Source organism: Pseudophryne corroboree, unplaced genomic scaffold (genome assembly GCF_028390025.1).
Source record: "Pseudophryne corroboree isolate aPseCor3 unplaced genomic scaffold, aPseCor3.hap2 scaffold_1361, whole genome shotgun sequence".
Taxonomy (NCBI): Eukaryota; Metazoa; Chordata; class Amphibia; order Anura; family Myobatrachidae; genus Pseudophryne; species Pseudophryne corroboree.
In genome coordinates this window covers 253-144,431 of record NW_026967987.1, presented here as the reverse complement: position 1 = coordinate 144,431, position 144,179 = coordinate 253, and the positions used below count along the sequence as shown (strand labels likewise).

Here is a 144,179-nt window from a genome sequence, read left to right as displayed (position 1 = left end):
CCTCTCAAACATCAGCCAGTCCCACTCACATCTCCCCCCCCCCTCTCAAACATCAGCCAGTCCCACTCACATCTCCCCCCCCCCTCTCAAACATCAGCCAGTCCCACTCACATCTCCCCCCCCCCTCTCAAACATCAGCCAGTCCCACTCACATCTCCCCCCCCCCTCTCAAACATCAGCCAGTCCCACTCACATCTCCCTCCCCCCTCTCAAACATCAGCCAGTCCCACTCACATCTCCCTCCCCCCTCTCAAACATCAGCCAGTCCCACTCACATCTCCCTCCCCCCTCTCAAACATCAGCCAGTCCCACTCACATCTCCCTCCCCCCTCTCAAACATCAGCCAGTCCCACTCACATCTCCCTCCCCCCTCTCAAACATCAGCCAGTCCCACTCACATCTCCCTCCCCCCACTCAAACATCAGCCAGTCCCACTCACATCTCCCTCCCCCCTCTCAAACATCAGCCAGTCCCACTCACATCTCCCTCCCCCCTCTCAAACATCAGCCAGTCCCACTCACATCTCCCTCCCCCCTCTCAAACATCAGCCAGTCCCACTCACATCTCCCTCCCCCCTCTCAAACATCAGCCAGTCCCACTCACATCTCCCTCCCCCCTCTCAAACATCAGCCAGTCCCACTCACATCTCCCTCCCCCCTCTCAAACATCAGCCAGTCCCACTCACATCTCCCTCCCCCCTCTCAAACATCAGCCAGTCCCACTCACATCTCCCTCCCCCCTCTCAAACATCAGCCAGTCCCACTCACATCTCCCTCCCCCCTCTCAAACATCAGCCAGTCCCACTCACATCTCCCTCCCCCCTCTCAAACATCAGCCAGTCCCACTCACATCTCCCTCCCCCCTCTCAAACATCAGCCAGTCCCACTCACATCTCCCTCCCCCCTCTCAAACATCAGCCAGTCCCACTCACATCTCCCTCCCCCCTCTCAAACATCAGCCAGTCCCACTCACATCTCCCTCCCCCCTCTCAAACATCAGCCAGTCCCACTCACATCTCCCTCCCCCCTCTCAAACATCAGCCAGTCCCACTCACATCTCCCTCCCCCCTCTCAAACATCAGCCAGTCCCACTCACATCTCCCTCCCCCCTCTCAAACATCAGCCAGTCCCACTCACATCTCCCTCCCCCCTCTCAAACATCAGCCAGTCCCACTCACATCTCCCTCCCCCCTCTCAAACATCAGCCAGTCCCACTCACATCTCCCTCCCCCCTCTCAAACATCAGCCAGTCCCACTCACATCTCCCTCCCCCCTCTCAAACATCAGCCAGTCCCACTCACATCTCCCTCCCCCCTCTCAAACATCAGCCAGTCCCACTCACATCTCCCTCCCCCCTCTCAAACATCAGCCAGTCCCACTCACATCTCCCTCCCCCTCTCAAACATCAGCCAGTCCCACTCACATCTCCCCCACCCTCTCAAACATCATCCAGTCCCGCTCACATCTCCCCCACCCTCTCAAACATCAGCCAGTCCCGCTCAAATCTCCCCCCCCTCTCAAACATCAGCCAGTCCCACTCACATCTCCCTCCCCCTCTCAAACATCAGCCAGTCCCGCTCACATCTCCCCCCCTACATCAGCCAGTCCCGCTCACATCCCCCCCCCTACATCAGCCAGTCCCGCTCACATCCCCCCCCCCTACATCAGCCAGTCCCGCTCACATCCCCCCCCCCTACATCAGCCAGTCCCACTCACATCTCCCCCCCCCTACATCAGCCAGTCCCACTCACATCTCCCCCCCCCCTACATCAGCCAGTCCCACTCACATCTCCCCCCCCCCTCTCAAACATCAGCCAGTCCCACTCACATCTCCCTCCCCCCTCTCAAACATCAGCCAGTCCCACTCACATCTCCCTCCCCCCTCTCAAACATCAGCCAGTCCCACTCACATCTCCCTCCCCCCTCTCAAACATCAGCCAGTCCCACTCACATCTCCCTCCCCCCTCTCAAACATCAGCCAGTCCCACTCACATCTCCCTCCCCCCTCTCAAACATCAGCCAGTCCCACTCACATCTCCCTCCCCCCTCTCAAACATCAGCCAGTCCCACTCACATCTCCCTCCCCCCTCTCAAACATCAGCCAGTCCCACTCACATCTCCCTCCCCCCTCTCAAACATCAGCCAGTCCCACTCACATCTCCCTCCCCCCTCTCAAACATCAGCCAGTCCCACTCACATCTCCCTCCCCCCTCTCAAACATCAGCCAGTCCCACTCACATCTCCCTCCCCCCTCTCAAACATCAGCCAGTCCCACTCACATCTCCCTCCCCCCTCTCAAACATCAGCCAGTCCCACTCACATCTCCCTCCCCCCTCTCAAACATCAGCCAGTCCCACTCACATCTCCCTCCCCCCTCTCAAACATCAGCCAGTCCCACTCACATCTCCCTCCCCCCTCTCAAACATCAGCCAGTCCCACTCACATCTCCCTCCCCCCTCTCAAACATCAGCCAGTCCCACTCACATCTCCCTCCCCCCTCTCAAACATCAGCCAGTCCCACTCACATCTCCCTCCCCCTCTCAAACATCAGCCAGTCCCACTCACATCTCCCCCACCCTCTCAAACATCATCCAGTCCCGCTCACATCTCCCCCACCCTCTCAAACATCAGCCAGTCCCGCTCAAATCTCCCCCCCCTCTCAAACATCAGCCAGTCCCACTCACATCTCCCTCCCCCTCTCAAACATCAGCCAGTCCCGCTCACATCTCCCCCCCTACATCAGCCAGTCCCGCTCACATCCCCCCCCCTACATCAGCCAGTCCCGCTCACATCCCCCCCCCCTACATCAGCCAGTCCCGCTCACATCCCCCCCCCCTACATCAGCCAGTCCCGCTCACATCCCCCCCCCCTACATCAGCCAGTCCCGCTCACATCCCCCCCCCCCCTACATCAGCCAGTCCCACTCACATCCCCCCCCTACATCAGCCAGTCCCACTCACATCCCCCCCCCCTACATCAGCCAGTCCCACTCACACCCCCCCCTACATCAGCCAGTCCCACTCACATCTCCCCCCCCTACATCAGCCAGTCCCACTCACATCCCCCCCCCCTACATCAGCCAGTCCCACTCACATCCCCCCCCCCCTACATCAGCCAGTCCCACTCACATCTCCCCCCCCCCTACATCAGCCAGTCCCACTCACATCTCCCCCCCCCCTACATCAGCCAGTCCCACTCACATCTCCCCCCCCCCCTCTCAAACATCAGCCAGTCACACTCACATCTACCCCCTCCCACCAGTCCCACTCACATCTCCCCCCTCACATCCCCCCACCAGTCCCACTCACATCTCCGCCTCCCACCAGTCCCACTCACATCTCCCCCCTCACATCCCCCCACCAGTCCCACTCACATCTCCCCCCCTTCCCACCAGTCCCACTCACATCTCCTCTTCCCACCAGTCCCACTCACATCTCCTCCTCCCACCAGTCACACTCCCCCCATAAGTGACACATCTCCTCCGTACTCACCCTCGCAGTCCCCCTCTCTCAGTGCCCGCCCCCCGCCGGGCAGGAGCAGCAGTATGCCGGTGACGGTCAGGGCGCACAGGGTCCGCATTGTAGCCGCTCTCTCACCTACTGACCGCACTCACCGGCAACTGCAGCCTAGCTTCTCCTAGCAACCGCCTCCACGCACTCCCTATTGGTCAGTCGTGACAGTCGGCTTCCACGTCGCATACACTGATTGGTTACCTGCTCCTGCCAGTTACACGTCCCGTCTTACTATTGGCCCAGAATCAGGACACATCACCACGGATGCGGGATAGTTGTCGCCTGCTGATTGGCTGTTATGCGGGAATTCAGGGAACGAAATGTGATCTGGGAATGCGGAAGTGAGGCGCCGCCATCTTCAGTAAGGGCGACTTCCTGGGGTTCCTCGTATTCTCTCTCACCACCTGTGGCATCTGCCACGCCTAGAGCCCCACCCTCTGCGACCATCAGTCCCTGCGTGCCGGCATGCCATGCTGATACTTGTAGTCATACTTGCCAATTCAACTTATAACAAGCAAAATTTGGCTTTTTTTTTTTTCAAGTTGCTTTATTTTTTTTGATGGTTGCTTGTTTTTGGGCTTATAACTTTTTTTGCTGCTTGTTTTTGGGCTTTTTTTTATTTTATTTTTTAAAGGTACCACTGGCACCGCCCATCAGAGGTACCCACAGAGACATAGGTGAGAAGCTGTGGATGAATAGATGAATTGGGGGGTCTTAAATTGTGTCACATGGCTGTGACGTGACAGAGAATAAATGATAGTGAGTTCTTTTCTGCACGCGGAGGAGATTATTCAGAGTTTATCGCAGATTTTGCTATTTTAGCAAAATCTGCGACCACCAAAATTGCACGCTGGGGGGCGCCCAGAATAGGGCGAGGCCACCCGGCATGTGTGGTGCTGCCCTGCAATGCGATCGCAATATCATAGCTGTATAAGCAGGGGCACCGCCGCCATGTTTCCAATCACAGGCAACGTCATTGGCCGGCCCTGAAAACAGCCATGACACGTCTGTGTTTACTGTGACACCCCCCTCCCCCTTCCCCCCCCCCCCCCCAATGTAGCAACACTGCCCATAGACACCCGTCGCCTGTCAATTATGATGCAAATTCATCCTTCCGGGATGCGATCCCATGATGACAGCGTGCGCAGGTGGCTGAAAATCAGTCTGTGTCAGGGTCTGAATAAGGCCCATAATGTCTACCACCGACTGGAGGGGATGTTGTTACCCCGGCTGTCGGGATCCCAGCATTAAGGATCATGATGTCAAAATCCTGACAGGCGGGAATGCCGACAGCGCTCAACACGGGTTTTCCCAGTCGTGTGTGTCCACAACACCCATAGAGTGACAAAACCTGTGTTGAGTGCAGTGAGCCACCGTGCCATGGTGACCGCGCTCTTTGCGCTTGCCCCACTGCCGGTATTCTGGCGGCCGGGATGCTGCTGTTGGTATATTGACAGCTGGAATCCCGTCTGCCGGGATATCATTACCATCCCGACTCAAGAACTAGATACCAGAAGAAAAAGTTCAAGAACTGAAAGCTATCCACCTGACTTCAAGATCCAGAACTTATCTTCAGTCCATCCAGCAGCAGCTGAGATAACGCTGAGTAGCAGCCAGACATCGCACTTATATGTATTTTAATTAGGAAACCAAAAACTTCAGTTGAGCTTTTTTGGCGTCTTTTTAGGAAGGGTTTGGGCTTATTTTTTAGTCATCAGTTGCTTCTTTTTCATTTAATAGTTGGCAACACTGCTTGTAGTACCCTAGACACATAGACGCTGTTTGCCTTTGTCATACACCTAAGGGACACCCAACAGGTCATGTTTTCCAAATCTCCTGTGACTCTTATAAAATGTGTCGGCAATGGATGCGCCTGTGCATCACCTACAAAATCTGAAAAACATAACCTGTGGGGGTCCATGGCCACCCCTGCCATACATAATAACCTACTGTCATACCCGTCACCCGCACACAGTGCACCACCCCTGCCATACCCGTCACCGCACACAGTGCACCACCCCTGCCCTACATAATAACCTACTGTCATACCCGTCACCGCACACAGTGCACCACCCCTGCCCTACATAATAACCTACTGTCATACCCGTCACCGCACACAGTGCACCACCCCTGCCCTACATAATAACCTACTGTCATACCCGTCACCGCACACAGTGCACCACCCCTGCCCTACATAATAACCTACTGTCATACCCATGACCGCACACAGTGCACCACCGCTGCCCTACATAATAACCTACTGTCATACCCATCACCACACACAGTGCACCACCCCTGCCCTACATAACCTACTGTCATACCTGTCACCCGCACACAGTGCACCACCCCTGCCCTACATAACCTACTGTCATACCCGTCACCCGCACACAGTGCACCACCCCTGCCCTACATAACCTACTGTCATACCCGTCACCGCACACAGTGCACCACCCCTGCCCTACATAATAACCTACTGTCATACCCGTCACCGCACACAGTGCACCACCCCTGCCCTACATAATAACCTACTGTCATACCCATGACCGCACACAGTGCACCACCCCTGCCCTACATAATAACCTACTGTCATACCCATCACCACACACAGTGCACCACCCCTGCCCTACATAACCTACTGTCATACCCGTCACCCGCACACAGTGCACCACCCCTGCCCTACATAACCTACTGTCGTACCCGTCACCGTACACAGTGCACCACCCCTGCCCTACATAATAACCTACTGTCATACCCGTCACCTGCAGAACAGTGCACCACCCCTGCCCTACATAATAACCTACTGTCATACCCGCAACCCGTAGCACAGTGCACCACCCATGCCCTACATATCGTATAGTACTACATATTGTATAGAGTATGAAAGCTCATAGCAGACCTCAAAGTAGTAGCCACGAAAAATAGAGGTGCATCAGTATAAATGTGGATTTTGAGAGGACCATTTCCAACCAGAACACTATGCCACTTATTGATGAGGCTCTAGATTGTCTTTAAGGAGCCAGTGGCTCTTGGTGCGTGAATTGAGAAGTTGATACTATACAATAAAGAAGATGGAGAGAAGATGACATTCGTTTGTCCTCTGGGCTTCTTCCAGTTCCAGAGGAGGGAAGGAAGTGAGTCCTTATAATGTTCCAGAGGTGTGTGGACAGAGCGGTTTGTGAAGGGATTTTTCTGTGAGGTGCTTGAGTGTCTAGACCTCATTATTTCTCTAACGTTCTAGGGGATACTGGGATGACATTAGAACCATGGGGTATAGATCGGGTCCAGTGGAGCCTGGCACTTTAAGAAATCATTAGTGTGTGCTGGCTCCTCCCCTCTATGCCCCTCCACCAGACTCAGTTTAGAAAATGTGCCCAAGGAGCCGGTCACAGCTAGGGGAGCTCCAGAGAGTTTTCTTCAAAACTTTTATTTAGTTTGTTATTTTCCGGTAGCTCTGGTCGGGAACCACTGTGCCTGCGTCATGGGACTTAGGGGGGGAACCGAACCAACCTCCTATAGGGTTAATGGTTCGTATCCCCGCTGACAGGACACTAAGCTCCTGAGGCGCTGTTTCACATACCACACTGTGTGTGCACACGCCGGCAGCACTAACTGATGCTGAAGTAGACGCGGTGTGGTGAGTGATTACAACAGGGTCCCGGTTAGCGGCATTAGGGTGTGGCGGTCACCTGGCTGCGTGCTGCGGACCCCAGACTGGCGCTGAGGTAAAGAGGGTTTTGAAATTCCTTTTTTTTTTTTACACAAAACTCACTTTTACAGTCAGTATAAACTGTGAGGGACCGCGCACCATTGAGGGGGAGGGGCTTCCTGGAGAGGCTGAAAGGCGCCATTTCCTGCTGCTGCTGCCTGCCAGGCTGCATGCAGGCTCCTCCACTGACCCCACTGAATCACCAATTGTCCTGGTACCAGGGGGCTTTATAGAGAGGGGGAGCATATCATTTTTCATTGAGTCACTGTGTAAAATGGGGGCACCTGCCTGCGTACTGTGTAAAATGGGGATATCTGCCTGCCGCACTGTGTAAAATGGGGATATCTACCTGCCGCACTTTGTAAAATGGGGACACCTGCCTGCCGTGCTGTGTAAAATGGGGGCACGTGCCTGCCGTACTGTGTAAAATGGGGATACCTGCCTGCCGCACTTTGTAAAATGGGGGCACCTGCCTGCGTACTGTGTAAAATGGGGATATCTGCCTACCGTACTGTGTAAAATGGGGATACCTGCCTGCCGCACTGTGTAAAATGGGGATACCTGCCTGCCCCACTTTGTAAAATGGGGACACCTGCCTGCCGCGCTGTGTAAAATGGGGACACCTGCCTGCCGCGCTGTGTAAAATGGGGACACTTGCCTGCTGTAATGTGTAAAATGGGGACTCCCCCCCCCCCCCCTCTGTGGTGGGCGTGATGATATCAGACGAGCCCACGCCCACTTTAATGAGACCACACCCATTTTAATCAGGCCACACACCCTTGTCAGATCACCCACAGACAGTCAGACAGGGCTCTGACTTGTCTTCGCAACTGGTATTAAACGAAGGAGTTCCGCAGGGTTGTGTTTTAAGCCCCTTCTTATATTCTTTGTATACCTCCGACTGTGAGTCTAATTCGGAAACAATCTCTGTGATAAAGTTTGCGGATGATACCACTCTGGTGGGTTTGATAAGTGGCGGAGATGAGAGTGGTTACAAAGAGGAAGTGAGAAGGCTCGCTGAGTGGGGGGTGAAAAATAACCTGTTATTAAACGGTAAGAAAACTAAGGAGGTTGTGATAGATTTTAGGAAATCTAAAAAACTAGCATCTGCCCGTTGATAATGAATGGTGAGGAGGTGGACAGGGTTATTGATGTGAAATTTTTGGGGATTAAATTTACAGAGGCTATATCATGGTCCTTGCATATCACGTCAGTGGTCGGGAAGGCTAAGCAGCGTCTTTTTTTTCTTACGGAACCTCCGAGCAGCAGGTCTGCAGCAATCAACTCTGGTTAATTTTTACTGCTGCGTGATTGAGAGCTTGCTGACCTACGCGATCACGGTGTGGTATGGTAATGCCAAGTGTTCTGATCTTGTTGCCCTGGAAATAGTCATTAAATCTGCAGAGGATCACTGGCCAGTCCTTGCCTAGGTTAGCGGATGTACTCACTGCAAGGAGTCTGTCGAAGGCAATTAAGATGATTGAAGATAGGGGTCACCCCTGTAATATGTTTTTTCCCTTTTGCCATCGGGGAGACGTTATAGGTGTTTAAGATGTCGTACCACTAGGTTAAGGAATAGTTTCTTTCCTTCTGTGATTGTTAGTCTGAATTCTCAACTTTGCTAAATGTTATGTGATGTATTTTATCTGGTGTATATATGAGAACTGCATGTAATTTCGCTATACATGTTCATGTTATAGTGACAATAAATTATTCTTATCTTATCTATTAGCTATTGTAACACAGCTGTCTTACAAAAATAATAATAAAAAAATATATATATAAACACCCAGCGGAGCTCTGCTTTGCCTGAGATATTGTGTGCTGGTCCCAATCCTCTCTGTGTCACTCCATACGGCTGTCTGGGGTTATTGTGCTGTTTCACTCTCTGTATTGTCACTGCACTGTATTTATACATAACTCTGTGTTTACTGCAATAAGAATGTCTGGGAAAAGTCTGTGTCCCCCTCACGTAACACTAAGTTTACACCCTCTCCGCGGGGGGGTCTCCCCTATGTACCCAGTGTTCTCTACCCTCACAAGGTAGTAGTATGCAGGAACCTGAGTGGTTAGAATTATTCAAGGGCATGATTACTAATATAAATACAGAGTTAGCTACCACCAGACAGGAACGGCAGACCCTTAAACAATCTGTAGATTATTTTTTGATCAAGGCTGCTGACCACAGACAGGCTCCTCAGCCCCCTCTGTTGGTCTCTCATAAACGCACGCTCCCACAGGTGCTCCAGTCTGACTCTGATACTGAACTTCCAGAGCTGGATGAAGGAGAGGTAGATGCGGAAGATGACAATTCTCTGTCCTCGGGTGTTGAGGCTCTGATTTTTTTATTAGAGAAGTCCTCAACATTCTGGATAAGGAGACAGAACCAGAGGAGGAATTGTTTTTTAATGTGAAACCAAAATCCTCCGCCACCTTTCCTATCTCAAAGGAATTAAACTCCCTCTCTACAGAGGCGTGGGTCAATCCTGACAAGAAATTCCAAACTCCAAAACAGTTTCTAAATTCTTTTCCTTTCCCCCCTAAGGATAGGAAAATGTGGGAGAATCCCCCGTCCGTGGATACTTCAGTGTCCAGGCTGTCACGTAAAATTGTGCAGCCTGTACCTGGGGCTATCTCTCTCAAAGACCCAGCTGACCGGAAAATTGAGACTACACTCAAATCAATGTATACAGTGGTGGGCGTAGTTCAAAGGCCCACTATAGCTTGTGGCTGGATTTCCAGGGCCATGGTAATATGGTCTGATAATATAACATGGGGGTTGGACTCCCTACCTCAGGATGAGATCATGACTCTACTGCATCATATCCAGATGCTGCAAATTTTATGAGTGAGGCCATTAAAGAATTATGTCTCATCAATGGCCGTGCCACAGCTATGGCGGTCTCGGCTCGCAGGGCTCTGTGGCTGCGACAATGGGCAGCAGATGCTGATTCCAGAAGAAGGTGTGGAGAATCTTCCTTTCTCTTACGTCCAAGGGGATACTGGGAATCCAGTTAGTACCATGGGGTATAGACGGGTCCACTAGGAGCTATGGGCACTTTAAGAAATTGATAGTGTGGGCTGGCTCCTCCTTCTATGCCCCTCCTACCAGACTCAGTTTAGAAAATGTGCCCGGAGGAGTCGGTCACGTCTCTGGAAGCTCCTGAAGAGTTTTCTGCATTTATTTTCTCTGTTATTTTCAGACAGGACTGGCTGGCACCAGACTGTCTGCTTCGTGGGACTTAGGGGGTTGGGAACGGCCCAACCTCTCTCAGGGTTAATGGTCCCGTTCCCCGTTGACAGGACACTATCTCCTGAGGGAATTATTCGCAAGCCCCACCACGGCGAGCGTACATTCCCGCAACACGCCGCCACCCCTAACAGAGCCAGAAGAAAAAAGAGTTGTGAGTACTAAGCCGGCGTCCCGGTTAGCAGGTCGCCGGCCATTATGGCGGCATGAGGGTATGGAGACGCACGGCTTCTAAACGGGGCGGATTGCGTATCCCGCTGTGTATGGTCACAGACGCTGAACAGCGGACACAGTACCCAGACTGGCAACATAGCCATAAAAGGAGTCTGTCTCCGTTTTATGCACTTAGACACATACAGCCAGTATAAAAAAAGCGGGAAGACCGCGCGCCATTGAAGGGGCGTGTCTTCACTATGAGCGGATGCAGCTGCTCACCAGCGCCATTTTCCCTCTACAGCTGACACAGATGCTGACTGACAGGGACGCGCAGCTCCTCCGGAGAGATTGCCGATTACCTCAGCGGTATCGGGGTCATAGCAGGGGGGAGCGATTATTAGTGTACTAAGTCCCCAATCTGGGTACTTAGTCTGCGACCCGGCTAAGCTTGGCATTAGCTTTAAGGGCGCCGTGTGCTGGTTCCATACTCCCTCTGTGTCTCCCTGGAAGGGCTCTTTGTGGGTTAATTGTGCATTTAACCTTTTCCAGTGTGTGTGTGCTGTCACTATTACAGTATGTCAGGCAAAGAGTGTGTGGAGTGTGTGGCTGGACTCAATTCTACTAAGTTGTCTCGGAATGAGAAAGAGACGCAATACTAAAGACAATCTATGACTGAGTTTATGAAAAGAGACTCAGTACCCAAACCGTACTGTCAGGTCCGAAACTAGGATTTTCGTCACCCGGGGCAAGGAGGTAATTTGCCGCCCACCCTAAAATAAAACATCCAAAATGGAAACAAACAAACAAACAAACCCTGTCAGACTAAAATAATCATATTATTGAAAATTTAGAGGAAAAAAAATACATCACTACACTACAGCGTTTCCTCTCAATGGTGTGTATCCGGCAGCTTGTTATCGGTTGGTGCTGAGCAGGCAGCTGGGATCTTAGCCTGCTTAAAGACACACCACCAACAGCTCGCTTCTGTAGCTTGTACGCAAGTCACAGCACGGCAAAGAAGAGAGATTTAGACAGTAGCTGGCATAGGAGAGACCCCAGGTACTGGAGCTCACCCGCACAACGTCGGAGCCAGCTGTGGGCAGACAGGTGGGTCAGAAACACTGCCCCGGGAGCCGTCTGCTGCCTTACTGGAGCAGCACAGCACTGCTGGTTAAAAAAAAAGAAAAAAACCCTGTTCCTCTGTAACTCCTCGGCACCCCCTCAAATCCTGCACCCGGGGCGCATGCCCCCTTAGGCCCCCCCCTAGTTGCGGCCCTGCATCTGTCTGCAAAAACGCACTTTGGCCCATATCCTGCAGTCTGACTCTGATGATGAAGGGTCAGACATGGAGGAGGGGGAGGTGGATACAGAAGGGGGGGGATGCTGCTCTGTCGCAGGGAATAGAGGATCTCATAGATTCTATCAGAGATGTTCTGCAAATTCCTGATAAGCTGACAGAGGAGAGTGAGGAATCTTATTTTAATTTAAAAAAGAAATACTCAGCCACTTTTCCTGTGTCAAAGGAACTAAATACCCTGTTTGAAGAACCGTGGGTTAATCCTGATAGGAAATTTAAAATCCCTAAAAGGTTGCTCTCATCCTTTCCTTTTCCTCCTAAGGATAAAAAAAAATGGGAAAATCCACCGATAGTGGATGCATCAGTATCCAGGCTTTCACGAAAAATTGTATTGCCTGTCCTGGGTGCAGCCTCCCTAAAAGATGCAGCTGATCGTAAAATTGAGACTATGCTCAAATCTTTGTATTAAGCTGCGGGGGTGGCCAAGAGACCCACTATAGCATGTGGGTGGATTTTGCGAGCCATTGCCAAATGGTCGAGTAACCTAATTGAGGGGTTAGATACCTTACCTCAAGGGGATATTGTTTTGCTCCTGCAACATATACAGGACTCTGCAAACTTTAAGGTGGCAGCCATAAAAGAAATAGGCTTGCTTAATGCACGCACTACAGCTATGGCAGTGTCTGCATGTAGGGGTCTATGGCTACACCAGTGGACTGCGGATTCGGACTCCAGGAAAGGCGAGGAAGGCCTACCTTTCACAGGGGAGGCCTTATTTGGGGATGAACTAGACATATGGATCTCCAAAGCTACGGCGGGTAAGTCCACATACCTTCCTTCTGCAGGTCCCCAACTAGAAAAGCCTACTCAGGGCCCAATTTGCAGTCCTTTCGGACTGCCAAGTTTAGGGGCAAGGTTAGAGGTTCTTCTACCACCAGGTGCTAGAGGTAAACAATGCAAACCAGAAACTGCCGGTTCACAGGAACAGAGCTCAGGATCTGCTTCCTCAAAGCCTTCTGCATGACGGTGGACAGCGATGCCTGGAAGACTGGCGGGTGGGAGCCCGGCTAAAATTCTTCAGTCACATCAGGACAGGATCATGCCAGGATCCCTGGGTCATAGATCTTATATCCCAGGGCAACAGACTGGAGTTCCAGGAGCTCCCACCTCACAGATTCTTCAAATCAGGCTTACCAGTTTCACAGGAGGCAAGTATAACTTTACAGGACGCCATTCAAAAACTGGTGCAGACTCAGGTCATTGTTCCAGTTCCACGTCACCTGTAAAACAAGGGGTACTATTCCAACTTGTTTGTAGTACCGAAACCGGACGGTTCAGTAAGACCGATTCTGAACCTCAGGTCGTTAAACCCGTACTTACGAGTGTTCAAATTCAAGATGGAGTCTCTGAGAGTGGCGATCTCAGGTCTGGAGGAGGAGGAATTCCTAGTGTCTCAGGCTATCAAGGATTCGTACCTTCACATTCCGATCTGGCCGCCTCATCAGGCTTATCTACCGTTTGCACTGCAGGACTGTCACTATCAGTTCCAGGCCCTGCCATTTGGTTTATCCACGGCACCGAGGGTGTTCACCAAAGTGATGGCAGAGATGATGTTTCTAATCCGCAAACAGGGAGTGAACATAATTCCGTACCTGGACGATCTTCTGATAAAGGCACCGTCCAGGGAGCGATTGTTGGACAGCGTTGGCCTCTCAACCAAACTACTCCTGGATCACGGGTGGATTCTGAACCTGCCAAAATCTCACCTAAAACCAACACAGAGGCTTCCATTCCTGGGAATGATACTGGACACAGAGTCTCAGAAGGTGTTCCTTCCCTTGGAAAAGGCAATGATAATCCAGTCGATGGTTCGGACTGTCCTGAAGCCAACCCGGATCTCGGTGCATCTGTGCATTCACCTTCTGGGGAAAATGGTGGCCTCTTACGAGGCGCTTCAGTACGGAAGGTTTCATGCAAGGCCCTTCCAGCTAGATCTGTTGGACAAATGGTCCGGATCGCATCTTCACATGCACCAGAGGATCCGTCTGTCGCTAAAACCCAGGATCTCCCTTCTGTGGTGGCTACAGACTTCTCACCTAGTCGAGGGTGGGAGGTTCGGGATTCAGAATTGGATTCTGCTAACCACAGATGCAAGCCTCAGAGGTTGGGGAGCAGTCACCCAGGGGTGCAGTTTCAGGGAAGATGGTCAAGTCAGGAAGTCGTCCTTCCAATAAACATCCTGGAACTCAGGGCTATATACAACGCCCTTCTGCAGGCCTCATCTCTTCTTCAAAATCAGGCCATTCAGGTCCAATCGGACAATGTGACGGCAGTGACATACATAAACTGACAGGGCGGAATGAAAAGCAGAACCGCAATGTCAGAGGTGTCAAGAATTCTTCTCTGGGTGGTAAAACACGCCGTGGAGTTGTTGCCGGTCTTCATTCAGGGAGTAGACAACTGGGAAGCAGACTTCCTCAGCAGACACGACCTGCACCTGGGGGAGTGGGGCCTTCACCCGGAGGTGTTCAGGTGGTTGACACGTCGGTGGGGATATCCACAAAACAACATGATGGCCTCTCAACTCAACAAGAAGCTCAATTGTTCGAGGTCGAGAGACCCACAGGCACTGGCGGTAGACACTCTGATGACTCCATGGATCTACCAGCTGGTGTACGTGTTTCCGCCACCTCCTCTGATCCCAAGAATTCTAAAAAGAATAAAAGGGAAAAGGTTCAAGCAATCCTCATTGCTCCGGACTGGCCACTAAGGGCCTGGTATGTGGATCTTCTCAAGATGCTCCTCGAAGATCCGTGGCCTCTACCTCTTCGCTGGGATCTTCTGCAACAGGGCCCGTTCGTCTATCAAGACTTACTGCGGCTACGTTTAACGGCATGGAAGTTGAACGGCTAATTCTAGCCAGGAGAGGGATTCCTGACAAGGTCATCACGACTATGATCCAAGCCAGGAAGGGGGTAACGTCTAAATATTACCACCGTATTTGGAAGAAATACAGTCAGGTCCATAAACATTGGGACATCGACACAATTCTCATATTTTGGGCCCTATACACCACCACAATGGATTTGAAATGAAACAAACAAGATGAGCTTTAACTGCAGACTTTCCGCTTTAATTTGAGGGTATTAACATCCAAATCAGGTGAACGGTGTAGAAATTACAACGGTTTCTATATGTGCCTCACACTTTTTAAGGGACCAAATGTAATGGGACAATCGACTCAAAAGCTATTTCATAGACAGGATTTCATCATCAATTAAGAAGGTAAAAGGTCTGGAGTAGATTCCAGGTGTGACATTTGCATTTGGAATCTGTTGCTGTCGACTCTCAATATGAGATCCAAAGAGCTGCCACTATCAGTGAAGCAAGCCATCATTAGGCTGAAAAATCAAAATAAACCCATCAAAGAGATAGCGAAAACATTAGGTGTGGCCAAATCAACTGTTTGGAACATTCTTACAAAGAAAGAACGCACCAGAGAGCTCAGCAACACCAAAAGACTCGGAAGACCACGGAAAACAACTGTGGTGGATGACAGAAGAATTATTTCCCTGGTGAAGAAAAACCCCTTCACAAGTTGCCCAGATCAAGAACACTCTCCAGTAGGTAGGTGTATATGTGTCAAAGTCAACAATCAAGAGAAGACTTCACAAGAGTGAATATAGAGGGTTCACCACAAGATGTAAACCATTGGTCCAGATTAGAGTTTGCCAAACAACATCTAAAAGAGCCTTTACAGTTCTGGAACAACATCCTATGGACATATGAGACAAAGATCAACTTGTACCAGAGTGATGGGAAGAGAAGAGTATGGAGAAGGAAAGGAACTGCTCATGATCCAAAACATACCACTTCATCAGTGAAGCATGGTGGTGGTCATGGCCGGACTGGGACTAAAAATAGGCCCTGGCATTTTTTAAGCAGACAGGCCCACCTCGGTGTCAGCATCTGACTCCTCCCCTTACTATTCCTGACTCCTCCTACTTAGTCTATGCTCTTACAAATATAATTAATATAACAACACACAAGCGTACATTGTTCTCTATTAAAATACACAGAATAAAGCTCATCTTGCAGGGGATTCCATCATGTGCCAAAGTCAGACATTTGGTTGGTTCTGTTAGGTAAGACTACATTGGTGTAGATCACACAAAAAGAAAAGGGAATGCATTCCCCCCCACACAAGTGCTATTAGAAAACTAATGAATCTGCGCGCGCCGCAAAAAAATGGGCGTGGCCTTGCTGAAATGGGTGTGGCTTTGCATAAAGGGGTGTGGTATTGCAGGGAAAGACTACCTTTAACCCCAGTTTTGAAACCTGCACGCCCAGACGTTGGCCACCACAGGAAAAAAAAATAAGCCTGATTCATGCCCCTTATATTATTTGTCATTTTTCCTCCTTATAGTAATGCCCAGTATACATTATGCCACACACTGCATTGGACCTTAGACATTATGCCACACACCATAATGCCCCCGACACATTATGCCTCACACCATAATGTCTGTGACATATTATGCCATGATTACGCCACGCATCACAATGCTTGTTATACATTATGCTACACACTGCAATGCCCATGATACATTATACCACTATGCCTGTGACACAGTATACTATACAACGTCATGCCTGTGACACATTATGCCACACACCGCAATGCCCGTTATACTTTATGCCACACACCGTAATGCCTGTGACACATTATGCCACACACCGCAATGCCCGTTATACATTATGCCACACACCGTAATGCCTGTGACACATTATGCCACACACCGCAATGCCCGTTATACATTATGCCACACACTGCAATGACCCTGAGACATTATACCACATACCACAATTCCCGTGATATAGTATACCACACATCGTAATGCCTGTGAAACATTATGACACACACCGCAATGTCCGTGATACATTATGCCACACACGCATTCCCCATTACACGCCACGGCGGGGTCTGTGGGGGCAGTAGTTACGCCAATGGGGTTGACCACAGAGGAGGACACATCAGTGCATACCAAAGCAGAGCTGTAAGTATATATTTTTGTGCCCTGAGTAGATAAAGAGCATTAGTGTCCCTGTCCATACACTAGGCGGGGAGAGTGCGCGCCGTAGGAGCGCATCGAAAAATAGGGTTTGGTCTCACTAGGTAGCGGCGTGACCACACAATAGTACCCTAGTTCAAATTATGCCACAGTAGTGAAGGGGGGACGGAGGGGGAGAGAACGAACAGAGAGAGGAAGAGAGGGGGGTGAGGATATAGAGAGAGAGAGAGCGCAGAGAGGACAGACAGAGAGTGAGAGTCAACAAGGATATGTCTACACCTGCACTCACCCTAGCTGGGGGGCAGCACTCTCCCTGCAGTGCTGACGCTGCAGATGTCTGTCTGCTGTGCTGCTGCCGGTTTCCAGGGACAGGGGCTCAGGCAGGCAGACTGGAAGATTGTGGCAGGTGAGTGGAGGAGGCAGGAGCCGGTGCACATGGTGAGCAGGATGCACGAGCACAGGCAGGCAGACACTTTCATCTGAGCATTGCACCTGCTGCTCAGCTCCCTGCCCTCGCGCGCCTTTCAATTCATACCCAGCGCGACTTAACATGGAACTCCGCCCACTCAGCTCCCCCCTGCCCGCATGTTTCATACTCTGGTTAGCTCGGTCGCGTCATGACCACACATGAAACTCCGCCCGCTCCGTCCCGCCCAGGACGTGGTGATGCAGGACTCACATATGGGGTCTCACTGTGCCCTCAGCTCCCCCTGCCCGCACCACTCATACTTGCCGCTCGGTCGCGTCATGACGTCACTATGCAAATGACGCGTCCGTTCAGCACAGTGCCGCCAAGGAGGCGGTGCTGCCAGGCCAGCCAAGACTCTAAATGGATGGATATATCGGCCCACCTGGCCATCGGCCCTGGTGGTGGTAGTGTCATGGCGTGGGCATGTATGGCTGCCAATGGAACTGGTTCCCTTGTATTTATTGATAATGTGACTGCTGACAAAAGCAGCAGGATGAATTCTGAAGTGTTTCGAGCAATATTATCTGCTCATATTCAGTCAAATGCTTCAGAACTCATTGGACGGCGCTTCACAGTGCAGATGGACAATGACCCGAAGCATACTGCGAAAGCAACCAAAGAGTTTTTTAAGGCAAATAAGTGGAATGTTATGCAATGGGCAAGTCAATCACCTGACCTGAATCCGATGGAGCATGCATTTCACTTGATGAAGACAAAACTGAAGGGAAAATGCCCCAAGAACAAGCAGGAACTGAAGACATTTGCAGTAGAGGCCTGGCAAAGCATCACCAGGGATGAAACCCAGCGTCTGGTGATGTCTATGCGTTCCAGACTTCAGGCTGTAATTGATTGCAAAGGATTTGCAACAAAGTATTAAAAAGTGAAAGTTTGATTTAGGATTGTTTAGTTTGTCCCATTACTTTTGGTCCCTTAAAAAGTGTGAGGCACATATAGAAACCGTTGTAATTTCTACACCGTTCACCTGATTTGGATGTAAATACCCTCAAATTAAAGCGGAAAGTCTGCAGTTAAAGCACAGATTGTTTGTTTAATTTCAAATCTATTGTGGTGGTGTATAGAGCCCAAAATATGAGAATTGTGTTGATGTCCCAATATTTATGAACCTGACTGTATGGTAGATGCTAGAATCAAGTGGGCTAAGGGACCTTTTCCGTAAGGGGGAGGAGTTATGACGCAAGGGGGAGGAGCTAGGCCAGCGGGATAGTTCCTCTACTATCCACGCCACCAACTATTACCTTTAGTAATTAGGTGGTGAGCGAAGCGGAGCGGAGCGAGCCACCGTGCCCGAAGCGTGGCGATCGAAGCGAGCCCGCGAGGGTACTTTTCGGGTACCCTGTTCGCCCGTACCTCCTCCCCCTGGTGACGTAGCTCCTCCCCTCAATACGTCACAAGGTCCCTTCAGCCCCTCCGATATAGAACCAACCCTGACTGTATGCCTCTTGGTGTGAGAGCAGACAATATTCTGCGGTGGAATTTCACCTGGGACGTTTCCTGCTTTTTCTGCAGTCGGGAGTGGGTGTGGACCTACGTCTAGGCTCCATAAAAGTCCAGATTTCGGCCTTGTCTATTTTCTTTCAGAAACAATTGGCTTCTCTCCCTGAGGTCCAGACGTTCTTGAAAGGTGTTCTGCACAACCAACCTCCCTTTATGCCTCCCAAGGCACCTTGGGATCTCAATTTGGTGCTGCAGTTCCTCCAATCGGACTGGTTTGAACCGTTGCAGGAGGTTGATGTGAAATACCTTACGTGGAAGACGGTCAATCTGTTGGCCTTGGCTTCGGCAAGACGTGTGTCGGAGCTAGGGGCGTTGTCTCCCAAGAGCCCCTACCTAATTTTCCATGAGGACAGAGCTGAACTCAGAACTCGTCAGCAATTTCTTCTTAAGGTGGTGTCTGTGTTTCACATCAACCAACCTATTGTGGTTTCGGTTGTTACGGACACCTCTGCTACTTCAAAGTCTTTGGATGTTGTGAGGGCTTTGAAGGTGTATGTAAAGAGAACAGCTCGTCACAGGAAATCGGATTCGCTGTTCTTTCTCTATGATCCCAATAAAATTGGGTGTCCTGATTCAAAGCAGTCAATTGCACGCTGGATCAGGCTCACTATCCAGCATGCTTAGTCCACGGCAGGCTTGCCGATTCCAAAATCTGTACAGGCCCACTCTACTAGGTGGGTGGGTTCTTCTTGGGCGGCTGCCTGGGGTGTCTCGGCTTTACAGCTCTGCCGAGCAGCTACTTGGTCAGGTTCGAACACGTTTGCTAAGTTCGATACTTTGGCCTCTGAGGACCTTCAGTTTGGTCAATCAGTTCTGCAGGAACCTCAGCACTCTCCCACCCAGTTTGGGAGCTTTGGTACTTCCCCATGGTACTAAATGGATTCCCAGTATCCCCAAGGATGTAAGAGAAAATTGGTTTTTAATTACCTACCGGTAAATCCTTTTTTTGTAGTCCGTAGGGGATACTGGGCGTCCGCCCGGTGCTTCGTTCTTCTGGCACTGTTACTTGGTTAAGTATTCTGGTTTGTTCAGCTGTTGCTGTTCATGTTTCAAGTTTGGTTAGCATGGCTTTACTCTTGTTTTGTGTGTGCTGGTTTATCTATCTATCCTTCTCTCAAAGTATGTCCGTCTCCTCGGGCATAGTTTCCTAGACTGAGTCTGGTAGGAGGGGCATAGAGGGAGCAGCCAGCGCACACTATCAATTTCTTAAAGTGCCCATGGCTCCTAGTGGACCTGTCTATACCCCATGGTACTATATGGATATGGATTCCCAGTATCCCCTACGGACTACGAGAAAAGGATTTACCGGTAGGTAATTAAAATCCTATTTTTACAGGAGAGGCCTTGTTTGGGGAAAAACTGAACAAGTGGATTTCTCAGGCAACGGCGGGTAAGTTCACATATCTGCCGTCTGCTGCGCCTCCTGCTAGACGACCCTATCCTGGGCCCTCTCTGCAGTCCTTTCGTGTGGCCAGATTCAGAGGCAGAGGTGCCTCAAATGCTGCTAGAGGAAATCGAGGTAAGTCCCGTAAACCAGCGGTTGCTGGATCTCTGGACCAGGCCTCCGGATCTTCGTCCGCTAAGCCCTCCGCGTGATGGTTGGCCCCAGCAGCAAGGCAACTTTCAGGTAGGTGCTCACCTTCAACACTTCACCCATGTGTGGGCAAGGTCCTGCTGGGATCCTTGGGTGAGAGATCTCATATCCCAAGGATACCGCTTGGAATTTCAAATACTACCTCCTCTCAGATACTTCAGGTCAGGCTTACCAGCTTCACCTGTAGCAAGGGTTACCTTGCAAGAAGCCATTCACAAACTGCTTCTAACAGGAGTTATTGTTCCAGTACCTCCTCCACTGCAAAACAAGGGATTTTACTCAAGTCTATTTGTAGTTCAGAAGCTAGACGGCTCGGTACGGCCAATCTTGAACCTCAAATCTCTGAACCCGTATCTACGTGTGTTCAAATTCAAGATGGAATCTCTAAAGGCAGTGATCTCCGGGCTGGAGGAGGGGGAGTTTCTGAGTTCCCTGGATATCAAGGATGCATACCTACATGTCCCAATATGGCCTCCTCATCAGGCTTACCTCCGGTTCGCTATACTGGACCATCACTACCAGTTTCAGGCCTTACCCTTTACTCTCCACAGCTCCAAGGGTGTTCACAAAGGTCATGGCGGAGATGATGCTGCAATTGCGCATGATGGGAATCAACATAGTCCCCTACTTGGATGATCTCCTGATAAAGGCGGTGTCCAGGGAGCGCCTGCTACACAGCATCGACTTGGCTAATCGTCTTCTTACAGAACATGGGTGGATCCTACATTTCCAAAAGTCTCACCTGGAACCGTCACAGAGAATTCAGTTCCTGGGGACGATACTGGACACGGTAGCTCAGAAGGTATTCCTTCTCATGGACAAGGCCTTGACAATCCAGGCTATGGTCCGCTCTGTGCTCAGACCTCGCAAGTTCTCAATTCATCTTTGCATCCGTCTACTCTGCAAGATGGTGGCCTCATACGAAGCAATCCAGTACGGCAGGTTCCATGCCCGCCTGTTTCAGCTGGATCTCCTGGACAAGTGGTCAGGGTCTCACCTGCAGATGCACGAGTGTATAACCCTGTCGCCGAAGGCATGGATCTCCCAGGTGGCTCCAGATCTCTCACCTGGTGGAGCATCGGAGCTTCAGTACCCATTCTTGGGATGCCAGCCTCCGGGGTTGGGTGGCTGTCACCCAGGGAGCTCAGTTTCAGGAAAGGTGGTCGAGTCTGGTATCTTCACTACCAATCAATGTCCTGGAACTCAGGGCAATTTACAATGCTCTCCTACAGGCCTCCTATCTTCTCCGAAATCAGGCCATACAAGTGCAGTCGGACAATGCCACGGCGGTGGTGTACATAAACCGACAGGGAGGAACAAGAAGCGGGGCAGCGATGCGAGAGGTGTCAAGGATACTCCTCTGGGCGGAAGCCAACGTAAGGGCCATCTCAGCCATATTCATTCCAGGAGTGGACAACTGGGAAGTGGACTTCCTCAGCAGGCACAACCTCCATCCGGGGGAATGGGGCTTTCACCCTCAGGTGTTTCAACAGCTGGTTCACCGGTGGGGCTGTCCACAGATAGACCTGATGGCTTCTCGTCTCAACAAGAAGCTCCGTCGTTACTGTTCCACAAAGAGGGATCCACAGGTGACAGATGTAGACGCTCTGACGGCATCGTGGACTTACCAGTTTGTGTACCTGTTTCCTCCAATCCCTCTCATTCCAAGAGTTCTAAAAAGACTCAAAAGGGAAAGCGTTCAGGCAATTCTAATTGCTCCAGATTGGCCTCGACGGGCCTGGTATGCAGACCTCCTGACCATGTCTCTGGAGGAGCCCTGGCCTCTGCCGCTCCTCAAGAACCTTCTTCAACAAGGGCCGATCGTCTATCCAGACTTATTGTGGCTACGTTTGATGGCTTGGAGGTTGAGAAGGAGATTCTAGCCAGAAAAGGACTTCCCTCCAAGGTTACTTCGACTATGGTCCAGGCCCGTAAGGTGGTCACGTCAAAACATTACCACCGTATCTGGAAGAAATATGTTTCTTGGTGTGAGGGTAGACATTACTCTCCTGTGGAATTTCAACTTGGCCGCTTTCTGCTCTTCCTGCAAGCAGGCATGGATATGGGCCTACGGTTGGGCTCCATCAAGGTTCAGATTTCGTCTTTCTCCATCTTCTTCCAGAAACAGCTGGCTGTGCTTCCGAAAGTACAGATGTTCCTGAAGGGTGTTCTTCGTATTCAACCACACTTTGTCCCTCCCACGGCTCCGTGGGATCTCAATGTGGTACTGACCTTTCTCCAGTTGGACTGGTTTGAACCCTTACACAGGGTGGAATTGAAATATCTTACTTGGAAGACTGTCATGTTGCTGGCTTTAGCCTCAGCACGACGTGTGTCAGAGTTGGGGGCCTTATCCTGTAAGAGCCCATATTTGATATTTCACGAGGATAGGGCGGAGCTCAGGACTCGCTCGCAGTTTTTGCCGAAAGTGGTATCGGCCTTTCACATTAATCAACCGATAGTGGTTTCGGTACTGTCTGACACATCGGTTGCTCCAAAGTCCTTGGATGTTGTGAGGGCTTTGAGGATTTACGTTAGGAAGACTGCTCGTCACAGGAAGACTGACTCGCTTTTTGTCCTTTATGACGCTACCAAGGTTGGATGTCCTGCTTCTAAGCAGTCCATTGCTCATTGTCTCAGGTTGACCATTCAACAGGCCTATTTTTCTGCGGCATTGCCTTTGCCGACTTCTATGCAGGCCCACTCCACGAGGTCGGTGGGTTCTTCCTGGGCGGCTGCCCGGGCCATCTCGGCCTTACAGTTGTGCCGAGCAGCTACTTGGTCTGGTTCGAACATGTTCATGAAGTTCTATAAGTTCGATACCTTGGCCAGTGAAGACCTTCAGTTTGGTCAGGCGGTTTTGCAGGGGTCTCGGCACTCTCCCACCCATTCTAGGAGCTTTGGGACTTCCCCATGGTACTATAATGTCATCCCAGTATCCCCTAGGATGTAAGAGAAAATAGGAATTTAATACTTACCAGTAATTCCTTTTCTCCTAGTCTGTAGGGGATACTGGGCGCCCGCCTCAGTGCTTCGTGTTCCTGCTTACCAGGTTTAAGTGTTCTTGTTTGGGTCTGCTGTTGCTGTCCCTATTCCTGTTGGTTAGCGTTGCTTTCCTCTGTTCTGGTTAGCGTTGCTATCCTTACTGTTGTTGTGTGTTGGTCTGTTACCTCACGTCTTTCGTGTTTATTCCTTCTCTTAAAGTATGTCCGTCTCCTCGGGCACAGTTTCCTAGACTGAGTCTGCTAGGAGGGGCATAGAGGGGAGGAGCCAACACACACTAATGTTTTCTTAAAGTGCCAGGCTCCATTGGACCCGGTCTGTACCCCATGGTACTAATGTCATCCCAGTATCCCCTACGGACTAGGAGAAAAGGAATTACCGGTAGGTATTAAATTTCTATTTTCTGGAGAGACTGTGCAAAGTGTTTAATTGACTTTAAGAGCACAGCCTCAAATTTTCCCTGGACAAATGTCACTTCTAACAGGAGTCTGTGCGGTACGTGGGCCATATTGCCCATTTGGGGACTGGACACCGATACAGCTAAAGTCATAGCTACTGCCAATTGGCCCAGACCCACAAACTTTGGAGAGATGCGGGCATTTCTTGGGTTTTATTTGAATAATAGATTTGTGCCCTACTACTCCAAGATCTGCATGCCACTGACCAACCTGACCAAGGGAGAAGTTACCATGGTCCCTGCCTCTCAGGTGACGCTAGAAGTGAGAATTGGGCCAGTCAACACCTACAAGTGGCAGCACCTACTACCTTTGAGGAGCAATGTCTCACTGAGGGCGGCTAAGGAAGAACAGACTGTGAGATCTAGAGAAATACGTAGCACAAGACTACTCTGAGGCCAGAATAACTGGGAGCAGCCGGCCGTTTGTGATCCTGGGGCAGGTTTTGTGTCAGCTGGAAGTGGTTTAGAGCAGGATGAAGAGTGGCAGGATGTGGTGTATTCCCATCTGACGGGCAAAACTAGCCTAGATAATGGATGAAAATGCCCAACACTGAGATCGGCAACACAATGCAGGAGCCATCACAGAGGGTGGATATAGAAGCTGAGCGTTCCGGAGTACCTGGAAGCATCTTTGTGTCCGTTATAGAGCAGGTGCACGTATACAAAACAGAACGACTTTTGCTATCGGCGTTAACAATAATACTGCAAATCTGTGTATGTAGCAAATAAAATAGAGGGGGTTTTGTCATATTTTCATCAAAACATTTAAACTTGCAGCCCACGTCTAGGGACCCCAATTTTCTGCAAGTCCCTCTGATAGCAAAAGTCTTTCTGTTTTGTATACATATATGGCATTAATATTGGCACATAGCTGGTACCATGTACACTATGGGTAAAACCGAGCGTGGGCATATTTCTTTTCTGTAAGGTGCTAGTATCTACTGATGATGGTGACTTATTGTAAACCAGGCGTTTATGCCGCCACCGCGAAGCCGTACAATTCATCAGATGTATCCGGCTCTGCACACATGAGGAGATGTACTATTTGTGGATACAATTTTCTACATGTATTTCTAGTTATATATTCCCATTTTGTTACCAGTGCCGCACCAGCCCGTGTGACTAATCGACACAATCCCAACCAGCTCCCAGTGAGGCGCCATCGATGATTCTTGTATAAATATAACTTGTTATAATATAAACGTTATCATTAATAGCCTGCAGAAAAGGGCGAAGCATTTGGGTTCTGCTTTTATCTTTTTAGAAACTAAAGTGGCATTAATTAAATCCTGAATAAACAGGTAAGACATGTGTCTGTTTTGGGGTGGGGGCTTCTCGTACTGTGTTAGGAAGAGAGTCGCAGGCGCAAAACTAAACACTCGACCCCCAGCTCAACTCCTGGGGAAATGAAGTGCTTGATTCTGGCTGGCGTTCCTCAGATGTATCACATTACCTTGTGGATTCAATTGTAAATTAGATGACACTGTGTCATCTCTTTATTATTTTCATGATGACTTTTTAGTTGCATTTGTTGGACCTATACGGTAACAGATAAGGGCCCTCATTCCGAGTTGATCGCTCGCTAGCTGCTTTTAGCAGCAGTGCAAACGCTAGGCCGCCGCCCTCTGGGAGTGTATCTCAGCTTAGCAGAAGTGCTCAAAAATCTTTTCATGCAGTTTCTGAGTAGCTCCAGACCTACTCCTACCTTGCGATGACTGCAGACAGTTTAGTTCCTGCTTTGACGTCACAAACACGCCCTGCGTTCGGCCAGCCACTCCCCCATTTCCCCAGGCACGCCTGCGTTTTGACCTGACACGCCTGCGTTTTTTAGCACACTCCCGGAAAACGGTCAGTTACCACCCAGAAACACCCACTTCCTGTCAATCACTCACCGATCAACAGAGCGACAGAAAAGCGTCGCTAGACCTTGTGTAAAACTGCATAGTTTTGTGTGAAAGTACTTGGCGCGTGCGTTCTGCGGCCCGTACGCATGCGCAGAAGTGCCGATTTTTAGCCTGATCGCTGCGCTGCGAACAACGGCAGCTGGCGATCAACTCGGAATGAGGGCCAAACTCACGTTATCATTGTGTCCGGTACGCATATAAATCTACATATTGTGCTGCACGTATTTTAAGGATACTTTAAGAGCGCAATGTGTCGTTTGCATACTTATTATCATGTGACATGTTCACATGGCGTAACCCCAGTTTCTCTAACGTCCTAAGTGGATGCTGGGGACTCCGTAAGGACCATGGGGAATAGCGGCTCTGCAGGAGACTGGGCACATCTAAAGAAAGCTTTAGGACTATCTGGTGTGCACTGGCTCCTCCCCCTATGACCCTCCTCCAAGCCTCAGTTAGATCTCTGTGCCCGAACGAGAAGGGTGCACACTAGGGGCTCTCCTGAGCTTCTTAGTGAAAGTTTTAGTTTAGGTTTTTTATTTTCAGTGAGTCCTGCTGGCAACAGGCTCACTGCATCGAGGGACTAAGGGGAGAAGAAGCGAACTCACCTGCGTGCAGAGTGGATCGGGCTTCTTAGGCTACTGGACATTAGCTCCAGAGGGACGATCACAGGCCCAGCTTGGATGGGTCCCAGAGCCGCGCCGCTGGCCCCCTTACAGAGCCAGAAGGCAGAAGAGGTCCGGAAAATCGGCGGCAGAAGACGTTCCTGTCTTCAACAAGGTAGCGCACAGCACTGCAGCTGTGCGCCATTGCTCTCAGCACACTTCACACTTCGGTCACTGAGGGTGCAGGGCGCTGGGGGGGGCGCCCTGAGACGCAATAAAAACACCTTGGATGGCAAAAAAAATGCATCACATATAGCTCCTGGGCTATATGGATGCATTTAACCCCTGCCAGAATCCATAAAAAAGCAGGAGAAAAGTCCGCGAAAAAGGGGCGGAGCCTATCTCCTCAGCACACTGGCGCCATTTTCCCTCACAGCTCCGTTGGAGGGAAGCTCCCTGTCTCTCCCCTGCAGTCACTACACTACAGAAAGGGTTAAAAAAAGAGAGGGGGGCACTAATTAGGCGCAGTATTAACTATACAGCAGCTATAAGGGGAAAAACACTTATATAAGGTTATCCCTGTATATATATAGCGCTCTGGTGTGTGCTGGCAAACTCTCCCTCTGTCTCCCCAAAGGGCTAGTGGGGTCCTGTCCTCTATCAGAGCATTCCCTGTGTGTGTGCTGTATGTCGGTACTTTTGTGTCGACATGTATGAGGAGAAAAATGATGTGGAGACGGAGCAGATTGCCTGTAATAGTGATGTCACCCCCTAGGGGGTCGACACCTGAGTGGATGAACTGTTGGAAGGAATTACGTGACAGTGTCAGCTCTGTATAAAAGACAGTGGTTGACATGAGACAGCCGGCTACTCAGCTTGTGCCTGTCCAGACGTCTCATAGGCCGTCAGGGGCTCTAAAGCGCCCGTTACCTCAGATGGCAGATATAGACGCCGACACGGATACTGACTCCAGTGTCGACGGTGAAGAGACGAATGTGACTTCCAGTAGGGCCACACGTTACATGATTGAGGCAATGAAAAATGTTTTACACATTTCTGATAATACGAGTACCACCAAAAAAGGGGTATTATGTTCGGTGAGGAAAAACTACCTGTAGTTTTCCTGAATCTGAGAAATTAAATGAGGTGTGTGATGATGCGTGGGTTTCCCCCGATAACAACGGATAATTTCTAAAATGTTATTGGCATTATATCCTTTCCCGCCAGAGGTTAGGGTGCGTTGGGAAACACCCCCTAGGGGGGATAAAGCGCTCACACGCTTGTAAGGGCTCTACCTTCGCCTGAGATGGCCGCCCTTAAGGATCCTGTTGATAGAAAGCAGGAGGGTATCCTAAAAGGTATTTACACACATACTGGTGTTATACTGCGACCAGCAATCGCCTCAGCCTGGATGTGCAGTGCTGGGTTGGCGTGGTCGGATTCCCTGACTGAAAATATTGATAGCATTTAAAAGATGCATTTTTATATATGCGTGATGCACAGCGGAATATTTGCCGACTGGCATCAAGTCTAAGCGCGTTGTCCATTTCTACCAGTAGAGGGTTATGGACACGTCAGTGGTCAAGTGATGCGTATTCCAAACGGCATTTGGAAGTATTGATTTATTAAGGGAGGAGTTATTTGGGGTCGGTCTTTCAGACCTGGTGGCCACGGCAACAGCTGGGAATTCCACGTTGTACCCCAGGTCGCCTCTCAACATGAGAAGACGCCGTATTATCAGGCGCAGTCTTTTCGTGGACAAGCGGGCAAAAGGTTCCTCATTTCTGCCCCGTGACAGAGGGAGAGGAAAAAGGCTGCAGAAATCAGCCAGTTCCCAGGAACAGAAACCCTCTCCCGCCTCTGCCAAGCCCTCAGTATACGCTGGGGCTTTACAAGCAGAATCAGGCACGGTGGGGGGCCCGTCTCAATGAATTTCAGCGCGCAGTGGGCTCACTCGCAAGTAGACCCCTGGATCCTTCAGGTGATATCTCAGGGGTACAAATTAGAATTCGAGACGTCTCCCCCTCGCCGTTTCCTAAAGTCGGCTTTACCGATGTCTCCTTCTGACAGGGAGACAGTTTTGGAAGCCATTCACAAGCTGTATTCCCAGCAGGTGATAATCAAGATACCCCTCCTGCAACAGGGAACGGGGTATTATTCCACACTGTTGTGGTACCGAAGCCGGACGGCTCGGTGAGACCGATTCTAAATCTAAAATCTTTGAACACTTACGTACAGAGGTTCAAATTCAAGATTGAGTCACTCAGAGCAGTGATTGCGAACCTGGAAGAAGGGGACTACATGATGTCTCGGGACATCAAGGATGCTTACCTTCATGTCAAAATTTACCCTTCTCACCAAGGGTACCTCAGGTTTATGGTACAGAACTGTCACTATCAGTTCAGACGCTGCCGTATGGATGGTACACGGCACCCCGGGTCTTTACCAAGGTAATGGCCGAAATGATGATATTCCTTCGAAGGAAGTGAATTTTAGTTATCCCTTCCTTGGACAATTCCCTGATAAGGGTAAGATCCAGGGAACAGTTGGAGGTCGGTGTAGCACTATCTCAGGTAGTGTTGCGGCAGCACGATTGGATTCTCAATATTCCAAAATCGCACCTGGTTCCGACGACGTGTCTTCTGTTCCTAGGGATGATCCTGGACACAGTCCAGAAAAAGGTGTTTCTCCCGGAGGAGAAAGCCAGGGAGTTATCCGAGCTAGTCAGGAACCTCCTAAAACCGAGCCAAGTCTCAGTGCATCAATGCACAAGGGTTCTGGGTAAAATGGTGGCTTCCTACGAAGCAATCCCATTCGGCAGATTCCACGCAAGAACTTTCCAGTGGGACCTGCTGGACAAATGGTCCGGATCGCATCTTCAGATGCATCAGCGGATAACCCTGTCATCAAGGACAAGGGTGTCCCTCCTGTGGTGGTTGCAGAGTGCTCATCTTCTAGAGGGCCGCAGATTAGGCATTCAGGACTGGGTCCTGGTGACCACGGATGCCAGCCTGCGAGGCTGGGGAGCAGTCACACAGGGAAGGAATATCCAGGGCTTATGGTCAAGCCTGGAGACATCACTTCACATAAATATCCTGAAGCTAAGGGACATTTACAATGCTCTAAGCTTAGCAAGACCTCTGCTTCAAGGTCAGCCGGTGTTGATCCAGTCGGACAACATCACGGCAGTCACCCACGTAAACAGACAGGGTGGCACAAGAAGCAGGAGGGCAATGGCAGAAGCTGCAAGGATTCTTCGCTGGGCGGAAAATCATGTGATAGCACTGTCAGCAGTATTCATTCCGGGAGTGGACAACTGGGAAGCAGACTTCCTCAGCACGACCTCCACCCGGGAGAGTGGGGACTTCACCCAGAAGTCTTCCACATGATTAAAAACTCGACAGGTATTGCGCCAGGTCCAGGGACCCTCAGGCAATAAGCTGTAGACGCTCTGGTAACACCGTGGGTGTACCAGTCAGGGTATGTGTTCCCTCCTCTGCCTCTCATACCCAAGGTACTGAGATTGATAAAATGGAGAGGAGTAAGCACTATATTCGTGGTTCCGGATTGGCCAAGAAGGACTTGGTAACCGGAACTTCAAGAGATGCTCACGGAGGATCCGTGGCCTCTACCTCTAAGAAGGGACCTGCTCCAGCAAGGACCCTGTCTGTTCCAAGACTTACCGCGGCTGCGTTTGACGGCATGGCGGTTGAACGCCGGATCCTGAAGGAAAAAAGGCATTCCGGATGAAGTCATCCCTATCCTGATCAAAGCCAGGAAGGATGTAACCGCAAAAACATTATCACCGCAATTGGCGAAAATATGTTGCGTGGTGCGAGGCCAGTAAGGCCCGACGGAGGAAATTCAACTGGGTCGATTCCTACATTTCCTGCAAACAGGAGTGTCTATGGGCCTGAAATTGGGGTCCATTAAGGTTCAAATTTCGGCCCTGTCAATTTTCTTCCAAAAAGAACTAGCTTCAGTCCCTGAAGTTCAGACGTTTGTAAAAGGGGTACTGCATATACAGCCTCCTTTTGTGCCTCCAGTGGCACTTTGGGATCTCAATGTAGTTTTGGGTTCCAAAAGTCACATTGGTTTGAACCACTTAAATCTGTGGAGTTAAAATATCTCACATGGAAAGTGGTCATGCTGTTGGCCCTGGCCTGGGCCAGGCGCGTGTCAGAATTGGCGGCTTTATCCTGAAAAAGCCCTTATCTGATTTTTTATTCGGACAGGGCGGAATTGAGGACTCGTCCTCAGTTTCTCCCCAAGGTGGTTTCAGCGTCTCACCTGAACCAACCTATTGGTGGTGCCTGCGGCTACTAGGGACTTGGAGGCCTCCAAGTTGCTAGACGTTGTCAGTGCCCTGAAAATATATGTTTCCAGGACGGCTGGAGTCAGGAAATCTGACTCGCTGTTTATCCTGTGTGCACCCAACAAGCTGGGTGCTCCTGCTTCTAAGCAGACTATTGCTCGTTGGATTTGTAGTACAATTCAGCTTGCACATTCTGTGGCAGGCCTGCCACAGCCAAAAATCTGTAAATGCCCACTCCACAAGGAAGGTGGGCTCATCTTGGGCGGCTGCCCGAGCGGTCTCGGCTTTACAACTTTGCCGAGCAGCTACTTGGTCAGGAGCAAATACGTTTGTAAAATTCTACAAAATTGATATCCTGGCTGAGGAGGACATGGAGTTCTCTCATTTGGTGCTGCAGAGTCATCCGCACTCTCCCGCCCGTTTGGGAGCTTTGGTATAATCCCCATGGTCCTTACGGAGTCCCCAGCATCCACTTAGGACGTTAGAGAAAATAAGAATTTACTTACCGATAATTCTATTTCTCATAGTCCGTAGTGGATGCTGGGCACCCATCCCAAGTGCGGATTGTCTGCAATACTTGTACATAGTTATTGTTACAAAAATCGGGTTATTATTGTTGTGAGCCATCTTTCAGAGGCTCCTCTGTTATCATGCTGTTAACTGGGTTCAGATCACAGGTTATACGGTGTGATTGGTGTGGCTGGTATGAGTCTTACCCGGGATTCAAAATCCTTCCTTATTGTGTACGCTCGTCCGGGCACAGTATCCTAACTGAGGCTTGGAGGAGGGTCATAGGGGGAGGAGCCAGTGCACACCAGATAGTCCTAAAGCTTTCTTTAGATGTGCCCACTCTCCTGCGGAGCCGCTATTCCCCATGGTCCTTACGGAGTCCCCAGCATCCACTACGGACTATGAGAAATAGAATTATCGGTAAGTAAATTCTTATTTTTTGGTGGAAGTGCCAGGATTTGGTGTTTTAGTGATACCGCACCAGGAAGTATGGTTTTATATTTTAGGAGCCTACTTGACCCCAGAGTGAGTGTCGTGGAGGAATATTCCTGGTGTCCTGCGTTGTCAGATGAGATTCTCATGTAATATATTTTGGTTGGCGTTTCATCTTTCTCATGAGCATGTTGTGACGATCCGGGGTAATTAGCTGGGTGGAGTGCCCCGTGGTGCAGTGCTTAGGTGCTGCAGTCAGGGTCTGCACACAACCTTTCAGGTTCAATAAAGAAATGGAACTTTAATGTCAGTATAATGAAATGAAAACATAAAACAGCCAAGCCCTCGCTCGGGGCACTTACCTCTGACCTCTGTCTAACAGGGAAGCTACAACACAACGTCTCAGTCCTGCCTGTCTCTTTCCGGTTTGGCCACAGCCTTCCGCGCCCGGCTTCCACAACTTCCTTTGACCAGTTACAGCGTATTAGTGGTTCCGATGGCGGGTAGCCGTGTGACATGCGACATTCTGCAGCATGTAATCGCTAGTGATGTCCCGTCAGCCCTACTTTTTACTGATACATCTTCACTTTAGAAATTCACATGAATCTTACGCTATAGTCACTACATTTGGAAATATGTTACTATGATGCCATAACATTCATACATTAATAAATCAACTGTAACATAAGACCTTCATCGTACATTGGGGGAGGGGGGCTGGGCATTGTCAAAGTCGAAAAATATTGCAGTACATACATTGCGTACAAACACCACATAGATGGCCTCCGTGTGCGTGCGTGTTCAGCTGTGATTGCACATGTTTGCAAATTGCGTATGGTCACTCCCGCGGTCCTGCGCATTAGAGCGTGGTATGAGTAATTACAGTGGAATTTGTACTCTCATGGAAAAGCCACAAAGACATATCATAAATCTAATCTATATATTGTATAAATCCCACACTGTCTGCTTTTTCTTCTAAAAGGCATGAAGATCGGTCACACATAAATTAAACTCCCAGAGACTAAAATACAATGGCCTTATTTGCACTAGGCTTTGAAATTCTATGAAGAAGGCAAACACCTTTGTTTACTAGGATAGCCGAGTTTCTATTTAAAACAATAAGTACTGGATTGTCATTGTCTCACCTGAAGACAAAAAACAAACGAAGAGACAATACCCAGGAACCGAAGCTGCGAGAAACTCAATTAGCAAATAACTAACAAGAATACAAGCCAGACATTTAGAAATCTGAGATATTAACATTCACAGTCTAAACTCTTGGAGATGTATGTGTTTGTATGTGTATATATATATATATATATATATATATATATATATATATATATATAATTCCTAACAAATTGTAATAGCAGGAGTATGTGTGTGTGTATGTATATATATATATATATATATATATATGGATATATGTGGATATATGTATATCTCGAGGATGGAAATATCATGTGTGGGATCATATTGTTCAGAGTCACGTAAACATTAATCTGATGGGAATAAGATTATTATATATTACCACATTAAGTTATTAATAATAACAGATTTATGTAGGACTAATGTGATGGGTTTAACTGGTCATGGGGCGGGAACTCAGATCCAAACAACAGAAACCACATCTCAAGTCCTAGCCATCGCCCACTTCTTGAGCTGACCAATGATCTCCGGTGCACAGGATATGTCCCACCCCCGAACCAATGGAAGAAGAGCACACAGTGTCTATTGTATTAGGTTTTGGCAGAATTGTATAAAGAGAGCCTGCTGCAGGCCTGGTCAGACACAAGGCTCACAAAGTTATCTATCAGATGACTGAGGACCAGAATGGGTAGCGCGGCGAATCCAATCACGTATGTACCATTGACTGTAGCCATAACTCTGTTATATTGTATTGTATATATTGTAACCCCCTTTCAGTAATAATATGCTGTGGTGTCGGAACCCAGCAGTTTAATTACAATCTGGTGTCGTGTCTTCCTTTCCCTGCTAAGGTTTAAAGTGTATTATTATCGCATTGCATAGCTGTTAAGGGTTTGCGGTGTATCTCTGGGTGTGTACGCGCTGTGTGTACTTTGTACCGTCAGCGCAGCGTTTGTGCGCAAAGTCCGTACACAGTACGGGACTCTTTACGCTAACAGCGTAAAGAGTACGTAGAGTGTGTATAAGGTATAGCGGACGCAGCGGCTCCATGGTAAAGTGTATTTAAAGTGTGTTTAAGGTATAGCTTTTCATTCCTGTATATAAATCAGCATTATCAGCATGTACTGTACATCAGGTGTATTCAAAATGTAGCCCTCCAGCTGCTGTGGAACTACACATCCCAGTTAGATGCTTTATAGGTAGTACAGCTGGGTGGCGCTGTAACTCGTTAGAGGTAGTAGCGCTGGGTGGCGCTGTAACGCGTTAGAGGTAGTAGCGCTGGGTGACGCTGTGAAGTGTTAGTAGTGCTGGGTGTCGCTGTGTTGCATTAGCGGTAGTGCTGGGTGCCGATGTAATGCGTTATAGGTAGTGGTGCTGGATGTCGCTGTAACACATAGGTAGTAGTGCTGGGTGGTGCTGCAACGCGTTACACGTTTAGGTAGTAGAGTGCTGGGTTGTACGGTAATGTGTTATTGTTACAGTTCTGTCTGCATTCAGTGGAATTGTGGGTGCTGAGTTTGCTAGGCTACTGCTTTCCACTCTGGCTCAGCAGTAATTAAGCAGCACCTGTCCTGACTGACAGCTCTCAGCTCTGCTATTTCATAGCTGCTTAAATCAACACTGTATTCTCGTGGGTGTTCACATGATCTCATTCCCGCAGCCTATTTGAGTGTTAAGGCCCGTATTCACGGGCAGATGTGGGAGAGATGTGTGCTGAGCGAACCGCTCAGCACACATCTCTCCCACCAGTCAGCACAGCGCGATGTGTGCTGAGCGTGCGAGGGGAGACGGGGGGCGCTCATTTCACCCAGCGGGTGAAATGAGCGACCTGCTAAATTGAGCCTTCATGGCAGGCCAATCTAGCACCAGCGATAGCGATGCGCGGGGATGCGCATCGCTATCGCTGTAGGGGGTACACAGAGCGATCAGGCTTAAAATCTAAGCAATCTAGTCAGATTGCTTAGATTATCGCTCCGTGAGTACCCCCCTTTACCCACATAAATACACTCAATGCATTCACTGCCTGCTTGGTGTTAGGTTTTACCTGGACTAGATCCTGTCCTTGTTGTTCCTGAGGATTTTGTTATTATGTATTATGTGTGTTCCAAGTCTTCTGCCTTCTGAACTGGCCTGTCGTGTATGCTGTCTGTATCGTTTGTCCTGTCTGAGACACCATAGCTGCAAATCTCCCCGACACATACTCACTCCTAGGCTGTAACAGCTATGCACTAAGGGGGTCATTCCGAGTTGATCGCTCGCTAGCAGCTTTTAGCAGCTGTGCAAACGCTATGCCGCCTCCCACTGGGAGTGTATTTTAGCTTAGCAGAAGTGCGAAGGAAAGGATCGCAGAGCGGCTACAAAGTTTTTTTGTGTAGTTTCAGAGTAGCTCAAAACCTACTCAGCGCTTGCGATCACTTCAAACCATTCAATTCCGGATTTGACGTCACAAACACGCCCTGCGTTCGCCCAACCACGCCTGCGTTTTTCCTGGCATGCCTGTGTTTTTCCGGAAACATCCCTGAAAACGGTCAGTTGCCACCCAGAAACGCCCACTTTGTGACGTCAAATCCGGAACTGAATGGTCTGAAGTGATCGCAAGCGCTGAGTAGGTTTTGAGCTACTCTGAAACTATACAATAAAACTTTGTAGCCGCTCTGCGATCCTTTCCTTCGCACTTCTGCTAAGCTAAAATACACTCCCAGTGGGCGGCGGCATAGCGTTTGCACGGCTGCTAAAAACTGTCATGTCAATCACTCTGCGGCAACCAGTGTGACTGAAATACTTCGCTAGACCCTGTGCAAAACTACATCGTACATTGTGCCTGTACGTCACGCGTGCGCATTGCGCCGCATACGCATAATGGCTGTTTTTCTTAGCCTGTTCGCTGCGCTGCAAACAAATGCAGCTAGCGATGAACTCGGAATGACCACCTAAGTACTGTACCTAGGAGAGACAGCGAGCCTCGGTATCTACACATAAGAGCTGGAAGCGGCGTCTAAGGGAATATACAGCGCTCCCTCACTGTAACACAGGCTAATATACTATTTAACCCTGACACTGCTGAGGCTTCTCTCACCCCTGGCCACATTCCAACATCAATAGCAGTCATTTATTACACAGTATACACACATTATACCTTGTTTATTCAGAATATTGTGGTTTTCCAGAAAATAAGATTTTACTTACCGATAAATCTATTTCTCGTAGTCCGTAGTGGATGCTGGGACTCCGTAAGGACCATGGGGAATAGCGGCTCCGCAGGAGACAGGGCACAAAATAAAAGCTTAAGGATCAGGTGGTGTGCACTGGCTCCTCCCCCTATGACCCTCCTCCAAGCCTCAGTTAGGATACTGTGCCCGGACGAGCGTACATAATAAGGAAGGATATTGAATCCCGGGTAAGACTCATACCAGCCACACCAATCACACCGTACAACTTGTGATCTGAACCCAGTTAACAGTATGATAAACGCAAAGGAGCCTCTGAAAAGATGGCTCACAACAATGATAACCCGAATTTTTGTAACAATAACTATATACAAGTATTGCAGACAATCCGCACTAGGGATGGGCGCCCAGCATCCACTACGGACTACGAGAAATAGATTTATCGGTAAGTAAAATCTTATTTTCTCTGACGTCCTAGTGGATGCTGGGACTCCGTAAGGACCATGGGGATTATACCAAAGCTCCCAAATGGGCGGGAGAGTGCGGATGACTCTGCAGCACCGAATGAGAGAACTCCAGGTCCTCCTCAGCCAGGGTATCAAATTTGTAGAATTTAGCAAACGTGTTTGCCCCTGACCAAGTAGCTGCTCGGCAAAGTTGTAAAGCCGAGACCCCTCGGGCAGCCGCCCAAGATGAGCCCACTTTCCTTGTGGAATGGGCTTTTACTGATTTTGGCTGTGGCAATCCTGCCACAGAATGTGCAAGCTGAATTGTACTACAAATCCAACGAGCAATCGTCTGCTTAGAAGCAGGAGCACCCAGCTTGTTGGGTGCATACAGGATAAACAGCGAGTCAGATTTTCTGACTCCAGCCGTCCTGGAAACATATATTTTCAAGGCCCTGACAACGTCAAGCAACTTAGAGTCCTCTAAGTCCCTGGTAGCCGCAGGTACCACAATAGGTTGGTTCATGTGAAATGCAGAAACCACCTTAGGTAGAAAATTGAGGACGAGTCCTCAATTCCGCCCTGTCAGAATGAAAAATTAAGTAAGGGCTTTTATATGATAAAGCCGCCAATTCTGACACACGCCTGGCTGAAGCCAAGGCTAACAGCATCGACACCTTCCATGTGAGATATTTTAAGTCCACAGTGGAAAGTGGTTCAAACCAATGTGACTTTAGAAAACTCAACACCACATTGAGATCCCAAGGTGCCACTGGAGGCACAAAAGGAGGCTGTATGTGCAGCACCCCTTTTACAAATGAACTTCAGGTACTGAAGCCAGTTCTTTCTGGAAAAAAATCGACAGGGCCGAAATTTGAACCTTAATGGACCCTAATTTTAGGCCCATAGACAGTCCTGTTTGCAGGAAATGAAGGAAACGACCCAGTTGAAATTCCTCTGTAGGGGCCTTCTTGGCCTCACACCACGCAACATATTTACGCCAAATGCGGTGATAATGTTTTGCGGTTACGTCCTTCCTGGCTTTGACCAGAGTAGGAATGACTTCTTCTGGAATGCCTTTTTCCCTCAGGATCCGGCGTTCAACCGCCATGCCGTCAAACGCAGCCGCGGTAAGTCTTGGAACAGACAAGGCCCCTGCAGTAGCAGGTCCTTTCTTAGAGGTAGAGGCCACGGTTCGTCCGTGAGCATCTCTTGAAGTTCCGGGTACCAAGTCCTTCTTGGCCAGTCCGGAACCACGAGTATAGTTCTTACTCCTCTCCTTCTTATGATTCTCAGTACTTTTGGTATGAGAGGCAGAGGAGGGAACACATACACTGACTGGTACACCCACGGCGTTACCAGAGCGTCCACTGCTATTGCCTGAGGGTCCCTTGACCTGGCGCAATATCTGTCCAGTTTTTTGTTTAGACGTGACGCCATCATGTCCACCTTTGGTTTTTCCCAACGGTTTACAATCAGGTGGAAGACTTCTGGGTGAAGTCCCCACTCTCCCGGGTGAAGGTCGTGTCTGCTGAGGAAGTCTGCTTCCCAGTTGTCCACTCCCGGAATGAACACTGCTGACAGTGCTATCACATGATTTTCCGCCCAGCGAAGAATCCTTGCAGCTTCTGCCATTGCCCTCCTGCTTCTCGTGCCGCCCTGTCTGTTTACGTAGGCGACTGACGTGATGTTGTCCGACACCGCCTGACCCTGAAGCAGAGGTTTTGCTTGACTTAGGGCATTGTAAATGGCCCTTAGTTCCAGAATGTTTATATGAAGAGATGTTTCCATGCTTGACCACAAGCCCTGGAAATTCCTTCCCTGTGTGACTGCTCCCCAGCCTCTCAGGCTGGCATCCGTGGTTACCAGGATCCAATCCTGAATGCCAAATCTGCGGCCCTCTAGTAGATGAGCACTCTGCAGCCACCACAGGAGAGACACCCTTGTCCTTGGCGACAGGGTTATCCGCTGATGCATCTGCAGATGCGATCCGGACCATTTGTCCAGTAGATCCCACTGAAACGTTCTTGCATGGAATCTTCCGAATGGAATCGCTTCGTAAGAAGCCACCATTTTTCCCAGGACCCTCGTGCACTGATGCACTGAGACCTGGCCTGGTTTTAGGAGGTTCCTGACTAGCTCGGATAACTCCCTGGCCTTCTCCTCCGGGAGAAACACCTTCTTCTGGACTGTGTCCAGAATCATTCCTAGGAACAGTAGACGTGTCGTTGGAATCAGCTGCGATTTTGGAATATTTAGAATCCACCCGTGCTGACGTAACACTACCTGAGATAGTGCTACTCCGACTTCTAACTGTTCCCTGGATCTTGCCCTTATCAGGAGATCGTCCAAGTAAGGGATAATTAAAATGCCTTTTCTTCGTAGAAGAATCATCATTTCGGCCATTACCTTGGTAAAGACCCGAGGTGCCGTGGACAATCCAAACGGCAGCGTCTGAAACTGATAATGACAGTTTTGTACTACAAACCTGAGGTACCCTTGGTGAGAAGGGTATATTGGGACGTGGAGATAAGCATCTTTGATGTCCAGAGACACCATATAGTCCCCTTCTTCCAGGTTCGCTATCACTGCTCTGAGTGACTCCATCTTGAATTTGAACCTTTTTATGTAAGTGTTCAAGGATTTCAGATTTAAAATTGGTCTCACCGAGCCGTCCGGCTTCGGTACCACAAACAGCGTGGAATAATACCCCTTTCCTTGTTGCAGGAGGGGTACCTTGATTATCACCTGCTGGGAATACAGCTTGTGAATGGCTTCCAAAACTGCCTCCCTGTCGGAGGGAGACTTTGGTAAAGCAGACTTCAGGAACCGACGAGGGGGAAACGCCTCGAATTCCAGTTTGTACCCCTGCGATACTACCTGTAGAATCCAGGGATCCACTTGCGAGTGAGCCCACTGCGCGTTGAAATTCTTGAGACGGGCCCCCACCATATCTGAGTCTGCTTGTAAAGCCCCAGCGTCATGCTGAAGACTTGGCAGAAGCAGGGGAGGGCTTCTGCTCCTGGGAAGCGGCTGCATGGTGCAGTCTTTTTCCTCTTCCTCTGCCCCGGGGCAGAAATGAGTGGCCTTTTGCTCGCTTGTACTTATGGGAACGAAAGGACTGAGTTTGAAAAGACGGTGTCTTTTTCTGCTGATGTGAAGTGACCTGGGGTAAAAAGGTGGATTTTCCAGCCGTTGCCGTGGCCACCAGGTCCGATAGACCAGCCCCAAATAACTCCTCCCCTTTATACGGCAATACTTCCATGTGCCGTTTGGAATCCGCATCCCCTGACCACTGTCGCGTCCATAACGCTCTTCTGGCAGAGATGGACATAGCACTTACTCTTGATGCCAGGGTGCAAATATCCCTCTGTGCATCACGCATATATAGTAATGCATCCTTTAAATGTTCTATAGTTAACAAAATATTGTCCCTATCCAGGGTATCAATATTCTCAGTCAGGGAATCCGACCATGCGACTCCAGCACTGCACATCCAGGCTGAGGCGATTGCTGGTCGCAGTATAACACCAGTATGTGTGTATATACTTTTTAGGATATTTTCCAGCCTTCTATCAGCTGGTTCTTTGAGGGTGGCCGTATCAGGAGACGGTAACGCTACTTGTTTAGATAAACGTGTGAGCGCCTTATCTACCCTAGGGGGTGTTTCCCAACGCGCCCTAACCTCTGGCGGGAAGGGATATAATGCTAATAATTTTTTAGAAATTAGCTGTTTTATATCGGGGGAAACCCACGCTTTATCACACACCTCATTTATTTCCTCTGACTCAGGAAAAACTATTGGTAGTTTTTTCACACCCCACATAATACCCTTCTTTGTGGTACTTGTAGTGTCAGAAAAGTTCAATGCCTCTTTCATTGCCGTGATCATGTAACGTGTGGCCCTACTGGACATTACGTTTGTCTCGTCACCGTCGACACTAGACTCAGTATCTGTGTCAGGGTCTGTGTCGACCCACTGAGGTAACGGGCGTTTTAGCGCCCCTGACGGTGTCTGAGATGCCTGGACAGGCACTAATTGATTTGCCGGCTGTCTCATGTCGTCAACAGTTTTTTGCAAATTGCTGACATTATCACTTAATTGTTTAAATACAATCATCCAGTCAGGTGTCGACTCCCTAGGGGGTGACATCACCAACACAGGCAACTGCTCCGCCTCCACATCATTTTCCTCCTCATACATGTCGACACACGCGTACCGACACACAGCACACACACCGGGAATGCTCTGATAGAGGACAGGACCCCACTTAGCCCTTTGGAGACAGAGGGAGAGTCTGCCAGCACACACCCAGCGCTATATATATATACAGGGATAACCTTATATAAGTGTTATTCCCTTATAGCTGCTGTTATTATCGTTATTTGCTGCCAAAAATGCCCCCCCTTCTCTTTTTTACCCTGATTCTGAAGCAGGACTGCAGGGGAGAGTCAGGGAGCCGTCCTTCCAGCGGAGCTGTGAGGGAAAATGGCGCTTGTGTGCTGAGGAGATAGGCTCCGCCCCTTCACGACGTCCTTATCTCCCGCTTTTTTGTGTAAAAATGGCAGGGGTTAAAATACATCCATATAGCCCAGGAGCTATATGTGATGTATTCTTTTTGCCACCTAAGGTATATACTGTTATATTGCGTCTCAGGGCGCTCCCCCCCAGCGCCCTGCACCCTCAGTGACCGGAGTGTGAAGTGTGCTGAGAGCAATGGCGCACAGCTGCGGTGCTGTGCGCTACCTTAGTCTGAAGACAGGATGTCTTCTGCCGCCGATTTCACCGGACCTCTTCGTCTCTTCTGGCTCTGTAAGGGGGACGGCGGCGCGGCTCCGGTGACCCATCCAGGCTGAACCTGTGATGGTCCCTCTGGAGCTAATGTCCAGTAGCCTAAGAAACCCGATCCACTCTGCACTCAGGTGAGTCCGTTTCTTCTCCCCTTAGTCCCACGATGCAGTGAGCCTGTTGCCAGCAGGACTCACTGAAAATAAAAAAACCTAAACTAAACTTTTATTCTAAGCAGCTCAGGAGAGCCACCTAGATTGCACCCTTCTCGGCCGGGCACAAAAATCTAACTGAGGCTTGGAGGAGGGTCATAGGGGGAGGAGCCAGTGCACACCACCTGATCCTTAAGCTTTTATTTTGTGCCCTGTCTCCTGCGGAGCCGCTATTCCCCATGGTCCTTACGGAGTCCCAGCATCCACTAGGACGTCAGAGAAAGTACCATTAGTCTGCCTACACCGCCTGAAGGACTACCACCAGTGCCCGGCCACCATCTGTGGAGAACTGACCACCAGACAAAGACTACTAGGAGGTCACATCATTTAATGAAGTGCCCTGTGCTAATGGAAGATAGGATGAGATCTTCCCATCCCTGGACCTTAGATTTCCGCGGTGGCTCGTTGTCTGGTGATCATACTGATTACCAGACAGTGACCTCTAAGGGGGAAACTTAGGGGGAGGGGAGAAGTTGCCCATAGCAACTAATCAGCATCTAGATAGCATTTATGAAGCACACTCAATGAAATGAGAGGTGGAAGCTGATTGGTCGCTATCGACAACTTCCCCATTCTTTAGAAAGTCTGATCCGTCTCGGCCATAGTTTGAAAGTTTAATTTCCTACAGTGCATTGTAAGCCACGCCCCCTCCGGGCCAACATCATAGGCTAGGCTGACCATACTGTCCCTTTAAAACATGACACTCATGAATTATACAGGTTCTGTGGCTGGCTGACTTCAAGCCTGCATGTCACCTGGTATTACTCAGCCACAGAACCTGTGTAATTCATGGGTGTCCCTGTTTAAAGGGATAGTATGGTTAGCCTATCATAGGCCGCCACAATAAAGCCAGTAAAATGTGGGGTCATGATTCGTTCAATTATAGTAGCAATGGTTAAGAGCCTGGTAAGCGTGTATTATTTACCAGTAGCATAGCAGTGCTAAGGACAAGTGGGACTTGTCCTCAGCATTTACAATGTATATGTTGAGGAATAGAGTAGAATAAAAAGGGAACACTGTGCATAAAATGGAAATAATTACTATTACCCTCTTTATTAGATGTGTCCTACAACACAGCGTGACACAGGTGTAGTATGGCATACTGGCGCCGGAATCCCGACAGCTGGCAAACTGTAGACCACCCCGTGACATATACCTCTACAGCTGGCTGAGTTGGTGCACAGATTACACATCAGTTGTTACTGATGTACGTGGGATAAAACCAGACGGCTCCTTTAAGGGTGGTAAACTTTATTTTCATATAACAACCATCTGAAGGAAAAAAATATCACAACAGAAACAGTGAATCGTATTTACACATAATCCGGACGGCACGCAGTGTGCGAAGAACATGCGGACACCGTATATACAAACACACACCCTGCGGGAAGCTGATCATCAAGGACACAACACAGCACCGCCGGAGGCTATAGAATATGAAGACACATAACGAGGGATCGCTCATTCTCGTCTGATGGTGACGGCGACTGATGCAGGTTCCCAATTCCTCCAGACCCTCGTAGACATCAAGAGGTGGCAGCTGGGAGGCTCCCCTAGCGGTGACAGGGCAGGTGGGTGACCATGTGCCAAAGTCTGGGGTGGCAGCAAGGAGACAGGCTGGGAAGAACAGGTATTACTTGTGTCTGGACTGAGATCAGGGCCCCAGGAGGAGAAGATGCTGAGGTGTCACTTACTGTAGATATGTCTATAAGATGCGCTACACCCTCTGCTGGCGTCACTGTGTCCTGACCTCTCCCCTCCTCCTAATACACAGACATCAGGGGGCACTGACCTCTCCCCTCCTCCTAATAGACATCAGGGGACACTGACCTCTCCCCTCCTCCTAATACACAGACATCAGGATGCACTGACCTCTCCCCTCCTCCTAATACACAGACATCAGGGGACACTGACCTCTCCCCTCCTCCTAATACACAGACATCAGGGGGCACTGGCCTCTCCCCTCCTCCTAATACACAGACTTCAGGGGACACTGACCTCTCCCCTCCTCCTAATACACAGACATCAGGGGACACTGACCTCTCCCCTCCTCCTAATACACAGACATCAGGATGCACTGACCTCTCCCCTCCTCCTAATACACAGATATCAGGACACACTGACCTCTCCCCTCCTCCTAATACACAGACATCAGGACGTACTGACCTCTCCCCTCCTCCTAATACACAGACATCAGGACACAGTGACCTCTCCCCTCCTCCTAATACACAGACATCAGGACACAGTGACCTCTCCCCTCCTCCTAATACACAGACATCAGGATGTACTGACCTCTCCCCTCCTCCTAATACACAGACATCAGGACGCACTGACCTCTCCCCTCCTCCTAATACACAGATATCAGGACACACTGACCTCTCCCCTACTCCTAATACACAGACATCAGGGGGCACTGACCTCTCCCCGGCTCTCCTCCTGTTGCCCCTTTGCTCCTCCAGTCCAGCCCATGACTACTGTTTGCTCATGTTGTGTTCCCACCCAACCCGCGCCGGCTGTTCTTTGCCCATGTGGCAGTTCCTTCTGGCTCTCCGTAGCCGATCGTGCTCTGCATTTGCCTCTTCATGTTCCCCACTGGGTGACCGAGGTGGAGTCACCCCAGTGGGAGCGGAGTGGCTTCGACATGGCTGGACCTTGGGAGGCTCCAGCCCATTGGGGTCAGATAAACTGTATCGCACAGGGGGGTAGTGCTGGTAACATCCGCTTTGTTCCTCCTCGGCCCGAGACTCTGTGATGGTTGTAGCATCGGGACAGCCAGAGAAGTTGCCCTCACTCAAAGAAGAGACTCCACTGCTGGCGCTGCCTGAGAGCGGAGAGTTACTGCCATCTAAGCAAGACTGTGGACTGGTGGGGGAGGCAGGGATAGTGTGCAGAGGACTCTGTACAGAGAGAGAGGGATAGTCATCCGCTGTATGTGACATCTTATATTTATAATCTCTCACATTTATTCTAAGGGGAATTTCACTGCTCTATAATGCATTTCACTGCTCTGCAACACATTTCACTGCTCTGTAACACATTTTACTGCTCTGTAACGCATTTCCCTGCTCTGTAACGCATTTCCCTGCTCGGTAACGCATTTTACTGCTCTGTAACGCATTTCCCTGCTCTGTAACGCATTTCACAGCTCTGTAACGCATTTCACTGCTCTGTAACACATTTCACTGCTCTGTAACATTTTACTGCTCTGTAACGCATTTCCCTGCTCGGTAACGCATTTCACTGCTCGGTAACGCATTTCCCTATTCTAATGCATTATACACTTAGTAACGCATTTGACTGCTCTGTAACGCATTTCACTGCTCTGTAACACATTTTACTGCTCTGTAACGCATTTCCCTGCTCGGTAACGCATTTCACAGCTCTGTAACGCATTTCACTGCTCTGTAACACATTTCACTGCTCTGTAACATTTTACTGCTCTGTAACGCATTTCCCTGCTCGGTAACGCATTTCACTGCTCGGTAACGCATTTCACTGCTCGGTAACGCATTTCCCTATTCTAATGCATTATACACTTAGTAACGCATTTGACTGCTCTGTAACGCATTTCACTGCTCTAACAAATGACATACTTAGTAACACATTTCACTTCTCTGTAACGCATTACACACTTAGTAACACATTTCACTGCTCTGTAATGCATTACACACTTAGGAACACATTTTACTGCTCTGTAACGCATTTCCCTGCTCTATAACACATTTTACTGCTCTATAACGCATTTCCCTGCTCTGTAACGCTTTTTACTGCTCTGTAACGCATTTCCCTACTCTAATGCATTATACACTTAGTAACGCATTTCACTGCTCTGTAACAAATTACACACTTAGTAACACATTTCACTGCTCTGTAACACATTTCACTGCTCTGTAACGCATTACACACTTAGTAACACATTTCCCTGCTCTGTAACGCATGTCCCTGCTCTGTAACGCATTTCCCTGCTCGGTAACGCATTTCCCTACTCTAATGCATTATACACTTAGTAACGCATTTCACTGCTCTGTAACAAATTACACACTTAGTAACACATTTCACTGCTCTGTAACGCATTACACACTTAGTAACACATTTTACTGCTCTGTAATGCATTACACACTTAGTAACACATTTCCCTGCTCTGTAACGCATGTCCCTGCTCTGTAACGCATTTCCCTGCTCTGTAACGCATTTCCCTACTCTAATGCATTATACACTTAGTAACGCATTTCACTGCTCTGTAACGCATTTCACTGCTCTGTAACAAATTACACACTTAGTAACACATTTCACTGCTCTGTAACGCATTTCACTGCTCTGTAACGCATTACACACTTAGTAACACATTTCACTGCTCTGTAATGCATTACACACTTAGTAACACATTTCACTGCTATTTCACTGCTCTGTAATGTATTACACACTTAGTAACACATTTCACTGCTCTATAACACATTTCACTGCTCTGTAACACATTTCACTGCTCTGTAACGCATTACACACTGAGTAACACATTTCACTGCTCTATAACACATTTCACTGCTCTGTAATGCATTTTACTGCTCTGTAATGCATTTTACTGCTCTGTACCACATTTCACTGCTCTGTAATGCATTACACACTTAGTAACACATTTCACTGCTCGGTAACACATTTTACTGCTCTGTAACACATTATACTGCTCTGTAATGCATTACACACTTAGTAACACATTTCACTGCTCTGTAACGCATTACACACTTAGTAACACATTTCACTGCTCTGTAATGCATTACACACTTAGTAACACATTTCACTGCTCTGTAATGCATTTCACTGCTATTTCACTGCTCTGTAATGTATTACACACTTAGTAACACATTTCACTGCTCTATAACACATTTCACTGCTCTGTAACGCATTTTACTGCTCTGTACCACATTTCACTGCTCTGTAACGCATTACACACTTAGTAACACATTTCACTGCTCTATAACACATTTCACTGCTCTGTAACGCATTACACACTTAGTAACACATTTCACTGCTCTGTAACGCATTTCCCTGCTCTATAACACATTTTACTGCTCTATAACGCATTTCCCTGCTCTGTAACGCATTTCCCTACTCTAATGCATTATACACTTAGTAACGCATTTCACTGCTCTGTAACAAATTACACACTTAGTAACACATTTCACTGCTCTGTAACGCATTACACACTTAGTAACACATTTTACTGCTCTGTAATGCATTACACACTTAGTAACACATTTCCCTGCTCTGTAACGCATTTCCCTGCTCGGTAACGCATTTCCCTACTCTAATGCATTATACACTTAGTAACGCATTTCACTGCTCTGTAACGCATTTCACTGCTCTGTAACAAATTACACACTTAGTAACACATTTCACTGCTCTGTAACGCATTACACACTTAGTAACACATTTCACTGCTCTGTAATGCATTACACTGCTATTTCACTGCTCTGTAATGTATTACACACTTAGTAACACATTTCACTGCTCTGTAACACATTTCACTGCTCTGTAACGCATTACACACTGAGTAACACATTTCACTGCTCTATAACACATTTCACTGCTCTGTAATGCATTTTACTGCTCTGTAATGCATTTTACTGCTCTGTAATGCATTACACACTTAGTAACACATTTCACTGCTCGGTAACACATTTTACTGCTCTGTAACACATTATACTGCTCTGTAATGCATTACACACTTAGTAACACATTTCACTGCTCTGTAACGCATTACACACTTAGTAACACATTTCACTGCTCTGTAATGCATTACACACTTAGTAACACATTTCACTGCTCTGTAATGCATTTCACTGCTATTTCACTGCTCTGTAATGTATTACACACTTAGTAACACATTTCACTGCTCTATAACACATTTCACTGCTCTGTAACGCATTTTACTGCTCTGTACCACATTTCACTGCTCTGTAACGCATTACACACTTAGTAACACATTTCACTGCTCTGTAACACATTTCACTGCTCTGTAATGCATTACACACTTAGTAACACATTTCACTGCTCTGTAACACATTTCACTGCTCTGTAATGTATTACACACTTAGTAACACATTTCACTGCTCTATAACACATTTAACTGTTCGGTAACACATTTCACTGGTCTGTAAAACACTTTCACTGCTCTGTAATGCATTACACACTTAGTAACACATTTCACTGCTCTGTAACGCATTTCACTGCTATTTCACTGCTCTGTAATGTATTACACACTTAGGAACACATTTCACTGCTCTGTAACGCATTTTACTGCTCTGTACCACATTTCACTGCTCTGTAACGCATTACACACTTAGTAACACATTTCACTGCTCTGTAACACATTTCACTGCTCTGTAACGCATTACACACTTAGTAACACATTTCACTGCTCTGTAACGCATTACACACTTAGTAACACATTTCACTGCTCTGTAACACATTTAACTGTTCGGTAACACATTTCACTGGTCTGTAAAACACTTTCACTGCTCTGTAATGCATTACACACTTATTAACACATTTCACTGCTCTATAACACATTTAACTGTTCGGTAACACATTTCACTGGTCTGTAAAACACTTTCACTGCTCTGTAATGCATTACACACTTAGTAACACATTTCACTGCTCTGTAACGCATTTCACTGCTATTTCACTGCTCTGTAATGTATTACACAGTAACACATTTCACTGCTCTGTAACGCATTTTACTGCTCTGTACCACATTTCACTGCTCTGTAACGCATTACACACTTAGTAACACATTTCACTGCTCTGTAACACATTTCACTGCTCTGTAATGCATTACACACTTAGTAACACATTTCACTGCTCTGTAACGCATTTCACTGCTATTTCACTGCTCTGTAATGTATTACACACTTAGTAACACATTTCACTGCTCTGTAACGCATTACACACTTAGTAACACATTTCACTGCTCTGTAACGCATTACACACTTAGTAACACATTTCACTGCTCTGTAACACATTTACCTGTTCGGTAACACATTTCACTGGTCTGTAAAACACTTTCACTGCTCTGTAATGCATTACACACTTATTAACACATTTCACTGCTCTGTAACGCATTTCACTACTATTTCACTGCTCTGTAATGTATTACACACTTAGTAACACATTTCACTGCTCTATAACACATTTCACTGCTCTGTAACACATTTCACTGCTCTGTAACGCATTACACACTGAGTAACACATTTCACTGCTCTGTAACACATTATACTGCTCTGTAATGCATTACACACTTAGTAACACATTTCACTGCTCTTTAACGCATTTTACTGCTCTGTACCACATTTCACTGCTCTGTAATGCATTACACACTTAGTAACACATTTCACTGCTCTGTAACACATTATACTGCTCTGTAATGCATTACACACTTAGTAACACATTTCACTGCTCTGTAACGCATTACACACTTAGTAACACATTTCACTGCTCTGTAACACATTTCACTGCTCTGTAATGCATTACACACTTAGTAACACATTTCACTGCTCTGTAATGCATTTCACTGCTATTTCACTGCTCTGTAATGTATTACACACTTAGTAACACATTTCACTGCTCTATAACACATTTCACTGCTCTGTAACGCATTTTACTGCTCTGTACCACATTTCACTGCTCTGTAACGCATTACACACTTAGTAACACATTTCACTGCTCTGTAACTTAGTAACACATTTCACTGCTCTGTAATGCATTACACACTTAGTAACACATTTCACTGCTCTGTATTGCATTTCACTGCTATTTCACTGCTCTGTAATGTATTACACACTTAGTAACACATTTCACTGCTCTATAACACATTTCACTGCTCTGTAACGCATTTTACTGCTCTGTACCACATTTCACTGCTCTGTAACGCATTACACACTTAGTAACACATTTCACTGCTCTGTAATGCATTACACACTTAGTAACACATTTCACTGCTCTGTAATGTATTACACACTTAGTAACACATTTCACTGCTCTGTAACACATTATACTGCTCTGTAATGCATTACACACTTAGTAACACATTTCACTGCTCTGTAACGCATTACACACTTAGTAACACATTTTACTGCTCTGTAACACATTTCACTGCTCTGTAATGCATTACACACTTAGTAACACATTTCACTGCTCTGTAATGCATTTTACTGCTATTTCACTGCTCTGTAATGTATTACACACTTAGTAACACATTTCACTGCTCTATAACACATTTCACTGCTCTGTAACGCATTTTACTGCTCTGTACCACATTTCACTGCTCTGTAACGCATTACACACTTAGTAACACATTTCACTGCTCTGTAATGTATTACACACTTAGTAACACATTTCACTGCTCTATAACACATTTAACTGTTCGGTAACACATTTCACTGGTCTGTAAAACACTTTCACTGCTCTGTAATGCATTACACACTTAGTAACACATTTCACTGCTCTGTAACGCATTTCACTGCTATTTCACTGCTCTGTAATGTATTACACACTTAGGAACACATTTCACTGCTCTGTAACGCAATTTACTGCTCTGTACCACATTTCACTGCTCTGTAATGCATTACACACTTAGTAACACATTTCACTGCTCTGTAACACATTTCACTGCTCTGTAACGCATTACACACTTAGTAACACATTTCACTGCTCTGTAACGCATTACACATTTCACTGCTCTGTAACACATTTAACTGTTCGGTAACACATTTCACTGGTCTGTAAAACACTTTCACTGCTCTGTAATGCATTACACACTTAGTAACACATTTCACTGCTATTTCACTGCTCTGAAATGTATTACACACTTAGTAACACATTTCACTGCTCTGTAACGCATTTTACTGCTCTGTACCACATTTCACTGCTCTGTAACGCATTACACACTTAGTAACACATTTCACTGCTCTGTAACACATTTCACTGCTCTGTAATGCACTACACTGCTATTTCACTGCTCTGTAATGTATTACACACTTAGGAACACATTTCACTGCTCTATAACACATTTAACTGTTCGGTAACACATTTCACTGGTCTGTAAAACACTTTCACTGCTCTGTAATGCATTACACACTTAGTAACACATTTCACTGCTCTGTAACGCATTTCACTGCTACTTCACTGCTCTGTAATGTATTACACACTTAGTAACACATTTCACTGCTCTGTAACACATTTCACTGCTCTGTAACGCATTACACACTGAGTAACACATTTCACTGCTCTATAACACATTTCACTGCTCTGTAATGCATTTTACTGCTCTGTAATGCATTACACACTTAGTAACACATTTCACTGCTCAGTAACACATTTTACTGCTCTGTAACACATTATACTGCTCTGTAATGCATTACACACTTAGTAACACATTTCACTGCTCTGTAATGCATTTCACTGCTATTTCACTGCTCTGTAATGTATTACACACTTAGTAACACATTTCACTGCTCTATAACACATTTCACTGCTCTGTAGCGCATTTTACTGCTCTGTACCACATTTCACTGCTCTGTAACGCATTACACACTTAGTAACACATTTCACTGCTCTGTAACGCATTACACACTTAGTAACACATTTCACTGCTCTGTAATGCATTACACACTTAGTAACACATTTCACTGCTCTGTAATGCATTTCACTGCTATTTCACTGCTCTGTAATGTATTACACACTTAGTAACACATTTCACTGCTCTATAACACATTTCACTGCTCTGTACCACATTTCACTGCTCTGTAACGCATTACACACTTAGTAACACTTTTCACTGCTCTGTAACACATTTCACTGCTCTGTAATGCATTACACACTTAGTAACACATTTCACTGCTCTGTAACACATTTCACTGCTCTGTAATGTATTACACACTTAGTAACACATTTCACTGCTCTATAACACATTTCACTGGTCTGTAAAACACTTTCACTGCTCTGTAATGCATTACACACTTAGTAACACATTTCACTGCTCTGTAACGCATTTCACTGCTATTTCACTGCTCTGTAATGTATTACACACTTAGGAACACATTTCACTGCTCTGTAACGCATTTTACTGCTCTGTACCACATTTCACTGCTCTGTAACGCATTACACACTTAGTAACACATTTCACTGCTCTGTAACACATTTCACTGCTCTGTAACGCATTACACACTTAGTAACACATTTCACTGCTCTGTAACGCATTACACACTTAGTAACACATTTCACTGCTCTGTAACACATTTAACTGTTCGGTAACACATTTCACTGGTCTGTAAAACACTTTCACTGCTCTGTAATGCATTACACACTTATTAACACATTTCACTGCTCTATAACACATTTAACTGTTCGGTAACACATTTCACTGGTCTGTAAAACACTTTCACTGCTCTGTAATGCATTACACACTTAGTAACACATTTCACTGCTCTGTAACGCATTTCACTGCTATTTCACTGCTCTGTAATGTATTACACACTTAGTAACACATTTCACTGCTCTGTAACGCATTTTACTGCTCTGTACCACATTTCACTGCTCTGTAACGCATTACACACTTAGTAACACATTTCACTGCTCTGTAACACATTTCACTGCTCTGTAATGCATTACACACTTAGTAACACATTTCATTGCTCTGTAACGCATTTCACTGCTATTTCACTGCTCTGTAATGTATTACACACTTAGTAACACATTTCACTGCTCTGTAACACATTTCACTGCTCTGTAACGCATTACACACTTAGTAACACATTTCACTGCTCTGTAACGCATTACACACTTAGTAACACATTTCACTGCTCTGCAACGCATTACACACTTAGTAACACATTTCACTGCTCTGTAACACATTTAACTGTTTGGTAACACATTTCACTGGTCTGTAAAACCGCTGTAATGCATTACACACTTTCACTGCTCTGTAATGCATTACACACTTATTAACACATTTCACTGCTCTATAACACATTTAACTGTTCGGTAACACATTTCACTGGTCTGTAAAACACTTTCACTGCTCTGTAATGCATTACACACTTAGTAACGCATTTCACTGCTATTTCACTGCTCTGTAATGTATTACACACTTAGTAACACATTTCACTGCTCTATAACACATTTCACTGCTCTGTAACGCATTACACACTGAGTAACACATTTCACTGCTCTGTAACACATTATACTGCTCTGTAATGCATTACACACTTAGTAACACATTTCACTGCTCTGTAACGCATTTTACTGCTCTGTACCACATTTCACTGCTCTGTACCACATTTCACTGCTCTGTAATGCATTACACACTTAGTAACACATTTCACTGCTCTGTAACACATTATACTGCTCTGTAATGCATTACACACTTAGTAACACATTTCACTGCTCTGTAACGCATTACACACTTAGTAACACATTTCACTGCTCTGTAACACATTTCACTGCTCTATAATGCATTACACACTTAGTAACACATTTCACTGCTCTGTAATGCATTTCACTGCTATTTCACTGCTCTGTAATGTATTACACACTTAGTAACACATTTCACTGCTCTATAACACATTTCACTGCTCTGTAACGCATTTTACTGCTCTGTACCACATTTCACTGCTCTGTAACGCATTACACACTTAGTAACACTTTTCACTGCTCTGTAACACATTTCACTGCTCTGTAATGCATTACACACTTAGTAACACATTTCACTGCTCTGTAACACATTTCACTGCTCTGTACTGTATTACACACTTAGTAACACATTTCACTGCTCTATAACACATTTCACTGGTCTGTAAAACACTTTCACTGCTCTGTAATGCATTACACACTTAGTAACACATTTCACTGCTCTGTAACGCATTTCACTGCTATTTCACTGCTCTGTAATGTATTACACACTTAGGAACACATTTCACTGCTCTGTAACGCATTTTACTGCTCTGTACCACATTTCACTGCTCTGTAACGCATTACACACTTAGTAACACATTTCACTGCTCTGTAACGCATTACACACTTAGTAACACATTTCACTGCTCTGTAACGCATTACACACTTAGTAACACATTTCACTGCTCTGTAACACATTTAACTGTTCGGTAACACATTTCACTGGTCTGTAAAACACTTTCACTGCTCTGTAATGCATTACACACTTATTAACACATTTCACTGCTCTATAACACATTTAACTGTTCGGTAACACATTTCACTGGTCTGTAAAACACTTTCACTGCTCTGTAATGCATTACACACTTAGTAACACATTTCACTGCTCTGTAACGCATTTCACTGCTATTTCACTGCTCTGTAATGTATTACACACTTAGGAACACATTTCACTGCTCTGTAACGCAATTTACTGCTCTGTACCACATTTCACTGCTCTGTAATGCATTACACACTTAGTAACACATTTCACTGCTCTGTAACACATTTCACTGCTCTGTAACGCATTACACACTTAGTAACACATTTCACTGCTCTGTAACGCATTACACATTTCACTGCTCTGTAACACATTTAACTGTTCGGTAACACATTTCACTGGTCTGTAAAACACTTTCACTGCTCTGTAATGCATTACACACTTAGTAACACATTTCACTGCTATTTCACTGCTCTGTAATGTATTACACACTTAGTAACACATTTCACTGCTCTGTAACGCATTTTACTGCTCTGTACCACATTTCACTGCTCTGTAACGCATTACACACTTAGTAACACATTTCACTGCTCTGTAACACATTTCACTGCTCTGTAATGCACTACACTGCTATTTCACTGCTCTGTAATGTATTACACACTTAGGAACACATTTCACTGCTCTATAACACATTTAACTGTTCGGTAACACATTTCACTGGTCTGTAAAACACTTTCACTGCTCTGTAATGCATTACACACTTAGTAACACATTTCACTGCTCTGTAACGCATTTCACTGCTACTTCACTGCTCTGTAATGTATTACACACTTAGTAACACATTTCACTGCTCTGTAACACATTTCACTGCTCTGTAACGCATTACACACTGAGTAACACATTTCACTGCTCTATAACACATTTCACTGCTCTGTAATGCATTTTACTGCTCTGTAATGCATTACACACTTAGTAACACATTTCACTGCTCAGTAACACATTTTACTGCTCTGTAACACATTATACTGCTCTGTAATGCATTACACACTTAGTAACACATTTCACTGCTCTGTAATGCATTTCACTGCTATTTCACTGCTCTGTAATGTATTACACACTTAGTAACACATTTCACTGCTCTATAACACATTTCACTGCTCTGTAGCGCATTTTACTGCTCTGTACCACATTTCACTGCTCTGTAACGCATTACACACTTAGTAACACATTTCACTGCTCTGTAACGCATTACACACTTAGTAACACATTTCACTGCTCTGTAACACATTTCACTGCTCTGTAATGCATTACACACTTAGTAACACATTTCACTGCTCTGTAATGCATTTCACTGCTATTTCACTGCTCTGTAATGTATTACACACTTAGTAACACATTTCACTGCTCTATAACACATTTCACTGCTCTGTAACGCATTTTACTGCTCTGTACCACATTTCACTGCTCTGTAACGCATTACACACTTAGTAACACTTTTCACTGCTCTGTAACACATTTCACTGCTCTGTAATGCATTACACACTTAGTAACACATTTCACTGCTCTGTAACACATTTCACTGCTCTGTAATGTATTACACACTTAGTAACACATTTCACTGCTCTATAACACATTTCACTGGTCTGTAAAACACTTTCACTGCTCTGTAATGCATTACACACTTAGTAACACATTTCACTGCTCTGTAACGCATTTCACTGCTATTTCACTGCTCTGTAATGTATTACACACTTAGGAACACATTTCACTGCTCTGTAACGCATTTTACTGCTCTGTACCACATTTCACTGCTCTGTAACGCATTACACACTTAGTAACACATTTCACTGCTCTGTAACACATTTCACTGCTCTGTAACGCATTACACACTTAGTAACACATTTCACTGCTCTGTAACGCATTACACACTTAGTAACACATTTCACTGCTCTGTAACACATTTAACTGTTCGGTAACACATTTCACTGGTCTGTAAAACACTTTCACTGCTCTGTAATGCATTACACACTTATTAACACATTTCACTGCTCTATAACACATTTAACTGTTCGGTAACACATTTCACTGGTCTGTAAAACACTTTCACTGCTCTGTAATGCATTACACACTTAGTAACACATTTCACTGCTCTGTAACGCATTTCACTGCTATTTCACTGCTCTGTAATGTATTACACACTTAGTAACACATTTCACTGCTCTGTAACGCATTTTACTGCTCTGTACCACATTTCACTGCTCTGTAACGCATTACACACTTAGTAACACATTTCACTGCTCTGTAACACATTTCACTGCTCTGTAATGCATTACACTGCTATTTCACTGCTCTGTAATGTATTACACACTTAGGAACACATTTCACTGCTCTATAACACATTTAACTGTTCGGTAACACATTTCACTGGTCTGTAAAACACTTTCACTGCTCTGTAATGCATTACACACTTAGTAACACATTTCACTGCTCTGTAACGCATTTCACTGCTACTTCACTGCTCTGTAATGTATTACACACTTAGTAACACATTTCACTGCTCTGTAACACATTTCACTGCTCTGTAACGCATTACACACTGAGTAACACATTTCACTGCTCTGTAATGCATTTTACTGCTCTGTAATGCATTACACACTTAGTAACACATTTCACTGCTCAGTAACACATTTTACTGCTCTGTAACACATTATACTGCTCTGTAATGCATTACACACTTAGTAACACATTTCACTGCTCTGTAATGCATTTCACTGCTATTTCACTGCTCTGTAATGTATTACACACTTAGTAACACATTTCACTGCTCTATAACACATTTCACTGCTCTGTAGCGCATTTTACTGCTCTGTACCACATTTCACTGCTCTGTAACGCATTACACACTTAGTAACACATTTCACTGCTCTGTAACGCATTACACACTTAGTAACACATTTCACTGCTCTGTAACACATTTCACTGCTCTGTAATGCATTACACACTTAGTAACACATTTCACTGCTCTGTAATGCATTTCACTGCTATTTCACTGCTCTGTAATGTATTACACACTTAGTAACACATTTCACTGCTCTATAACACATTTCACTGCTCTGTAACGCATTTTACTGCTCTGTACCACATTTCACTGCTCTGTAACGCATTACACACTTAGTAACACTTTTCACTGCTCTGTAACACATTTCACTGCTCTGTAATGCATTACACACTTAGTAACACATTTCACTGCTCTGTAACACATTTCACTGCTCTGTAATGTATTACACACTTAGTAACACATTTCACTGCTCTATAACACATTTCACTGGTCTGTAAAACACTTTCACTGCTCTGTAATGCATTACACACTTAGTAACACATTTCACTGCTCTGTAACGCATTTCACTGCTATTTCACTGCTCTGTAATGTATTACACACTTAGGAACACATTTCACTGCTCTGTAACGCATTTTACTGCTCTGTACCACATTTCACTGCTCTGTAACGCATTACACACTTAGTAACACATTTCACTGCTCTGTAACACATTTCACTGCTCTGTAACGCATTACACACTTAGTAACACATTTCACTGCTCTGTAACGCATTACACACTTAGTAACACATTTCACTGCTCTGTAACACATTTCACTGGTCTGTAAAACACTTTCACTGCTCTGTAATGCATTACACACTTATTAACACATTTCACTGCTCTATAACACATTTAACTGTTCGGTAACACATTTCACTGGTCTGTAAAACACTTTCACTGCTCTGTAATGCATTACACACTTAGTAACACATTTCACTGCTCTGTAACGCATTTCACTGCTATTTCACTGCTCTGTAATGTATTACACACTTAGTAACACATTTCACTGCTCTGTAACGCATTTTACTGCTCTGTACCACATTTCACTGCTCTGTAACGCATTACACACTTAGTAACACATTTCACTGCTCTGTAACACATTTCACTGCTCTGTAATGCATTACACACTTAGTAACACATTTCATTGCTCTGTAACGCATTTCACTGCTATTTCACTGCTCTGTAATGTATTACACACTTAGTAACACATTTCACTGCTCTGTAACACATTTCACTGCTCTGTAACGCATTACACACTTAGTAACACATTTCACTGCTCTGTAACGCATTACACACTTAGTAACACATTTCACTGCTCTGCAACGCATTACACACTTAGTAACACATTTCACTGCTCTGTAACACATTTAACTGTTTGGTAACACATTTCACTGGTCTGTAAAACCGCTGTAATGCATTACACACTTTCACTGCTCTGTAATGCATTACACACTTATTAACACATTTCACTGCTCTATAACACATTTAACTGTTCGGTAACACATTTCACTGGTCTGTAAAACACTTTCACTGCTCTGTAATGCATTACACACTTAGTAACGCATTTCACTGCTATTTCACTGCTCTGTAATGTATTACACACTTAGTAACACATTTCACTGCTCTATAACACATTTCACTGCTCTGTAACGCATTACACACTGAGTAACACATTTCACTGCTCTGTAACACATTATACTGCTCTGTAATGCATTACACACTTAGTAACACATTTCACTGCTCTGTAACGCATTTTACTGCTCTGTACCACATTTCACTGCTCTGTACCACATTTCACTGCTCTGTAATGCATTACACACTTAGTAACACATTTCACTGCTCTGTAACACATTATACTGCTCTGTAATGCATTACACACTTAGTAACACATTTCACTGCTCTGTAACGCATTACACACTTAGTAACACATTTCACTGCTCTGTAACACATTTCACTGCTCTATAATGCATTACACACTTAGTAACACATTTCACTGCTCTGTAATGCATTTCACTGCTATTTCACTGCTCTGTAATGTATTACACACTTAGTAACACATTTCACTGCTCTATAACACATTTCACTGCTCTGTAACGCATTTTACTGCTCTGTACCACATTTCACTGCTCTGTAACGCATTACACACTTAGTAACACTTTTCACTGCTCTGTAACACATTTCACTGCTCTGTAATGCATTACACACTTAGTAACACATTTCACTGCTCTGTAACACATTTCACTGCTCTGTAATGTATTACACACTTAGTAACACATTTCACTGCTCTATAACACATTTCACTGGTCTGTAAAACACTTTCACTGCTCTGTAATGCATTACACACTTAGTAACACATTTCACTGCTCTGTAACGCATTTCACTGCTATTTCACTGCTCTGTAATGTATTACACACTTAGGAACACATTTCACTGCTCTGTAACGCATTTTACTGCTCTGTACCACATTTCACTGCTCTGTAACGCATTACACACTTAGTAACACATTTCACTGCTCTGTAACACATTTCACTGCTCTGTAACGCATTACACACTTAGTAACACATTTCACTGCTCTGTAACGCATTACACACTTAGTAACACATTTCACTGCTCTGTAACACATTTAACTGTTCGGTAACACATTTCACTGGTCTGTAAAACACTTTCACTGCTCTGTAATGCATTACACACTTATTAACACATTTCACTGCTCTATAACACATTTAACTGTTCGGTAACACATTTCACTGGTCTGTAAAACACTTTCACTGCTCTGTAATGCATTACACACTTAGTAACACATTTCACTGCTCTGTAACGCATTTCACTGCTATTTCACTGCTCTGTAATGTATTACACACTTAGGAACACATTTCACTGCTCTGTAACGCAATTTACTGCTCTGTACCACATTTCACTGCTCTGTAATGCATTACACACTTAGTAACACATTTCACTGCTCTGTAACACATTTCACTGCTCTGTAACGCATTACACACTTAGTAACACATTTCACTGCTCTGTAACGCATTACACATTTCACTGCTCTGTAACACATTTAACTGTTCGGTAACACATTTCACTGGTCTGTAAAACACTTTCACTGCTCTGTAATGCATTACACACTTAGTAACACATTTCACTGCTATTTCACTGCTCTGTAATGTATTACACACTTAGTAACACATTTCACTGCTCTGTAACGCATTTTACTGCTCTGTACCACATTTCACTGCTCTGTAACGCATTACACACTTAGTAACACATTTCACTGCTCTGTAACACATTTCACTGCTCTGTAATGCACTACACTGCTATTTCACTGCTCTGTAATGTATTACACACTTAGGAACACATTTCACTGCTCTATAACACATTTAACTGTTCGGTAACACATTTCACTGGTCTGTAAAACACTTTCACTGCTCTGTAATGCATTACACACTTAGTAACACATTTCACTGCTCTGTAACGCATTTCACTGCTACTTCACTGCTCTGTAATGTATTACACACTTAGTAACACATTTCACTGCTCTGTAACACATTTCACTGCTCTGTAACGCATTACACACTGAGTAACACATTTCACTGCTCTATAACACATTTCACTGCTCTGTAATGCATTTTACTGCTCTGTAATGCATTACACACTTAGTAACACATTTCACTGCTCAGTAACACATTTTACTGCTCTGTAACACATTATACTGCTCTGTAATGCATTACACACTTAGTAACACATTTCACTGCTCTGTAATGCATTTCACTGCTATTTCACTGCTCTGTAATGTATTACACACTTAGTAACACATTTCACTGCTCTATAACACATTTCACTGCTCTGTAGCGCATTTTACTGCTCTGTACCACATTTCACTGCTCTGTAACGCATTACACACTTAGTAACACATTTCACTGCTCTGTAACGCATTACACACTTAGTAACACATTTCACTGCTCTGTAACACATTTCACTGCTCTGTAATGCATTACACACTTAGTAACACATTTCACTGCTCTGTAATGCATTTCACTGCTATTTCACTGCTCTGTAATGTATTACACACTTAGTAACACATTTCACTGCTCTATAACACATTTCACTGCTCTGTAACGCATTTTACTGCTCTGTACCACATTTCACTGCTCTGTAACGCATTACACACTTAGTAACACTTTTCACTGCTCTGTAATACATTTCACTGCTCTGTAATGCATTACACACTTAGTAACACATTTCACTGCTCTGTAACACATTTCACTGCTCTGTAATGTATTACACACTTAGTAACACATTTCACTGCTCTATAACACATTTCACTGGTCTGTAAAACACTTTCACTGCTCTGTAATGCATTACACACTTAGTAACACATTTCACTGCTCTGTAACGCATTTCACTGCTATTTCACTGCTCTGTAATGTATTACACACTTAGGAACACATTTCACTGCTCTGTAACGCATTTTACTGCTCTGTACCACATTTCACTGCTCTGTAACGCATTACACACTTAGTAACACATTTCACTGCTCTGTAACACATTTCACTGCTCTGTAACGCATTACACACTTAGTAACACATTTCACTGCTCTGTAACGCATTACACACTTAGTAACACATTTCACTGCTCTGTAACACATTTAACTGTTCGGTAACACATTTCACTGGTCTGTAAAACACTTTCACTGCTCTGTAATGCATTACACACTTATTAACACATTTCACTGCTCTATAACACATTTAACTGTTCGGTAACACATTTCACTGGTCTGTAAAACACTTTCACTGCTCTGTAATGCATTACACACTTAGTAACACATTTCACTGCTCTGTAACGCATTTCACTGCTATTTCACTGCTCTGTAATGTATTACACACTTAGTAACACATTTCACTGCTCTGTAACGCATTTTACTGCTCTGTACCACATTTCACTGCTCTGTAACGCATTACACACTTAGTAACACATTTCACTGCTCTGTAACACATTTCACTGCTCTGTAATGCATTACACACTTAGTAACACATTTCATTGCTCTGTAACGCATTTCACTGCTATTTCACTGCTCTGTAATGTATTACACACTTAGTAACACATTTCACTGCTCTGTAACACATTTCACTGCTCTGTAACGCATTACACACTTAGTAACACATTTCACTGCTCTGTAACGCATTACACACTTAGTAACACATTTCACTGCTCTGCAACGCATTACACACTTAGTAACACATTTCACTGCTCTGTAACACATTTAACTGTTTGGTAACACATTTCACTGGTCTGTAAAACCGCTGTAATGCATTACACACTTTCACTGCTCTGTAATGCATTACACACTTATTAACACATTTCACTGCTCTATAACACATTTAACTGTTCGGTAACACATTTCACTGGTCTGTAAAACACTTTCACTGCTCTGTAATGCATTACACACTTAGTAACGCATTTCACTGCTATTTCACTGCTCTGTAATGTATTACACACTTAGTAACACATTTCACTGCTCTATAACACATTTCACTGCTCTGTAACGCATTACACACTGAGTAACACATTTCACTGCTCTGTAACACATTATACTGCTCTGTAATGCATTACACACTTAGTAACACATTTCACTGCTCTGTAACGCATTTTACTGCTCTGTACCACATTTCACTGCTCTGTACCACATTTCACTGCTCTGTAATGCATTACACACTTAGTAACACATTTCACTGCTCTGTAACACATTATACTGCTCTGTAATGCATTACACACTTAGTAACACATTTCACTGCTCTGTAACGCATTACACACTTAGTAACACATTTCACTGCTCTGTAACACATTTCACTGCTCTATAATGCATTACACACTTAGTAACACATTTCACTGCTCTGTAATGCATTTCACTGCTATTTCACTGCTCTGTAATGTATTACACACTTAGTAACACATTTCACTGCTCTATAACACATTTCACTGCTCTGTAACGCATTTTACTGCTCTGTACCACATTTCACTGCTCTGTAACGCATTACACACTTAGTAACACTTTTCACTGCTCTGTAACACATTTCACTGCTCTGTAATGCATTACACACTTAGTAACACATTTCACTGCTCTGTAACACATTTCACTGCTCTGTAATGTATTACACACTTAGTAACACATTTCACTGCTCTATAACACATTTCACTGGTCTGTAAAACACTTTCACTGCTCTGTAATGCATTACACACTTAGTAACACATTTCACTGCTCTGTAACGCATTTCACTGCTATTTCACTGCTCTGTAATGTATTACACACTTAGGAACACATTTCACTGCTCTGTAACGCATTTTACTGCTCTGTACCACATTTCACTGCTCTGTAACGCATTACACACTTAGTAACACATTTCACTGCTCTGTAACACATTTCACTGCTCTGTAACGCATTACACACTTAGTAACACATTTCACTGCTCTGTAACGCATTACACACTTAGTAACACATTTCACTGCTCTGTAACACATTTAACTGTTCGGTAACACATTTCACTGGTCTGTAAAACACTTTCACTGCTCTGTAATGCATTACACACTTATTAACACATTTCACTGCTCTATAACACATTTAACTGTTCGGTAACACATTTCACTGGTCTGTAAAACACTTTCACTGCTCTGTAATGCATTACACACTTAGTAACACATTTCACTGCTCTGTAACGCATTTCACTGCTATTTCACTGCTCTGTAATGTATTACACACTTAGTAACACATTTCACTGCTCTGTAACGCATTTTACTGCTCTGTACCACATTTCACTGCTCTGTAACGCATTACACACTTAGTAACACATTTCACTGCTCTGTAACACATTTCACTGCTCTGTAATGCATTACACACTTAGTAACACATTTCATTGCTCTGTAACGCATTTCACTGCTATTTCACTGCTCTGTAATGTATTACACACTTAGTAACACATTTCACTGCTCTGTAACACATTTCACTGCTCTGTAACGCATTACACACTTAGTAACACATTTCACTGCTCTGTAACGCATTACACACTTAGTAACACATTTCACTGCTCTGTAACGCATTACACACTTAGTAACACATTTCACTGCTCTGTAACACATTTAACTGTTTGGTAACACATTTCACTGGTCTGTAAAACCGCTGTAATGCATTACACACTTTCACTGCTCTGTAATGCATTACACACTTATTAACACATTTCACTGCTCTATAACACATTTAACTGTTCGGTAACACATTTCACTGGTCTGTAAAACACTTTCACTGCTCTGTAATGCATTACACACTTAGTAACGCATTTCACTGCTATTTCACTGCTCTGTAATGTATTACACACTTAGTAACACATTTCACTGCTCTATAACACATTTCACTGCTCTGTAACGCATTACACACTGAGTAACACATTTCACTGCTCTGTAACACATTATACTGCTCTGTAATGCATTACACACTTAGTAACACATTTCACTGCTCTGTAACGCATTTTACTGCTCTGTACCACATTTCACTGCTCTGTACCACATTTCACTGCTCTGTAATGCATTACACACTTAGTAACACATTTCACTGCTCTGTAACACATTATACTGCTCTGTAATGCATTACACACTTAGTAACACATTTCACTGCTCTGTAACGCATTACACACTTAGTAACACATTTCACTGCTCTGTAACACATTTCACTGCTCTATAATGCATTACACACTTAGTAACACATTTCACTGCTCTGTAATGCATTTCACTGCTATTTCACTGCTCTGTAATGTATTACACACTTAGTAACACATTTCACTGCTCTATAACACATTTCACTGCTCTGTAACGCATTTTACTGCTCTGTACCACATTTCACTGCTCTGTAACGCATTACACACTTAGTAACACATTTCACTGCTCTGTAACACATTTCACTGCTCTGTAATGCACTACACTGCTATTTCACTGCTCTGTAATGTATTACACACTTAGGAACACATTTCACTGCTCTATAACACATTTAACTGTTCGGTAACACATTTCACTGGTCTGTAAAACACTTTCACTGCTCTGTAATGCATTACACACTTAGTAACACATTTCACTGCTCTGTAACGCATTTCACTGCTACTTCACTGCTCTGTAATGTATTACACACTTAGTAACACATTTCACTGCTCTGTAACACATTTCACTGCTCTGTAACGCATTACACACTGAGTAACACATTTCACTGCTCTATAACACATTTCACTGCTCTGTAATGCATTTTACTGCTCTGTAATGCATTACACACTTAGTAACACATTTCACTGCTCAGTAACACATTTTACTGCTCTGTAACACATTATACTGCTCTGTAATGCATTACACACTTAGTAACACATTTCACTGCTCTGTAACACATTTCACTGCTCTGTAATGCATTTCACTGCTATTTCACTGCTCTGTAATGTATTACACACTTAGTAACACATTTCACTGCTCTATAACACATTTCACTGCTCTGTAACGCATTTTACTGCTCTGTACCACATTTCACTGCTCTGTAACGCATTACACACTTAGTAACACATTTCACTGCTCTGTAACGCATTACACACTTAGTAACACATTTCACTGCTCTGTAACACATTTCACTGCTCTGTAATGCATTACACACTTAGTAACACATTTCACTGCTCTGTAATGCATTTCACTGCTATTTCACTGCTCTGTAATGTATTACACACTTAGTAACACATTTCACTGCTCTATAACACATTTCACTGCTCTGTAACGCATTTTACTGCTCTGTACCACATTTCACTGCTCTGTAACGCATTACACACTTAGTAACACTTTTCACTGCTCTGTAACACATTTCACTGCTCTGTAATGCATTACACACTTAGTAACACATTTCACTGCTCTGTAACACATTTCACTGCTCTGTAATGTATTACACACTTAGTAACACATTTCACTGCTCTATAACACATTTCACTGGTCTGTAAAACACTTTCACTGCTCTGTAATGCATTACACACTTAGTAACACATTTCACTGCTCTGTAACGCATTTCACTGCTATTTCACTGCTCTGTAATGTATTACACACTTAGGAACACATTTCACTGCTCTATAACACATTTCACTGGTCTGTAAAACACTTTCACTGCTCTGTAATGCATTACACACTTAGTAACACATTTCACTGCTCTGTAACGCATTTCACTGCTATTTCACTGCTCTGTAATGTATTACACACTTAGTAACACATTTCACTGCTCTGTAACACATTTCACTGCTCTGTAACGCATTACACACTGAGTAACACATTTCACTGCTCTATAACACATTTCACTGCTCTGTAATGCATTTTACTGCTCTGTAATGCATTTTACTGCTCTGTAATGCATTACACACTTAGTAACACATTTCACTGCTCGGTAACACATTTTACTGCTCTGTAACACATTATACTGCTCTGTAATGCATTACACACTTAGTAACACATTTCACTGCTCTGTAACGCATTACACACTTAGTAACACATTTCACTGCTCTGTAATGCATTACACACTTAGTAACACATTTCACTGCTCTGTAATGCATTTCACTGCTATTTCACTGCTCTGTAATGTATTACACACTTAGTAACACATTTCACTGCTCTATAACACATTTCACTGCTCTGTAACGCATTTTACTGCTCTGTACCACATTTCACTGCTCTGTAACGCATTACACACTTAGTAACATATTTCACTGCTCTGTAACGCATTACACACTTAGTAACACATTTCACTGCTCTGTAACACATTTCACTGCTCTGTAATGCATTACACACTTAGTAACACATTTCACTGCTCTGTAATGCATTTCACTGCTATTTCACTGCTCTGTAATGTATTACACACTTAGTAACACATTTCACTGCTCTATAACACATTTCACTGCTCTGTAACGCATTTTACTGCTCTGTACCACATTTCACTGCTCTGTAACGCATTACACACTTAGTAACACATTTCACTGCTCTGTAACACATTTCACTGCTCTGTAATGCATTACACACTTAGTAACACATTTCACTGCTCTGTAACACATTTCACTGCTCTGTAATGTATTACACACTTAGTAACACATTTCACTGCTCTATAACACATTTAACTGTTCGGTAACACATTTCACTGGTCTGTAAAACACTTTCACTGCTCTGTAATGCATTACACACTTAGTAACACATTTCACTGCTCTGTAACGCATTTCACTGCTATTTCACTGCTCTGTAATGTATTACACACTTAGGAACACATTTCACTGCTCTGTAACGCATTTTACTGCTCTGTACCACATTTCACTGCTCTGTAACGCATTACACACTTAGTAACACATTTCACTGCTCTGTAACGCATTACACACTTAGTAACACATTTCACTGCTCTGTAACGCATTACACACTTAGTAACACATTTCACTGCTCTGTAACACATTTAACTGTTCGGTAACACATTTCACTGGTCTGTAAAACACTTTCACTGCTCTGTAATGCATTACACACTTATTAACACATTTCACTGCTCTATAACACATTTAACTGTTCGGTAACACATTTCACTGGTCTGTAAAACACTTTCACTGCTCTGTAATGCATTACACACTTAGTAACACATTTCACTGCTCTGTAACGCATTTCACTGCTATTTCACTGCTCTGTAATGTATTACACAGTAACACATTTCACTGCTCTGTAACGCATTTTACTGCTCTGTACCACATTTCACTGCTCTGTAACGCATTACACACTTAGTAACACATTTCACTGCTCTGTAACACATTTCACTGCTCTGTAATGCATTACACACTTACTAACACATTTCACTGCTCTGTAACGCATTTCACTGCTATTTCACTGCTCTGTAATGTATTACACACTTAGTAACACATTTCACTGCTCTGTAACACATTTCACTGCTCTGTAACGCATTACACACTTAGTAACACATTTCACTGCTCTGTAACGCATTACACACTTAGTAACACATTTCACTGCTCTGTAACGCATTACACACTTAGTAACACATTTCACTGCTCTGTAACACATTTACCTGTTCGGTAACACATTTCACTGGTCTGTAAAACACTTTCACTGCTCTGTAATGCATTACACACTTATTAACACATTTCACTGCTCTGTAACGCATTTCACTGCTATTTCACTGCTCTGTAATGTATTACACACTTAGTAACACATTTCACTGCTCTATAACACATTTCACTGCTCTGTAACACATTTCACTGCTCTGTAACGCATTACACACTGAGTAACACATTTCACTGCTCTGTAACACATTATACTGCTCTGTAATGCATTACACACTTAGTAACACATTTCACTGCTCTGTAACGCATTTTACTGCTCTGTACCACATTTCACTGCTCTGTAATGCATTACACACTTAGTAACACATTTCACTGCTCTGTAACACATTATACTGCTCTGTAATGCATTACACACTTAGTAACACATTTCACTGCTCTGTAACGCATTACACACTTAGTAACACATTTCACTGCTCTGTAACACATTTCACTGCTCTGTAATGCATTACACACTTAGTAACACATTTCACTGCTCTGTAATGCATTTCACTGCTATTTCACTGCTCTGTAATGTATTACACACTTAGTAACACATTTCACTGCTCTATAACACATTTCACTGCTCTGTAACGCATTTTACTGCTCTGTACCACATTTCACTGCTCTGTAACGCATTACACACTTAGTAACACATTTCACTGCTCTGTAACACATTTCACTGCTCTGTAACGCATTACACACTTAGTAACACATTTCACTGCTCTGTAACGCATTACACACTTAGTAACACATTTCACTGCTCTGTAACACATTTAACTGTTCGGTAACACATTTCACTGGTCTGTAAAACACTTTCACTGCTCTGTAATGCATTACACACTTATTAACACATTTCACTGCTCTATAACACATTTAACTGTTCGGTAACACATTTCACTGGTCTGTAAAACACTTTCACTGCTCTGTAATGCATTACACACTTAGTAACGCATTTCACTGCTATTTCACTGCTCTGTAATGTATTACACACTTAGTAACACATTTCACTGCTCTATAACACATTTCACTGCTCTGTAACGCATTACACACTGAGTAACACATTTCACTGCTCTGTAACACATTATACTGCTCTGTAATGCATTACACACTTAGTAACACATTTCACTGCTCTGTAACGCATTTTACTGCTCTGTACCACATTTCACTGCTCTGTACCACATTTCACTGCTCTGTAATGCATTACACACTTAGTAACACATTTCACTGCTCTGTAACACATTATACTGCTCTGTAATGCATTACACACTTAGTAACACATTTCACTGCTCTGTAATGCATTTCACTGCTATTTCACTGCTCTGTAATGTATTACACACTTAGTAACACATTTCACTGCTCTATAACACATTTCACTGCTCTGTAACGCATTTTACTGCTCTGTACCACATTTCACTGCTCTGTAACGCATTACACACTTAGTAACACTTTTCACTGCTCTGTAACACATTTCACTGCTCTGTAATGCATTATACACTTAGTAACACATTTCACTGCTCTGTAACACATTTCACTGCTCTGTAATGTATTACACACTTAGTAACACATTTCACTGCTCTATAACACATTTCACTGGTCTGTAAAACACTTTCACTGCTCTGTAATGCATTACACACTTAGTAACACATTTCACTGCTCTGTAACGCATTTCACTGCTATTTCACTGCTCTGTAATGTATTACACACTTAGGAACACATTTCACTGCTCTGTAACGCATTTTACTGCTCTGTACCACATTTCACTGCTCTGTAACGCATTACACACTTAGTAACACATTTCACTGCTCTGTAACACATTTCACTGCTCTGTAACGCATTACACACTTAGTAACACATTTCACTGCTCTGTAACGCATTACACACTTAGTAACACATTTCACTGCTCTGTAACACATTTAACTGTTCGGTAACACATTTCACTGGTCTGTAAAACACTTTCACTGCTCTGTAATGCATTACACACTTATTAACACATTTCACTGCTCTATAACACATTTAACTGTTCGGTAACACATTTCACTGGTCTGTAAAACACTTTCACTGCTCTGTAATGCATTACACACTTAGTAACACATTTCACTGCTCTGTAACGCATTTCACTGCTATTTCACTGCTCTGTAATGTATTACACACTTAGTAACACATTTCACTGCTCTGTAACGCATTTTACTGCTCTGTACCACATTTCACTGCTCTGTAACGCATTACACACTTAGTAACACATTTCACTGCTCTGTAACACATTTCACTGCTCTGTAATGCATTACACACTTAGTAACACATTTCATTGCTCTGTAACGCATTTCACTGCTATTTCACTGCTCTGTAATGTATTACACACTTAGTAACACATTTCACTGCTCTGTAACACATTTCACTGCTCTGTAACGCATTACACACTTAGTAACACATTTCACTGCTCTGTAACGCATTACACACTTAGTAACACATTTCACTGCTCTGTAACGCATTACACACTTAGTAACACATTTCACTGCTCTGTAACACATTTAACTGTTTGGTAACACATTTCACTGGTCTGTAAAACCGCTGTAATGCATTACACACTTTCACTGCTCTGTAATGCATTACACACTTATTAACACATTTCACTGCTCTATAACACATTTAACTGTTCGGTAACACATTTCACTGGTCTGTAAAACACTTTCACTGCTCTGTAATGCATTACACACTTAGTAACGCATTTCACTGCTATTTCACTGCTCTGTAATGTATTACACACTTAGTAACACATTTCACTGCTCTATAACACATTTCACTGCTCTGTAACGCATTACACACTGAGTAACACATTTCACTGCTCTGTAACACATTATACTGCTCTGTAATGCATTACACACTTAGTAACACATTTCACTGCTCTGTAACGCATTTTACTGCTCTGTACCACATTTCACTGCTCTGTACCACATTTCACTGCTCTGTAATGCATTACACACTTAGTAACACATTTCACTGCTCTGTAACACATTATACTGCTCTGTAATGCATTACACACTTAGTAACACATTTCACTGCTCTGTAACGCATTACACACTTAGTAACACATTTCACTGCTCTGTAACACATTTCACTGCTCTATAATGCATTACACACTTAGTAACACATTTCACTGCTCTGTAATGCATTTCACTGCTATTTCACTGCTCTGTAATGTATTACACACTTAGTAACACATTTCACTGCTCTATAACACATTTCACTGCTCTGTAACGCATTTTACTGCTCTGTACCACATTTCACTGCTCTGTAACGCATTACACACTTAGTAACACTTTTCACTGCTCTGTAACACATTTCACTGCTCTGTAATGCATTACACACTTAGTAACACATTTCACTGCTCTGTAACACATTTCACTGCTCTGTAATGTATTACACACTTAGTAACACATTTCACTGCTCTATAACACATTTCACTGGTCTGTAAAACACTTTCACTGCTCTGTAATGCATTACACACTTAGTAACACATTTCACTGCTCTGTAACGCATTTCACTGCTATTTCACTGCTCTGTAATGTATTACACACTTAGGAACACATTTCACTGCTCTGTAACGCATTTTACTGCTCTGTACCACATTTCACTGCTCTGTAACGCATTACACACTTAGTAACACATTTCACTGCTCTGTAACACATTTCACTGCTCTGTAACGCATTACACACTTAGTAACACATTTCACTGCTCTGTAACGCATTACACACTTAGTAACACATTTCACTGCTCTGTAACACATTTAACTGTTCGGTAACACATTTCACTGGTCTGTAAAACACTTTCACTGCTCTGTAATGCATTACACACTTATTAACACATTTCACTGCTCTATAACACATTTAACTGTTCGGTAACACATTTCACTGGTCTGTAAAACACTTTCACTGCTCTGTAATGCATTACACACTTAGTAACACATTTCACTGCTCTGTAACGCATTTCACTGCTATTTCACTGCTCTGTAATGTATTACACACTTAGTAACACATTTCACTGCTCTGTAACGCATTTTACTGCTCTGTACCACATTTCACTGCTCTGTAACGCATTACACACTTAGTAACACATTTCACTGCTCTGTAACACATTTCACTGCTCTGTAATGCATTACACACTTAGTAACACATTTCATTGCTCTGTAACGCATTTCACTGCTATTTCACTGCTCTGTAATGTATTACACACTTAGTAACACATTTCACTGCTCTGTAACACATTTCACTGCTCTGTAACGCATTACACACTTAGTAACACATTTCACTGCTCTGTAACGCATTACACACTTAGTAACACATTTCACTGCTCTGTAACACATTTAACTGTTTGGTAACACATTTCACTGGTCTGTAAAACCGCTGTAATGCATTACACACTTTCACTGCTCTGTAATGCATTACACACTTATTAACACATTTCACTGCTCTATAACACATTTAACTGTTCGGTAACACATTTCACTGGTCTGTAAAACACTTTCACTGCTCTGTAATGCATTACACACTTAGTAACGCATTTCACTGCTATTTCACTGCTCTGTAATGTATTACACACTTAGTAACACATTTCACTGCTCTATAACACATTTCACTGCTCTGTAACGCATTACACACTGAGTAACACATTTCACTGCTCTGTAACACATTATACTGCTCTGTAATGCATTACACACTTAGTAACACATTTCACTGCTCTGTAACGCATTTTACTGCTCTGTACCACATTTCACTGCTCTGTACCACATTTCACTGCTCTGTAATGCATTACACACTTAGTAACACATTTCACTGCTCTGTAACACATTATACTGCTCTGTAATGCATTACACACTTAGTAACACATTTCACTGCTCTGTAACGCATTACACACTTAGTAACACATTTCACTGCTCTGTAACACATTTCACTGCTCTATAATGCATTACACACTTAGTAACACATTTCACTGCTCTGTAATGCATTTCACTGCTATTTCACTGCTCTGTAATGTATTACACACTTAGTAACACATTTCACTGCTCTATAACACATTTCACTGCTCTGTAACGCATTTTACTGCTCTGTACCACATTTCACTGCTCTGTAACGCATTACACACTTAGTAACACATTTCACTGCTCTGTAACACATTTCACTGCTCTGTAATGCACTACACTGCTATTTCACTGCTCTGTAATGTATTACACACTTAGGAACACATTTCACTGCTCTATAACACATTTAACTGTTCGGTAACACATTTCACTAGTCTGTAAAACACTTTCACTGCTCTGTAATGCATTACACACTTAGTAACACATTTCACTGCTCTGTAACGCATTTCACTGCTACTTCACTGCTCTGTAATGTATTACACACTTAGTAACACATTTCACTGCTCTGTAACACATTTCACTGCTCTGTAACGCATTACACACTGAGTAACACATTTCACTGCTCTATAACACATTTCACTGCTCTGTAATGCATTTTACTGCTCTGTAATGCATTACACACTTAGTAACACATTTCACTGCTCAGTAACACATTTTACTGCTCTGTAACACATTATACTGCTCTGTAATGCATTACACACTTAGTAACACATTTCACTGCTCTGTAACACATTTCACTGCTCTGTAATGCATTTCACTGCTATTTCACTGCTCTGTAATGTATTACACACTTAGTAACACATTTCACTGCTCTACAACACATTTCACTGCTCTGTAACGCATTTTACTGCTCTGTACCACATTTCACTGCTCTGTAACGCATTACACACTTAGTAACACATTTCACTGCTCTGTAACGCATTACACACTTAGTAACACATTTCACTGCTCTGTAACACATTTCACTGCTCTGTAATGCATTACACACTTAGTAACACATTTCACTGCTCTGTAATGCATTTCACTGCTATTTCACTGCTCTGTAATGTATTACACACTTAGTAACACATTTCACTGCTCTATAACACATTTCACTGCTCTGTAACGCATTTTACTGCTCTGTACCACATTTCACTGCTCTGTAACGCATTACACACTTAGTAACACTTTTCACTGCTCTGTAACACATTTCACTGCTCTGTAATGCATTACACACTTAGTAACACATTTCACTGCTCTGTAACACATTTCACTGCTCTGTAATGTATTACACACTTAGTAACACATTTCACTGCTCTATAACACATTTCACTGGTCTGTAAAACACTTTCACTGCTCTGTAATGCATTACACACTTAGTAACACATTTCACTGCTCTGTAACGCATTTCACTGCTATTTCACTGCTCTGTAATGTATTACACACTTAGGAACACATTTCACTGCTCTGTAACGCATTTTGCTGCTCTGTACCACATTTCACTGCTCTGTAACGCATTACACACTTAGTAACACATTTCACTGCTCTGTAACACATTTCACTGCTCTGTAACGCATTACACACTTAGTAACACATTTCACTGCTCTGTAACGCATTACACACTTAGTAACACATTTCACTGCTCTGTAACACATTTAACTGTTCGGTAACACATTTCACTGGTCTGTAAAACACTTTCACTGCTCTGTAATGCATTACACACTTATTAACACATTTCACTGCTCTATAACACATTTAACTGTTCGGTAACACATTTCACTGGTCTGTAAAACACTTTCACTGCTCTGTAATGCATTACACACTTAGTAACATATTTCACTGCTCTGTAACGCATTTCACTGCTATTTCACTGCTCTGTAATGTATTACACACTTAGTAACACATTTCACTGCTCTGTAACGCATTTTACTGCTCTGTACCACATTTCACTGCTCTGTAACGCATTACACACTTAGTAACACATTTCACTGCTCTGTAACACATTTCACTGCTCTGTAATGCATTACACACTTAGTAACACATTTCATTGCTCTGTAACGCATTTCACTGCTATTTCACTGCTCTGTAATGTATTACACACTTAGTAACACATTTCACTGCTCTGTAACACATTTCACTGCTCTGTAACGCATTACACACTTAGTAACACATTTCACTGCTCTGTAACGCATTACACACTTAGTAACACATTTCACTGCTCTGTAACACATTTAACTGTTTGGTAACACATTTCACTGGTCTGTAAAACCGCTGTAATGCATTACACACTTTCACTGCTCTGTAATGCATTACACACTTATTAACACATTTCACTGCTCTATAACACATTTAACTGTTCGGTAACACATTTCACTGGTCTGTAAAACACTTTCACTGCTCTGTAATGCATTACACACTTAGTAACGCATTTCACTGCTCTGTAATGTATTACACACTTAGTAACACATTTCACTGCTCTATAACACATTTCACTGCTCTGTAACGCATTACACACTGAGTAACACATTTCACTGCTCTGTAACACATTATACTGCTCTGTAATGCATTACACACTTAGTAACACATTTCACTGCTCTGTAACGCATTTTACTGCTCTGTACCACATTTCACTGCTCTGTACCACATTTCACTGCTCTGTAATGCATTACACACTTAGTAACACATTTCACTGCTCTGTAACACATTATACTGCTCTGTAATGCATTACACACTTAGTAACACATTTCACTGCTCTGTAACGCATTACACACTTAGTAACACATTTCACTGCTCTATAATGCATTACACACTTAGTAACACATTTCACTGCTCTGTAATGCATTTCACTGCTATTTCACTGCTCTGTAATGTATTACACACTTAGTAACACATTTCACTGCTCTATAACACATTTCACTGCTCTGTAACGCATTTTACTGCTCTGTACCACATTTCACTGCTCTGTAACGCATTACACACTTAGTAACACATTTCACTGCTCTGTAACACATTTCACTGCTCTGTAACGCATTACACACTTAGTAACACATTTCACTGCTCTGTAACACATTTCACTGCTCTGTAATGCATTACACACTAATACCCCTTTTACACCTACGAGCACGGGTCGCAGCCGGGAGCCTGACACGGGAGCTGCCCCCTGCTGCGACCCGTGCTCGGTCCCTTTCCCATCAGCAGTCACAACCCGGCATATGCCGGGTTGGTGACGCTTCTAGCTACACGGCAGGGGCGGCGCAGGGAGATCACATGATCTCCCAGCGCCGCCCATCCATACAGTATAAACGGGAGCCGTGTCGCATCGACACGGCTCCCGTTTACACTACACCCTACCCGGATCATTCCCGTGTCCTACCCAGGTAAATAGCCGGGTAGGATTCACGGGTCACTTGATCCGGGTTGACCCTTTTCCACTTGCCAAAAACACGGGTAAATGCGCGCCCCCGTGCATTTACCCGTGTTTTTTGAGCTAGTGGAAAAGGGGTATTAGTAACACATTTCACTGCTCTGTATTGCATTTCACTGCTATTTCACTGCTCTGTAATGTATTACACACTTAGTAACACATTTCACTGCTCTATAACACATTTCACTGCTCTGTAATGCATTTTACTGCTCTGTACCACATTTCACTGCTCTGTAACGCATTACACACTTAGTAACACATTTCACTGCTCTGTAACACATTTCACTGCTCTGTAATGCATTACACACTTAGTAACACATTTCACTGCTCTGTAATGTATTACACACTTAGTAACACATTTCACTGCTCTATAACACATTTAACTGTTCGGTAACACATTTCACTGGTCTGTAAAACACTTTCACTGCTCTGTAATGCATTACACACTTAGTAACACATTTCACTGCTCTGTAACACATTTCACTGCTCTGTAATGCATTACACACTTAGTAACACATTTCACTGCTCTGTAATGCATTTTACTGCTATTTCACTGCTCTGTAATGTATTACACACTTAGTAACACATTTCACTGCTCTATAACACATTTCACTGCTCTGTAACGCATTTTACTGCTCTGTACCACATTTCACTGCTCTGTAACGCATTACACACTTAGTAACACATTTCACTGCTCTGTAACACATTTCACTGCTCTGTAATGCATTACACACTTAGTAACACATTTCACTGGTCTGTAACACATTTCACTGCTCTGTAATGTATTACACACTTAGTAACACATTTCACTGCTCTATAACATATTTAACTGTTCGGTAACACATTTCACTGGTCTGTAAAACACTTTCACTGCTCTGTAATGCATTACACACTTAGTAACACATTTCACTGCTATTTCACTGCTCTGTAATGTATTACACACTTAGGAACACATTTCACTGCTCTGTAACGCATTTTACTGCTCTGTACCACATTTCACTGCTCTGTAATGCATTACACACTTAGTAACACATTTCACTGCTCTGTAACACATTTCACTGCTCTGTAACGCATTACACACTTAGTAACACATTTCACTGCTCTGTAACGCATTACACACTTAGTAACACATTTCACTGCTCTGTAACACATTTAACTGTTCGGTAACACATTTCACTGGTCTGTAAAACACTTTCACTGCTCTGTAATGCATTACACACTTAGTAACACATTTCACTGCTATTTCACTGCTCTGTAATGTATTACACACTTAGTAACACATTTCACTGCTCTGTAACGCATTTTACTGCTCTGTACCACATTTCACTGCTCTGTAACGCATTACACACTTAGTAACACATTTCACTGCTCTGTAACACATTTCACTGCTCTGTACCACATTTCACTGCTCTGTAATGCATTACACACTTAGTAACACATTTCACTGCTCTGTAACACATTATACTGCTCTGTAATGCATTACACACTTAGTAACACATTTCACTGCTCTGTAACGCATTACACACTTAGTAACACATTTCACTGCTCTGTAACACATTTCACTGCTCTATAATGCATTACACACTTAGTAACACATTTCACTGCTCTGTAATGCATTTCACTGCTATTTCACTGCTCTGTAATGTATTACACACTTAGTAACACATTTCACTGCTCTATAACACATTTCACTGCTCTGTAACGCATTTTACTGCTCTGTACCACATTTCACTGCTCTGTAACGCATTACACACTTAGTAACACTTTTCACTGCTCTGTAACACATTTCACTGCTCTGTAATGCATTACACACTTAGTAACACATTTCACTGCTCTGTAACACATTTCACTGCTCTGTAATGTATTACACACTTAGTAACACATTTCACTGCTCTATAACACATTTCACTGGTCTGTAAAACACTTTCACTGCTCTGTAATGCATTACACACTTAGTAACACATTTCACTGCTCTGTAACGCATTTCACTGCTATTTCACTGCTCTGTAATGTATTACACACTTAGGAACACATTTCACTGCTCTGTAACGCATTTTACTGCTCTGTACCACATTTCACTGCTCTGTAACGCATTACACACTTAGTAACACATTTCACTGCTCTGTAACACATTTCACTGCTCTGTAACGCATTACACACTTAGTAACACATTTCACTGCTCTGTAACGCATTACACACTTAGTAACACATTTCACTGCTCTGTAACACATTTAACTGTTCGGTAACACATTTCACTGGTCTGTAAAACACTTTCACTGCTCTGTAATGCATTACACACTTATTAACACATTTCACTGCTCTATAACACATTTAACTGTTCGGTAACACATTTCACTGGTCTGTAAAACACTTTCACTGCTCTGTAATGCATTACACACTTAGTAACACATTTCACTGCTCTGTAACGCATTTCACTGCTATTTCACTGCTCTGTAATGTATTACACACTTAGTAACACATTTCACTGCTCTGTAACGCATTTTACTGCTCTGTACCACATTTCACTGCTCTGTAACGCATTACACACTTAGTAACACATTTCACTGCTCTGTAACACATTTCACTGCTCTGTAATGCATTACACACTTAGTAACACATTTCATTGCTCTGTAACGCATTTCACTGCTATTTCACTGCTCTGTAATGTATTACACACTTAGTAACACATTTCACTGCTCTGTAACGCATTACACACTTAGTAACACATTTCACTGCTCTGTAACGCATTACACACTTAGTAACACATTTCACTGCTCTGTAACGCATTACACACTTAGTAACACATTTCACTGCTCTGTAACACATTTAACTGTTTGGTAACACATTTCACTGGTCTGTAAAACCGCTGTAATGCATTACACACTTTCACTGCTCTGTAATGCATTACACACTTATTAACACATTTCACTGCTCTATAACACATTTAACTGTTCGGTAACACATTTCACTGGTCTGTAAAACACTTTCACTGCTCTGTAATGCATTACACACTTAGTAACGCATTTCACTGCTATTTCACTGCTCTGTAATGTATTACACACTTAGTAACACATTTCACTGCTCTATAACACATTTCACTGCTCTGTAACGCATTACACACTGAGTAACACATTTCACTGCTCTGTAACACATTATACTGCTCTGTAATGCATTACACACTTAGTAACACATTTCACTGCTCTGTAACGCATTTTACTGCTCTGTACCACATTTCACTGCTCTGTACCACATTTCACTGCTCTGTAATGCATTACACACTTAGTAACACATTTCACTGCTCTGTAACACATTATACTGCTCTGTAATGCATTACACACTTAGTAACACATTTCACTGCTCTGTAACGCATTACACACTTAGTAACACATTTCACTGCTCTGTAACACATTTCACTGCTCTATAATGCATTACACACTTAGTAACACATTTCACTGCTCTGTAATGCATTTCACTGCTATTTCACTGCTCTGTAATGTATTACACACTTAGTAACACATTTCACTGCTCTATAACACATTTCACTGCTCTGTAACGCATTTTACTGCTCTGTACCACATTTCACTGCTCTGTAACGCATTACACACTTAGTAACACATTTCACTGCTCTGTAACACATTTCACTGCTCTGTAATGCACTACACTGCTATTTCACTGCTCTGTAATGTATTACACACTTAGGAACACATTTCACTGCTCTATAACACATTTAACTGTTCGGTAACACATTTCACTAGTCTGTAAAACACTTTCACTGCTCTGTAATGCATTACACACTTAGTAACACATTTCACTGCTCTGTAACGCATTTCACTGCTACTTCACTGCTCTGTAATGTATTACACACTTAGTAACACATTTCACTGCTCTGTAACACATTTCACTGCTCTGTAACGCATTACACACTGAGTAACACATTTCACTGCTCTATAACACATTTCACTGCTCTGTAATGCATTTTACTGCTCTGTAATGCATTACACACTTAGTAACACATTTCACTGCTCAGTAACACATTTTACTGCTCTGTAACACATTATACTGCTCTGTAATGCATTACACACTTAGTAACACATTTCACTGCTCTGTAACACATTTCACTGCTCTGTAATGCATTTCACTGCTATTTCACTGCTCTGTAATGTATTACACACTTAGTAACACATTTCACTGCTCTACAACACATTTCACTGCTCTGTAACGCATTTTACTGCTCTGTACCACATTTCACTGCTCTGTAACGCATTACACACTTAGTAACACATTTCACTGCTCTGTAACGCATTACACACTTAGTAACACATTTCACTGCTCTGTAACACATTTCACTGCTCTGTAATGCATTACACACTTAGTAACACATTTCACTGCTCTGTAATGCATTTCACTGCTATTTCACTGCTCTGTAATGTATTACACACTTAGTAACACATTTCACTGCTCTATAACACATTTCACTGCTCTGTAACGCATTTTACTGCTCTGTACCACATTTCACTGCTCTGTAACGCATTACACACTTAGTAACACTTTTCACTGCTCTGTAACACATTTCACTGCTCTGTAATGCATTACACACTTAGTAACACATTTCACTGCTCTGTAACACATTTCACTGCTCTGTAATGTATTACACACTTAGTAACACATTTCACTGCTCTATAACACATTTCACTGGTCTGTAAAACACTTTCACTGCTCTGTAATGCATTACACACTTAGTAACACATTTCACTGCTCTGTAACGCATTTCACTGCTATTTCACTGCTCTGTAATGTATTACACACTTAGGAACACATTTCACTGCTCTGTAACGCATTTTGCTGCTCTGTACCACATTTCACTGCTCTGTAACGCATTACACACTTAGTAACACATTTCACTGCTCTGTAACACATTTCACTGCTCTGTAACGCATTACACACTTAGTAACACATTTCACTGCTCTGTAACGCATTACACACTTAGTAACACATTTCACTGCTCTGTAACACATTTAACTGTTCGGTAACACATTTCACTGGTCTGTAAAACACTTTCACTGCTCTGTAATGCATTACACACTTATTAACACATTTCACTGCTCTATAACACATTTAACTGTTCGGTAACACATTTCACTGGTCTGTAAAACACTTTCACTGCTCTGTAATGCATTACACACTTAGTAACATATTTCACTGCTCTGTAACGCATTTCACTGCTATTTCACTGCTCTGTAATGTATTACACACTTAGTAACACATTTCACTGCTCTGTAACGCATTTTACTGCTCTGTACCACATTTCACTGCTCTGTAACGCATTACACACTTAGTAACACATTTCACTGCTCTGTAACACATTTCACTGCTCTGTAATGCATTACACACTTAGTAACACATTTCATTGCTCTGTAACGCATTTCACTGCTATTTCACTGCTCTGTAATGTATTACACACTTAGTAACACATTTCACTGCTCTGTAACACATTTCACTGCTCTGTAACGCATTACACACTTAGTAACACATTTCACTGCTCTGTAACGCATTACACACTTAGTAACACATTTCACTGCTCTGTAACGCATTACACACTTAGTAACACATTTCACTGCTCTGTAACACATTTAACTGTTTGGTAACACATTTCACTGGTCTGTAAAACCGCTGTAATGCATTACACACTTTCACTGCTCTGTAATGCATTACACACTTATTAACACATTTCACTGCTCTATAACACATTTAACTGTTCGGTAACACATTTCACTGGTCTGTAAAACACTTTCACTGCTCTGTAATGCATTACACACTTAGTAACGCATTTCACTGCTCTGTAATGTATTACACACTTAGTAACACATTTCACTGCTCTATAACACATTTCACTGCTCTGTAACGCATTACACACTGAGTAACACATTTCACTGCTCTGTAACACATTATACTGCTCTGTAATGCATTACACACTTAGTAACACATTTCACTGCTCTGTAACGCATTTTACTGCTCTGTACCACATTTCACTGCTCTGTACCACATTTCACTGCTCTGTAATGCATTACACACTTAGTAACACATTTCACTGCTCTGTAACACATTATACTGCTCTGTAATGCATTACACACTTAGTAACACATTTCACTGCTCTGTAACGCATTACACACTTAGTAACACATTTCACTGCTCTGTAACACATTTCACTGCTCTATAATGCATTACACACTTAGTAACACATTTCACTGCTCTGTAATGCATTTCACTGCTATTTCACTGCTCTGTAATGTATTACACACTTAGTAACACATTTCACTGCTCTATAACACATTTCACTGCTCTGTAACGCATTTTACTGCTCTGTACCACATTTCACTGCTCTGTAACGCATTACACACTTAGTAACACATTTCACTGCTCTGTAACACATTTCACTGCTCTGTAACGCATTACACACTTAGTAACACATTTCACTGCTCTGTAACACATTTCACTGCTCTGTAATGCATTACACACTAATACCCCTTTTACACCTACGAGCACGGGTCGCAGCCGGGAGCCTGACACGGGAGCTGCCCCCTGCTGCGACCCGTGCTCGGTCCCTTTCCCATCAGCAGTCACAACCCGGCATATGCCGGGTTGGTGACGCTTCTAGCTACACGGCAGGGGCGGCGCAGGGAGATCACATGATCTCCCAGCGCCGCCCATCCATACAGTATAAACGGGAGCCGTGTCGCATCGACACGGCTCCCGTTTACACTACACCCTACCCGGATCATTCCCGTGTCCTACCCAGGTAAATAGCCGGGTAGGATTCACGGGTCACTTGATCCGGGTTGACCCTTTTCCACTTGCCAAAAACACGGGTAAATGCGCGCCCCCGTGCATTTACCCGTGTTTTTTGAGCTAGTGGAAAAGGGGTATTAGTAACACATTTCACTGCTCTGTATTGCATTTCACTGCTATTTCACTGCTCTGTAATGTATTACACACTTAGTAACACATTTCACTGCTCTATAACACATTTCACTGCTCTGTAATGCATTTTACTGCTCTGTACCACATTTCACTGCTCTGTAACGCATTACACACTTAGTAACACATTTCACTGCTCTGTAACACATTTCACTGCTCTGTAATGCATTACACACTTAGTAACACATTTCACTGCTCTGTAATGTATTACACACTTAGTAACACATTTCACTGCTCTATAACACATTTAACTGTTCGGTAACACATTTCACTGGTCTGTAAAACACTTTCACTGCTCTGTAATGCATTACACACTTAGTAACACATTTCACTGCTCTGTAACACATTTCACTGCTCTGTAATGCATTACACACTTAGTAACACATTTCACTGCTCTGTAATGCATTTTACTGCTATTTCACTGCTCTGTAATGTATTACACACTTAGTAACACATTTCACTGCTCTATAACACATTTCACTGCTCTGTAACGCATTTTACTGCTCTGTACCACATTTCACTGCTCTGTAACGCATTACACACTTAGTAACACATTTCACTGCTCTGTAACACATTTCACTGCTCTGTAATGCATTACACACTTAGTAACACATTTCACTGGTCTGTAACACATTTCACTGCTCTGTAATGTATTACACACTTAGTAACACATTTCACTGCTCTATAACATATTTAACTGTTCGGTAACACATTTCACTGGTCTGTAAAACACTTTCACTGCTCTGTAATGCATTACACACTTAGTAACACATTTCACTGCTATTTCACTGCTCTGTAATGTATTACACACTTAGGAACACATTTCACTGCTCTGTAACGCATTTTACTGCTCTGTACCACATTTCACTGCTCTGTAATGCATTACACACTTAGTAACACATTTCACTGCTCTGTAACACATTTCACTGCTCTGTAACGCATTACACACTTAGTAACACATTTCACTGCTCTGTAACGCATTACACACTTAGTAACACATTTCACTGCTCTGTAACACATTTAACTGTTCGGTAACACATTTCACTGGTCTGTAAAACACTTTCACTGCTCTGTAATGCATTACACACTTAGTAACACATTTCACTGCTATTTCACTGCTCTGTAATGTATTACACACTTAGTAACACATTTCACTGCTCTGTAACGCATTTTACTGCTCTGTACCACATTTCACTGCTCTGTAACGCATTACACACTTAGTAACACATTTCACTGCTCTGTAACACATTTCACTGCTCTGTAATGCATTACACTGCTATTTCACTGCTCTGTAATGTATTACACACTTAGTAACACATTTCACTGCTCTGTAACACATTTCACTGCTCTATAACACATTTAACTGTTCGGTAACACATTTCACTGGTCTGTAAAACACTTTCATTGCTCTGTAATGCATTACACACTTAGTAACACATTTCACTGCTCTGTAACGCATTTTACTGCTATTTCACTGCTCTGTAATGTATTACACACTTAGGAACACATTTCACTGCTCTGTAACACATTTCACTGCTCTGTAACGCATTACACACTTAGTAACACATTTCACTGCTCTGTAACGCATTACACACTTAGTAACACATTTCACTGCTCTGTAACACATTTAACTGTTCGGTACACATTTCACTGGTCTGTAAAACACTTTCACTGCTCTGTAATGCATTACACACTTATTAACACATTTCACTGCTCGGTAACACATTTTACTGCTCTGTACCACATTTCACTGCTCTGAAAATAGGATTTTATTACCTACTGGTAAATCCTTTTCTCTAGTCCGTAGAGGATGCTGGGGTCCACATTAATACCATGGGGTATAGACGGGTCCTTTGGGAGCCACTGGCACTTTAAGAGTTTAATAGTGTGGGCTGGCTCCTCCCTCTATGCCCCTCCTACCAGACTCAGTCTAGAAACTGTGCCCGAGGAGACGGACATACGAGAGAAGGAAATACACAGATAGTGGTGAGATTCACACCAGCTCACACGTACAACAAAAGGAAAGCCAAGCTAACCAACTTGGAACGATTCAGCAACGGCTGAACCAACAACTAAGTAATAATGCAGGAATACGAAGCGCTGGGCGGGCACCCAGCATCCTCTACGGACTACGAGAAAAGGATTTACCGGTAGGTAATTAAAATCCTATTTTCTCTTGCGTCCTATAGGATGCTGGGGTCCACATTAGTACCATGGGGATGTACCAAAGCTCCCAGTACGGGAGGGAAAGTGCTGAGGTTCCTGCAGAACTGACTGACCAAACTGAAGGTCCTCAGAGGCCAAAGTATCGAACTTGTAGAACTTACCAAACGTGTTCGACCCTGACCAAGTAGCTGCTCGGCAAAGCTGTAAAACCGAGACACCTCAGCCAGCCGCCCAGGAAGAACCCACTTTACGAGTATAGTGGGCCTTAACAGATTTTGGACACGGCAAACCTGCCGTAGAATAAGCATGTTGGATACTAAACCTGATCCAGCGAGAAATCGTCTGCTTAGAAGCAGGACACCCAACCTTGTTGGGATCATAAAGGACAAATAGAGCATTCGACTTCCTGTGACGAGAAGTTCTCATCATATAAATCTTCAAAGCCCTCACCACATCCAAGGACTTTGAGGTAATTGAGGAGTCAGTGGCCACTAGCACCACAATAGTTTGGTTGATATGAAAAGCTGACACCAACTTTGGAAGAAATTGCTGATGCATTCTGAGTTCAGCTCTATCTTCATGGAAAATCAAGTAGGGGCTCTTGCATGACAAAGCCCCCAATTCAGACACACGTCTAGCAGATGCCAATGCCAACATTGTGACCGCCTTCCACGTAAGAAACTTGATGTCCACCTCCTGCAAAAGTTCGAAACCAATCCGACTGCAGGAACGCAGCACCACATTAAGATCCCAAGGAGGCACAAAGGGTGGTTGGATGTGCAGAATCCTTTTCAAGAATGTCTGAACCTCAGGGAGGGCAGCCAATTGTTTCTGGAAGAAAATGGACAAGGCCAAAATCCGGACTTTTATGGAGCCCAAGCGTAGGCCCACATTCACACCTGCTTGCAGAAAGAGAAACCGTCCCAGTTGAAACTCCACCGTTGGAAACTTCTTGGCTTCACACCAAGACACATACTTTTTCGAAATCCGATGGTAATGCTTAGACGTTACTCCCTTCCTAGCCTGTATCAGGGTAGGAATTACCTTTTTCGGAATGCCCTCCTGAGCTAAGATCTGGCGTTCAACATCCATGTCATCAAACGTTGCCACTGTAAGTCTTGATAGGTGAACGGCCCCTGTTGCAGAAGGTCCTCGCGAAGAGGAAGGGACCTCGGATCCTTCAGCAGTAATTCCAGAAGATCCGCGTACCAAGCCCTACTTGGCCAGTCCGGAGCATTGAGGATCGCCTGAACTCTTGTTCTTTTTATTAATTTTAGAATCCTTGGGATGAGTGGAAGTGGAGGAAACACGTACACTGACTGGAACACCCACGGAGTTACCAGTGCGTCCACCGCCACTGCCTGTGGGTCTCTCGACCTAGAACAGTACCTCTGAAGTTTCTTGTTGAGGCGAGAGGCCATCATGTCTACCTGAGGTACAACCCATCGGCTTGTCACTTCTGCAAACACCTCCGGGTGGAGGTCCCATTCTCCTGGATGGAGATCATGTCTGCTGAGGAAGTCCACTCCCGGAATGAAGATCGTTGATAGCGCCACCGCGTGCTTTTCTGCCCAGAGGATGATTCTTGTCACCTCTGACATTGCCGCTCTGCTCTTCGTTCCGCCCTGTCGGTTTATGTAGGAAACTGCTGTTACATTGTCCGACTGGACCTGAATTGCCTGATCTTGCAGAAGATGCACCACTTGTAGAAGGCAGTTGTCTATGGCCCTTAGTTCTAGAATGTTTATTGGAAGGATGGATTCCAGACTTGACCACCTTCCTTGGAACTTTTCCCCTTGGGTGGCTGCTCCCCAACCTCTGAGACTTGCATCTGTGGTTAGAAGGATCCAATTCTGAATACCGAACCTGCGGCCCTCGAGTAGGTGAGAAGTCTGCAGCCACCAGAGGAGAGAAATTCTGGCTTTCGGCGACAGGCATATCCGCTGGTGCATGTGAAGATGTGATCCCGACCATTTGTCTAGGAGATCCAGTTGGAAGGACCTCGCATGGAATCTTCCATACTGAAGAGCCTCGTAGGAGGCTACCATCTTCCCCAGAAGGCGAATGCACTGATGAACCGATACCCGGCTGGCTTCAGGACATCCCGTACCATTCATTGGATCACCAACGCTTTCTCTACCGGTAGAAACACCCTCAGCACTTCTGTGTCGAGTATCATCCCCAGGAAAGGCAGTCTCCTTGTCAGCTCCAAATGTGACTTTGGAAGGTTCAGGACCCATGATCCTGGAGTAGTTGAGTTGGGAGAGTAATACTCTGCAACAACCTCTCCCTGGAAGATGCTTTTATCAACAGATCGTACCAGATATGGAATTATGTTCACTCCTTGCCTGCGGAGTAGCATCATCTCTGTCATGACCTTGGTGAACACCCTCGGTGCTGTGGAGAGGCCAAAAGGCAGTGCCTGGAACTGATAGTGACAATCCTGTAGTGCAAACCTTAGATAGGTCTGGTGAGGCGGCCAGATCGGAATGTGAAGGTACGCATCCTTGATATCCAGGGATACTAGGAATTCCAGACCTGAGATCACCGCTCTCAGAGACTCCATCTTGAACTTGAATACCTTCAAGTAGGGGTTCAATAACTTTAGGTTTAAAATCGGCTTTACCGAACCGTCCGGTTTCGGTACCACAAACAGGTTTGAGTAATAACCCTTGTGTGAGGTGGAACTGTAACAATGACATTGGTTCGGACCAATTTTTGAATTGCTTCCTGCAGGATAGCACTTTCTGTCAGCGAAACAGGTAAGCCTGATTTGAAGAATCTGAGGTGGGAGTTCTTGAAACTGCAGTCTGTAGCCCTGTGTAACAATGTCTGTCACCCAGGGGTCTAGGCATGATGATACCCAGATGTGACTGAAATCTTTTAATCTCGCTCCCACCTGCCTGATCTCCAGGCTGGGAGGTCCACCGTCATGCTGAAGATTTTGAGCAAGCAGAACCTGGTTTCTGTTCCTGAGAACCTGATGATGCAGGTTTTTTGGATTTTCCTCGACCACCCCTAAAGAAGGTGGAAGGGGATTTGGATTTTTCTAATTTTGCGGTCCGAACGGACTGCAGTGTAGACGTAGTATAAGATTTCCTAGTCGGTGGTGCTGCTGAGGGGAGAAATGTTGACTTATCCGCAGTTGCCGTGGAGATCCACGCATCCAATGCGTCCTCAAACAGAGCCTGACCTGTGAAGGGTAGGTTCTCCACACTTTTCTTTGATTCTGCATCCGCAGTCCATTGGCGTAGCCAGAGTCCTCTGCGTGCCGAGATCGCCATGGAAGTAGCCCTCGCATTCAGCATGCCAAGGTCCTTCATGGCCTCCACCATGAAACCAGCAGAATCCTGTATGTGACGCAAAAACAATTCAATGTCACTTCTATCCATAGTATCTAAGTCCTCTAGTAATGTGCCTGACCACTTTACTATGGCTTTAGAAATCCACGCACAAGCAATGGTGGCCCTTAAAGTCACGCCTGTAGCAGTGTATAGTGATTTGAGTGTAGTCTCAATCTTGCGGTCAGCCGGCTCTTTTAGGGCGGTTGAACCAGGGACAGGTAGAACCACCTTTTCAGACAACCTAGATACAGAAGCGTCTACTATAGGGGGGTTTTCCCACTTCTTTCTATCCTCCCCAGGGAATGGGAAAGCAATGAGAATTCTTTTAGGGATCTGGAATTTTTTCTCTGTTTCCAGGATTTTTCAAATAAAGAGTTTAACTCCTTAGAAACAGAGAAGGTGAGGGAGGATTTCCTATTTTCCGTAAAATAAGATTCCTCTACTTGTTCAGGTACCTTCTCAGTAATATGTAAAACATCCCTAATGGCTTCAATCGTCAGTTGCACCCCATTAGCGAGTGATGCATCTCCAATTCCCCCCCCCCCCCCCCCTCCCCCGCATATCCCCCTCACCGTCCCCTGTATCAGAGTCGGTATCAGTGTCAGCTTGCATTATCTGGGCAAGTGTACGTTTTTGTGGGTATGTAGGTGGGGTATTCGAGGAAGTAGTGGGAGCTGACTGCTGCAACCCTTCTACAGATTTTCTCAAAAACTGCGTCTCTTTCTCATTATGTGACATCCTTGATGAAATCTGGGATATCATTCCCCTTAAAGAATCCACCCATGGGGGTTCTGATTCAGAATGCTGAGGCAGCACATTGCAGTCCTGAGTACATGGAATAGACTCCTCAGGAGAAGATACACACTCTGCAGCACATGATACAGAGTGCTTAGACATGGTAATGTGGATATATACACACACACACACACACACACACACACACACACACACACACACACACACACACACATATACAGGAAAATGTCAGACACAGTTTCCCCCCCCAGAGCACCTTCAAAGAGTCACAGAGTATAAGGAGCCAGCCACAAAGCGCCCCAGCGAGCAGTTATTATGATAAAAGCCCGACGCTAACTAACCAACCTTAATAGGTTAATTAGTACTACACTCTCCCCCCGTCTATAACACCCTGGTACCGCAGCAACTGGAGTTAAGTGGGAGTCAGCGCTCCCTATCAGCATCCTGTTTCAGCGTTCTGCAGGGAGAAAATGGAGCTGGTGAGAGCTGGATCCGCTCTGAGGAGAAGACCGGCCTCCTGTAATGGCGTGCGGCTTCCCGCACAATGAGATTATACTGGTCTGTGGTCTTTGGTGCTAACAGCGGGATTAGCCCGTTAGCTGCTTTACCAGTGTTAGGGTGAACGCGCTGGCCCAGGACGCCCCTCAGCAGCGTCTACATATGCATGTTGCTGAGCCTTCATGGAGCGCAGCCTTGCAGAACTGCGCTCCCACCCTTGTGCGGCCATTCCCGCCGGTGACCCACTAACCGGACCGCCGGCGCTGTACTCACCACTCTTCTTTCTTCTGCTTCTGTTAGGGGGTGACGGCCGTACTGCGGGAGTGAGCAGTCGCCTCGTGGGCTTGCGATCAGCACCCTCAGGAGCTCAGTGGAGATAGAGAACCATTAACTCTTCATTAAGTTGATTCCTACTCCGCCCCTAAGTCCCACGAAGCAGGGAGGCTGTTGCCAGCAGCCTTCCTGTAACCTAACAAACTCAGAAAATAATAAAACTAGAAAAACTCCTAGGAGCTCCCCTAGCTGTGACCGGCTCCTCCGGGCACATTTTCTAAACTGAGTCTGGTAGGAGGGGCACAGAGGGAGGAGCCAGCCCACACTCTCAAACTCTTAAAGTGCCAGTGGCTCCCAAAGTACCCGTCTATACCCCATGGTACTAATGTGGACCCCAGCATCCTCTAGGATGTAAGAGAAACACATTTCACTTCTCTGTAACAGATTTCACTGCTCTGTAACGCATTTCACTACTCTGTAACGCATTTCACACTTAGTAATATTTCACTGCTCTGTACGCATTTCACTGCTCTGTAACGCATTTCACTGCTCTGTAACGCATTTCACACGTAGTAATATTTCACTGCTCTGTAACACATTTCACCGCTCTGTAACGCATTTCACACGTAGTAATATTTCACTGCTCTGTAACGCATTTCACACGTAGTAATATTTCACTGCACTGTAACGCATTTCACATGTAGTAATATTTCACTGCTCTGTAACACAACAATTCACTCTGGAAGACATTTACAAAGTACAAAACAGCCAGTGAGAAGTTGAGGATGATTCTATGCAGAGCGGGGAACATGATGTGATCTATATACCATGCAGTATACAAGAGCTGGTTATGCAGGAAACACATATTTATAGACTGATACCTTGCGCAAAGATCTTGTAGGTAGCGCCGGAGCCCCATCCCCCACAGTGGGGTGGAAAGCATCAAAGTGCAGAGCGTAATGACCTTCAGAGAGAGAGAGAGAGAGAGAGAGAGAGAGAGAGAAAGTTAATCAATTGTTCTGCAGCATGGCTAGACCCCCACTATTCATCACTAGTCCCCTCCCCACTATTCTACATCACCAGTCCCACCCTCTACTATACTACAGCACCAGTCCCACCCTCTACTATACTACAGCACCAGTTCCACCCTCCACTATACTACAGCACCAGTCCCACCCTCCACTATACTACAGCACCAGTCCCCTCGCCATTATACTACTGCACCAGTCCCACCCTCCACTATACTACAGCACCAGTTCCACCCTCCACTATACTACAGCACTAGTCCCACCCTCCACTATACTACTGCACCAACCCCACCCTCCACTATACTACAGCACCAGTCCCCCCCTCCACTATACTACTGCACCAACCCCACCCTCCACTATACTACTGCACCAGTCCCCTCGCCATTATACTACTGCACCAACCCCACCCTCCACTATACTACAGCACCAGCCCCCTCCCCATTATACTACTGCACCAGTCCCACCCTCCACTATACTACAGCACCAGTTCCACCCTCCACTATACTACAGCACTAGTCCCACCCTCCACTATACTACTGCACCAACCCCACCCTCCACTATACTACAGCACCAGTCCCCCCCTCCACTATACTACTGCACCAACCCCACCCTCCACTATACTACTGCACCAGTCCCCTCGCCATTATACTACTGCACCAACCCCACCCTCCACTATACTACAGCACCAGCCCCTTCCCCATTATACTACTGCACCAGCCCCACCCTCCACTATACTACTGCACCAGCCCCACCCTCTACTATTCTACAGCACCAGTCCCACCCTCCACTATACTACAGCACTAGTCCCACCCTCCACTATACTACTGCACCAACCCCACCCTCCACTATACTACAGCACCAGTCCCCCCCTCCACTATACTACTGCACCAACCCCACCCTCCACTATACTACAGCACCAGTCCCACCCTCCACTATACTATAGCATTAACCCCACCCTCCACTATACTATAGCACCAACCCCACCCTCCACTATTCTACTGCACCAGTCCCACCCTCCACTATACTACAGCACCAGTCCCACCCTCCACTATACTATAGCACCAACCCCACCCTCCACTATACTACAGCACCAGCCCACCCTCCACTATACTACAGCACCAGTCCCACCCTCCACTGCACCAACCCCACCCTCCACTATACTACAGCACCAGTCCACCCTCCACTATACTACAGCACCAGTCCCACCCTCCACTATACTACTGCACCAACCCCACCCTCCACTATACTACAGCACCAGTCCCACCCTCCACTATACTACTGCACCAACCCCACCCTCCACTATACTACAGCACCAGTCCCACCCTCCACTATACTACTGCACCAACCCCACCCTCCACTATACTACTGCACCAACCCCACCCTCCACTATTCTACTGCACCAACCCCACCCTCCACTATACTACTGCACCAGCCCCACCCTCCACTATACTACTGCACCAACCCCACCCTCCACTATTCTACTGCACCAGTCCCACCCTCCACTATACTACTGCACCAACCCCACCCTCCACTATACTACTGCACCAGTCCCCCCCTCCACTATACTACTGCACCAACCCCACCCTCCACTATACTACTGCACCAGTCCCCTCGCCATTATACTACTGCACCAACCCCACCCTCCACTATACTACAGCACCAGCCCCCTCCCCATTATACTACTGCACCAGTCCCACCCTCCACTATACTACAGCACCAGTTCCACCCTCCACTATACTACAGCACTAGTCCCACCCTCCACTATACTACTGCACCAACCCCACCCTCCACTATACTACTGCACCAACCCCACCCTCCACTATACTACAGCACCAGTCCCCCCCTCCACTATACTACTGCACCAACCCCACCCTCCACTATACTACTGCACCAGTCCCCTCGCCATTATACTACTGCACCAACCCCACCCTCCACTATACTACAGCACCAGCCCCCTCCCCATTATACTACTGCACCAGCCCCACCCTCCACTATACTACTGCACCAGCCCCACCCTCTACTATTCTACAGCACCAGTCCCACCCTCCACTATACTACAGCACTAGTCCCACTCTCCACTATACTACTGCACCAACCCCACCCTTCACTATACTACAGCACCAGTCCCCCCCTCCACTATACTACTGCACCAACCCCACCCTCCACTATACTACAGCACCAGTCCCACCCTCCACTATACTATAGCACCAACCCCACCCTCCACTATACTATAGCACCAACCCCACCCTCCACTATTCTACTGCACCAGTCCCACCCTCCACTATACTACAGCACCAGTCCCACCCTCCACTATACTATAGCACCAACCCCACCCTCCACTATACTACAGCACCAGCCCACCCTCCACTATACTACAGCACCAGTCCCACCATCCACTATACTACAGCACTAGTCCCACCCTCCACTATACTACTGCACCAACCCCACCCTCCACTATTCTACAGCACCAGTCCCACCCTCCACTATACTACAGCACCAGTCCCACCCTCCACTATACTACTGCACCAACCCCACCCTCCACTATACTACTGCACCAACCCCACCCTCCACTATTCTACTGCACCAACCCCACCCTCCACTATACTACTGCACCAGCCCCACCCTCCACTATACTACTGCACCAACCCCACCCTCCACTATTCTACTGCACCAGTCCCACCCTCCACTATACTACTGCACCAACCCCACCCTCCACTATACTACTGCACCAACCCACCCTCCACTATACTACTGCACCAACCCCACCCTCCACTATACTACTGCACCAGCCCCACCTTCCACTATACTACTGCACCAACCCCACCCTCCACTATACTACAGCACCAGTCCCACCCTCCACTATACTATTGCACCAACCCCACCCTCCACTATACTACAGCACCAGTCCCACCCTCCACTATACTACTGCACCAACCCCACCCTCCACTATACTACTGCACCAACCCCACCCTCCACTATTCTACTGCACCAGTCCCACCCTCCACTATACTACTGCACCAACCCCACCCTCCACTATACTACTGCACCAGCCCACCCTCCACTATACTACTGCACCAACCCCACCCTCCACTATACTACTGCACCAGCCCCACCATCTACTATTCTACAGCACCAGTCCCACCCTCCACTATACTACTGCACCAACCCCACCCTCCACTATACTACTGCACCAACCCCACCCTCCACTATACTACTGCATCAACCCCACCCTCCACTATTCTACTGCACCAGTCCCACCCTCCACTATACTACTGCACCACCCCACCCTCCACTATACTACAGCACCAGTCCCACCCTCCACTATACTACAGCACCAGTCCCACCCTCCACTATACTACTGCACCAACCCCACCCTCCACTATACTACAGCACCAGTCCCACCCTCCACTATACTATTGCACCAACCCCACCCTCCACTATACTACAGCACCAGTCCCACCCTCCACTATACTACTGCACCAACCACACCCTCCACTATACTACTGCACCAACCCCACCCTCCACTATTCTACTGCACCAGTCCCACCCTCCACTATACTACTGCACCAACCCCACCCTCCACTATACTACTGCACCAGCCCACCCTCCACTATACTACTGCACCAACCCCACCCTCCACTTTACTACTGCACCAGCCCCACCTTCCACTATACTACTGCACCAACCCCACCCTCCACTATACTACTGCCCCAACCCCACCCTCCACTATACTACTGCACCAGCCCCACCCTCCACTATACTACTGCACCAACCCCACCCTCTACTATTCTACAGCACCAGTCCCACCCTCCACTATACTACAGCACCAGTCCCACCCCTCACTATTCTACAGCACCAGTCCCCTCCCCATTATACTACTGCACCAGCCCCACCCTCCACTATACTACTGCACCAGCCCCACCCTCCACTATATTACTGCACCAGCCCCACCCTCGGCTATTCTACAGCACCAGCCCACCCATCACTATTCTACAGCACCAGTCCCCTCCCCATTATACTACTGCACCAACCCACCTCCACTATACTACAGCACCAGCCCCACCCTCCACTATACTACTGCACCAACCCCACCCTCCACTATACTACAGCACCAGTCCCACCCTCCACTATACTACAGCACCAGTCCCACCCTCCACTATACTACAGCACCAGTCCCACCCTCCACTATACTACAGCACCAGTCCCACCCTCCATTATACTACTGCACCAGCCCACCCTCCACTATACTACTGCACCAGCCCCACCCTCTACTATTCTACAGCACCAGCCCCACCCTCTGCTATACTACTGCACCAGCCCAACCCTCAATATTCTACAGCACCAGTCCCCTCCCCATTATACTACTGCACCAGCCCACCCTCCACTATACTACAGCACCAGCCCACCCTCCACTGTACTACTGCACCAGTCCCACCCTCCACTATACTACTGCACCAGCCCACCCTCCACTATACTACAGCACCAGCCCCACCCTCCACTATACTACTGCACCAGCCCACCCTCCACTATACTACAGCACCAGCCCACCCTCCACTGTACTACAGCACCAGTACCACCCTCCACTATACTACTGCACCATCCCACCTTCTACTAATCTATAGCACCAGCCCCACCCTCCACTATACTACTGCACCAGCCCCACCCTCCACTATACTACAGCATTAGCCCCACCCTCCACTATACTACTGCACCAACCTCACCCTCCACTATACTACAGCACCAGTCCCACCCTCCACTATACTACAGCACCAGTCCCACCCTCCACTATACTACAACACCAGTCCCACCCTCCATTATACTACTGCACCAGCCCACCCTCCACTATACTACAGCACCAGTCCCACCCTCCACTATACTACAGCACCAGTCCCACCCTCCATTATACTACTGCACCAGCCCACCCTCCACTATACTACTGCACCAGCCCCACCCTCTACTATTCTACAGCACCAGTCCCACCCTCTACTATACTACTGCACCAGCCCAACCCTCACTATTCTACAGCACCAGTCCCCTCCCCATTATACTACTGCACCAGCCCACCCTCCACTATACTACTGCACCAGCCCACCCTTCACTATACTACAGCACCAGACCACCCTCTACTGTACTACAGCACCAGTCCCACCCTCCACTATACTACTGCACCATCCCACCTTCTTCTAATCTATAGCACCAGCCTACCACCCACTACACTACAGCACCAGTCCCACCCCTCACTATTCTACAGCACCAGTCCCACCCTCTACTATACTACAGCATTAGCCCCACCCCTCACTATACTACTGCACCATCCCACCTTCTACTAATCTACCGCACCAGCCTACCACCCACTATACTACAGCACCAGCCCACCCCTCAATATTCTACAGCACCAGTCCTACCCACCACTATACTACAGCACCAGTCCGTCCCCCCACCTTCCACTATAATACAGCACCAGCCCACCCCTCTGCTATTCTACAGTATCTGTTTAAAAATAAGAATTTACTTACCGATAATTCTATTTCTCGTAGTCCGTAGTGGATGCTGGGGACTCCGTCAGGACCATGGGGATTAGCGGCTCCGCAGGAGACAGGGCACAAAAGTAAAAGCTCTTAGGATCAGGTGGTGTGCACTGGCTCCTCCCCCTATGACCCTCCTCCAAGCCTCAGTTAGGATACTGTGCCCGGACGAGCGTACACAATAAGGAAGGATTTTGAATCCCGGGTAAGACTCATACCAGCTACACCAATCACACTGTACAACCTGTGATCTGAACCCAGTTAACAGCATGATAACAGCGGAGCCTCTGAAAAGATGGCTCACAACAATAATAACACGATTTTTGTAACAATAACTATGTACAAGTATTGCAGACAATCCGCACTTGGGATGGGCGCCCAGCATCCACTACGAACTACGAGAAATAGAATTATCGGTAAGTAAATTCTTATTTTCTCTGACGTTCTAAGTGGATGCTGGGGACTTCGTCAGGACCATGGGGATTATACCAAAGCTCCCAAACGGGCGGGAGAGTGCGGATGACTCTGCAGCACCGAACGAGAGAACTCCAGGTCCTCCTCAGCCAGGGTATCAAATTTGTAGAATTTTGCAAACGTGTTTGCCCCTGACCAAGTAGCAGCTCGGCAAAGTTGTAAAGCCGAGACCCCTCGGGCAGCCGCCCAAGATGAGCCCACCTTCCTTGTGGATTGGGCATTTACAGATTTTGGCTGTGGCAGGCCTGCCACAGAATGTGCGAGCTGAATTGTACTACAAATTCAACGAGCAATCGTCTGCTTAGAAGCAGGAGCACCCAGCTTGTTGGGTGCATAAAGTATAAACAGCGAGTCAGACTTTCTGACTCCAGCCGTCCTGGAACATATATTTTCAGGGCCCTGACAACGTCTAGCAACTTGGAGTCCTCCAAGTCCCTAGTATCCGCAGGTACCATAATAGGTTGGTTCAGGTGAAACGCTGACACCACCTTAGGAAGAAACTGGGGACGAGTCCGCAGTTCTGCCCTGTCCGAATGGAAAATCAGATATGGGCTTTTGTAAGACAAAGCCACCAATTCTGACACTCGCCTGGCCGAGGCCAGGGCCAACCGCATGGTCACTTTCCATGTGAGATATTTAAAATCCACAGATTTGAGCGGTTCAAACCAATGTGATTTGAGGAATCCCAACACTACGTTGAGATCCCACGGTGCCACTGGAGGCACAAAAGGGGCTGTATATGCAATACTCCCTTAACAAACGTCTGGACTTCAGGAACTGAAGCCAATTCTTTCTGGAAGAAAATCGACAGGGCCGAAATCTGAACCTTAATGGACCCCAATTTGAGGCCCATAGACACTCCTGTCTTCAGGAAATGCAGGAATCGACCGAGTTAAAATTCCTCCGTGGGGGCCCTCCTGGCCTCACACCACGCAACAATTTTTCGCCAAATACGGTGATAATGTTGTGCGGTCCCCTCCTTCCTGGCTTTGATCAGGATAGGAATGACTTCCTCCGGAATGCCTTTTTCCTTCAGGATCCGGCGTTCAACCGCCATGCCGTCAAACGCAGCCGCGGTAAGTCTTGGAACAGACAGGGTCCCTGCTGAAGCAGGTCCCTTCTTAGCGGCAGAGGCCATGAGTCCTCTGTGAGCATCTCTTGAAGTTCCGGGTACCAAGTCCATCTTGGCCAATCCAGAGCCACGAGTATAGTTCTTACTCCTCTCCGTCTTATAATTCTCAGTACCTTGTGTATGAGAGGCAGAGGAGGGAACACATACACTGACTGGTACACCCACGGTGTTACCAGAGCGTCCACAGCTATTGCCTGAGGGTCTCTTGACCTGGCGCAATACCTGTCCAGTTTTTTGTTCAGGCGGGACGCCATCATGTCCACCTTTGGTCTTTCCCAATGGTTCACAATCATGTGGAAGACTTCCCGATGAAGTCCCCACTCTCCCGGGCGTCGGAATGAACACTGCTGACAGTGCTATCACCTGATTTTCCGCCCAGCGAAGAATCCTTGCAGTTTCTGCTATTGCCCTTCTGCTTCTTGTGCCGCCCTGTCTGTTTACGTGGGCGACTGCCGTGATGTTGTCCCACTGGATCAATACCGGCTGACCTTGAAGCAGAGGTCTTGCTAAGCTTAGAGCATTGTAACTTGCCCTTAGCTCCAGTATATTTATGTGGAGATAATTCTCCAGACTTGATCACACTCCCTGGAAATTTTTTCCCTGTGTGACTGCTCCCCAGCCTCTCAGGCTGGCATCCCTGGTCACCAGGACCCTTCCTGAATGCCGAATCTGCGGCCCATTAGTAGATGAGTACTTTGCAGCCACCGCAGAAGAAACACCCTTGTCCTTGGAGACAGGGTTATCCACTGATGCATCTGAAGATGCGATCCGGACCATTTTTCCAGCAGATCCCACTGAAAAGTTCTTGCGTGAAAACTGCCGAATGGAATCGCTTCGTAAGAAGCCACCATTTTTCCCAGGACCCTTGTGCAATGATGCACTGACACTTTTCCTGGTTTTAGGAGGTTCCTGACTAGCTCGGATAACTCCCTGGCTTTCTTCTCCGGGAGAAACACTCTTTTCTGGACTGTGTCCAGAATCATCCCTAGGAACAGCCGATGTGTCGTCGGAAACAACTGCGGTTTTGGAATATTTAGAATCCACCCGTGCTGTCGTAGAACTACTTGAGATAGTGCTACTCCGACCTCCAACTGTTCTCTGGACCTTGCTCTTATCAGGAGGTCGTCCATTTTCTTTGAAGAAGAATCATCATTTCGGCCATTACCTTGGTAAAGACCCGGGGTGCCGTGGACAATCCAAACGGCAGCGTCTGAAACTGATAGTGACAGTTCTGTACCACAAACCTGAGGTACCCTTGGTGAGAAGGGCAAATTGGGACATGGAGGTAAGTATCCCTGATGTCCCGGGACACCCTATAGTCCCCTTCTTCCTGGTTCGCTATCACTGCTCTGAGTGACTCCATCTTGATTTGAACCTTTGTAAGTGTTCAAATATTTCAGATTTAGAATAGGTCTCACCGAGCCTTCTGGCTTCAGTACCACAACATAGTGTGGAATAATACCCCTTTCCTTGTTGTAGGAGGGGTACTTTGATTATCACCTGCTGGGAATACAGCTTGTGAATTGTTTCCAATACTGCCTCCCTGTCAGAGGGAGACGTTGGGCAGATATGACTCTTATGGGGACGAAAGGACTGAGGCTGAAAAGACGGTGTCTTTTTCTGCAGAGATGTGACTTAGGGTAAAAACGGTGGATTTTCCAGCAGTTGCCGTGGCCACCAGGTCCGATGGACCGACCCCAAATAACTCCTCCCCTTTATACGGCAATACTTCTTTGTGCCGTTTGGAATCTGCATCACCTGACCACTGTCGTGTCCATAAACATCTTCTGGCAGATATGGACATCGCACTTACTCTTGATGCCAGAGTGCAAATATCCCTCTGTGCATCTCGCATATATAGAAATGCATCCTTTAAATGCTCTATAGTCAATAAAATACTGTCCCTGTCAAGGGTATCAATATTTTTAGTCAGGGAATCCGACCAAGCCACCCCAGCTCTGCACATCCAGGCTGAGGCGATCGCTGGTCGCAGTATAACACCAGTATGTGTGTATATACTTCTTAGGATATTTTCCTTGAGGACGGCCCTATCTGGAGACGGTACCGCCACTTGTTTTGATAAGCGTGTGAGCGCCTTATCCACCCTAAGGGGTGTTTCCCAACGCGCCCTAACTTCTGGCGGGAAAGGGTATACCGCCAATAATTTTCAATCGGGGGAAACCCACGCATCATCACACACTTCATTTAATTTATCTGATTCAGGAAAAACTACAGGTAGTTTTTTCACACCCCACATAATACCCTTTTTTGTGGTACTTGTAGTATCAGAAATATGTAACACCTCCTTCATTGCCCTTAACAAGTAACGTGTGGCCCTAAAGGAAAATACGTTTGTTTCTTCACCGTCGACACTGAAATCAGTGTCCGTGTCTGTGTCGACCGACTGAGGTAAATGGGCGTTTTAAAGCCCCTGACGGTGTTTGAGACGCCTGGACAGGTACTATTTTGTTTGCCGGCCGTCTCTGTTGACATTATCACGTAATTCCTTGAATAAGCCATCCATTCCGGTGTCGACTCCCTAGAGAGTGACATCACCATTACAGGCAATTGCTCCGCCTCCTCACCAACATCGTCCTCATACATGTCGACACACACGTACCGACACACAGCACACACACAGGGAATGCTCTGATAGAGGACAGGACCCCACTAGCCCTTTGGGGAGACAGAGGGAGAGTTTGCCAGAACACACCAAAAACGCTATAATTATACAGGGACAACCTTTATATAAGTGTTTTTCCCTTATAGCATTTTAATATATATAGTCATATCGCCAAATAAGTGCCCCCCCTCTCTGTTTTAACCCTGTTTCTGTAGTGCAGTGCAGGGGAGAGCCTGGGAGCCTTCCCACCAGCATTTCTGTGAGGGAAAATGGCGCTGTGTGCTGAGGAGAATAGGCCCCGCCCCCTTTTCGGCGGGCTTCTTCTCCCGTTTTTCTGAGACCTGGCAGGGGTTAAATACATCCATATAGCCCCCAGGGGCTATATGTGATGTATTTTTAGCCAGAATAAGGTACTATCATTGCTGCCCAGGGCGCCCCCCCCAGCGCCCTGCACCCTCAGTGACCGCTGCTATGAAGTGTGCTGACAACAATGGCGCACAGCTGCAGTGCTGTGCGCTACCTTATGAAGACTGAAAAGTCTTCTGCCGCCGGTTTCTGGACCTCTTCATTTTTCGGCATCTGCAAGGGGGTCGGCGGCGCGGCTCCGGGACGAACCCCAGGGTGAGACCTGTGTTCCGACTCCCTCTGGAGCTAATGGTGTCCAGTAGCCTAAGAAGCCAATCCATCCTGCACGCAGGTGAGTTTACTTCTCTCCCCTAAGTCCCTCGATGCAGTGAGCCTGTTGCCAGCAGGACTCACTGAAAATAAAAAACCTAACAAAACTTTTACTCTAAGCAGCTCTTTAGGAGAGCCACCTAGATTGCACCCTTCTCGGCCGGGCACAAAAATCTAACTGAGGCTTGGAGGAGGGTCATAGGGGGAGGAGCCAGTGCACACCACCTGATCCTAAGAGCTTTTACTTTTGTGCCCTGTCTCCTGCGGAGCCGCTAATCCCCATGGTCCTGACGGAGTCCCCAGCATCCACTTAGGACGTCAGAGAAAATACACATGGGATGTGTGACATCTTTCTGTTCAACCAGTGCTGACTGCCTGTCTAGATGTGTCACTATCAGACTAATGTGACAGATAAGACTGGAGAGGCCATAGTGACTGTCACATAAGACAGACTGTCAGTAAATGTCAGACTAATGTAATTGAGCACAGATGAGAGGCTGTCAATGTCAGGCTTATGTAATAGAGCACAGATGGGTGAGGCTGTCAATGTTAAACTGATGTAATTAAGCACAGATGAGAGAGGCTGTCAATGTCAGACCAATGTAATAGAGCCCAGATAAGAGGGCCTTGTTATACCGGTAAAGTGACAGCCCAAGTGTTATTAGGTTCCAGCCTGGGATGTCTTCCCGAAGCCTTTCTATTGCACTAGACCCTTCCCACTGACACATCAGAATTCGTACCCTGTGCGAGACCCCTGGTGGTCCCTGTTGGTGTTAGAACGCTCCCAACATGTGAGGTCAGGAAAGGAAGAGATTCCCTGGTTCCACTGTCCAAACTCCAACTGCTGGGTGCGGCAAGAACTGTCCCAGGAAAATGGTGCATCCAGGGCAGCGGGAAGAAGACACAGCAGAGTCAGACAAGCAGCAGGAAATATACAACAGCAGAGAAACACAAGTAGCAGGAAACAGAGCAGAGTCAGACAAGCAGCAGGAAATATACAACAGCAGAGTTACGCAAGCAGCAGGAAACAGACAGAGCAGAGTCACACAAGCAGCAGGAAACAGACAGAGCAGAGTCACACAAGCTGCAGGAAACAGACAGAGCAGAGTCACACAAGCTGCAGGAAACAGACGGAGAAGAGTCACACAAGCAGCAGTAAACAGACAGAGCAGAGTCACACAAGCAGCAGGAAACAGACAGAGCAGAGTCAGACAAGCAGCAGGAAACAGACAGAGTAGAATCACACAAGCTGCAGGAAACAGAGCAAAGTCACACAAGCAGCAGGAAACAGACAGAGCAGAGTTACGCAAGTAGCAGGAAACAGAGCAGAGTTACGCAAGTAGCAGGAAACAGAGCAGAGTTACGCAAGTAGCAGGAAACAGAGCAGAGTTACGCAAGTAGCAGGAAACAGACACAGCAGAGTCACACAAGCAGCAGGAAACAGACAGAGCAGAGTCACACAAGCAGCAGGAAACAGACAGAGCAAAGTCACACAAGCAGCAGGAAACAGACAGAGCAGAGTCACACAAGCAGCAGAGTCACACAAGCAGCAGGAAACAGAGCAGAGTCACACAAGCAGCAGGAAACAGAGCAGAGTCACACAAGCAGCAGGAAACAGACACAGCAGAGTCACACAAGCAGCAGGAAACAGACACAGCAGAGTCACACAAGCTGCAGGAAACAGACACAGCAGAGTCACACAAGCAGCAGGAAACAGACAGAGCAGTCTCACACAAACTGCAGGAAACAGACAGAGCAGAGTCACACAAGCAGCAGGAAACAGACAGAGCAGAGTCACACAAGCTGCAGGAAACAGACGGAGAAGAGTCACACAAGCAGCAGTAAACAGACAGAACAGAGTCACACAAGCAGCAGGAAACAGACAGAGCAGAGTCAGACAAGCAGCAGGAAACAGATAGAGCAGAATCCCACAAGCAGCAGGAAACAGACACAGCAGAGTCACACAAGCTGCAGGAAACAGACACAGCAGAGTCACACAAGCAGCAGGAAACAGACAGAGCAGAGTCACACAAGCAGCAGGAAACAGACACGGCAGAGTCACACAAGCTGCAGGAAACAGACACAGCAGTCACACAAGCAGCAGGAAACAGACAGAGCAGAGTCACACAAACTGCAGGAAACAGACAGAGCAGAGTCACACAAGCAGCAGGAAACAGACAGAGCAGAGTCACACAAACTGCAGGAAACAGTCAGAGCAGAGTTAGATAAGCAGCAGGAAACAGACACAGCAGAGTCACACAAGCAGCAGGAAACAGACAGAGCAGAGTCACACAAGCAGCAGGAAACAGACACAGCAGAGTCACACACGCTGCAGGAAACAGACACAGCAGAGTCACACAAGCAGCAGGAAACAGACAGAGCAGAGTCACACAAACTGCAGGAAACAGACAGAGCAGAGTCACACAAGCAGCAGGAAACAGAGCAGAGTCACACAAGCAGCAGGAAACAGACACAGCAGAGTCACACAAGCTGCAGGAAACAGACACAGCAGAGTCACACAAGCAGCAGGAAACAGACAGAGCAGAGTCACACAAACTGCAGGAAACAGACAGAGCAGAGTCACACAAGCAGCAGGAAACAGACAGAGCAGAGTCACACAAGCTGCAGGAAACAGACGGAGAAGAGTCACACAAGCAGCAGTAAACAGACAGAACAGAGTCACACAAGCAGCAGGAAATAGACAGAGCAGAGTCAGACAAGCAGCAGTAAACAGACAGAACAGAGTCACACAAGCAGCAGGAAACAGACAGAGCAGAGTCAGACAAGCAGCAGGAAACAGATAGAGCAGAATCACACAAGTAGCAGGAAACAGACACAGCAGAGTCACACAAGCAGCAGGAAACAGACAGAGCAGAGTCACACAAGCAGCAGGAAACAGACACAGCAGAGTCACACAAGCTGCAGGAAACAGACACAGCAGAGTCACACAAGCAGCAGGAAACAGACAGAGCAGTCTCACACAAACTGCAGGAAACAGACAGAGCAGAGTCACACAAGCAGCAGGAAACAGACAGAGCAGAGTCACACAAGCTGCAGGAAACAGACGGAGAAGAGTCACACAAGCAGCAGTAAACAGACAGAACAGAGTCACACAAGCAGCAGGAAACAGACAGAGCAGAGTCAGACAAGCAGCAGGAAACAGATAGAGCAGAATCCCACAAGCAGCAGGAAACAGACACAGCAGAGTCACACAAGCTGCAGGAAACAGACACAGCAGAGTCACACAAGCAGCAGGAAACAGACAGAGCAGAGTCACACAAGCAGCAGGAAACAGACACAGCAGAGTCACACAAGCTGCAGGAAACAGACACAGCAGAGTCACACAAGCAGCAGGAAACAGACAGAGCAGAGTCACACAAACTGCAGGAAACAGACAGAGCAGAGTCACACAAGCAGCAGGAAACAGACAGAGCAGAGTCACACAAACTGCAGGAAACAGTCAGAGCAGAGTTAGATAAGCAGCAGGAAACAGACACAGCAGAGTCACACAAGCAGCAGGAAACAGACAGAGCAGAGTCACACAAGCAGCAGGAAACAGACACAGCAGAGTCACACACGCTGCAGGAAACAGACACAGCAGAGTCACACAAGCAGCAGGAAACAGACAGAGCAGAGTCACACAAGCAGCAGGAAACAGACACAGCAGAGTCACACAAGCAGCAGGAAACAGACACAGCAGAGTCACACAAGCAGCAGGAAACAGAGCAGAGTCACACAAGCAGCAGGAAACAGACAGAGCAGAGTCACACAAACTGCAGGAAACAGACAGAGCAAAGTCACACAAGCAGCAGGAAACAGACAGAGCTGAGTCACACAAACTGCAGGAAACAGACAGAGCAGAGTCACACAAGCAGCAGGAAACAGACACAGCAGAGTCACACAAGCAGCAGGAAACAGACACAGCAGAGTCACACAAGCAGCAGGAAACAGACATGATAGTGTCACACAAGCAGAAAAGCAAAAGAGAACACTCACTGAGGCAGTATTAATACTAGACTCATTTGCTAAAACATTTTATTATACATAAAACATCCCATTACTTCTCTAGCTACAGTAGTCTCTCAGTGGATACCATAACTGTTAACCCTAGGCTCTAGTGTTAATATCTTTATTGGTGACATTGCAAATGGCATTAAAGGGAAAGTATGACTTTTTGCAGATGACACAAAGGTATGCAACAGGGTAGACACACCAGGTGGGGTAAAACAAATGATTGAGGATCTAGGTAGACTAGAGGAATGGTCAAGAGTCTGGCAATTACAGTTTAATGCCAAAAAATGCAAAATCATGCACTTGGGTCTCAAAAATCCTAAAGCTAAATACAGTATTAATGGCACTATACTGGAAACTACTGAGGAGGAAAGGGATCTAGGAGTCACTATTTCAGATGACTTAAAGGCAGGTAAGCAATGTAACAAGGCAATGAGGAAGGCTAGTCAGATGCTTGGCTGCATTGGGAGAGGAATCAGCAGCAGAAAGAAAGAAGTAATAATGCCACTGTATAGGTCATTGGTACGGCCTCATCTAGAATACTGTATTCAGTTCTGGAGGCCATATCTTCAAAAGGATATTAATACATTAGAAACTGTACAAAGGAGGGCAACTAAAATGGTGCATGGCCTACATCACAAAACATACCCAGAAAGACTAAGAAATCTCAATATGTATAGTTTGGAGCAGAGAAGGGAAAGGGGGGACATGATAGAAACTTTCAAATATATGAAGGGTTTTAACAAAGTCCAGGAGGGGAACATTCTCCAAATGAAGAGAAGCAATAGGACACGAGGACATGCACTGAGACTGGAGGGGGGGAGGTTCAGGGGAAATTTGCGGAAAAATTATTTCACAGAAAGGGTAGTGGACAAGTGGAATAGCCTCCCATCAGAGGTGGTAGAGGCTAAGACAGTAGAGCAATTTAAACATGCATGGGATAGACATAAGGATATCCTTACAAAGAAATAAGGATCAAATAAGGTTAGTGATAAAAAATAATAAAAAAAAAAAAAAAAAAGGGCAGACTAGATGGGCCAAGTGGTTCTTATCTGCCGACAAATTCTATGTTTCTATGTAAGTAGCAGGAAACAGAGCAGAGTTACGCAAGTAGCAGGAAACAGAGCAGAGTCACACAAGCAGCAGGAAACAGACAGAGCAGAGTCACACAAGCAGCAGGAAACAGACACAGCAGAGTCACACAAGCAGCAGGAAACAGACACAGCAGAGTCACACAAGCTGCAGGAAACAGACACAGTAGAGTCACACAAGCAGCAGGAAACAGACACAGCAGAGTCACACAAGCAGCAGGAAACAGAGCAGAGTCACACAAGCAGCAGGAAACAGACAGAGCAGAGTCACACAAACTGCAGGAAACAGACAGAGCAAAGTCACACAAGCAGCAGGAAACAGACAGAGCTGAGTCACACAAGCAGCAGGAAACAGACAGAGCAGAGTCACACAAACTGCAGGAAACAGACAGAGCAAAGTCACACAAGCAGCAGGAAACAGACAGAGCAGAGTCACACAAGCAGCAGGAAACAGACAGAGCTGAGTCACACAAACTGCAGGAAACAGACAGAGCAGAGTCACACAAGCAGCAGGAAACAGACACAGCAGAGTCACACAAGCAGCAGGAAACAGACACAGCAGAGTCACACAAGCAGCAGGAAACAGACATGATAGTGTCACACAAGCAGAAAAGCAAAAGAGAACACTCACTGAGGCAGTATTAATACTAGACTCATTTGCTAAAACATTTTATTATACATAAAACATCCCATTACTTCTCTAGCTACAGTAGTCTCTCGGTGGATACCATAACTGTTAACCCTAGGCTCTAGTGTTGGAAAAGTTGTGATTGGAAGTTATCTTAATGCCACATACTTGGACTTACGTACCACCAAAACTGGAGCCTGGGGATTAGTGTGGGACCAAGTAGCCGCATGTCAGAGGAAAATACAAGGAGGGATTGTGTTGGTGATACCGGATATTACTCAATGCAAAGTGATGGATGTGATGTCGGGGCTACCACACCCGGCTGACATGTGCCCAGCCTCATCCTTCTCTATACAGAGAGCCCATGTGACTATGTATACCCTAATAATATACAGTAACAGATATATAGGGCCTGATACAGATTTGCACGCTATGCTGATATTCGCGCACATGGCCAATGGTTTCTCTTCTGTGCATGCGTCCCAGATCTGGACGCAGGGTTTTCACCGGATGCTACTGTGAGGTAACGGGAGTGTCTAAGCAGAGGCAGGTGTGTCGCTGTACGCAGCTGCATCCAAAGACGCCCATCCGCTCATACGCAGAGACACTGCAGCTGCCATAGGTCTGGTGCAAGATTCGGTGGCACGTCTGGTCGTGCGCCGAGACTGAAATGCATCGTTGCAAGACACTCTCTCTGCGGTAGGAACATGGGCTGCAGCATTAGCATAAGACGAGTGTGAATCAGGCCCTTCTGAATCATCACTATAAGGTCTTCTGTTATATATTATTCTACAATATAACCCCTGCCATTCCTTATCATAGCTCATCCCACTGTTCATCACAAATCCTTCTATCAGCCAATAGAGACCTTCAGCACTATAAGTCCTGCACTGTCCCATATGTCTCCTCCAACTACTTATATATACCAGCTATACACATATACCAGCTATACAGCTCTACTACTATGCCTAACATTGTGAGGTCATCACCTTTTTCGGCTACAGAGAGATTGGGGTCACTGCAGGGCTTGCATGGGCCGAGGACCTGCTGGAACAGGGCACGAGGGTACACACAGCGCTGAGGAGCCACCAGGAAAGACAGAGAAAAGAGAAGTGAGAGAAAGGAGACACTTCCAGCAAACAGGGTATGATGGACAGATCTGGAGATCCTGGGGCATCTGAGGGTCTGAGGCCAGAGGTGTTCCACCTTCTCCTGCTTCCCAACGCTCCGGTCACACACAGCTGTAGCATGGCGACCGACACGATGAGGGTCAGGAGATGAGGAATAACCTTCTAATGAAGACACCCTGCGCTCTTCAGAGCTGCCGCAGTCCAGAACACTGGCTGAGGTCAAGGTGAGAGCCTCATCTCTGACTCACGTTGTAAGGAGACGTCTGAGAAAAGGCTGTCATGTAGCCTCGTGGTGGAAATGGCCCAAAGGCCTATGGTGCACTGTTGTGAGGAACATCTTACGTCTCCTGCTTTTACAATTACCCCAGAGGTCCTAGATCTCACCAGCCAAGAGCCCAGCACCATAGATATCTTGAAGGGATTTGTGGAGCAGCAACTAGTTGTTGCAGCCAAAGTTTGTGGCAAGCTATCGGAGTAAGGCACCTGATTAATTCCTTGGATAATGCCACCTCTTGCTCAGTGATGCTAAAACAAGAGTTTGGTTATCGGGCACCCACCATGGACACTTACTTTTCTACAGCAAACTCTCTGGCTGGGTTTCCCTAGGTGGATCAAATACCAAGAACAAGGCAAAACCCTTTCAGGGGCAACAATTTCATGGCTGCAGTTTAAGGATTTTGTGCTCCCAGGTATCAGTAAGGAGCTACATTGGGGGAGTGCGAGGGGTTCACATAATTACATGTGAGTTGAAGTCTGTGCTCTGGGTAACGACAGGGTGATCCCAACTCTGCTCCTCTGGTCTATTATGGAAAAAGATGCAATTAAGAGAATCTTGTAGTGACTGGGGCTGATGTGAGTGGAGATGTGTAAGGTATTACGTAAAGAGGAAGATCCGCTTTGGAAAGCAGTATCACCTGTCCACCGTCTGCCCCCGTCTGGTACATGGCACTGCTGGGCCTGTCCCGGGGCGCAGGAAGCAGCATCACCAAATCCCGCGAATGTCTGTACTTGTCTGGGAGGGAGGGTGAACCTAAAAAAGAAACAATATGAGGTTACGTCCTGTATCCCATACGCTAATTACTGGCTGTAGTGGACCTGACTAGTGGACACCTACAGATCACTGGTCATTACCTATTATTGTCCAAAACATTGCTCTGCAATGCCCCCTAATTCTAAAATCCCACAGGATGTTCCAATGTCCTCTTTTAAGGTACCCACCCATCCTGCTGCCTGCGTAGGTAGGGTTACACCCAAAATGACCTTTGGTTCAGTCCAACATCTGATATCAGCCTATACATCCCTTTCCCGTGACCTTTCTACCATCATGCATTCCAATACATTACCCCGTGTGCTAGAGGGCGCTGAGTTGATCAGCTGTGACGGTGCAGAATGGGTGGAGCTGAGGCTGGAGGAGGAGGGGCTTGTGTAGGAGGACGATAATGCAGAAACATTAGTGATGGATCCAGCATGGAGAGAGTGAGGCAGCAGCATCTGTAACACAGAGATATAACTGATCAGAGAAAGCGGACGATTCCAGCCATAGCATTGGAAGCGATGAAGGACACATTGAGGGCGCCCACACTGTTTCCTCAGACTCCATAGAGGTGCACAGGAAAACTTGCAATGTCAGGGGTATTGTAACTGGCAGGTGCACAGCCAAGCATGGTGGCAATGCCTCACGGCACATCTCCAGTAACCGATGCCACCCTGAGAGGCAGACACCGCGGGTAACAGAGACACACTGCCAATTCCAAAAGATGCCGCTGTGATTGCGAGAATAAACCCAGATATTTGGTTGGACTTTTTTTGTCTAAGAACGCCCCCCCCACTGTGGCCTCCTTACCGTGGAAGAACTGGTAGATCCACATAAGCAGTCATAGAAGTTTTCTGTTCTTTATTTTCTAACTTGAAGGGATTCTAGGTGAGTCACTTACTGGCATGTTACATTTAGTAACAATTAGGACTCACCTCCGCCGCCCCTCAGACACTACAAGTAGTAACAATTAGGACTCACCTCCGCCACCCCTCAGACACTACATGTAGTAACAATTAGGACTCACCTCCGCCGCCCCTCAGACACTACATGTAGTAACAATTAGGACTCACCTCCGCCACCCCTCAGACACTACATGTAGTAACAATTAGGACTCACCTCCGCCGCCCCTCAGACACTACATGTAGTAACAATTAGGACTCACCTCCGCCACCCCTCAGACACTACATGTAGTAACAATTAGGACTCACCTCCGCCGCCCCTCAGACACTACATGTAGTAACAATTAGGGCTCACCTCCGCCACCCCTCAGACACTACATGTAGTAACAATTAGGGCTCACCTCCGCTGCCCCTCAGACACTACATGTAGTAACAATTAGGGCTCACCTCCGCCGCCCCTCAGACACTACATGTAGTAACAATTAGGACTCACCTCCGCCGCCCCTCAGACACTACATGCAGTAACAATTAGGGCTCACCTCCGCCGCCCCTCAGACACTACATGTAGTAACAATTAGGACTCACCTCCGCCGCCCCTCAGACACTACATGTAGTAACAATTAGGGCTCACCTCCGCCGCCCCTCAGACACTACATGTAGTAACAATTAGGGCTCCCCTTCGCCGCCCCTCAGACACTACATGTAGTAACAATTAGGGCTCACCCCCGCCGCCCCTCAGACACTACATGTAGTAACAATTAGGACTCACCTCCGCCGCCCCTCAGACACTACATGTAGTAACAATTAGGGCTCACCTCCGCCACCCCTGTAGTCACCTCTGTAGCTCTCCTTACACCCTAGTCTCTGCACCCTCCAGTGCATAGCTTGTAGAAAGAGGCATAGATCGGGCAGCGTTTTTTCCGCTACAGCGGAGCCATGTCTGAGAGATTCAGCCGCCAAATGCTGTGTAACACTTATTTTGTGACAGGGGAACAGTATTTCCCATTGAAAGCTTAAAATAGTATTTTTCCTGGTTTGAAATACAGCAAATAATAATTGCACCTTCACCTCTGCATAGCGGAGGCAAAATACATGTAGTGATGACATTCCTAAGGCACGAGGCACAAAGTGCAGGTACCCACTGAGTACAGACTGATATGAGGGTATAATGTTATCACCTGCATGGAGTAGGGATCCTCTGTCTCGCTGTCTACCGCAGTGGGCGTGGTTCCAGTGTCGCTGGAGGTGTGTGATGAGAGGGAAGATGAGGAATGACGCACAGAGCTCAGGACCACGAGAGGGCTGCAAACATAATATTATACAGTCAGCAAGACGGACGCAGCAACGTATCTGCAGGGCCGGATTAAGCTCTCGTGGGGCCCGTGGCACCAAAGACAGCAGGGCCCCCCAGTGGACCACCAGCCCCCACAGTTCCCACCCCCCCCCCCCTCCACCCCGCTGCTCACCTCCCGCGGTCACAGGCAACGGGAGCCGCGCTGCAGCAGGGGGAGAAGAGAAGACACCAGGCTGCCGGGGTATGAGGGATCCACGCTGCCGGGGGAGGAGTGCGGCTGTGCATGCGGCTTCCTCCCCCCTCCTCTCGGGCAGCACGGTCGGGGACTGAGTCAAGCAATCTCCAGCCTCTGTCGCCAGCAGCATCTCTCCTGGCAGCAGCGAAGGCTGGAGATTGCTTGACTCAGTCCCCGACCGTGCTGCCCGAGAAGAGGGGGGAGGAAGCCGCATGCACAGCGTGGATCCCTCCTGCCCCGGCAACCTGTAGATCGGTGCAGAGCTTCGGCCGGGGGGGCCCCTAAAACAGGGGGGCCCGGGGTACTGACCCCCGGGGCACCCCCCTTAATCCGGCTCTGCGTATCTGGCTGTTTCCTACTATTCACTGATCCTTGTGCTTTATATGTTACACGTATCCGGCTGTTTCCTACTATTCACTGATCCTTGTGCTTTATATGTTACACGTATCCGGCTGTTTCCTACTATTCACTGATCCTTGTGCTTTATATGTTACACGAATCGGGCTGTTTCCTACTATTCACTGATCCTTGTGCTTTATATGTTACACTTATCCGGCTGTTTCCTACTATTCACTGATCCTTGTGCTTTATATGTTACACGTATCCGGCTATTTCCTACTATCCACTGATCCTTGTGCTTTATATGTTACACGTATCCGGCTATTTCCTACTATCCACTGATCCTTGTGCTTTATATGTTACACATATCCGGCTATTTCCTACTATTCACTGATCCTTGTGCTTTATATGTTACACTTATCCGGCTGTTTCCTACTATTCACTGATCCTTGTGCTTTATATGTTACAAGTATCTGGCTATTTCCTACTATCCACTGATCCTTGTGCTTTATATGTTACACATATCCGGCTATTTTCTACTATTCACTGATCCTTGTGCTTTATATGTTACACTTATCCGGCTGTTTCCCACTATTCACTGATCCTTGTGCTTTATATGTTACAAGTATCTGGCTATTTCCTACTATCCACTGATCCTTGTGCTTTATATGTTACACGTATCCGGCTATTTCCTACTATCCACTGATCCTTGTGCTTTATATGTTACACTTATCCGGCTGTTTCCTACTATTCACTGATCCTTGTGCTTTATATGTTACAAGTATCTGGCTATTTCCTACTATCCACTGATCCTTGTGCTTTACATGTTACACATATCCGGCTATTTCCTACTATTCACTGATCCTTGTGCTTTATATGTTACAAGTATCTGGCTATTTCCTACTATCCACTGATCCTTGTGCTTTATATGTTACACATATCCGGCTATTTCCTACTATTCACTGATCCTTGTGCTTTATATGTTACACTTATCCGGCTGTTTCCTACTATTCACTGATCCTTGTGCTTTATATGTTACAAGTATCTGGCTATTTCCTACTATCCACTGATCCTTGTGCTTTATATGTTACACGTATCCGGCTGTTTCCTACTATTCACTGATCCTTGTGCTTTATATGTTACACGTATCCGGCTGTTTCCCACTATTCACTGATCCTTGTGCTTTATATGTTACACGAAGCCGGCTGTTTCCTACTACTCACTGATCCTTGTGCTTTATATGTTACACGTATCCGGCTATTTCCTGCTATCCACTGATCCTTGTGCTTTATATGTTACACGTATCCAGCTGTTTCCTACTATTCACTGATCCTTGTGCTTTATATGTTACACGAATCCGGCTGTTTCCTACTATTCACTGATCCTTGTGCTTTATATGTTACACGAATCGGGCTGTTTCCTACTATTCACTGATCCTTGTGCTTTATATGTTACACTTATCCGGCTGTTTCCTACTATTCACTGATCCTTGTGCTTTATATGTTACACGTATCCGGCTATTTCCTACTATCCACTGATCCTTGTGCTTTATATGTTACACATATCCGGCTATTTCCTACTATTCACTGATCCTTGTGCTTTATATGTTACACTTATCCGGCTGTTTCCTACTATTCACTGATCCTTGTGCTTTATATGTTACAAGTATCTGGCTATTTCCTACTATCCACTGATCCTTGTGCTTTATATGTTACACATATCCGGCTATTTCCTACTATTCACTGATCCTTGTGCTTTATATGTTACACTTATCCGGCTGTTTCCTACTATTCACTGATCCTTGTGCTTTATATGTTACAAGTATCTGGCTATTTCCTACTATCCACTGATCCTTGTGCTTTATATGTTACACGTATCCGGCTATTTCCTACTATCCACTGATCCTTGTGCTTTATATGTTACACGTATCCAGCTGTTTCCTACTATTCACTGATCCTTGTGCTTTATATGTTACAAGTATCTGGCTATTTCCTACTATCCACTGATCCTTGTGCTTTATATGTTACACGTATCCGGCTATTTCCTACTATCCACTGATCCTTGTGCTTTATATGTTACACATATCCGGCTATTTCCTACTATTCACTGATCCTTGTGCTTTATATGTTACACTTATCCGGCTGTTTCCTACTATTCACTGATCCTTGTGCTTTATATGTTACAAGTATCTGGCTATTTCCTACTATCCACTGATCCTTGTGCTTTACATGTTACACATATCCGGCTATTTCCTACTATTCACTGATCCTTGTGCTTTATATGTTACAAGTATCTGGCTATTTCCTACTATCCACTGATCCTTGTGCTTTATATGTTACACGTATCCGGCTGTTTCCTACTATTCACTGATCCTTGTGCTTTATATGTTACACGTATCCGGCTGTTTCCCACTATTCACTGATCCTTGTGCTTTATATGTTACACGAAGCCGGCTGTTTCCTACTACTCACTGATCCTTGTGCTTTATATGTTACACGTATCCGGCTATTTCCTACTATCCACTGATCCTTGTGCTTTATATGTTACACGTATCCAGCTGTTTCCTACTATTCACTGATCCTTGTGCTATATATGTTACAAGTATCTGGGTATTTCCTACTATTCACTGATCCTTGTGCTTTATATGTTACAAGTATCTGGCTATTTCCTACTATTCACTGATCCTTGTGCTTGATCCACTACAATCTGGATTTCGCCCACTCCACTCCACCGAGACTGCCCTGGTGAAAGTCACCAATGACCTGCTTTCGGCCAAATCCAAGGGCCACTTCTCTTTGCTCATCCTTTTGGACCTCTCTGCTGCCTTTGACACCGTGGATCACCCTCTCCTCCTCTGCACACTCCAAAATGTTGGCCTCTCTAGCACTGGCCTTGACTGGTTTACCTCATATCTCACTAACCGCTCCTTCTCTGTGTCTGCCTCCGGAACCACCTCACACCCTTCCATCCTTCCTGTTGGTGTCCCTCAGGGTTCTGTCCTAGGCCCCCTTCTGTTCTCCCTGTACACCTCTTCCCTGGGTGCGCTCATTAACTCCTTTGGCCTTCAATACCACCTCTATGCTGATGACACACAACTCTACCTCTCCTCTCCTGATCTGTCCTCCTCTGTCCTCTCTCAGGTCTCCAGCTACCACTTTGCAATATGTTACACTTATCCGGCTGTTTCCTACTATTCACTGATCCTTGTGCTTTATATGTTACAAGTATCTGGCTATTTCCTACTATCCACTGATCTTTGTGCTTTATATGTTACACGTATCCGGCTGTTTCCTACTATTCACTGATCCTTGTGCTTTATATGTTACACGTATCCGGCTGTTTCCTACTATTCACTGATCCTTGTGCTTTATATGTTACACGAATCGGGCTCTTTCCTACTATTCACTGATCCTTGTGCTTTATATGTTACACGTATCCGGCTATTTCCTACTATTCACTGATCCTTGTGCTTTATATGTTACACGTATCCGGCTATTTCCTACTATCCACTGATCCTTGTGCTTTATATGTTACACATATCCGGCTATTTCCTACTATTCACTGATCCTTGTGCTTTATATGTTACACTTATCCGGCTGTTTCCTACTATTCACTGATCCTTGTGCTTTATATGTTACAAGTATCTGGCTATTTCCTACTATCCACTGATCCTTGTGCTTTATATGTTACACATATCCGGCAATTTCCTACTATTCACTGATCCTTGTGCTTTATATGTTACACTTATCCGGCTGTTTCCTACTATTCACTGATCCTTGTGCTGTATATGTTACAAGTATCTGGCTATTTCCTACTATCCGCTGATCCTTGTGCTTTATATGTTACACGTATCCGGCTGTTTCCTACTATTCACTGATCCTTGTGCTTTATATGTTACACGTATTCGGCTGTTTCCCACTATTCACTGATCCTTGTGCTTTATATGTTACACGAAGCCGGCTGTTTCCTACTACTCACTGATCCTTGTGCTTTATATGTTACACGTATCCGGCTATTTCCTACTATTCACTGATCCTTGTGCTTTATATGTTACACGTATCCAGCTGTTTCCTACTATTCACTGATCCTTGTGCTTTATATGTTACAAGTATCTGGGTATTTCCTACTATTCACCGATCCTTGTGCTTTATATGTTACAAGTATCTGGCTATTTCCTACTATTCACTGATCCTTGTGCTTGATCCACTACAATCTGGCTTTCGCCCACTCCACTCCACCGAGACTGCCCTGGTGAAAGTCACCAATGACCTGCTTTCGGCCAAATCCAAGGGCCACTTCTCTTTGCTCATCCTTCTGGACATCTCTGCTGCCTTTGACACCGTGGATCACCCTCTCCTCCTCTGCACACTCCAAAATGTTGGCCTGTCTAGCACCGTCCTTGACTGGTTTACCTCATACCTCACTAACCGCTCCTTCTCTGTGTCTGCCTCCGGAACCACCTCACACCCTTCCATCCTTCCTGTTGGTGTCCCTCAGGGTTCTGTCCTAGGCCCCCTTCTGTTCTCCCTGTACACCTCTTCCCTGGGTGCGCTCATTAACTCCTTTGGCCTTCAATACCACCTCTATGCTGATGACACACAACTCTACCTCTCCTCTCCTGATCTGTCCCCCTCTGTCCTCTCTCAGGTCTCCAGCTGCCACTTTGCAATCTCCTCCTGGATGTCTGTGCGCTCTCTGAAGCTCAACATGGACAAAACTGAACTCATTATCTTTCCCCCAGCAAGAGCAACACCCCATACAAATATCTCTATCACTGTTAACAACACTATCATCTCCCCCGTTCCCCAACTCCGCTGCCTAGGCGTCACTCTTGACTCCTCCCTCTCCTTTGCACCCTACATCCAAGCTCTGGCGCAATCTTGTCGGTTCCAGCTACGCAACATTGCTCGCATCAGGCCATTTCTCTCCCAGAGTGCAACTAAACTTATCATCCACTCACTGGTCATCTCACGACTCGACTACTGCAATGTTCTCCTCACTGGCCTCACTTGCTCCCACCTCGCACCCCTCCAATCTGTCCTCAACTCCACAGCTAGGCTCATCTTCCTCTCCCGCCGCTCCACTTCTGCCACTCCCCTTCGACAAAATCTACACTGGCTCCCATTCCCCTACAGAATCCTCTTCAAACACCTCACCCTCACATACAAGGCCATCTCTAATTCCACTGCTCCCTACATCTCCAACCTCCTCTCCCTTCATACCCCCTCCCGCCCACTACGGTCGGCTGATGACCGTCGCCTCTCCTATGCCTTGGTCACTGCTTCCCATGCACAAGTTCAGAATTTTGCCCGTGCTGCACCCCTTCAGTGGAACACGCTCCCCCGCTCCATTAGCCTCTCCCCGACCTTGCAAAGCTTCAAACGGGCACTGAAAACCCACCTATTTATCAAAGCGTACCCCTCCAATGCATAACCTAGTCCTTAGGCTGCTCCTCCATCCCTCTGCCCCATGCCTTGAACATCTCTGCTTTGCTTGCATACTGCCATCAGGCTTCCTCCTGCTTGCTTGCACCTCTTGTCATCTGTCTGTCACCCCTCCCCACTAGATTGTTAGCTCTTCAGAGCAGGGCCCTCTTTCCTATTGTTGTCTAAGCCCTCTTCTCGACACATTTCAGTCAGCGACCATCTTTACCTGCTTTTTCTCCTACTTGTAAAGGCTCTTCTCTATCTATGGCCGCCAGCCCCAAGTAGTACAATGATTACTCCCTTGCTGCTTACATCTAAGCTGTATTATGTTTTGAGAATTGTGGTGCTCTTTGTTACCTGTACTCCATTTTTGTTATTTAATTACTGTTATGCTAAGTTTTGTCTCCCTGTACTGTCCTTTGTACGGCGCTGCGTAACACTTGTGGCGCCCTATAAATAATATGTAATAATAATAATAATTTATATGTTACACGTATCCGGCTGTTTCCTACTATTCACTGATCCTTGTGCTTTATATGTTACACGTATCCGGCTATTTCCTAGTATTCACTGATCCTTGTGCTTTATATGTTACACGTATCCGGCTGTTTCCTACTATTCACTGATCCTTGTGCTTTATATGTTACACGTATCGGGCTGTTTCCTACTATTCACTGATCCTTGTGCTTTATATGTTACACGTATCCGGCTGTTTCCTACTATCCACTGATCCTTGTGCTTTATATGTTACACGTATCTGGCTGTTTCCTACTATTCACTGATCCTTGTGCTTTATATGTTACACGTATCCGGCTGTTTCCTACTATTCACTAATCCTTGTGCTTTATATGTTACACTTATCCGGCTGTTTCCTACTATTCACTGATCCTTGTGCTTTATATGTTACACGTATCCGGCTGTTTCCTACTATTCACTGATCCTTGTGCTTTATATGTTACACGTATCCGGCTGTTTCCTACTATCCACTGATCCTTGTGCTTTATATGTTACACGTATCTGGCTGTTTCCTACTATTCACTGATCCTTGTGCTTTATATGTTACACGTATCCGGCTGTTTCCTACTATTCACTAATCCTTGTGCTTTATATGTTACACGTATCCGGCTATTTCCTAGTATTCACTGATCCTTGTGCTTTATATGTTACACGTATCCGGCTATTTCCTACTATTCACTGATCCTTGTGCTTTATATGTTACACATATACGGCTATTTCCTACTATCCACTGATCCTTTATATGTTACACGTATCCGGCTATTTCCTACTATTCACTGATCCTTGTGCTTTATATGTTACACATATACGGCTATTTCCTACTATCCACTGATCCTTTATATGTTACACGTATCCGGCTATTTCCTACTATTCACTGATCCTTGTGCTTTATATGTTACACGTATCCGGCTATTTCCTACTATTCACTGATCCTTGTGCTTTATATGTTACACATATCCGGCTGTTTCCTACTATTCACTGATCTTGTGCTTTATATGTTACACGTATCCGTCTGATTCCTACTATTCACTGATCCTTGTGCTTTATATGTTACACGTATCCGGCTATTTCCTAGTATTCACTGATCCTTGTGCTTTATATGTTACACGTATCCGGCTGTTTCCTACTATTCACTGATCCTTGTGCTTTATATGTTACACATATCCGGCTGTTTCCTGCAATCCACTGATCCTTGTGCTTTATATGTTACACGTATCCGGCTATTTCCTACTATACACTGATCCTTGTGCTTTATATGTTACACGTATCCGGCTATTACCTACAATCCACTGATCCTTGTGCTTTATATGTTACACGTATCCGGCTATTTCCTACTATACACTGATCCTTGTGCTTTATATGTTACACGTATCCGGCTGTTTCCTACAATCCACTGATCCTTGTGCTTTATATGTTACACGTATCCGGCTATTACCTACAATCCACTGATCCTTGTGCTTTATATGTTACACGTATCCGGCTATTTCCTACTATTCACTGATCCTGTATGTCACATGTAACTGTATGTTACATTTATCTGTATGTTACATTTATCTGTATGTCACATGTAACTGTATGTTACATTTATCTGTATTTCTCTTACGTCCTAGAGGATGCTGGGGTCCACATTAGTACCATGGGGTATAGACGGGTCCACCAGGAGCCATTGGCACCTTAAGAGTTTGAGAGTGTGGGCTGGCTCCTCCCTCTATGCCCCTCCTACCAGACTCAGTTTAGAAAATGTGCCCGGAGGAGCCGGTCACAGCTAGGGGAGCTCTACAGAGTTTCTTTAGAAAAAGTTTTTTTTTTAGAGTTTATTATTTTACAGGGAGGCTGCTGGCAACAGCCTCCCTGCAGCGTGGGACTAAGGGGGGGGGGGCAGTGTCCGCCCTGCGGGGTCTGAGCCACTATCTCCGCTGACAGGACACTGAGCTCCTGAGGGGATAGATCGCTCCCCGCCACAGGGGATCGCTCACCCCAGCAGCATGCCCCCCCCCCCCCTTACAGAGCCAGAAGATTGGTGGCGAGTGAGTCACCGACCCTCCTAGCAAGCGGAGGGCTGGTGTGAAGATGGCGGCAACAGGGTATAGAGCACAGTACTGACTGTGCTCCAGGGCTCAGCGGTACATAGTGCGGCGCTGTGAGGGGCGCCCTGAGACAGCGCCTACACCCTACACTGGTCACACAGCCTGTTGGGGTCCCGGGATCTCTGCCAGCATAATTCCTCAGGCCAGTATAATACTATGAAGAGCGGGAAGACAGCGCCATTTTGGGGACGGAGCTTCTCCTCAGAGCAATGTTCAGCGGTATTTTCTGCCTGCACATCGCGGTCAGTGAAGAGCAAGTCCCTCCAGAACAACTCCAGCTATCTCTCACGGTACCAGGGGGTTGTAGAAGGGGGGGGATGCTGTGTAACCTATTAAGGTGCACAGTCAGCGCTGGTGGGGGGGTCTCCCTTTACCTAAAAAGCGCTGTGTGTAGGTTGGCTCCAATCTCTGTGTCTCTCTTGCCGTTCTTGGGGGGAAACTCTGTCTGCCCTCCCCTGTGTGTGTGTGGAGTGTCTGTGGTCTCCATTAAGCAATGTCCAGGGACTCTGTGTCATATGCTGCAAAGGATATGTCCTCTCAGGATGATCCCATTCCATGTAATCAGGATTGCACTGTTTTAGCACAGATACCAGCAAGGGAGCCTGAGTGGTTATCCTCTATCAAATCTATGATTTCTCAGATTTCTACTAGGGTTGCACAGAATGAGTCGGCAACTCAGGCTTTACAGAGCTCTATGGCAGTCTGGCCCGGTTCTGTTACCTCAGGGCCCCGCGCTGTATATTCCCAAAAACATGCTCTTGCACAGATTATGCAAGATGACATGGATACCGATTCTGACACTGAGGACGGTGATGGGGATGTGTTGAGGGGGGCAGCATCTCTTGCAAAAGGGTTGCAGTTGATGATGAGGCCATTAGGGATGTGTTGAATATTGCTGATACAACACCTGAACAGGTTTAGGAGGCTTACTTCACTGAACATAAGAAAGCCTCGCTAACCTTCCCTGCGTCAAGACTTAAATGCTATTTTTGAAAAAGCTTGTGAAAACCTTGATATAAAATTCCAGACCCCTAAAAGGGTCCTGGTGGCGTTTCCCGCCCATTGTTGACGCGTCTGTATCCAGACTCTCAAAAAAGGTGGTTTTACCTGTTCCAGGATCCACCGCCTTGAAAGAGCCGGCTGATCGTAAAAATTGATAATACGCTCAAATCCATAGTAAAGTGGTCAGGCACATTACTTGAGGAGTTGGATACTATGGATAAATCTGATGTTGAATTGTTTTTGCGTCACATTCATGATTCAGCAGGATTTCTGGTAGAATCCATGGCTGCAGGAATTTCTTCCATGTCTGTCTCAGCTCGTCGAGGACTGTGTCTGCGCCAGTGGTCTGCCGATGCGGAATCCAGGAGAAGTGTGGAGACCCTACCCTATACAGGTCAGGCTCTCTTTGGGGAAGCGTTAGATGCTTGGATCTCCACGGCTACAGCGGGTAAGTCACCCTTTCTTCCCTCAGCTGCACCTGCTACGAAGAAACCCTTTTCTTCAACTGCATCACAGCCCTTTCGGGCTGCCAAGCCAAGAAAGGCCAGACCGTCCAACAGCTTCTTTAGGGGAGGTCGGCCCAAATCCAAGAAACCTGCTGCTGCGGGTTCCCAGGAACAGAAACCTGCTTCAGGTACGCCGAAGTCCTCCACATGACGGTGGACTGCACGCCCTGGAGGTGGGGCGGGTGGGAGCGAGACTCAGGCATTTCTGTCACGTCTGGGTGTCGTCCGGCCTGGATCCCTGGGTGCAAGATATCATGTCCCAGGGGTACAGGCTGGAATTTCAAGATCTTCCTCCTCATCGATTCTTCAAATCAGGCTTGCCAGCTTTGCTGACAGACAGGGCTGTCCTGCAGAGCTGCCATCCAGAAGTTGCTGGAGGCACAGGTTATTGTACCAGTCCCTCCTCATATGCAAAATAAAGGTTACTATTCGAACCTATTCATGGGAAACCGGATGGTTCGGTCAGGCCCATTCTGAACCTAAAATCGCTAAATCTCTTTCTGAAGGAGTTCAAGTTCAAAATGGAGTCTCTAAGGGCGGTGATATCAGGTCTGGAAGAGGGGGAATTTCTGGTATCCCTGGATATCAAGGATGCGTACCTCCACATTCCGATTTGGCCGCTGCATCAGGCTTATCTCCGATTCGCACTGTTGGACTTTCACTATCAGTTCCAGGCTCTGCCATTTGGCCTCTCCACAGCACTGTGTGTTTTCACCAAGGTGATGGCGGAAATTATGGTTCTCCTCCACAGATAGGGGGTGAGCATAATTCCATATCTGGACAATCTGCTGATAAAGGCATCGTCCAAGGAGAAGCTGTTACAGTCCATTCTTCTCACGACCCACCTGCTCAGGGAACACGGTAGGATCCTGAATCTTCCAAAATCAAATTTGGAGCCAACCAGGAGGTTGTCCTTTCTGGGAATGATCCTCCACACGGAAGTGCAGAGGGCGTTTCTTCCAGAGGAAAAAGCGTTGGTGATACAAACAATGGTCCGGGATGTCCTGAAGACAGCCCGGGTGTCGGTTCATCAGCGTATTTGCCTTCTGGGAAAGATGGTGGCCTCTTACGAGGCTCTACAGTACAGGAGGTTTTATGCTCGGTCCTTCCAACTGGATCTCCTGGACAATTGGTCGGGATCCCATCTACACATGCACCAGAGGATACGTCTGTCACCAAAGGCCAGGATTTCACTTCTCTGGTGGTTGCAACTGCCTCACCTCCTGGAGGGCCGCAGGTTCGGGATTCAGGACTGGATCCTTCTAACCACGGATGCAAGTCTCCGGGGCTGGGGCGCAGTCATGCAAGGGGAAACCTTCCAAGGAAGGTGGTCAAGTCTGGAAACCGGCCTACCGATAAACATTCTGGAACTAAGAGTCGCCTACAACGGTCTTCTCCAAGTGGCCCATCTTCTGAGAAATCGGGCCATTCAAGTGCAGTCGGACAATGTAACGACAGTGGTTTACATAAACCGACAGGGCGGAACGAAGAGCAGAGCTGCAATGTCAGAGGTGACAAGAATCATCCTCTGGGCAGAAAAACATGCGCTGGCACTGTCAGCAATTTTCATTCCGGTAGTAGACAACTGGGAAGCGGACTTCCTCAGCAGACACGATCTCCATCCAGGGAAGTGGGGTCTCCATCCGGAGGTGTTCACGGAGGTAACAGATCTTTGGGGCGTACCCCAAATCGACATGATGGCCTCTCGTCTCAACAAGAAGCTTCGGCGGTATTGTTCCAGGTCGAGGGACCCCCAAGCAGTGGTGGTGGACGCCCTAGTGACTCCGTGGGTGTTCCAGTCGGTGTATGTGTTTCCTCCACTTCCACTCATTCCAAGAGTTCTCAAATTCATAAGGAGAACAAGAGTTCAGGCAATCCTCATTGCTCCGGACTGGCCAAGAAGGGTTTGGTACGCGGATCTTCTGTATCTACAGCTAGAAGAGACGAGGCCTCTTCCTCTTCGGGAGGACCTGCTGCAGCAGGGGCCGTTCACCCATCAAGACTTACCACGGCTACGTTTGACGGTGTGGAGGTTGAACGCCAGATACTAGCTCGGAAGGGCATTCTGAACAAGGTTATTCCTACCCTGATACAGGCTAGGAAAGGAGTGACGTCTAAACATTACCATCGTATTTGGAAAAAATATGTAGCTTGGTGTGAATCCAAGAAGTTTCCTGCGGGGGAGTTTCAACTGGGACGTTTTCTCCTCTTCCTGCAAACAGGTGTGGATATGGGCCTGAGGTTAGGATCCATAAAGGTCCAAATTTCGGCCCTATCCATCTTCTTCCAGAAACAGTTGGCTGCCCTCCCTGAGATTCAGACTTTTTTGAAGGTAGTTCTGCACATCCAACCTCCCTTTGTACTGCCTACTGCGCCTTGGGATCTTAACGTGCTGTTGCAGTTCCTCCAGTCAGACTGGTTTGAGCCTCTGCAGGAGGTTGAGGTCAAGTTTCTCACGTGGAAGGCTGTCCCTTTGTTGGCCTTAGTTTCTGCTAGACGTGTGTCGCAGTTGGGGGCTTTGTCATGTAAAAGCCCATACTTGATCTTCCATGAAGACAGGGCAGAGCTTCGGACACGTCAGCAGTTTTTTCCGAAGGTTGTGTCGGCATTTCATATCAACCAACCTATTGTGGTGACAGTTGCGACTGACTCCTCAATTTCATCAAAGGCCTTAGATGTTGTAAGGCCTCTAAAAATCTATCTGAGGAGGACTGCTCGTCACAGAAAATCGGACTCGCTGTTTGTCCTGTATGATCCCCAAAAAATAGGGTGTCCTTCTTCTAAGCAGACGATCTCTCGCTGGATCAGGTTCACTATCCAGCATTCGTATTCTACAGCAGGATTGTCGTGTCCTACGTCTGTTAAGGCCCACTCTACTCGTAAGGTGGGGTCTACCTGGGCGGCTGCCCGGGGTGTCTCGGCGTTACAACTTTGCCGAGCAGCAACTTGGTCTGGGTCGAACACGTTTGCACAGTTCTACAAGTTCGATACTTTGGCCGCTGAGGACCTGAAGTTTGGTCAATCAGTTCTGCAGGAGCCTCCGCGCTCTCCCTCCCGTTCTGGGAGCTTTGGTACATCCCCATGGTACTAATGTGGACCCCAGCATCCTCTAGGACGTAAAAGAAAATAGGATTTCTCACGGTCCGTAGAGGATGCTGGGCGCCCACCCAACGCTTCGTTTTCCTGCTATCGTTATTTGGTTCAGTACAACTTCGTTTTAGTTGAGTTCTGCATTGTTACTTGGTAAGTAATGTTTCAGCGGTTGCTGAGTTTTCAAGCTCGTTAGCTTGACGTGCCTTGTATGTGTGAGCTGGTATGAATCTCACCACTATCTGTGTATAATCCTTCTCTCGAAGATGTCCGTCTCCTCGGGCACAGTTTCTAGACCGAGTCTGGTAGGAGGGGCATAGAGGGAGGAGCCAGCCCACACTCTCAAACTCTTAAAGTGCCAATGGCTCCTGGGGGACATGTCTATACCCCATGGTACTAATGTGGACCCCAGCATCCTCTACGGACTACGAAAAAAGGATTTACCAGTAAGTAACCAAAATCCTATTGTTACATTTATCTGTATGTTACATGTATCCGTATACATTTATCTGTATGTCACATGTATCTGTACGTTACATTTATCTGTATGTCACATGTATCTGTATACATTTATCTGTATGTCACATGTATCTGTTTACATTTATCTGTATGTTACATGTATCTGTATACATTTATCTGTATGTCAAATGTATCTGTATGTTACATGTATGTGTATGTTACATGTATCTGTATACATTTATCTGTATGTCACATGTATCTGTATGTTACATGTATGTGTACGTTTCATGTATCTGTATACATTTATCTGTATGTCACATGTATCTGTATGTTACACGTATGTGTATATTACATGTATCTGTATACATTTATCTGTATGTCACATGTATCTGTATGTTACATGTATCTGTATACATTTATCTGTATGTTACATGTATCTGTATACATTTATCTGTATGTCAAATGTATCTGTATGTTACATGTATGTGTATGTTACATGTATCTGTATACATTTATCTGTATGTCACATGTATCTGTATGTTACATGTATGTGTACGTTTCATGTATCTGTATACATTTATCTGTATGTCACATGTATCTGTATGTTACACGTATGTGTATATTACATGTATCTGTATACATTAATCTGTATGTCACATGTATCTGTATGTTACATGTATCTGTATACATTTATCTGTATGTCACATGTATCTGTACGTTACATTTATCTGTATGTTACATGTATCTGTATACATGTATCTGTATGTTACATGTATCTGTATACATTTATCTGTATGTCACATGTATGTGTATGCTACATGTATCTGTATACATTTATCTGTATGTTACATGTATGTGTATGTTACATGTATCTGTATACAGTTATCTGTATGTCACATGTATCTGTACGTTACATTTATCTGTATGTTTCATTTATCTGTATGTTACATGTATGTGTATGTTACATGTATCTGTATGTTACATATATCTGTATGTTTCATGTATCTGCATGTTTCATGTATCTGTATGTTACATGTATGTGTATGTTTCATGTATCTGTATGTTACATGTATCTGTATACATTTATCTGTATGTCACATGTATCTGTATGTTAAATTTATATGTACGTTACATGTATCTGTATGTTTCATGTACCTGTATGTTACACGTATTTGTATGTTAAATTTATATGTACGTTACATGTTTCATGTATCTGTATGTTACACGTATTTGTATGTTTCATGTATCTGTATGTCACATGTATCTGTATGTTACATGTATTTGTATGTTTCATGTATCTGTATGTCACATGTATCTGTATGTTACATGTATCTGTATGTTTCATGTGTCTGTATGTTTCATGTGTCTGTATGTTACATGTATCTGTATGTTACATGTGTCTGTATGTTTCATGTGTCTGTATGTTACATTTATCTGTATGTTACATGTATTTGTATGTTACATGTATCTGTATACATGTATCTGTATGTCACATGTATCTGTACGTTACATGTATGTGTATGTTACATGTATCTGTATACATTTATATGTATGTCACATGTATCTGTACGTTACGTGTATGTTACATGTATGTGTATGTTACATGTATCTGTATGTCACATGTATCTGTATATCACATGTATCTGTATATCACATGTATCTGTATGTTACATGTGTCTGTATGTTTCATGTATTTGTATGTCACATGTATCTGTATATCACATGTATCTGTATGTTACATGTGTCTGTATGTTTCATGTATCTCATTAAGTACTGATGATTTGGAAGTGAGTCTGCCTAGTCCCGATGTATTATGTGTGATATAACAGGAAGCGCCAGTTCTTGCTTTTAGTTCTCTTTGCAGCGTTGATAGTCAGCCATATAACGCTATGGGCTGTACTGCGCTCCCCTGCCCTTCACGCCTCCTCTCCAGCAAACCACTGATGTAATTGTCACCAGTGGGGCCAGTGCGGATGTGATATATACACCCCTGACCTGTCCCTGTAACTGTATAATAGTGTGTCGTGATATATACACCCCTGACCTGTCCCTGTAACTGTATAATAGTGTGTCGTGATATATACACCCCTGACCTGTCCCTGTAGCGGTATAATAGTGTGTTGTGATATATAAACCCCTGACCTATAGTGTGTCATTACCTGTGCCTGTGCAGCAGCCTCATACCGTCATTACTCAGAGCCGCATGTGATAATAACATGTTACCGCGGGGCAGGGGGGCGCAGGTGGGGTTCATCTTCTCCAAAGCTGGAAACTCCTGGGGTCAGAAAGGACAAAAACACAGCACCCAGCTTATTATATAGGTATGACATACAGGTGATAACTGGCACCCAGCATATTATATAGGTATGACATGCAGGTGATAACTGGCACATATTATATAGGTATGACATACAGGTGATAACTGGCACCCAGCTTATTATAAAGGTATGACATACAGGTGATAACTGGCACCGAGCTTATTATATAGGTATGACATACAGGTGATAACTGGCACCCAGCTTATTATAAAGGTATGACATACAGGTGATAACTGGCACCAAGCTTATTATATAGGTATGACATACAGGTGATAACTGGCACCCAGCTTATTATAAAGGTATGACATACAGGTGATAACTGGCACCGAGCTTATTATATAGGTATGACATACAGGTGATAACTGGCACCCAGCTTATTATAAAGGTATGACATACAGGTGATAACTGGCACCGAGCTTATTATATAGGTATGACATACAGGTGATAACTGGCACCCAGCTTATTATAAAGGTATGACATACAGGTGATAACTGGCACCCAGCTTATTATATAGGTATGACATACAGGTGATAACTGGCACCCAGCTTATTATAAAGGTATGACATACAGGTGATAACTGGCACCCAGCTTATTATATAGGTATGACATACAGGTGATAACTGGCACCCAGCTTATTATATAGGTATGACATACAGGTGATAACTGGCACCCAGCTTATTATAAAGGTATGACATACAGGTGATAACTGGCACCCAGCTTATTATATAGGTATGACATACAGGTGATAACTGGCACCCAGCTTATTATATAGGTATGACATACAGGTGATAACTGGCACCCAGCTTATTATAAAGGTATGACATACAGGTGATAACTGGCACCCAGCTTATTATATAGGTATGACATGCAGGTGATAACTGACACATATTATATAGGTATGACATGCAGGTGATAACTGCCACATATTATATAGGTATGACATACAGGTGATAACTGGCACATATTATATAGGTATGACATACAGGTGATAACTGGCACCCAGCTTATTATAAAGGTATGACATACAGGTGATAACTGGCACTGAGCTTATTATATAGGTATGACATACAGGTGATAACTGGCACCCAGCTTATTATAAAGGTATGACATACAGGTGATAACTGGCACCCAGCTTATTATATAGGTATGACATACAGGTGATAACTGGCACCCAGCTTATTATATAGGTATGACATACAGGTGATAACTGGCACCCAGCTTATTATATAGGTATGACATGCAGGTGATAACTGCCACATATTATATAGGTATGACATGCAGGTGATAACTGCCACATATTATATAGGTATGACATACAGGTGATAACTGGCACATATTATATAGGTATGACATACAGGTGATAACTGGCACCCAGCTTATTATAAAGGTATGACATACAGGTGATAACTGGCACCCAGCTTATTATAAAGGTATGACATACAGGTGATAACTGGCACCCAGCTTATTATATAGGTATGACATACAGGTGATAACTGGCACCCAGCATATTATATAGGTATGACATACAGGTGATAACTGGCACATATTATATAGGTATGACATACAGGTGATAAATGGCACATATTATATAGGTATGACATACAGGTGATAACTGGCACCCAGCTTATTATAAAGGTATGACATACAGGTGATAACTGGCACATATTATATAGGTATGACATACAGGTGATAACTGGCACATATTATATAGGTATGACATACAGGTGATAACTGGCACCCAGCTTATTATAAAGGTATGACTTACAGGTGATAACTGGCACCCAGCATATTATAAAGGTATGACATACAGGTGATAACTGGCACCCAGCAATTTATATAGGTATGACATACAGGTGATAACTGGCACATATTATATAGGTATGACATACAGGTGATAACTGGCACCCAGCATATTATATAGGTATGACATACAGGTGATAACTGGCACCCAGCATATTATATAGGTATGACATACAGGTGATAACTGGCACCCAGCATATTATATAGGTATGACATACAGGTGATAACTGGCACCCAGCAATTTATATAGGTATGACATACAGGTGATAACTGGCACATATTATATAGGTATGACATACAGGTGATAACTGGCACCCAGCATATTATATAGGTATGACATACAGGTGATAACTGGCACCCAACATATTATATAGGTATGACATACAGGTGATAACTGGCACCCAGCATATTATATAGGTATGACATACAGGTGATAACTGGCACCCAGCAATTTATATAGGTATGACATACAGGTGATAACTGGCACCCAGCAATTTATATAGGTATGACATACAGGTGATAACTGGCACATATTATATAGGTATGACATACAGGTGATAACTGGCACCCAGCATATTATATAGGTATGACATACAGGTGATAACTGGCACATATTATATAGGTATGACATGCAGGTGATAACTGGCACATATTATATAGGTATGACATACAGGTGATAACTGGCACCCAGCATATTATATAGGTATGACATACAGGTGATAACTGGCACATATTATATAGGTATGACATGCAGGTGATAACTGGCACATATTATATAGGTATGACATGCAGGTGATAACTGGCACATATTATATAGGTATGACATGCAGGTGATAACTGGCACATATTATATAGGTATGACATACAGGTGATAACTGGCACATATTATATAGGTATGACATGCAGGTGATAACTGGCACATATTATATAGGTATGACATACAGGTGATAACTGGCACATATTATATAGGTATGACATGCAGGTGATAACTGGCACATATTATATAGGTATGACATACAGGTGATAACTGGCACCCAGCATATTATATAGGTACGACATGCAGGTGATAACTGGCACATATTATATAGGTATGACATACAGGTGATAACTGGCACATATTATATAGGTATGACATACAGGTGATAACTGGCACCCAGCATATTATATAGGTATGACATACAGGTGATAACTGGCACCCAGCATATTATATAGGTATGACATACAGGTGATAACTGGCACCCAGCATATTATATAGGTATGACATACAGGTGATAACTGGCACCCAGCATATTATATAGGTATGACATACAGGTGATAACTGGCACATATTATATAGGTATGACATACAGGTGATAACTGGCACATATTATATAGGTATGACATACAGGTGATAACTGGCACATATTATATAGGTATGACATACAGGTGATAACTGGCACCCAGCATATTATATAGGTATGACATACAGGTGATAACTGGCACATATTATATAGGTATGACATACAGGTGATAACTGGCACCCAGCATATTATATAGGTATGACATACAGGTGATAACTGGCACCCAGCATATTATATAGGTATGACATACAGGTGATAACTGGCACCCAGCATATTATATAGGTATGACATACAGGTGATAACTGGCACCCAGCAATTTATATAGGTATGACATACAGGTGATAACTGGCACATATTATATAGGTATGACATACAGGTGATAACTGGCACCCAGCATATTATATAGGTATGACATACAGGTGATAACTGGCACCCAGCATATTATATAGGTATGACATACAGGTGATAACTGGCACCCAGCATATTATATAGGTATGACATACAGGTGATAACTGGCACCCAGCAATTTATATAGGTATGACATACAGGTGATAACTGGCACCCAGCAATTTATATAGGTATGACATACAGGTGATAACTGGCACATATTATATAGGTATGACATACAGGTGATAACTGGCACCCAGCATATTATATAGGTATGACATACAGGTGATAACTGGCACATATTATATAGGTATGACATGCAGGTGATAACTGGCACATATTATATAGGTATGACATACAGGTGATAACTGGCACCCAGCATATTATATAGGTATGACATACAGGTGATAACTGGCACATATTATATAGGTATGACATGCAGGTGATAACTGGCACATATTATATAGGTATGACATGCAGGTGATAACTGGCACATATTATATAGGTATGACATGCAGGTGATAACTGGCACATATTATATAGGTATGACATACAGGTGATAACTGGCACATATTATATAGGTATGACATGCAGGTGATAACTGGCACATATTATATAGGTATGACATACAGGTGATAACTGGCACATATTTATAGGTATGACATGCAGGTGATAACTGGCACATATTATATAGGTATGACATACAGGTGATAACTGGCACCCAGCATATTATATAGGTACGACATGCAGGTGATAACTGGCACATATTATATAGGTATGACATACAGGTGATAACTGGCACATATTATATAGGTATGACATACAGGTGATAACTGGCACCCAGCATATTATATAGGTATGACATACAGGTGATAACTGGCACCCAGCATATTATATAGGTATGACATACAGGTGATAACTGGCACCCAGCATATTATATAGGTATGACATACAGGTGATAACTGGCACCCAGCATATTATATAGGTATGACATACAGGTGATAACTGGCACATATTATATAGGTATGACATACAGGTGATAACTGGCACATATTATATAGGTATGACATACAGGTGATAACTGGCACCCAGCATATTATATAGGTATGACATACAGGTGATAACTGGCACATATTATATAGGTATGACATACAGGTGATAACTGGCACCCAGCATATTGTATAGGTATGGCATACAGGTGACAACTGGCACATATTATATAGGTATGACATACAGGTGATAACTGGCACCCAGCATATTGTATAGGTATGGCATACAGGTGACAACTGGCACATATTATAAAGGTATGACATACAGGTGATAACTGGCACCCAGCATATTATATAGGTATGACATACAGGTGATAACTGGCACCCAGCATATTATATAGGTATGACATACAGGTGATAACTGGCACATATTATATAGGTATGACATACAGGTGATAACTGGCACATATTATATAGGTATGACATACAGGTGATAACTGGCACCCAGCATATTGTATAGGTACGACATATAGGTGACAACTGGCACATATTATATAGGTATGACATACAGGTGATAACTGGCACATATTATATAGGTATGACATACAGGTGATAACTGGCACATATTATATAGGTATGACATACAGGTGATAACTGGCACATATTATATAGGTATGACATGCAGGTGATAACTTGCACATATTATATAGGTATGACAATACAGGTGATAACTGGCACATATTATATAGGTATGACATACAGGTGATAACTGGCACCCAGCTTATTATATAGGTATGACATACAGGTGATAACTGGCACCCAGCATATTATATAGGTATGACATACAGGTGATAACTGGCACATATTATATAGGTATGACATACAGGTGATAACTGGCACCCAGCATATTATATAGGTATGACATACATGTGATAACTGGCACCCAGCATATTATATAGGTATGACATACAGGTGATAACTGGCACATATTATATAGGTATGACATACAGGTGATAACTGGCACATATTATATAGGTATGACATGCAGGTGATAACTTGCACATATTATATAGGTATGACATACAGGTGATAACTGGCACATATTATATAGGTATGACATACAGGTGATAACTGGCACCCAGCATATTATATAGGTATGACATACAGGTGATAACTGGCACCCAGCATATTATATAGGTGTGACATACAGGTGATAACTGGCACATATTATATAGGTATGACATACAGGTGATAACTGGCACCCAGCATATTATATAGGTATGACATACATGTGATAACTGGCACCCAGCATATTATATAGGTATGACATGCAGGTGATAACTGGCACATATTATATAGGTATGACATACATGTGATAACTGCCACCCAGTATATTATATAGGTATGACATACATGTGATAACTGGCACCCAGCATATTATATAGGTATGACATACAGGTGACAACTGGCACATATTATATAGATATGACATACAGGTGATAACTGGCACATATTATATAGGTATGACATACAGGTGACAACTGGCACCAAGCATATTATATAGGTATGACATACAGGTGATAACTGGCACCAGCATATTATATAGGTATGACATACAGGTGATAAGTGCCACATATTATATAGGTATGACATACAGGTGACAACTGGCACATATTACATAGGTATGACATGCAGGTGATAACTGGCACATATTATATAGGTATGACATACAGGTGACAACTGACACCCAGCATATTATATAGGTATGGCATACAGGTGATGACTGGCACATATTATATAGGTATGACATACAGGTGATGACTGGCACATATTATATAGGTATGACATACAGCTGATAACTTGCACATATTATATAGGTATGATATACAGGTGATAACTGGCACATATTATACAGGTATGACATACAGGTGATATCTGGCACCCAGCATATTATATATGTATGACATACAGGTGATAACTGCCACATATTATATAGGTATGACATACAGGTGATAACTGGCACCCAGCATATTATATAGGTATGACATACAGGTGATAACTGGCACATATTATAAAGGTATGACATACAGGTGATAACTGGCACATATTATATAGGTATGACATACAGGTGATAACTGGCACCCAATATATTATATAGGTATGACATACAGGTGATAACTGGCACCCAGCATATTATATAGGTATGACATACAGGTGATAACTGGCACCATCATATTATATAGGTATGACATACAGGTGATAACTGCCACATATTATATAGGTATGACATGCAGGTGATAACTGGCACATATTATATAGGTATGACATACATGTGATAACTGCCACCCAGTATATTATATAGGTATGACATACATGTGATAACTGGCACCCAGCATATTATATAGGTATGACATACAGGTGACAACTGGCACATATTATATAGGTATGACATACAGGTGATAACTGGCACATATTATATAGGTATGGCATACAGGTGATAACTGGCACCCAGCATATTTTATAGGTATGAAAATAAGAATTTACTTACCGATAATTCTATTTCTCGTAGTCCGTAGTGGATGCTGGGGACTCCGTCAGGACCATGGGGTTTAGCGGCTCCGCAGGAGACAGGGCACAATAATAAAAGCTTTAGGATCAGGTGGTGTGCACTGGCTCCTCCCCCTATGACCCTCCTCCAAGCCTCAGTTAGGATACTGTGCCCGGACGAGCGTGCATAATAAGGAAGGATATTGAATCCCGGGTAAGACTCATACCAGCCACACCAATCACACCGTACAACCTGTGATCTGAACCCAGTTAACAGTATGATAACAACGAAGGAGCCTCTGAAAAGATGGCTCACAACAAGAATAACCAGATTTTTGTAACAATAACTATGTACAAGTATTGCAGACAATCCGCACTTGGGATGGGCGCCCAGCATCCACTACGGACTACGAGAAATAGAATTATCGGTAAGTAAATTCTTATTTTCTCTAACGTCCTAAGTGGATGCTGGGGACTCCGTCAGGACCATGGGGATTATACCAAAGCTCCCAAACGGGCGGGAGAGTGCGGATGACTCTGCAGCACCGAATGAGAGAACTCCAGGTCCTCCTCAGTCAGGGTGTGCCCCTGACCAAGTAGCAGCTCGGCAAAGTTGTAAAGCCGAGACCCCTCGGGCAGCCGCCCAAGATGAGCCCACTTCCTTGTGGAATGGGCTTTTACTGATTTTGGCTGTGGCAAGCCTGCCACAGAATGTGCAAGCTGAATTGTACTACAAATCCAGCGAGCAATCGTCTGTTTAGAAGCAGGAACACCCATCTTGTTGGGTGCATACAGACTAAACAGCGAGTCAGATTTTCTGACTCCAGTCATCCTGGAAACATATATTTTCAGGGCCCTGACAACGTCAAGTAACTTGGAGTCCTCCAAGTCCCTAGTAGCCGCAGGTACCACAATAGGTTGGTTCATGTGAAAAACAGAAAACACCTTAAGGAGAAATTGAGGACGAGTCCTCAATTCTGCCCTGTCAGAATGAAAAATTAAGTAAGGGCTTTTATATGATAAAGCCGCCCATTCTGACACACGCCTGGCTGAAGCCAGGGCTAATAGAATCTTCACCTTCCATGTGAAATATTTTAATTCCACAGTGGTGAGTGGATCAAACCAATGTGACTTTAGGCAACTCAAAACAACATTGAGATCCCAAGGTGCCACTGGGGGCACAAAAGGAGGCTGTATATGCAGTACCCCTTTTACAAACGTCTGAACTTCAGGCACTGAAGCCAGTTCTTTCTGGAAGAAATTCGACAGGGTCGAAATTTGAACCTTAATGGACCCTAATTTTAGGCCCATAGACAGTCCTGTTTTCAGGAAATGTAGGAACGACCCAGTTGGAATTCCTCTGTAGGGACCTTCTTGGCCTCACACCACGCAACATATTTTCGCCAAATGCGGTGAAAATGTTTTGCGGTTACATCCTTCCTGGCTTCGACCAGGGTAGGGATGACTTCATCTGGAATGCCCTTTCAGGATCCGGCGTTCAACTGCCATGCCGTCAAACGCAGCCGCGGTAAGTCTTGGAACAGACAAGGCCCCTGCTGGAGCAGGTCCTTTCTTAAAGGTAGAGGCCACGGTTCTTCCGTGAGCATCTCTTGAAGTTCCGGGTACCAAGTCCTTCTTGACCCATCCGGAACCACGAGTATCGTTCTTACTCATCTCCTTCTTATGATTCTCAGTACTTTTGGTATGAGATGCATAGGAGGGAACACATACCCTGACTGGTACACCCACAGTGTTACCAGAGCGTCCACCGCTATTGCCTGAGGGTCCCTTGACCTGGCGCAATATTTGTCTAGTTTTTTGTTCAGGCGGGACGCCAACATGTCCACCTTTGGTTTTTCCCAACGGTTTACAATCATGTGGAAGACTTCCCGCTGAAGTCCCCACTCTCCCGGGTGGAGGTTATGCCTGCTGAGGAAGTCTGCTTCCCAGTTTTCCACTCCCGGAATTAACACTGCTGAGAGTGTTATCACATGATTTTTCGCCCAGCGAAGAATCCTTGCAGTTTCTGCCATTTCCCTCCTGCTTCATGTGCCGCCCTGTCTGTTTACGTGTGACTGCTCCCCAGCCACTCAGGCTGGCATCCGTGGTCACCAGGACCCAGTCCTGAATGTCGAATCTGCGGCCCTTTTATAGATGAGCACTCTGCAGCCACCGCAGAAGAAAACACCCTTGTCCTTGGAGACAGGGTTATCCGCTGATGCATCTGAAGATGCGATCCGGACCATTTTCCCAGCAGATTCCACTGAAAAGTTCTTGCGTGAAATCTACCGAATGGGATCGCTTTGTAAGAAACCACCATTTTTCACAGGACCCTTGTGCAATGATGCACTGATACTTTTCCTGGTTTTAGGAGGTTCCTGACTAGCTCGGATAACTCCCTGGCCTTCCGGGAGAAAACATCCTTTTCTGGACTGTGTCCAGAATCATTCCTAGGAACATTAGACGTGTCGTCGGAAAAAGCTGCGATTTTGGAATATTTAGAATCCACTCGTGCTGTCGTAGAACTACTTGAGATAGTGCTACTCCGACCGCCAACTGTTCTCTGGACCTTGCCCTTATCAGGAAAGCGTCCATATTTCTTTTAGGAAGAATCATCATTTCGGCCATTACCATGGTAAAGACCCGGGGTGCCGTGGACAATCCAAACGGCAGCGTCTGAACTGATAGTGACAGTTCTGTATCACGAACCAGAGATACCCTTGGTGAGAAGGGCAAAATTTGGACATGTAGGTAAGCGTCTCTGATATCCAGTGACACCATATCGTCCTGGTTCGCTATCACTGCTCTGAGTGACTCCATCTTGATTTGAACCCTTGTATGTAATTGTTCAAATCTTTTAGATCTCACCGAGCCGTTTGGCTTCAGTACCACAATATAGTGTGGAATAATACCCCTTCCCTTGTTGTAGGAGGGGTACTTTGATTATCACCTGCTGGGAATACAGCCTGTGAATTTTTTCCCAATACTGCCTCCCTGTCGGAGGGAGACGTTGGTAAAGCAGACTTCAGGAACTTGTGAGGGGAAGACGTCTCGAATTTCCAATGTACACCTGGGATACTACGTGTAGGATCCAGGAGTCCACTTGCGAGTGAGCCCACTGCGTGCTGAAACTCTTGAGATGACCCCCCACCGCACCTGAGTCCGCTTGTATGGCCCCAGCGTCATGCTGCGGACTTGGCAGAAGCTGTGGAGGACTTCTGTTCCTGGGAATGGGCTGCCTGCTGCAGTCTTCTTCCCTTTCCTCTAACCCTGGGCAGATATGACTGGCCTTTTGCCCGCCTGCCTTTATGGGTACGAAAGGACTGAGACTGAAAAGACTGTGTCCTTTTCTGCTGAGATGTGACTTGGGGTAACAAAAGTGGATTTTCCAGCTGTTGCCATGGCCACCAGGTCCGATGGACCGCCCCTTTATACGGCAATACTTCCATGTGCCGTCTGGAATCTGCATCACCTGACCACTGTCATGTCTATAAACATCGTCTGGCAGATATGGACATCACATCTACTCTTGATGCCAGAATGCAAATATCCCTCTGCGCATCTCACATATATAGAAATGCATCCTTAAAATGCTCTATAGTCAATAAAATATTGTTCCTGTCAAGGGTATCAATATTTTCAGTCAGGAAATCCGACCAAGCCACCCCAGCTCTGCACATCCAGGCTGAGGCGATTGTATGTGTGTATATACTTTTTAGGATATTTTTCAGCTTCCTATCAGCTGGCTCTTTGAGGGCGGCCGTATCTGGAGACGGTAACGCCACTTGTTTTTATAAGCGTGTGAGCGCCTTATCCACCCTAAGGTGTGTTTCCCAACTCGCCCTCACTTCTGGCGGGAAAAGGTATACCTCCAATAATTTTCTATCGGAGGAAACCCACGTATCATCACACACTTTAATTTATCTGATTCAGGAAAAACTACAAGTAGATTATTCCCACCCTACATAATACCCTTATTTGTGGTACTTGTAGTATCAGAAATATGTAACACCTCCTTCATTGCCCTTAACATGTAACGTGTGGCCCTAAAGGAAAATACGTTTGTTTCTTCACCGTCGACACTGAAGTCAGTGTCAGTGTCTGTGTCTGTGTCGACCAACTGAGGTAAATGGGCGTTTTTACAAGCCCCTGACGGTGTCTGAGACGCCTGGACAGGTACTAATTTGTTTGCCGGCCGTCTCATGTCGTCAACCGACCTTGCATCGTGTTGACATTATCACGTAATTCCTAAATAAGCCATCCATTCCGGTGTCGACTCCCTAGAGAGTGACATCACCAATACAGGCAATTTGCTCCGCCTCCTCACCAACATCGTCCTCCTACATGTCGACACACACGTACCGACACACAGCACACACACAGGGAATGCTCTGATAGAGGACAGGACCCCACTAGCCCTTTGGGGAGACAGAGGGAGAGTTTGCCAGCACACACCAAAAACGCTATAATTATACAGGGACAACCCCTTATACAAGTGTTTTCCCTTATAGCATTTTCACATGTAATCATATCGCCAAATAAGTGCCCCCCCTCTCTGATTTAACCCTGTTTCTGTAGTGCAGTGCAGGGGAGAGCCTGGGAGCCTTCCTCACAGCAGAGCTGAGCAGGAAAATGGCGCCGTGTGCTGAGGAGAATAGGCCCCGCCCCCTAAAACGGCGGGCTCTTCTCCCGGAGTTTGTGAGATCTGGCAGGGGTTAAATACATCCATATAGCCTCAAGGGCTATATGTGATGTATTTTAGCCATAAAAAAGGTATAATACATTGCTGCCCAGGGCGCCCCCCCCAGCGCCCTGCACCCTCAGTGACCGCTGGTATGAAATGTGCTGACAACAATGGCGCACAGCTGCAGTGCTGTGCGCTACCTTATGAAGACTGAAAGTCTTCTGCCGCCTGTTTCTGGACCTCTGGACCTCTTCAACTTCGGCATCTGCAAGGGGGATCGGCGGCACGGCTCCGGGACGAACCCCAGGGTGAGACCTGTGTTCCGACTCCCTCTGGAGCTAATGGTGTCCAGTAGCCTAAGAAGCAAATCCATCCTGCACGCAGGTGAGTTTACTTCTCTCCCCTAAGTCCCTCGTAGCAGTGAGCCTGTTGCCAGCAGGACTCACTGAAAATAAAAAACCTAACTTAAACTTTTATTCTAAGCAGCTCAGGAGAGCCACCTAGATTGCACCCTTCTCGGCCGGGCACAAAGATCTAACTGAGGCTTGGAGGAGGGTCATAGGGGGAGGAGCCAGTGCACACCACCTGATCCTAAAGCTTTAATTATTGTGCCCTGTCTCCTGCGGAGCCGCTAAACCCCATGGTCCTGACGGAGTCCCCAGCATCCACTTAGGACGTTAGAGAAATACAGGAGATAACTGGCACATATTATATAGGTATGGCATACAGGTGATGACTGGCACATATTATATAGGTATGACATACAGGTGATGACTGGCACATATTATATAGGTATGACATACATGTGATAACTGGCACCCAGCATATTATATAGGTATGACATACAGGTGACAACTGGCACATATTATATAGGTATGACATACAGGTGATAACTGGCACATATTATAGAGGTATGACATACAGGTGATAACTGGCACCCAGCATATTATATAGGTATGACATACAGGTGATAACTGGCACATATTATATAGGTAGGACATACAGGTGATGACTGGCACATATTATATAGGTATGACATACAGGTGATGGCACCCAGCATATTATATAGGTATGACATACAGGTGATAACTGGCACATATTATATAGGTATGACATACAGGTGATAAATGACACATATTATATAGGTATGACATACAGGTGATAACTGGCACATATTATATAGGTATGACATACAGGTGATAACTGGCACATATTATATAGGTATGACATACAGGTGATAACTGGCACATATTATATAGGTATGACATACAGGTGATAACTGGCACCCAATATATTATATAGGTATGACATACAGGTGATAACTGGCACCATCATATTATATAGGTATGACATACAGGTGATAACTGCCACATATTATATAGGTATGACATGCAGGTGATAACTGGCACATATTATATAGGTATGACATACATGTGATAACTGCCACCCAGTATATTATATAGGTATGACATACATGTGATAACTGGCACACAGCATATTATATAGGTATGACATACAGGTGACAACTGGCACATATTATATAGGTATGACATACAGGTGATAACTGGCACATATTATATAGGTATGGCATACAGGTGATAACTGGCACCCAGCATATTTTATAGGTATGAAATACAGGTGATAACTGGCACATATTATATAGGTATGGCATACAGGTGATGAATGGCACATATTATATAGGTATGACATACAGGTGATGACTGGCACATATTATATAGGTATGACATACATGTGATAACTGGCACCCAGCATATTATATAGGTATGACATACAGGTGATAACTGGCACATATTATAGAGGTATGACATACAGGTGATAACTGGCACCCAGCATATTATATAGGTATGACATACAGGTGATAACTGGCACATATTATAAAGGTATGACATACAGGTGATGACTGGCACATATTATATAGGTATGACATACAGGTGATAACTGGCAGCCAGCATATTATATAGGTATGACATACAGGAGATAACTGGCACATATTATATAGGTATGACATACATGTGATAACTGGCACCCAGCATATTATATAGGTATGACATACAGGTGATAACTGGCACATATTATATAGGTAGGACATACAGGTGATGACTGGCACATATTATATAGGTATGACATACAGGTGATAACTGGCACATATTATATAGGTATGACATACAGGTGATAAATGACACATATTATATAGGTATGACATACAGGTGATAACTGGCACATATTATATAGGTATGACATACAGGTGATAACTGGCACATATTATATAGGTATGACATACAGGTGATAACTGGCACCCAGCATATTATATAGGTATGACATGCAGGTGATAACTGCCACATATTATATAGGTATGACATGCAGGTGATAACTGGCACATATTATATAGGTATGACATACAGGTGATAACTGGCACATATTATATAGGTACTACATACAGGTGATAACTGGCACCCAGCTTATTATATAGGTATGACATACAGGTGATAACTGGCACCCAACATATTATATAGGTATGACCTACAGGTGATAACTGGCACCCAGCTTATTATATAGGTATGACATACAGGTGATAACTGGCACCCAGCATATTATATAGGTATGACATACAGGTGATAACTGGCACATATTATATAGGTATGACATACAGGTGATAACTAGCACCCAGCATATTATATAGGTATGACATACAGGTGATAACTGGCACATATTATATAGGTATGACATACAGGTGATAACTGGCACCCAGCATATTATATAGGTATGACATACAGGTGATAACTGGCACATATTATATAGGTATGACATACAGGTGATAACTGGCACATATTATAAAGGTATGACATACAGGTGATAACTGGCACATATTATATAGGTATGACATACAGGTGATAACTGGCACCCAACATATTATATAGGTATGACCTACAGGTGATAACTGGCACCCAGCTTATTATATAGGTATGACATACAGGTGATAACTGGCACCCAGCATATTATATAGGTATGACATACAGGTGATAACTGGTACATATTATATAGGTATGACATACAGGTGATAACTGGCACCCAGCATATTATATAGGTATGACATGCAGGTGATAACTGCCACATATTATATAGGTATGACATGCAGGTGATAACTGCCACATATGATATAGGTATGACATACAGGTGATAACTGGCACATATTATATAGGTATGACATACAGGTGATGACTGGCACATATTATATAGGTATGACATACAGGTGATAACTGGCACATATTATATAGGTATGACATACAGGTGATAACTGGCACATATTATATAGGTATGACATACAGGTGATAACTGGCACATATTATATAGGTATGACATGCAGGTGATAACTGGCACATATTATATAGGTATGACATACAGGTGATGACTGGCACATATTATATAGGTATGACATACAGGTGATAACTGGCACATATTATATAGGTATGACATACAGGTGATAACTGGCACATATTATATAGGTATGACATACAGGTGATAACTGGCACATATTATAAAGGTATGACATACAGGTGATGACTGGCACATATTATATAGGTATGAAATACAGGTGATAACTGGCAGCCAGCATATTATATAGGTATGACATACAGGAGATAACTGGCACATATTATATAGGTATGACATACAGGTGATGACTGGCACATATTATATAGGTATGACATACAGGTGATAACTGGCACCCAGCATATTATATAGGTATGACATACAGGTGATAACTGGCACATATTATATAGGTATGACATACAGGTGATAACTGGCACATATTATATAGGTTTGACATACAGGTGATAACTGGCACATATTATATAGGTATGACATACAGGTGATGACTGGCACATATTATATAGGTATGACATACAGGTGATAACTGGCACCCAGCATATTATATAGGTATGACATACAGGTGATAACTGGCACCCAACATATTATATAGGTATGACCTACAGGTGATAACTGGCACCCAGCTTATTATATAGGTATGACATACAGGTGATAACTGGCACCCAGCATATTATATAGGTATGACATACAGGTGATAACTGGCACATATTATATAGGTACTACATACAGGTGATAACTGGCACCCAGCTTATTATATAGGTATGACATACAGGTGATAACTGGCACCCAACATATTATATAGGTATGACCTACAGGTGATAACTGGCACCCATTTATTATATAGGTATGACATACAGGTGATAACTGGCACCCAGCATATTATATAGGTATGACATACAGGTGATAACTGCCACATATTATATAGGTATGACATACAGGTGATAACTAGCACCCAGCATATTATATAGGTATGACATACAGGTGATAATTGGCACATATTATATAGGTATGACATACAGGTGATAACTGGCACATATTATATAGGTATGACATACAGGTGATAACTTGCACATATTATATAGGTATGACATACAGGAGATAACTGGCACCCAGCATATTATATAGGTATGACATACAGGTGATAACTGGCACATATTATAAAGGTATGACATACAGGTGATAACTGGCACATATTATATAGGTATGACATACAGGTGATAACTGGCACCCAACATATTATATAGGTATGACCTACAGGTGATAACTGGCACCCAGCTTATTATATAGGTATGACATACAGGTGATAACTGGCACCCAGCATATTATATAGGTATGACATACAGGTGATAACTGGTACATATTATATAGGTATGACATGCAGGTGATAACTGGCAC

General features: G+C 45.0%; 1 protein-coding gene across 2 annotated transcripts; it reads right to left on the bottom strand.

The window, feature by feature from the left end:
- Window positions 1-42,790: 42,790 nt before the first annotated feature.
- Window positions 42,791-127,612, bottom strand: LOC134995072 (dedicator of cytokinesis protein 3-like). Of its 2 annotated transcripts, XM_063951048.1 has the most exons (8): window positions 127,471-127,611; window positions 111,536-111,659; window positions 109,766-109,913; window positions 109,337-109,452; window positions 108,282-108,369; window positions 102,303-102,422; window positions 90,987-91,069; window positions 42,791-44,453 (listed from the first exon to the last, which is right to left on the bottom strand). In XM_063951048.1, the coding sequence occupies exons 1-8, from the start codon at window positions 127,563-127,565 to the stop codon at window positions 44,028-44,030; spliced, it is 1,200 nt and encodes a 399-aa protein (XP_063807118.1). In that variant the 5' UTR covers window positions 127,566-127,611; the 3' UTR covers window positions 42,791-44,027. The 2 variants fall into 2 exon arrangements, with proteins under 2 accessions (XP_063807118.1, XP_063807120.1); XM_063951050.1 differs by lacking the exon at window positions 102,303-102,422 and having other exon boundaries at window positions 127,471-127,612.
- Between the last annotated feature and the right edge of the window lie 16,567 nt (window positions 127,613-144,179).

Coding starts and splice junctions, on each gene's coding strand:
- LOC134995072 (XM_063951048.1), bottom strand. CDS start 127,565: ATGAACCCCACCTGCGCCCCCCTGCCCCGCGGTAACATGTTATTATCA. Junction 109,453..109,765: donor AGCGCCCTCTAGCACACGGG/GTAATGTATTGG, acceptor TTTCTTTTTTAG/GTTCACCCTCCCTCCCAGAC. Junction 91,070..102,302: donor CACCAGGGGTCTCGCACAGG/GTACGAATTCTG, acceptor CTCTCTCTGAAG/GTCATTACGCTCTGCACTTT.